Source organism: Natator depressus, chromosome 20, assembly GCF_965152275.1.
Source record: "Natator depressus isolate rNatDep1 chromosome 20, rNatDep2.hap1, whole genome shotgun sequence".
In the NCBI taxonomy this organism is placed as follows: Eukaryota; Metazoa; Chordata; order Testudines; family Cheloniidae; genus Natator; species Natator depressus.
In genome coordinates, this window is record NC_134253.1 from 4,433,665 (window position 1) to 4,535,770 (window position 102,106).

Genomic DNA, 102,106 nt, shown 5'->3' on the forward strand with positions numbered 1-102,106 from the left:
GCATCTGTCTCTGCGCATCATTTTTTCATAATACAGTTGAATTACAAATTCCACAACGATTGCAAAAGCACTGGGAATTAGACACACACACACACACACACAGGCTAGTGCTCAGAACACGCCTCCCACTCACTCACTTTGTTTCATAGCATGATTTCTCAGCTCCCGAAGCAGCTGGACAACTGAAAGGGGATGCTACGTTCTGAGCTTTCCTTGCAAAGGCACAAAGCAGTAACAAATGAATGAAGCATACCTTCTCTTGGGCTCGGCTAAATCGCTTTTGGACCTGCTTTGCAAACTGCCCGGCTCCTCCTGTCTTGCCATCTGCCATGGCTGCAGCTCACGGTGCAGTTTCTGTTTTCAGTATGAACTTGTGGTTTTAAAGTTTTCTGGGGGAGGAAGTAAACAGACCGTCAGTTGCCACCATGCTCAGCATCCGCTTAAAAATCAGATCAGGGAGTGTTTAATTTCCATTGCTGAATGCTGAGCAGCCACTGTCTGGTCTGCCCAAGGATCGAAGGTTCTGTATGTTTGGCTGGTTGGATTTGGGTGGGTGTGATGCTTGGCTAGAAAGGGTTAAACATCCTGCAAAATAAGTAACCCACAGAAGACATATGGGGAGATAATTTTTGTGTATTTACATATGTCTGAGTGGACAATGTAATCAACAGTCCCTGTCTATGCTGTATTCTGATAATTCAGAGGTCAAAAGAACATCCTATCATGTAAATGAATTGTAAACACGGGACATCTCAGTATTCATTTCTCTTTGAAATGTACTGTGAATGGTGGACAAACAAGCAAATGGCTTTATGTTAATTCGTACAGCTAAGTACCAGTGATGGACCTCCTTCAAAGTCATCCTAATTACCTTTCGTTCGCCGAGGAATTCCAACTTGTCAAAATACATGAAATTATATAAAAGATCCTTGGGTCCTATAACAAAGTGGGTGGTTCTCTTGGTTTTTTCAATGGGTTGCATGCAGTGGGGGTGGGACTCAGTTTCCCTGGGCGTTACTGGTTTAACGAGATGATGGGAGAGGGAGTTTGTTGTTACAGAGGACCAGTGACTGAACTTGGGACCCCAGCCAATGGCCTGGAGAATGGAGAGAATGGAGAATTGGAGAGAGTCCAGTGACTGGTGACCCAGCTTGGGAGTCACAGCAGGTTCTGGCCAGTGGGAGGACAATGGGCTGCAAAGAGAGGACCCTGGTGACCTGACCAGCCGGTTCCAGCCAGAGGAGGACAAAGGTCGGCTGAGAGGAGAAGAGGCCCAGGTGACTCTGTTTACCTGGATAGAAGACAATGGACAGAGGCGGGGTTTGTGGGGCGTGATATCATCTGCCCAGCTGGAAAGCGCAGGGTCTCTGGACTGGAGAGAGGGAGCAGGCAGAGCCCACCTGGATGCAGGAGAGACTTAGATGTAGTGTGCTGAGGGAGGCCAGGCCCAAGAGTTTCCTATGCTGTGTTCAGACACTCAATAAACCCTGCTGTTTTCTGCTGGCTGAGAGTCACTCCAGTCTAGAGAACAGGGTTGCATTATTCCCTCTGGGAGTGGAGGCCCCGGGGGTCTGGAGTGAGTGGACTCTCCCTGAGGCGTGCTAAGGCTCAGAGAGGTGCAGTTCCAGGAGGTGGAGGGGCTTAACCCTCAAGAGAGAGTGAACCCCCGAGAAGGGCTGTCCCACTGAAGGGGGTTCCCTCCAGGGGCCACCCAGGCAAGAGCGGACACGACCTGTGAGTCCGTGACAGGTCCTGATTCTGTCATCTCAGATCTGCTTAGACTTCATTAGGGGAAGTTTGAGTCACAAGACTGAGGTCCCAGTTATGCTGGTATGCCCTGAATATGAGATTTGGACATTGGACTATGACCTATGAACTGAATTCTAAAGGAACTCTTTGCAACTACAAAGCTCACCATCTTTGCTATGAATCTGCACCTCAATTAATTGAGCTCATGTCTGGATGTATATTGACCTTTTAACCATACTCTCTCTCTCTCTCTCTCTCTCTTTTTTAATACATTTAGTTACTAAGAATTGGCTGCAGTGTGTATTTGGGTAAGATCTGAAACATGCATTAACATGGGAGGTAGTGTGTCTGATCCTTTGGGATTGGTAGACCCTTTTCTTTTGTATGATGAAATAAGATTTACAGAAATGTTCATCATATTTGATGTGGGTACCAGGATGGAGGCCTGAGGCTGGATCACTTTAAGGGAACTGTGTTGTTTGGACTTCTGAGCAACCAGTAAGGTAATAAAGAAGCTGTTTCATGCTGGCTTGGTAAATGTAAGTACTGGAATATCCACCAGCTTTATGGGGATTGTCTGCCCCATTCTTTGCAGTTCGCCCTAATTAATTGACCACAGCTGGCTCCCCACTAGGACCCCGGTCACAGTGGCATAGTCGTGCTTGGATATACATTACCACAGGTTAATTAGTTTTTGGATCAGAACCACACATTTGTCAAAATATTATTTTGATATTGGATAGTTTAAGGGTTAAAAATCAGTTACAGTGAGTGACCCATGATCAAGATCCTGACAGAAAAAGCCTGGAAGAATTGTACTCACAGAGGGGGTTGTCTTAAGAAAAAGATCCCAGAGCAGGAACTGAGAAATCTGTTAATTGCCCGTGATAAGGAAGCAGACCCAGCGAAAATGCTTGCAGTGAGAAACCAGAAATGAGGAAAAAATTGCTTATATGGAAGGAGAACCTGCTGAAAGAGAACACCAGTGTTTTGAACATGAACAAAGAATGACATATATTTGATTTCAGGAACTGGAAGCTAAGGCAAAAGTGGACAGACTTAAGCACCAACTGAAGAGAATAAAGGAACAACAGGAACTATATCATTCTGGAAAGCCAGCTCCTCTCAACAGCAAAGATGGGGATAGAATCTATCCAGTTTGTAAGAATGTTCGTACGTTGTTTGACTCTAAGCAGTTGTCTGTGTGTAACCAAATTTACCTCAACACTGCCACCTTTTATGTAAATGCTTTTACTGTGAGCTCAGGTGAAGGTAACCCCATACCTTGTGCAGAGAATGTAAAAGTCAATGGAAAAAGCTGTTTAGAGCAAATTACAGCTTCTAACATCACTCATTAGAACAGATTTTGTCAAAGAGGAAGATTATTTACCAGATAAGAGTGCGAATATTGTAATCCTCTATGAATTTACTGTAAGTGTGCCTTGAGCCAGAATCCATCTTGAATGGAATGGTGTTAAACATGAAGTTATAGCTGGTGTAAGGAAGTTATTGCCTAAGGATCTTTTGACTGGGGATGAGATTAAAGCTTTGTTCAGTCAGGTTAACATAAATCAGTCACAGGAAAAAAATATTCCTGAACCTGCATCTACTGGGGCAAGGATTTGCCTATGGAGGGTTTCTCCAAATGTTTGTCTGTGCAAAGAAGCAGTGCAAACGTGGAAGAAATTTCTGAGTGTCTGTCTGGTATCTCAGAAGTGAATCTGGCTTTAGATAAGGCTCAGGAAGATGTTTCTCTAGAGCAAATTAAAATTGGTGATCAGGTTAAAGCCTTAACTGAGGAAAGAAAGGGTACGTTCTTGGTAAGTGATGGATTGTTGGCAAGGTTAGTGGAACATGAGTATCCCTATACCTTACCTGTTAGCACTGTGGAGAATTGTGACAGTGAAGGAAACGGTCCTGTGTCTGCAGGGGTAATGACTTGCCTCTGAAGGGAGCTACCCTAATCTCCAAGTTTCAGAGTAACAGCCGTGTTAGTCTGTATTCGCAAAAAGAAAAGGAGTACTTGTGGCACCTTAGAGACTAACCAATTTATTTGAGCATCAGCTTTTGTGAGCTACAGCTCACTTCATCGGATGCATACTGTGGAAAGTGTAGAAGATCTTTTTATATACACACAAAGCATGAAAAAATACCTCCTCCCACCCCACTCTCCTGCTGGTAATAGCTTATCTAAAGTGATCACTCTCCTTACAATGTGTATGATAATCAAGTTGGGCCATTTCCAGCACAAATCCAGGGTTTAACAAGAACGTCTGAGGAGGGGGGGGGTAGGAAAAAACAAGGGGAAATAGGCTACCTTGCATAATGACTTAGCCACTCCCAGTCTCTATTCAAGCCTAAGTTAATTGTATCAAATTTGCAAATGAATTCCAATTCAACAGTTTCTCGCTGGACTCTGGATTTGAAGTTTTTTTGTTGTAATATCACAACTTTCATGTCTGTAATCGCGTGAACAGAGAGATTGAAGTGTTCTCTGACTGGTTTATGAATGTTATAATTCTTGACATCTGATTTGTGTCCATTTATTCTTTTACGTAGAGACTGTCCAGTTTGACCAATGTACATGGCAGAGGGGCATTGCTGGCACATGATGGCATATATCACATTGGTGGATGTGCAGGTGAACGAGCCTTTGATAGTGTGGCTGATGTCATTAGGCCCTGTGATGGTGTCCCCTGAATAGATATGTGGGCACAGTTGGCAACGGGCTTTGTTGCAAGGATAGGTTCCTGGGTTAGTGGTTCTGTTGTGTGGTATGTGGTTGCTGGTGAGTATTTGCTTCAGGTTGGGGGGCTGTCTGTAGGCAAGGACTGGCCTGTCTCCCAAGATTTGTGAGTGTTGGGTCATCCTTCAGGATAGGTTGTAGATCCTTAATAATGCGTTGGAGGGGTTTTAGTTGGGGGCTGAAGGTGACGGCTAGTGGCATTCTGTTATTTTCTTTGTTAGGCCTGCCCTGTAGTAGGTGACTTCTGGGATTGTAATCCTATAACCAGCAGGAGAGTGGGTTTGTGTGTGTGTGTGGGGGGGGGGGGGGGAGGCATGAGAAAACCTGGATTTGTGCTGGAAATGGCCCAACTTGATTATCATACACATTGTAAGGAGAGTGATCACTTTAGATAAGCTATTACCAGCAGGAGAGTGGGGTGGGAGGAGGTATTTTTTCATGCTTTGTGTGTATATAAAAAGATCTTCTACACTTTCCACAGTATGCATCCGATGAAGTGAGCTGTAGCTCACGAAAGCTTATGCTCAAATAAATTGGTTAGTCTCTACGGTGCCACAAGTACTTCTTTTCTTTTTCCTAATCTCCAAGCAATTGTCTGTGAACAGCCATGTGTGCTGGGACAAAGGAAAGGATATCCCAAGGTATTTTGTCTGTTAAAGGGGAATGTTTCTCCATCTCTTTTCTGTTTGTAGAGCAGACAGAAAAAGCTTGTCAGCCTATGATGGTTGAAAATTTATCTGTTAATCCAGGGCTGATTCTGGGTACAACTAAAGCCCAGGAAGGAAGTGGTCCCGAATTTGTGTCTGCTAGGGAAGATGACATTGCAACTAGATTGCATCCAACTGATATCATAAATAGCTCCCAGAGACCAAGTGATTCTGGTGCTTCTATTTTGCCTGTTGCTGGGTAAAGATATAACAACCTTGCCTGATCAGGGTGATATCATAGCCATGGCACAAGAAAAACATGAAGGTGATTTGACTATGTTACCCACTGACAGCGTGGAAACTTGTAACAGGAAGAGAATACTTCTAATCTTTTGACTACGAAGTCGAGCAGTTTACCTGAAAGGGGGTTTTGTGAAAAATCCTACTGATGGGTCAGAAGTGATTCTGGATTTAAGTGAAACCCAGAAGTAGTCTGTTGTTGCTCAGGAAAATGTTCCTTTAGAGCAAGCCCTGGGTGAAAAGGATAAGGGCAGAATTTCTGTGAAAAATGAGTTGTTACTTAGAAAGATTCATGAAGAGGAAAATATTCAGGGTAGATTTTTGCAACTGATGGGTTTGGAAATGATGTGATTGAGTTAACGCAGGGTGAATCACTGTATAGAGAAAGCAAGAGTTTGTTTGGGAGACTTGTTCCCGTTTCTAACTGCCGGAGTCTTTCTGAGGTGTATAGATCCAGGGCCAATCAGAGGGGAGGCCAGGAGGGCCATTTGACCTGGGCCTCAAGCTCAAAGGGGGCCTCAAATTTAGACACTTGTTAATTTTTTGGCATTTGATAAGTTTCGCAACTTGTTTTTATGCCCATCTTTATCGGACCAAAATGTGACACACACACACACAGCCCAGAGCTGCAAATTTAAGCAAATAAGAGATGTGATTTGGTAAAAGACAATTTTGTTAACTGATATAGATTGTGTCATATTAAAGAATTAAAAATGTTCATAAATATTAATTAAAATATATCGGTTCTGATGGCACAAGGTTAGACCGTGACGAACGTGTCCTCTCAGATTAGCTGATTATATAAACAAACCACTACTAGTGGCTGGTGCTGGATCAAGTGAGTGTTGAAAGGTAGAGAATTGTTACATTTTAGTGTCCTTATAGTTTTACATCTAGTTGACTAAGGAATTATTTGTGTGTGAGAATACTCATTATTATTTTCATATGGTAGCTAAGAGAGGTGACTGGTTGGTTGGTTGAGCCCTGGGCTTGGTAGCCATCATCATAGGCTTTTGAAGTCTATAGGCCCAGCTTCAAGGTAAAAATTTGTGAGGACAGTCTTGAACAGTGAGTTTCAGAGGGACACATGTTTTAAATTTTTGGACATTATCCCTGTGTCTGTATCTGTGTCTGTGTTTACTATAATTATATATATATATATATATATATATATATATATATATATATATATATATATATATATATATATATATATATATATATATATATATATGTCATCCTTTTGTCTTCAGCTCAGCCTGTTATATTATACCTTGTGTGCTTGAGTTTTGATTCAGTGAGAAGGATAATAACCTGTTTCATTTTGTGTTCTTAATTAGTATTCCTTCGTTTTAAGTCTTTTCAGCTTTTGTGTACCATTCAGCATTTGTGTACGTTTACAGTAGAAGATTCAAGTGTAGATAAGCTACTTATTTACAGAAGAATATTTCAAGTGTGGATAGGTTACAGATTGACCAGATAGATCACTATGAAGAGGAGATTTGAAAGTGGTGCAAGAAAGAGACGGCAAAAACAAATCAGTGAAGCAGCTGCTAAGAGCTCAAAGCCAATACCTTCATTTCTCAAACCACTGGAAAACACTCCTTACCCAACAAACAATGCTACAGATAATGAAAACTCCGCAACTGCAAAAGGTGATATTTCAATGCCAATACCTGAACACGAGGACAGTAGTCAAGAAGGAGATGTGCCAACAGTAACAGATGCAGCAGAAGATCCTGTGTACGATCAAGAAACTCAACAGCAACAGGAAGATGTAGATCTTACGCAGCAAGAGCAATTCATAAGTACTACAGGTTTGACTGTGACTGACGTTGGAATTATTGACAAGAGCAATGCTGCCCAAATGCAATCTTTTCTTCAAATTAGTTGTTTTGAAATTCCAGGTAACATTCCACGAGATGCTGATAATCATGCTTTCCCTACTCGTCTGCTGACAAAAACTCTTCCAAACGGTGAGACCTGCACAAGAGACTGGTTATGCTGGAGTATGGAAAAACAATCTTTGTACCATGCACCCTGCTTCATTTTGAACAAAAGTGCTGCAAATGCATGAGTTCTCTCTGATCAATCAGGATGGAGCATCAACAGAGGTTGGAGGAAGTTGAAAGACCAAATACCATCACATGAGAGTTCAACGTTGCACAAAGAAAACTATGTTGCATGGAAATCAGCCAGTAGGGCAGCATCAGCTGAAAGTTCAGTTGAGAATTTACTCCTGACTGAACTCTCTGCAGAAACTAATAACTGGAAAAAAACTTCTTGAGCGCATCCTGAATGTCATCCTTTTTCTTTCTGAGTGGGGATTGACTTTCTTTGGTTCCAGTCAACGTATTGGTGATCATGCAAATGGAAACTTTTTAGGCATAGTTGAGCTCCTCAGCAAATATGACCCACTTTTATCAGAGCATGTTAAACATGTTAGAGAATCGCAAGAGAGTCAAAAGTGCATGCAAGTCCATTATCTCTCCACACGCAGACAAGACAAGTTTATTGAGCTACGTGGGTCATTCGTACAAACAACAATTCTTGAGACTCAAAATGCCAAGTATTTTTCAATCATTGTGGATGCCACTCCAGATTGTTCTCACAAGGAACAGACTACTATGGTTATTCGATACGTTAAGATTGTAGACAGCTCAAAATTTTCAATTGAAGAAAGGTTTATTTTGTTTGATAGTTTCACGAGAAAAACTGGAAAAGAAATTGCTGCTCGAGTACTAGCAATTCTAGAAGGTTTTAAATTAGATTTTCAAGTCTGCATTGGTCAAGCCTATGACAAGGGATCCAATGTGGCTGGGATATACAAAGGTGTACGAGCAGTTCTGCTTGAGCGTAATACAAACTGTATTTTCTCCAGCTGTGGAAACCACACACTAAACCTTGTAGGTGTTGACTGTGCTGAATCATGCAAGGAGGCAATTACTTACTTTGGAACTGTTCAGCAAATATACAATCTCTTCAGTAGCAGTCCACAAAGGTGGGAAAATTCTGAAGCAATATCTTCCTGTTTTACTGCATGGGATGTCCAAAACTAGATGGTCTGCACGGATTGACGGTGTTCAGCCAGTTGCGCAGCATTTGAATTAAGTGAAAAAGGGTTTAAATGAGCTTGAATCTCTCAATCTCACTGCACAGGCTCGAACGGAACTTCAGTCTGTTCAGAAGCACATGTCCAAATTTGAATGCATTCTGATGTCATCTTTGTGGATGAAGCTACTTACAATGATCCATCAAACTAATCTAGCAATTGAAGCACACAATGCTACACTTGATGTTGAGAGGGATAACACTGAAAGTCCTATCAATGACATTCAACGGATTCGTGAACAATGGGATGCAATCCCGACTGAGTCCAAATTAGTAGCACAGTATATTGGCATTTCATCTGAGCTCTCCACCAATTGCAACTTACTTATGGAATCTGATGCCGAGCAACGTTATAGGGTCAATGTCTTCCTTGTCGTCATTGACTCTATTCAAATCAGGTCTCACATGTCGATTTGAGTCACTGCGACTAATTTATACCAATTTATTCCTTGGCAGCTCAACAGACTGAGTAATAAAGATGTGCAGCTGAACAAGTTCAGCAACAGTACAACAAAGAAATCTCAAAAGAGCTCAGTAACGAGGTCATCTTCCTCAAACGAATATATTCCACAAACTTTAAATTGGATTGCAAGCCAAAGGAATTGCTTCAAGAAATACTCAAACTTGGACTCTCTGGGGTGTTTCCTAATATCACAATTGCATTGCGTATTTTTTGTCAGTTTGTCTGCATCAGCGGCTTCAGGTGAACGCACCTCCAACGTGTTGAAGAAGGTAAAGAACTATCATCATTCAGCTATGGGACAAGAGCGTTTGAACGGGCTTGCCATACTTAATATCAACTCTGACGCTGCATGAAAGCTAGATTTTTTTCCTCAATAATTAGTGCATTTGCACAGAAAAAGGCTAGAAAAGCATTTGTTAAATAAAAAAAAAAAATTCAAATTATGTCTCACTCTTTTTTTGGTGCCTTATTTTGTTTTCATGTGTCGTCATTTTTTATTTTTATTATGGCTAGGGGCCTCAAAAGCTGGAAGTGGCCTGGGCCTCTCTGGACCTCTGGGAGGGCCTGTGTAGATCCACTGACTCTGCTTTAGAAAGACCCAGTGTGGATAGCTTTGAAAAGGTTTCAAATGAAATAAAAACCCTTAGGGAATTTAAACAGCCCTATAAGCTTAATCAGCTTGTTGGGGAGACGATGTTGTTGGAACATTAGTGTCTCCATGTTGATTCTTTAAGTAAGCAGTCTGTGACTCAGGAACTGAAGAGAGATTGGGTTACAAGGATGCAGGGGAGAGCAGGCAAACTCTCATCTCTAGATATTTTGGATATGTCTTGTCATCTCTTGTGGACTTGACATTTGATTCCAGGTGGAAGCAGAGGTTGGTAAGGGAAGGACAAAAGAACCTTGAGTCTAACATGCTTGTGAAAATGGATGGAATCTCTTTAAGGCAGAGTCCAGCCTTCAAATTGGTAAAGCTTGAGGATCTGAAAACTAGTGTCTGTGTTGATGCAAATTACCTGACTGACTGGGGGGAGAAATACTTGCCTGTAGCTGTAACAAAAAGGACACACAGAGCCAGCCAATGAATTCTGTTAAGCAGGAGAGTTCAGATTTTGACCCTACTGGACAGGGAGGAAGGAAAGGATTAAACCTTGCAAATAAAAGCCACAGGTTAACCCTAAAATACCAAAACCGCAAGGAATTGGTTAAACTGAAAGCCTATGTTAAGGAAGACCCTGAGGTCAAAAAAAAGCTACAAAGATTCAAAAGGGACGTTGAACAAGTTGACCTAAAGAATGATTTGTCTAAACCAAAGGCTTGGTGTGACAAAAACAATTGTAAATGTACACTTGTGATAGAACTGATGTTATTGCTAATGATTGTAACTAACTTGTTGCTGATACCAAGAACTGTAAAAATGTACAATGTGCAGGGTTTTTTGGAAACATGTTAGGGGTGATACATAAGAAATCATCATGGTGTAAAAGCCTTCATGGTTAGACTGTTTCATTATATGATAACACACACGATGTGAAAAGGCCTGGTGATACGGATATTTCTCAGTTAGTGCCTGTATCTAATCTTGAAACTATACACAGCAGAAAAACCACTGCAAGCTTGAACTGCTGTGCACAAAGGGAAACTGAGGTACAACACCTCACAGCCTTCATGGCTGAATGCCAGAATAAGTGCTCTTTAAAAAACACCAGTAGCTATGTTAAGTTAACACATAGTGATTCCAGGGTTTGGTCTAAAGTGTTTCACAAAGTATGCGCTAAGTTTTTGGCTGGGGCCAAAGCATGCATCAATAATTTGGCCTTAAAAAAAATTAAATGGGAACACAGCTCATATCAACATTGGAAGGTCCTTAAGGTGTATCCAGGAGCTCTAATTTCGCCCTTCCACACCAGTCTCACATTGGGGGTATGATGCTTGGCTAGAAAGGGTTAAACATCCCACAAAATAAGTAACCCACAGAAGACATGTGGGGAGATAATGTTTGTGTATTTACATATGTCTGAGTAGGGTGGACAGTGTAATCAACAGTCCCTGTCTGTGCTGTATTCTGATAATTCAGAGGTCAAAAGAACAGCTTAACATGTAAATGAATTGTAAACACGGGACATCTCAGTATTCATCTCTCTTTGAAATATATTGTGAATGGTGGAGGAACAAGCAAATGGCCTTATGTTAATTCGTATCGCTAAGTACCAGTGATGGACCTCCTTCAAAGTCATCCTAATTACCTTTTGTTCCCTGAGAAATTCCAACTTGTCAAAAGACATGACATTGTATAAAGGAGCCTCGAGTCCTGATTCTGTCATCTCAGATCTGCTTAGACTTCATTAGGGGAAGTTTGAGTCACAAGACTGAGGTCCCAGTTATGCTGGTATGCCCTGAATATGAGATTTGGACATTGGACTGTGACCTATGAACTGAATTCTAAAGGAACTCTTTGCAACTATGAAGTGCACCATCTCTGCTATGAATCTGCACCTCAATTAATTGAACTTATGTCTGTCTGTATATTGATCTTTTAACCATATTCTCTCTTTTGTTTTTTAATACATTTTAGTTTATAAGAATTGGCTGTAGCGTGTATTTGGGTCAGATCTGAAACATTCATTAACATGGGAGGTAATGTGTCTGATCCTTTGGGATTGGTAGACCCTTTTCTTTTGTATGATGAAATAAGATTTACAGAAATGTTCATCATATTTGATGTGGGTACCTGGATGGAGGCCTGAGGCTGGATCACTTTAAGGGAACTGTGTTGTTTGGACTTCTGAGCAACCAGTAAGGTAATAAAGAAGCTGTTTCATGCTGGCTTGGTAAATCTAAGTATTGGAATATCCACCAGCTTTATGGGGATTGTCTGCCCCATTCTTTGCAGTTCGCCCTAATTGATTGACCACAGCTGGCTCCCCACTAGGGCCCCGGTCACAGTGGGCATTAAAATTAAAGACTATAAAATGTTACCCCTGAATGAAGTTGTTTGGGTTAGATGTACTGAAGGTGGTGGGTGAAACAGTCACTAAAATGCCTGGGGGAAAAGACTTTGTTAAAAGGACAGTGAAGGCCTAAGGTGAGCTCCAATTTCCAAATTTTCATGAGGTTCTATTGTTCCCGTCACGTATGAAGTCCTACATGAACCGTGTACATTTCAAAGCCTGGTAGGTTTTGTTATCGGCATGGCTCGTGACTTTTTAGGGTTGGTTTTCCCTCTTACAGGCCACATCTTCTATGGGTGTAAATTGGCATAACTCCATCACTCCATTGGTGCTCGGGCGATTCACACCAGCTGGGAATCCAGCCTTGTATCTGTAGGACTGTACTGACCCTTGGGAAAAATAATTTTCTGAAAATTCCTTCCCTAGTTGTATTATCGTCGTGCCTGGGAGCCGCAGTCACAGACCTGGACCTCACTGTGTGACGTGCTTCATGAAGAGAACAAAAACAGTCCCTGCCCCAAAGAGTTTGCCATTGAAGTAATCTCTTTCCCTCTTTTTTCCCCCCATCCCAGCACCTCTCCTTGCTTTTTGACAGCTATTGCAGAGCGAACCATCCACAGAGATGCTCAGAACTTTTTTGTGAGAGGTGGCAGCTAATTCAAAATCTGTGCCTCTCCATGAGTCGTTTAGTCTCTTCCCGTGTGTGTTCGTTTCCTTCGACTTGTGCACATTCCATCTACCATTGCGCTGTCCAATTGCCAGGTTTTAAACAGGAACAGAGGAACTGCCAAGTTAGATCATACCCAACGGTCCAGCTCAGGCCAATACCAGACACTTCAGAATTCGGTGCTAGAACATTTATAAATGGACAGTTACGGAATAATCTGTCCAGGTAGGAGAAGTCTTTCTAACCCCGGACTGTTATTGGCTAATTTATGCCCTGAAGCATGTGGGTTTATAACCTTACATTCCAGCCCATTTAATGTAATGAGATATTTGCTTTACTCATACATCTCACACCACCACCTAGCTCTAAGATAGCTCTTTTCATCCACAGATCTCAGAGTACTTCACAAAGGAGGTCAGCACTGGTATCCTGATTGCACAGAGCAGGGGCGATGGAAGCTCCCACAATGTGGAGGGGGCCACAAGCACCTGAACTGTGGCCCCGCCTCCCCTTCCCTCCCCGAGGCCCCGCCCCCTGCTCGCTCCTCTCCACTGCCTCCCCCCCATCGCTCTCCCTTACAGCCAGTAAAAAGTGAAGGGGCCATGGACCCCTAGCCACCCCTGTTCCAGCACACAGCGCGGGACACAGAGTTACAGAGAGGGGAAGTGACTTGCCCAAGCAGGCCAGTGACAAAGCCAGGAATAGACCCCAGGTCTCCTGAGTTCTAATCCTGTGCACCATTCTCTAAGATAAATGGGAGCTGAGCCCCTCTGGCCCCCATAATAACTTCATCCTCCTACTCCAGCCCCCATTTTAAAGTCTTACGGATTCCATATTACAGCAAATGATAACCAAGCCTGGGCGGATATAGAAGGGAGTTAGGCAGGAAGGATTCCTGACCTGGGATTCTTTCACACCCCTCCCTATTATCTTTATGGATGAAGTGAGGAAATCTTGGGCGCTTCCTGACTCATTCAAAGCTTTTACATTCTGGAGGAAGTTGGCCGGCACTTTCCAGCTATGCCTGTAAGGTGGATTTTTCTGCAAGATCTTGAGGCTCAGTGCTCAGGGATCTTTCCTGGTAGTTACTGTAGCAGTGAGCTGCTTGGAAAGGCCTCAAGACTAGAGCTGGGCTGGTAACTGATTTTGGGTGGCAGTTCCAAAAACGTAAATTTGGTTCAAGTCAAGCTGAAATCAGATTTTTTTTTGTTTTTTTTTGAATTTTTGGTAAATTGAACGAGTCCGTTTCAGGTCTGTTCCAGAGCAGGAATTTGAACCTGGTTCTCCTCCATCTTAGGTGAGCATCCTAACCACTGGGCTGAAGGTTACAGGGGGGAAGAGAGGAAGAAAGTTACATCTGTCACCCATCATTCCTCCTCTTTCCCCTGTTTTTGTGAATGGTCAAAACAGCGTGTGTCAAATTTATGGAGCTCGGTTCCTGCCCTTCTCCCAACAAGCTGTTCCTTGAGGCTGGAAGTGCTTTGATACTTCAGTTAACGGGAGCCATAGAAGTAGCTATGATAGATGATTTGATTGATTTCCATGGTGCGGGAAAGCCCTCGTAAATCGCTACACAAAAGGACTTCTCATTATCACTGTTGAACGTCATTAACGCTTCAAATCAAACCGCTCCAGGGTGCAGGGACCGTTCAAAGGAGGCATCACTGCCACAACACAAACCAACACACTACACTAATCTTTGCCATAATGCTGGTGTCAGGTACAGGAGGGGAAAACGTTCCATCATGCATGTCCAAAGGAACCCTCACTGGGGACTGGAGAAGAAAGGGACTTTGTATGTGGTTTCGTCACTACTGAACAGAGAAGAGTAATTTTAATATAGGTTTATTGGCACTAGAGTTACAGGTATAATGCTGCAGAGCAAATGGGATAATTGAGCAGATGGGTAGTAGAGAAGATGAAGACGGACAGCGTGAGAGTGTATTCCGATTAGGAAAAGGGATTGTTCTTCGACCTTGAGTCCATCCTCTCAGCCTGTTCAGTTAATTATCTGAAAGGAGGAAAAAAAATTCACATCAGGCTGTTTCTCAAGAGTTTTCAACAGAGTGGCACCAATTGAAGGCATGGAAGCGTGAATGAAATTTATACATTATTAAATCTTTAAGCCGGAAAGGCTCCAGGTGGCCAACGCTAAAACTTCAGCTCCTGATAAAAGGTTCCAGCACATACATTCTTATGTGCAGAATTGGGAACTGGCACAGACCGGCTGGAACAGCTGCCATTAACCTCACTGCCTCTGCAACTTTTCATCTCTTCTGATGGACTTCAAGGCCAGAAAGACCATGAGATCATTTAGTCTGACCTCCTGTATAACACAGGCTTTAGAATCTCACCGTTACCCTGACACTGAGCTCAACTTGTGTTTGGCTAAAGCAACATTTACCAGAAAAGCATCCAGTCTTGATCTGAAGGCATCAAGGGATGGAGCATCCACCACTTCTCTTGGCATTTTATTCCAATGATTTATCACCCTCACAGTTAAAAATGGGCCTTCATCTCACTCAAGTTCTTTTCTCCCTTTCTCCCTATTTAATTCCATAACTATATTATTTATCTCATAAAGCCTGTGTGATACTTCTGATAGACATGATCCAAACCATACATTGGAGAGGGTTCAGAGAAGCGAAACTCCCAACTCTAACGGTTCAACGTAGATCCCACGGCTGGAAGTTGAAACTAAACAAATTCAGACCGGAAATAAGGTGTAAATTTATGATGGAGGGTAATTAGCTATTGGAACAATTTACCAAGGGTCATGGTGGATTCTCCATCCTTGACAATTTTTAAATCAAGACTGGATGTTTTCCTAATAGATCTGCCCTAGGAATTATTCTGGGGAGGTTCTATGGCCTGTGTTATCCAGCAGGTCAGACTAGATGAACACAATGGTCCATTTTGATTCATAGATTCCAAGGCCAGAAAGAAGTATTACTCTGGCATTGCATGACCTCAGATTCATAGACTTTTAAGGGACCACTGTGATCATCTCATGCCAGTGGTTTTCACCCTGTGGCCCAATCAGCACAGCGCTCCAGTCCAGAGGACATCTTCAGGGCCATACATGGATGCGACCCACAATGGTAAATAGGTTGAGAACCACATTCTTGTCGGACCTCCTGCATAACCCAGGCCAGAAAGAATCTCGTTCAGTGATTCTTGCTTCCTAGTTCAAACAGTTGAAACAGAGCATCTCTTTTACACCAAGACGTTCAATTTTTGATTTAAAACACTTCATGCAATGAAGAATTCACCGCATCCCTTGATGAGCTGTTCTAATGGCGAGTTGCCCTCCCTGTTAAAATATGCATTTTGATTGGTCTAGCTTCGTATTCCAGCCACTGGATTTCGTTATGCCTTTGCCTGCGAGATTAAAGAATCCTCCAGCCTCAGATATGATCTTCCTGTGTAAATATGTCTAGACCGTGATCAAGTTGCTTCCTAACTTTCTCCCTTCCTTGCTGTTTTCCATCAATGCTAGCGGGTGTGTGTGTGTGTGTAAGAACATCACATGGGGGAGAATTGACAGAAGACACGGTTAGGATCCCTTCGCATTAAGGTGAGATTATACTCTCATGCAGGGTAATGATCAGATCTGGTAACCAACACCCAGATGGAAACACCTGAACATAAACGATAGCAATTCTGTAGGGATGATAATACTGCAAACTGAATCCCGAGTGGAAGAATGCTGAATGGCAATCAGTCCCACAGGGATCCCCTGAAGCAATGCCCTTAGGAGAATAGCTCTTGGCAAGATCAGCCTCATAGAAGAGATCGGTTTGGAAAAAACCACATGCTTACTGTCATCTATCCGCCCGCTCCCATGCTGCAGCCACCATGCATGGGGAGGGTTTCTAGCCACGCTCTTTGGCATGACTGCAGAGGCCGCATTTAAGAGACACGTGTCCTGCAGCTGGCTCAGAACAGCTGATATAATTAGAACAAAACAACTACAAGCAAGAGGCCTTTGTCTGCAGCGGGGTGTTTCCTCAGTGCAGCTTCCCTTCCGTGCAAAGCCAACTTACGCTATTGATCCAGGAAATGTAGGCAGACACCCTGGTGAACACCGTGGGCTTTCGGTAGACGTTACAGCCCAAGGAGGAAACAAAACTGGTCACTCCACAGACGTAGTACTTGCCATTCACCAGGCAGTTCAGAGGGCCCCCAGAATCACCCTGCAGAGCAAAGCCAAAGGGCAACAAAACTTGGCACATATTGCAACGAACAGCAATGTTTGGCTTTCTTAGCACTTTCCAACAGACAACCTCAAAGTGCCTTCAAGACTCCACGTCTCCCCTGCCCCAGTGAAGTAGACTCTCTCTGAGTGAGGTGACTGAACAGAATAGCCAGCATTAGAATACAGACATCCTGACCTGTGGAACTCATTGCCAGGGGATGTTGGGAAGGCCAAAACTGTGACAGGGTTCATAAAAGAACTAGCTAAGTTCATGGAGGATAGATCCATCGATGGCTATTAGCCAAGATAGTCAGGGATGCAACCCCATTGCTCTGGGTGGCCCTAGCCTTTGACTGCCAGAAGCTGGGAGTGGATGACATGGGATGGATCACTCGATTGCCTGTTCTTTTCCTGCTGAAGCATCTGGCATTGGTCACCATTAGAAGGCAGGATAGTGGGCTAGATGGACCCTTGGTCTGACTCAGTATGGCTGCTCTTATGACAACTCCTCCTGGGCCATCCACTAGTCCGTACAACTCCTCTTCCCACAATATAAAGGGCAATGTCCGGTGAATTCATTTCCTATCAGCACTTATAAAACCCCCGGGCGAGTGTGGTGTCTCCCTTTGTGCCCGTCCACAGAGGATACGAGTCTGTTATATCCCCAGCTGTCACACGCTGGCTCTTCAGCCTCTGCTGCAGCACCCTATCCCTTTAGTTCTGGAGGTTCCCCGTTCAGTTCCCAGAGTGTTGATCAAGGTGGTGGCCAGACTTGCAGCACTGCAGCCGGCACATCTACCATTCACAGCCTCGTAAGGGGTTACTGCAAACTAACGCAGCAGCTGGCGAAGCACCAAGGGCAGCCTGACTTCCAAAGACAGAAGGTCGAGCTGGAAAGTCAGCACAGGAGAAGAGAATGGAAAAGCGAGCGGTCACTTGGAAAATCATTTTTTTCAGCCCTAACCCCCTGGGAAGGGGACACAGCCAAGTGAACATTGTGAGTGTATGATCTCCAGCTTCGACCCACCAACCCAAATAACATACAATACCCAAGCTTAACCCCTACACAGCACCTCCCTTCCAGGAGGTGGAGAGCCCTTCTAAAGGGCTATTCATCTGAAAGTGCTTTGGCAAGGAATTGACTGATGGGCGACACAGAGAGGGGAAATGACCGGACTGAGATCACACAGCAGCTAGGTGGCAGAGCCAGGAACAAAACCCAGGTGCCACTGGACCACAATTCGGAACAATACCCAAGTGTAAACCTTCTATAGAACACCCCCGTCCAAGGAGGCGACAAGAGCGGCTGACATCCTGGGAACGCTCTTGCTTGGTTCACTCGCTCGGCAGTTACCTGGCACCCAGAGCGCACACCGTCACCTCCAGCACACACCATGGTGTCCTTGACCGTGGAGCCCCAGTAACTGGAACTGGAGCAGATACTGTAGGATACGATGGGAAGCGAAGCTTGCTGCAGGATTTCAGCCAGCTTCCCATTAGCTGCACAAAATACATCAGAGACCCGGGGTTAGTTTAAAAGGAAAATGGCCCGTTTTTTCCCCAGACACCTGGGGTGAAGTTCTGAGCTGCAGGATCAAACACAACCAACTTCGGGATCTAGAATTCCTTTATATTTTCTTACTCGTTGGCCAACTTCTTATCCAATATATGAGCTTTGCTATGCTAATCTCTCCCCTGTTATGGAGTTACGGCCATAAAACTTGGCTGGGAATTTGCTTTCAATACGCTTGAAAGCAAAGGATTGGAGTCAGTCTGGACTGTTACGGGCACGTCTCGGGATCCCCAAATTATAGGTCATTGACTGGGCCTGATTCTGAGCTCATTTTTATGAGTGTAAATTACAACTTCAACAGAGTTACGCCCAGTGTTAAGATCAGAACGAGGCCCAGCAGTTCGTAAATTTGTTTTAGTCTAGAGCATTTTCTGGAAAAAAAAAGGGAGCTTCTAAAGGCTGCACTGGTGCTGGCCACCACAGCAAAGGGAGAGTGCCGGATGACCCCACATTTCCCCGAGGTGTTCTCAGGGCTCGTGTGAATCAGTGAGCAGATCTCCAAAGGGCAGCTGACTGCAGCTCTGACGTTCCTCCGTAGCGTCTCCTCACTTAGCTGGTGCGGCCGGGAATGGCATGGTCTTGCATGTCAGGTCATGTTGCAAAACCATCCAGGGGCAGCCGCGTAGCCAGGTGGAGGGAACAGGGGGGAGCGATCCAAAAGAAAAAAGGCACTGCCCACCCACTGCGGCGCTTTCACTCACCCAGCAGCGCTCCGGCGGCCGGCCCTCACTCGCTCTGGAGGTGCCGCCGAAAACCCAGAGCGAGCGAAGGTCCCGCCGCCGAAGACCCGGAGCGCCGCCGGGTGAGTAAAAGTGCTGAGGCAGGTGCCTTTTTCTTTTTGGATCTCTCCCCCCTGTTCCCTCAACAGGGGAAAATTTAAAAAGGCGGCAAGACATTGACAAGGCGCCACTTCTGCTCAGCGCAGGAGCGGCCACTCCTCCCCTTAGCTGCGCCACTGTCCAGGAGGAATGAAGTGAGGCCAAGCTCCCTCTGGAGGGGGAGCAAACAGGGTTTAGATCTTATGCACCAAACTACAGACCAGGGTGGAATCCTGGTCCCGTCGAATGGCAAAAGTCCCAATAGGGCCGGAATTTCCCACAGGTCTTGTGTAACAAGTGATACGTTGGCTCTTCTATAGCACATTCAGTGGGAGGGTTTTAAAGGGCTTTGCAAACCATTAACAAAGCCATGGGTCACAACAAGTCTGAGCGATTACCACTGTTTTATACAGGGGGAAACTGAGGCACGGAACGGTCCGGGGTTTGTTCAAACTCTCAGGAAGTGTGGGGCAAAGTGGGGATGCTAGTCACATCCAAGCCTCACCCACCTCCAAGTCTGTGCCCTCAATCACTGGGCCACCCATGCCCCCTCTGGAATGTTCCTAAATTCCGGCACTTACTTTGGGTCAAGCCCCAGCCAGTGATGTAGCAAGGATTGTTGTTTGGCAGAATCTGGCCTGAACTGGGCAGCGCGGCCAGCTGCACGTAGCTGTTCAGAGATGCGCTCTGGGAGAGACGGAGCAGAGCGATGTCGTAGCTGCAGAAGAACAAAGGAAACCGCGTCAAACGGCCTTTCACGGGCAAAGGGGTTGCATTTAAGTGACCCCCGCTTTTGCCGATGGTAAAACCGAGGCTGGGGCTTTCAAAGGAGCCCCAATCAATTGAAAGCAGGGGGTGGGACCACCGTGTTGCGCGATGGTCACTTGACAAAATGACTGTACTTGGTGATGGACACTGGGGGTGGGGTGGGGGGGTTATGTCATTCAATTTTTTGAAAAATTACCATGGACCTCAAAATTTTTTACCATGGGCATGTTGCTGACCCCTGATTGAAAGCCGATTGGAGCTAAGCACTGAACTCTTCGCTCTTTTGAGCAATCGAGTCCTAATGTCCCCTAAAGAAGGCACAGAAGAAGGGACTCAGAAGTCAGCTCTCTCAGGCACATTCTCACCGAAGGACAGCACAGAGGACTGGACGAGGACCAAGCACTGGGCCTTGTATTATTAAGCAGATGCTTGATAAGGTAGAAAAATACCTGAGCCCACTGCCAGCCCAACCCAGAAGCACCCAGTACCATCAGAAACCCAGCTCCCCAGCAGATAGTCCAGAGGTGGGCAAACTATGGCCCGGGGGCCGAATCCGGCCCTTCAGACTTTTTAATCCAGCCCTCAAGCTTCTGCTGGGGAGCAGGGTCCGGGGCTTGCCCCACTCCACATGTGCCATGGCTCTGTGTGGCTCCCGGAAGCAGCAGCATGTCCCCCTTCCGGCTCCTACACATGAGGCAGCCAGGGGGCTCCGCACGCTGCCCCCGCCCCAAGCGCTGCCCCCGCAGCTCCCATTGGCCGGCAACCATGGCCAATGGGAGCTGCGGGGGTGATGCCTGCGGATGGGCAGCATGCAGAGCCGCCTGGCCGCACCTCCGCATAGGAGCTGGAGGGGGGACATGCTGCTGCTTCTGGGAGCTGCTTGACGTAAGTGCCACCCGGAGCCTGCACCCCTGACCCCCTCCAGAGCCCCAACCCCCTGCCCCAGCCCTGATCCCCTCCCTTCTTCCAAACCCCTCAGTCCCACCCTCCTGCACCCCAGAGCTCACACCTCCAGCTGAAGGCCTCACCCCCACCCCCGCACCCCAATCCCTTGCCCCAGCCCAGAGCCCCCTCCCGCACCCTGAACTCCTCATTTCTGGCCCCACCCCAGAGCCCACACCCCCAGCCGGAGCCCTCACCCCCTCCTGCACCCCAACCTCCAATTTCATGAGCATTCATGGCCCGTCATACAATTTCCATACTCAGATGCGGCCCTCTCGTCAAAAAGTTTGCCCACTCCTGAGCTAGTCGGCCGGAGGATCCTGGTGGTTACCCAGGACAGTCTGTATGGAAAAAGTATGCAGGCCCAAGTGCTACCCTGGTACCCATTAGAGCTGTAGGAAGACACTGGCCAAACTGGAGTCTGCTTTCCTCATTTCCAAACACTGTTTGTTCTGCCTGTGCAACTCTACCTCCTTAGGCCCTAGACCATCCGGCTCTGGTCTGAACCGATCTGTCGTACCAGCGAAGAACACTATTGAGTGGGACCTTCTCCAAGATATCCATTTGGGTTCTGGTTCCACCCAAGGGTTTTGAAAACTGTCTATACTGGGGGCCAACTCAGGCTGTACGTCACTGAGTAGCTCAGACGAAGGGAGCTCCAAGTGCAGCGCATTCTTATTTCTCCAGAGTGTAAGGAGCTCGGACTTTGTGACCTTTCACGTGAAATCCCTTATCCGAAGCCACGCAGGTGTGAAACAGGAGGTGCCTTACCCAGCAGCAGCAGAGTTGCTGTTCCATTTAGGATGGATGACCTTACTCCCCACGCTCAAATACTGCTCCGTGCCATCGTTCTTATTCAGGTTGTACTCTCCGGCGACCACCCGGAAAGTCAAGGATCTGTGGAGAAGAGGAACAAGGTGTGATGTGTTGTAAGGTGCCAACTTGGCATCAATCCCCCTTCGCCCCCAAGTCCTGACGGCATCGTGATGCGATTGGAATATGAGCCAGTCCCCCCTTTCTCTACTTCTGAGGGGAAGGGTGCTGAACATAATGTTAATAACTAACTCATCTACAGCTCTTTCTTACCAGATCTTCACAATCTTTATCCTTGCAACATCTCTGGGGGGGGGTAGGCAACTATTACTGACCCCATTTTACAGATGGGGAACGGAGACCTAGAGAGGCTAAATGATTTGCCTAACATCACACAAGAAGTCTGTGGCAGAGCAGGTAACCAAACCCTGATCTCCCAAGTCCTAGACTAGTGCCTTAGCCACTTGTCCATCCTTTCCCCGAGTAGGAATCACATAGGAATCGCCATACTGGATCAGATCCAGGAATTCACTGAAGGTTGAGTACAGGCCTCAGGACTGGGCCTTGAATTATTAAATAGCCGCATGATAAAAAGGAACCAAGTCCTGTCTGAGAAGCCAGAGCCCAGCTGCTCCAGAGGAAAATTCAAGAAACCCTATAATGGGCAATTAGTGAAATAAACTGCACAGTGGACAGGTTTCTGCCTAAGTCTAGAGCTGGCTGAAATTTTTCCATTGAAACAATCTCAGAAAAATCACAAAAATGTCCGGTTTAAGAGGTCATCTAGTCCAGCAGTTCTCAAACTGTGGGAGACAACCCAGTTTTCATGGGGTCACCAGGGCCGGTGTTCGACTTGCTGGGCTCCTAGTCTTAGGAGTCAAAGTCTTCCCCAATATCCCTTTGGATGAAAGGTGGCTTTTTTTGTGTGTGCCGAAAACTAAAATTTGAGGTGAACAAGGTTTCCCCAGTGAAAACCCAAGAATTTTCACAGAAAATGTGGGAAATTCTGAGAAAATACGGGGGGGGGGGGGACAACGGTATACATTTATTGGGAAAATAATTAGCATTTTTCAGCCAGCTGTAGCTAGCACCCGCCCCGGAAACATTCAGTGGTTGGATTCTGCCCTGCGGTGGGGTGAGAGAGAGAGGAAGCGTGTGTTTTGGCACACCTAGGCCCCACCAGGAAGGAGGATGAGCTACTTATGTCATGTTTGGATCTGACATGTTCAAGACTAACACCACTGCATTGTTGGTCGTTTCAGATGCTACTTGGAATGGGCAGAATTATACACAGGAGGGTGCGTATATAACACGCTGTGTCATTGTGTGCTACAGGCATAGACAGGCACTGGCTAGGGCTAGAGGAGGCTTAGGCCCCCCCCCCCCCCCATCGCCGAAATTTCTCTGTCCAGCCATGCCAGGTATCACAGGGGGAGGGCCCTGCCTACACACTAGATGATTCCCAGCAAGTGGAGCTAGATTCCTCAGTCCCAGCAGGGATTGCCAGCTCCTGAGCAGCGCTCCCTGGGAATGGGAAAGGGGATCCTGAGGTGATTGTGGGGGAGAAAGGGAGTCCCAAAGGCAGGAGGAATCCTGAGACCCTGCATCCAACGGCGCCAGGGCCAGGAAAGGGGAGGGATGTTGTGGGGGGAGGGCCCCACCTGCGTGTGAACCCACGCCTCATGTGATGCTGGGGTGGGCTCTGAATTTGTGAGGATTGAGAGCCAACGGGTCAGAGCGGGGAGCCGGGCCCAGCCCTGCCATGGCGGGGTGAGAGTGGGGCGGGCAGGCTCACCTTCCCCCCCACCCCAGTATTTTCACCAGCCACCTATGGCTACAGGTTCCCCCCTCTGTGCTGATCCCCAGAGGTAGGAGTTCTTACCGCCCCTAGCTACAGAGCCTTGAATCTTTCACTCAAGCTGTAGCAGTTCCCGCTTTCAGTTCTGGAGGACTCTGGTTTAATCCCCGGTGTGTTGGCCATCATACATGCTCAAGCAATGGCTGCCTGTCATGCATCCTCATGGGTGGACAAGAAAGCTGCAGGCGTACAACAGAATTGCCATTCTGTTCATTCCTCTTGAAGCATCTGGCTTTGGCTACTGTCAGAAGACAGGTTTCAGAGTAGCAGCCGTGTCAGTCTGTATTCGCAAAAAGAAAAGGAGGACTTGTGGCACCTTAGAGACTAACCAATTTATTTGAGCATAAGCTTTCGTGAGCTACAGCTCACTTCATCAGATGCATTCAGTGGAAAATACAGTGAGGAGATTTATATACACACAGAACATGAAAAAATGGGTGTTGTTATACACACTGTAAGGAGAATGATCACTTAAGATGAGCTTACACGAAAGCTTATGCTCAAATAAATTGGTTAGTCTCTAAGGTGCCACAAGTCCTCCTTTTCTTTCTGTCAGCAGACAGGATACCTGGCCAGATGGACCATTGGTTTGGCACAGCATGGCCATTCTGATGTTCTCATGGTGGAAGAGAAGAGCTGCATTTTAAAGAGGAAATCTCTCACACAAAGGAGCAACAACCTCTCACCAGCCCAAAGTGAACGTGCATCAGGTGCGTGAAGAAACAGTCTTGCTTCTATATGCACCAGGCACATCACATTAGCTGGTTCGAGCATTGGGCCATGGTTTATGGACTTGGTCTGTGCAGGGTGTGCCCTATGGATAGTGGGGCTGAAGTAGCTGGTTGGCTGGGGCTCCAGACACTACCTAGTGAAACAAAAAAACCACCACCACCAAACAAGAAGCTAAGGACTGACTGGTCAGGGCTGGAGTCCGCACAGAGGCATTCTTCACAAAGCTAAACTGGCAACGTGGCCTTATGCCAAGGCAGTAACAGCAAAGAATAGAGATGCCCACTTCAGGTGCCCATCATCCCAGACAGGCACACCCCTCTCTTCCCCCACCAGGACAGGCTCAGGTGGGAGATGGGTCCAAGCCTGGAAGTTCAGATCGGTCTCCGGATTTCCCCAGGTTGGGAGTTCCAGTTTGAGTCAATCCTTCCTCTTTGTTAGATGCTAAATGCTTCTCTTTCAGGCAGCTTTGGTGTTGACGTGCACATTGTACAACACAGCTGGGGCTTTGGAACTGGCAAAGGCAAATTCCCCTTGGGAGCGGCTAATCTGCACTCACAGGTATTCTGTAAGCCATCCTATCTCTGCGCACCCTCCTTGGGTCGTTACTGGGAGGAGAGTTAGATGGAGAAGGGACTTAGAAGTAGACATTGTACCCACCTGCGATGGCCATGCACCACGCTGTGCATTACTCCCTCCGACAACGCGCCCATTGTCTTCCAGCGACTCTTCCAAGCAGTGTCCTTCAGGAGTAAAGAAGGAACAACATCTGGAATAGCCTCTGTGTATTGCAGGAGGAACCCCAAATCCCATCGCCTCTCTGCTGTTTCCATCACAGGATGGGAATCTAGACTTGTTTTTACTCCCTTTCTCGCTGAGAACATTTTCCTGCTCCAACGTCTCCGAGATAGAGTTTGAGAAGGGAAATGAAGCGCTCTGAGTGCCAGGCATCCCAGCTTTAATGATGAGGGGGACAGATGTTCAACCTTACTTGGCATCCACAGTGGGGGGCCAGTTTTCCAGGAGAACTGGATACACATTGCGTGTGGACCTCTTGAAAGTCTGAAGGACCCAATGGCAAATGTTGGGAGCAGAGCAACTTTGAAACCTGTGAGGCCCAGGGGGACTAGGGAAGAGATTAAACTTCTGGAGGCAAGATGGACACAGCATCTCTTCTGAGGTGATGGAGGATTTTCTCATGTAGATCAGTGCACAGTGGGGCAAAACCAGCCTCTGCAAAGCACATTTCCATGAAGACTTCAGTCCTAGCTTAGACTCTGGTGGATTTGCCCCTGCTAATACCTATTCTGGATGTGCCCCTCCAGCTACCTCTTTGGGGTGGGGATTTTTATTTTCTATGTTCATACAGGGCCAAGCACAACAGGTCCCTAGCCTGGCTGAGGCTCTAAATGCTACTGCAACATGGGTGGTAACCAATGAGTTTCTTAGCACCAGAATGCAAGACATCACCGCCTCAAAAAAAAACAAAAACCCACTTACCACAGAGGACAAAGACAGCGAGGAGGAGTAGTTTCAGCATCATGAGCGAATGGTAGGGACAATCTCAGTCACTCCACTTCCTATATGCTTCTGAGTCTGGTCTTTCATACCATGGCTGGTGTTAAATAGATACATGTGGGGAGGAGGGCATGGGAAGAAATGCAGGTGATTTGGAACTACAAACGGAGTCTTGACTCCATTTCCAAGAAAACACACATTTCATTCTTGGTTCCGGCGAAGGTCAAGGCTGAGACCTGGCACTGAGGGCACCGGATACCAATAAATGCTCTGGAGAGTTTAAAAAAAAAAGAAAAAAGAAAAAAGATCGTTTTACCAATATAGAACACGCTCTGAGAAACTGGAAGTGCAGAATCAAGTGAGTTGGGGTAGGTGTGCCTGAACAAACTTGGGACCAGTTTTTCCATACCTGGACCTCCTCTTGACCTCAGCTGAAATTGTGGGTGCTCAGGATTAGGGCAAGAATTCCGTTTGCAAAAAAAAAAAAAAAAAAAAAAAAAAAAAATGAAGGTTTTGGAATTTGTTTTTGCTCTGCATCAGGACAAAAACGAGACCTTTTGAAATTTTTCATGGAAAACAACATGAAGGCCTTCTCCTTGACTAGCCAATAGCCCAGTGGTCAGGACACGCACCTGGGATGTGGGAGACTCAGCTTTAAGCCCTTGTTCTGCCTGATTTGGATAAGCTGGGATTTTCAGAAGATTGAAGGGAGTTTGGTGCCACTTGAAATCCAGTAGGCGATGGGTGTTTTTCTCCCTTAAGATACTTTGAAAAATTCTCAGTAGTAGACCTAGGGGGAGGCATCTTCAGGGCTTGGAGAACCAGAGAGACATATACATGATCAAGCAAAAGATCAGTTGAAGAAGTCTACAAGGGGCACTTAGGAATTCTTGTCCCTTATCCCACGTACCCCAACACAGAGCATACATGACTAACAAGATTCAATATATTTATTCTCTCCCTTGCTCTATTATACCCGATCTTCCCGTTTCCCTTTAATAGCCAGATCTGCACTTAAAACTGTTAGAGCAGATCCTCGCAACCCAAGTGTTCCCTGACCACTTACAATATGGTCGAAGTTTCTACTGTGGATTGGACCGATGCGTATTGACATCAGGTCACGTAACTGAGTCCGCACCTTTAACACGGACGAGGCTTTGGCCCCGTTACATAAACCCCAGCTAAGATCCTGTCTATATTACACATTATACTTGTGTTATGACTGGCCTTGTGAAAGTTGTATTTGTACCACACTGGGCCTCAGAGCCTTGTTTGGCCGTTACATGAGTTATAAATATATCGTGACCGGATAACCACTTTACATGTTTCCTATTGATACGACCACCATGCTGTTTTGCAGCTATGTGTATTTATAGCCTTAAAACTTCCAGCTTCCTGTGTGTTTGGGGAGCTGTTGTGATCAACACATGTGATTGTGGCCATTGGAAAGCAGCTGTAATTGGGTCACAAAGCGTGCTGTTGGCAAAACGTGTTTATGCGGCCCACTGGAGAGCTTACATGACGCATCCCCAGCTATACAGGAGGGCCCTTTCGCACCAAGCTACAGAGGCTTTCAGCTCTGGAGATCCCCGACATCAGCCACCCCACTGAGACGCCTTCCTAAAGGCGCCCAAATTCATGGTAAGTGCCTCCCAGAACAGACGAGGTCAACCCTGCTTCGGAGGGACCGGGGGAAGATAATTTAGACACGACGTTTCTTCAGTATAGTTTCCATTGGATTTGGTTCTGCATAGTGGTTGGAACACACTTTCTAAATCGATAGCTTCCCGCCTGTGTCGATGTGTCTCAGTATAGTATGGGTCTCAGGCAACGTAACTCATGAGCACCCACCACTGTCTGTCTTAGGCACTTCCATAATAATAAATTAATACCTAGCTCTTCTCATCAGTAGATCTCCAAGTGTTTACCAAGGTGGTCAGTATCGTTATTACAGATGGGGAAATGGAGGCACAGAGGTGGAGCAACTTGCCCAAGGTCACCCAGCAGGCCAGTGGCAGAACCAGGAACACAACCCAGGGCTCCCGAGTCTCAGTCCCGCGTTATAGCTACTTACAGCAAACTGCCACCGTACGCCCACCACCATAGGACATATGCCTTTGCAGGCTTTGCCTACACACAAGTTGTACAATGCATGAACTATAGTTAAGCAGTACCAACCCACCAGTGTGGAGACAGTTATACCAGTTTAAGTGGTGCCTTGTACTTATAACTTATTCCCATACAGCAAAGGGAATAAGCTATGATCAATATAAGGCAAGTTCATACCGGTATAACTGCATCCACGGTAGAGATTTGTTACTGAAACAGTTCTAGATTTTGTACTTACATTTTCAGTAAAAAAATCTAGAATGGCATTTGTTTCTTTACGTCCAAGATGTGAGACCCCCGCCATTTTCTCTAAGCTTATTTACTACCTACAAGAGGAATCTAACAAATTCCTCCTACCTATCAAAATGTCCTGGTTCTTGTGAGCAGTGCTAACACATTTCATAACTACGGAGGTGCATGCTAGCAACACCGTAGTTCAGGTTGGATCTTGGTTTCTCCCATTTGACATGACGTTAACAAGAGCCGTTCAACTGTGTTTTTAAGTAACCAATGTTTGTTCTGGAATAAGAACAGGCTCTCTGGTCCCACAGCACAAATTATCCCACAGAGTGATCACTGTGTAAACTAGTTTGAGATGCAGACATTCCGAATCAGTGGCTACCCAAAAATAGCAACAGGCACTTGGGTAAAATCCCAACACCCTTAGCACCTGTTGGATTTCTGCTTCTAATCTTTGTTGAAGTACAACATGCCAGGAAACGTAGCAGTGAAGTAAGGATAAGATAAAGGGGTAAGGAACTGACTGCAGAAAAGCAAGAAACCTATAGACCTGTAAGAATAGCTTAAGCAGTTAGCATAAGTACAAGGCCTGACAGCCTGCACAGGAGTACTTGCTTAATAAGTTAGCATAAGTAAGTGAACGAATAGTAACGCTAAGTCACAAGATGACATCAGGCTTTGTTTGCTGTTTTGTAATGATCACAGGTGTTGAAAACTGCTGACAGGTAACTGCAAGAAGGCAGTTTGTAGCAGTTCAGGGTATTTTGGGAGGGGAATAATCAGCAGATGCCTAACCGCAGGTAACCATATTAATCCAATTGATGTATATGTGAATGGCTTTCATCGAATTAATAGACTAATCTCTAGGAGGACACCCCAACATTATGAGGGTACGGAAGTTAAGATATTATAGAGGGAGGAGGTAGTCATACATATGCATGAAGGACATGGGGCTTATTCAACATTTGGCCTTAGGTAAAGCCCTTGGAGTTCTTCATTGGCATGCCCGGGTCAGACTAGGATCTGTCTCAGTCCTTAGAGCTCTCCCCAGGACAGAGTGAGTATATACATGTCATGGTCCAGGTCACCCTTACAGTGTTCTATTATCTCACTTGACTTGTTTGGACGGTTTTACTTATTGGACTAATCATGGTAGTAATAAAACTTTTACAATTGCAGGTGGTCTTTCCCGCCGCGTGCGAATGGTGTCATTGCTGGGCTCCCAAAGCAGTAACTCTGATAAATCTTGGGTCTGATCCTGGGACAAGAACATATCAAATTACAGAATGCAAATTGGGGAACCTAAACCGGTAATCTAATCAATAGACCTTCAGTAGATCAGGCAACAGAAAACTGTCTATGCAATAACTAATAAGTTGATATTTAAACACACCACACCCAGTAGGCAGCATTATTCAGACGAAATGGGCTGTGAATATCTGTCCGTCTTCAGAGTAATTCATCAGACTCTGAAATTGAGAAGACAAACTCAAGACGGTTGATATTGAACTTTGTGACAACAATCGAGTAGCATTTCCAGTACCATTCGATTGCATTGGTAGGTGGGGAGTTTTAATCAGAGGAAGGGACTTTATGAACAGGGATGAGATGGGATAAGCCAAACCAGTGTATGTCTGGGGTACGCCTGGGAGGGGAAACAGAATGTGGCAGGACTGCAATAACTGAAAATAGTGCATTGATTATGCAAATTGTCTCAGTCGTGCAACTTTTCTCCGACTCTGCTTCAGTGCAAAACTCATGCGATCCAGGGATGCCTCCCTCACCAACTCCAAATCAAATAGCTCAGGGCAGGTATAATCATGCTTTGCATCTTCTACTGCTGGCTATCAAAGCTTTCGACCAACATTAGCTGAGCTCTATTACTCTGTGTAAGACCCGTTCTCCAGAGGGGGAATCTAAACCACACAGTGCAGCAAAGTGAGTTGACCAAGGTCTCAAAGCTGGTCAATGGCAGAGTCCCGACAAGACCCTAACTCTCTCGACTCTCAGTTGCCTGCAATAGCCACAAAGCTATCTCCATCTGTATGATGGGGGAAAAAGAGCACTGCCCAGCTCCACAGGTATTGGGAAGGTAAGTACATTTACAAATTCTGAAGTGCTCAGAGACTATGGGAATGGGTGCCATGTAAGTACATAAGATAGAGATCCATCAAATTAAGTCTGCTGGCCACTCAAACAGGACAAGGACGTGGGGACTTGCGACACCCACCAAAGACACTTGGGACAAAGGGAAACTGACAGGGCACTGGTGCCCCACTAAAATACATCCACAGTATAAAGAGGCTCCAACAGAGGACAGCTGAGCTGGCGTGGTCGAGTCAGCAATCCAGGCTGTTTTTCTAGGACACATTGAATTGGCTGGCATTTTCATGCTGAACTCAGGCCCTTTAATACTCTCAGCAGCCTCGAGGAATTACAAAGCAAGACTGCTTCCAGGAGACTGTTCTGGAGTCATCAGGGACGGAGGGGAGGCCTTCCCCAACCTGCTCCAACATGAAGGGTAGGGGCTCGTGTCTGATCCTATTTTCCTTGCGGGACGGTGAACCTATCGAGCAGCAAAGAGGACACCCGAGTCCTTTGGAGGCAGTCACGACTCTGTAGTTTGTCTGAGACCGAGGGCTAAAGAGGTTGATGGGGTAAGAGTGCCACCTAAAGGGGCCATACCAGAGTGACAGCTCTAGCATCAGCTTTTAGAGCTGGGAGGTTTTCCTTCCCAACTGGGAAAGATCCCTCCAACTCATCAAGGTGCTCCAAAGGGCCTAGGGAGCCTGAACGTGCTGGAACAGACCCTCCCCATCCAAATCAAGCGCCTCGCAAAGCATCTGAGCGCACCAGAGCGAACGCTTTGAGAGTCTGCCATGCCTAGAAAGAAGCTGCGCCATGGGGCGACGTTGTGACTTGCCCCTGGCACCCAGGAAGGGACGGCGTTGAGGAAATGGACACAGGAGCTCAAACCCCAGAAGGCAGCCTGTAGCCCTGTCCTCCTGGGTGGACATTACCGGCAGGGCCTGGGAGTTTGCTTCCCCACCCCCGGCACTATTTTAGCAACACGTGCCTAGGGTATCATGCCGACAAAGTCTCGTTTAGATCTAACCCTTCCCCGCCCCAAACCTAAAAGAAATTAAATAAATTGTGGAACTAATATGATATTTACCACCATTGCACTATTCACTCTGCTAGTGTGTTCTATCCCCTTCCTCCCCCCTCCCTGTGTCCGTCTTTTCTATTTAGATGGAGTTCTCTGGGGCAGGGACGGTCTAGCACTGTGTGCAATGTCGGCACAACCATAATGCGTGTGGTTAATAACTGAACGGAAAGGTGTGCCAACTCAGAAACAGCTGGGTGAAGTGTTTGTGCCTCTAGGGCCTGTTGCAGCAAACTGGGAACATCTGCTCCAAAGGAACCAAATCTAGACTGGATTCTTTTGTAAAATAGAACATCTCTTTATTTTTGGTTCAGGTCATATGTCCAAAGGTAGGTCTCCTCCCCCATTTCCAGGAAGATTTTTCAATTAAAATGGAAATGGAATCGATTAGAAACTAATGTAAACTACAGTATTCAAGTCTCAAAGAAAGGGCTTACATTCAATCTCCTACTAGGCCATCTTTCCACAAGATGCTAAAATTTTAGAGAAACTAGCTGCACGGTTTAGTTCGGGAGGCAGGGGGATCCAACAGGGGGAACAGAATCAGAGTTTAAACTACGTCCTCCAGTAAAGAACTCCCCTCTGCCCCCCGCCCCAGATTCTGGAGTGCGCGTGTCCTGGGATTTGCATCAGTGTATCCCGTAAAAACCAGTTGCTCTGCTTGTGCACGTCCGAATTTAAACGGTCTATGGGTGGGGATGAGTCATCGGAGGTGTTCCTTGGATGCAGATTTTTATAAAAGGACCAAAACCCAAGCAGGAAATTGAAGCAGACAGCCCAGGATAAAAGTGGCACTACATATTTCCTCCGACTGGCACACGCTGTAAGTTATAGACGGTAGTATTGCTCCATTGCACAAGGAAATCAAAAGCCATGAGCTTGCTGGATCTCAGGATCTGTGTTTCATATGCACTGATCCACTGATTCAAGAACAATCTCCTCCTCCCATACCCTGCATGCTATTCCATAACCTTCATTCCAGCCACCAACATGATCTCGCAGGCTCATATGGTACCCGTCTCTCAACCATATCAGGCTTTCCCCTGCTAGTCTATGCTCAGCAGCACCATCACCAGGCCACTTCCCTGCATGGGCCAAGTAAATGATGATTCATCTCTCCTTTGGGGATTAACTGCACAGAAAGTCCTTTTTATTTGCAACACAATTAGTACTACTATCTCCTTGTGCTGGCAAGAGCTCCCAAGGTAACGCACAGGTTTCATTTGGTGCAACAGGCTGGGATTTCACACAACAATGCACCCTGGTGTTATGTTTTAAATGCACACATCTATCTCCTCCTTCAAGGTTAAAAATCTCATTAAACAAGAGCCTGTGCTAGAGAGCATGGATATGCTCTCCTGACCGTGACACTGCAATTTCTTCTTGCAGCATCCTGATCTGCCTTTGCGTGCAAGCCTATGTGATAACTAGAGGACACCGGGTACTATCTTTGGCATGAGACATATTCAAAGGCCAGCTGGCACCGCTTCTTAGTTGTATTCAGTCTCATCCCTTGCATTCTGACCGGTTGTGGTCCAATTTTCTGGGGCTTAGGAAGTGGGCTTGATCATTCATGCAATTATGGATGTAGTTGGTCCCATGTTATTTATCTTTGGATATGTTACAATATGACGCTCACGTAGGCTGCAAACAAGAAGTTTGCTTAGTCTCTTAGAAAAAGTGGTACAACAATCTCCACGTATTACACAGTTTTATCCCAAAGGCACAGAGTAGAATTAAAGGCAACTGTGAAATGCAGCATATTTAAGACGTTAACATCTTTTAAATAAAAAGGAGAGAGTCTTAGCTTCTGTTTTCCTGAGTGCAGTTTGGAATCAAGGTCTCAAAGTGAGATGGGCTGGCACATTTCTTGCTGACACTGGTTTTGTCTTCACTATGTTGCTTGGGTAAAGAACCACTGTTGATAAGAATCCGAGGGGTTACAGGAAGTCATAGATGGATGCTCATCTCTTGCAGATAAACACATGTTAGAGGCTATGTTTTTAATCAGACGATCCTAAAAAACAAATAGAGATACCTTGCTCACATCATCCACCGATCTCAAAGTGCTTTACAAAGGACCATTGTTATCCCCATTGTACAGAAGGGGAAACTGAAGCACAGGGAGGCGACGTGACTTGCCCAAGGTCACCCAGCGAACCGAGGAATAAAAACCAGGTCTCCGGAGTAGATCTGGGCCAGATTTTTCAGCCAAGACTTTTTTTGGTGGGGAAAAAAAAAAATAAAAAAAAAAATGCAGATTTGGATCGACTGAAACACTTCACAAATTTGTGTCAGTTTTGGCTCAATTATTTCAGTCGGAAAAATTCAAAAGTTTTGTTTTGACATTTTCAGAACAAAATGTTTAAGTTTTCCAATCCAAAATGACTTTTCACTTAAAAAAAATTAAAATTGAAGGAATTTTTTTTTTTTGTTAAAAAACTGAAAATTGCAACAAAACTGTTTGACCCAAACCAAAATTTGATTTGATTTTTTGGAACTGCCAGAGATCCAAAATAAGGTTGGTTACTTGCATGGCTCCACTCCTGCGGCCCAGTCCAATCCTCTCCCCAGTAGGTCCCACTGTCTCCCGAAGGAACCCTCCCAGTTTGACAGCAAAGCACAAGACAGGCTTCTGCAAGGCACCTATGAAACTCTCGTCAGAGGTGAGGAAGAGGGAAAGACACTGCTGCTTCTGAGTGCATTGAGCCCGTGTTCTTTACTTACGTGGGTCAGTTCCCATTCTTCATTTCCTGGAACACGCGAGTTCTTTCCTGTGAAGTGACAGTCTCCCAGCTCCACCGGCCCAAAGCCGGATCGGAGGCAGAGCTGCTTGCCGATATTGTGCCGCAGGTCCTTCTGGGACGTGTATTCAAAATACTGAGAACCAAGACCAGATAGGGGAGATTAGGCTGCTGCTATCCAACGGTCACCCATGCTACACGGAAACAGCCTGCCTTCTTCACTAATGAAGGCAGCACCAAAATTAACTCAAGGTGCTAGGAGAATTCGCTCTTATGCCAGTTGATAATCAAGCGCGCACCAATGCCAGTGGGTCCCCACAAGTCTGAAGGAGCCACCCCCTGCCCTTGATGAGATATCTAATCCCCCAATAAGTTGCGCACTGAGCAGCGTGGATACCGGATGGACAAGGGGCAGCCCGCTCACACCACCAGTGGAGTGAATCCCATCTCCAATTGTGATGTAATGCCGACGGCCCTGTCATTGTCTTCAGCAGTCGGGACTGAAACGGAGACCTCTGAATCTTAATGCAAGAGCCTCTACCACTCAACCCGAAAGATCCAGCTGTTAGACAAGGCTGTAGCAGGCTCATTGATTTCTGGGCAGTCTAGCCACCACCAGAGAGGGACAGAGTACCTCACCAAGTTGAGCTGCCAGGGGACACCAAAAAAAAAAAAAAGTGCAATTTAGTGGAGCATATTCGAAAGCAAAACGGTCAGGCACCCAATGGAGCTGGCAGAGTGGGGTGACAGGTTTAGTGGTTGGAGCAGAAGACAGGTCTCCTGAGCTTAGATCAGCCACTGCTGGGCTGCGTGAACTGGGCCAGAATTATTTTCCCTGTCTCACTCCTTCCCCATCCTCTACCATCAAGGTAGTTAAGACCAAAGCAGACTGTGAAGAACTTCAAAAAGATCTCACAAAACTTAGTGATTGGGCAACAAAATGGCAAATGAAATTTAATTTGCGGATAAATGTAAAGTAATGCACATTGGAAAAAATAACCCCAACTATACATACAATATGATGGGGGCTAATTTAGCTACAACTAATCAGAAGAAAGATCTTGGAGTCATCGTCGATAATTCTCTGAAGACATCCACGCAGTGTGCAGCAGCAGTCAAAAAAGCAATCGGGATGTTAGGAATCATGAAAAAAGGGATAGAGAATAAGACGGAGAATATCTTACTGCCCATATATAAATCCATGGTACGCCCACATCTTGAATACTGCGTACAGATGTGGTCCCCTCATCTCAAAAAAGATATACTGGCATTAGAAAAGGTTCAGAAAAGGGCAACTAAAATGATTAGGGGTTTGGAACAGGTCCCTAATGAGGAGAGATTACAGAGGCTAGGACTTTTCAGCTTGGACAAGAGGAGACTAAGCGGGGATATGATAGAAGTATATAAAATCATGAGTGGTGTGGAGAAAGTGAATAAGGAAAAGTTATTTACTTGTTCCCACAATATAAGAACTAGGGGCCACCAAATGAAATTAATGGGTAGCAGGTTTAAAACAAATAAAAGGAAGTTCTTCTTCACTCAGCCCACAGTCAACCTGTGGAACTCCTTGCCTGAGGAGGTTGTGAAGGCTAGGACTATAACAGGGTTTAAAAGAGAACTGGATAAATTCATGGAGGTTAAGTCCATTAATGGCTATTAGCCAGGATGGGTAAGGAATGGTGTCTCTAGCCTCTGTTTGTCAGAGGGTGAAGATGGATAGCAGGAGAGAGAGATCACTAGATCATTACCTGTTAGGTTCACTCCCTCTGGGGCACCTGGCATTGGCCATTGTCGGTAGACAGAATACTGGGCTGCATGGACCTTTGGTCTGACCCAGTATGGCCATTCTTATGTTCCCCATCCTCTACCATCGGTAGGGATAACAACCTACTTCATGACGGAAAAAGGGAGTAGAGCTAAGGTGAATTTTTTGGATGACATTTTTACTGCCAACAATGAAGATTCAGACAGACCAAAATATTTCACGAATTCACCAAATTCTTTCGGTAAAAAAACAAAACAGAGAATCAGGAAAAAAATCTTAACGTTTGTTTCAACACTTCTAACATGCTTTTGGGATAGAATTTTACATTAAAAACTGCTAAAAGTCAAACATAACATTTTGTTTCGGTTTGAATGAATTGGTTTGTTTGATCCAAAACAATTTCTTTTTTCTTCAGTGGTTTGGTTCAGCCCGGAAACAAACAGAAAATTGGGACAGTTCTGAAAGGGGGCTTTAATTCCCACTATAAAGTGTTTAGAAATCCTCAGATGAAAGGCAGAGAGGCACAGTGTGTCGCTGGAGCGCCATGGACTTCAGCTGTTTGGGGCGGAGACCATTCAGGCTCAGGACTTGAATGGAGGTTATTGTCCTTACTGAAATAAAATAACTTGTTTAAATAAGAAGAGGTATGAAGGAGGGAGAATTGCCCATGTTCCGTGCATGATTCAAATCTTAACTGTGAATATGGAAAGGCTGGGTTTTCTTCCTTCTCCCAGCTCTGGGCTTTCCTATTTCAGTGGGGGTGGGATAGGGTGAAAGCAGGTGGGACACACTCGCACAGACTGCATACCTGATTGCCTCCCATCCCATGGCAAGGGTACATGATCAGCGGCTTCCCTCCGTGATTGTTCTCGCCAACATCCAGGCAATTCTTTGACCCTTCATTTTTAATCTGAAAGCAAAGAACAAAACAAAGCAAGCAAGCAGCTCAGGTTGGAGGGGACTTTGCTGCGTTTGGGTGCTCAGACGCAGACCCGACCCAACCCTGCGTGCTTGGCCAGGGATTCAGGATCCACTTTTCAGCTGAAAACACAGCCCAGCAAATCCTATTACATCCTGTCAGGATCCTTGGCCAGTTTTTCTTTTTTAAATCAGGGCTTTGCTGTGGTTTGGGGGTTGGGATCCTACCTATTTCTATTCTTTCAGCAGCGTTTCATTTAATACTCAGTATATTTGAGCTGAAATTTTCAAAGCCACTGGAGATGGAACACTAGACAGAGAAGGCTCTGAGTTTCTATAGTGAATTCTTACCTCAGGTGTCCAGCTGGTGGGTTTCTCCAACATGCACAGGGTCTGATCACTGTTTGGGGTCTGGAAGGAATTTCCCCCCAGGTCAGATTGGCAAAGACCTTGAGGGTTTTTCCCCTCCTTTCATTTGCAGTGTGGGACATGGGACACTTGTTGGTTTGAACAAGAGCACATGGTGGATTCTCTGTAATTGAAGTCTTTCAATCATAATTCGAGGACTTCAGTAACTCAGCCAGAGGTTAGGGGATGAGGTAGAGGAGGTTCTGTGGCTGTGATGTGCAGGAGGTCAGACTAGATGACCAAGATGGTCCCTTCTGGCCTTAAAGTCTATGATTGTAGCAACCAATTCACATTAAAATTAATGAGTATTGGACATCCAAATTGCCTCAATCTCTGCCTTGGAGCTCTAAGTCTTAAGAGGCTGGGACCTTTCGTAAGGCACTAACTTTCCAGGGATGATTATTTTTTGGAGATGGGAAGACAAAGCATTCTGGGGAAATAATGCTGAGAACTCCACAAACTGAAAACTACCCAGAGCAGGCGTCAAGTAATCGTCTATGGACAGATAGCTGTAAAACTGCCTTCGATACAATAACTTCAGGGAGCAGCCCTGCAAATTAATAAATCTGCCATGCTGACTTCTGGCTGCACCTTCTGGAATGCAAGCAAGGGCGGGGTGCGCAGGAGGGTTCAACCAGGATTAGGATCCTATGCACGATCGGCTTATATCTGGTCACTCTTCTGCTGCCTACGTATCACTAGATAGCTGGATCAGAGACTTGGAGCTGCAAGTTTTTACTATGCAAAGCAACATCCTTTCTGCAGTTGGCATTTGACTCCATTTCTGTGAATTGGAATGAGCTCAGCTGCGTGATCTGACTTCCCAGGACAAACCCAAAGTGTGTATTTTCCTTGAGGCACCTGACCTTGAATCGCCGGAGAAGCCAACAACAACAATCTTTAGTGGCCATAAGAGATAAACAGTGCTCTGCACAGAACTGATTTTTCTGTTTGGAGCTGACAGCACTGCTGTGTCTCAAGGGGTGCATGGGAATTATATATTTAAGTTTGCTTGCATATTTATACCCGCCTCTGGAAATTTCCACGACATGCATTTGAAGAAGTGAGTATTCACCCATGAACGCTTATGCTCCAGTACATCTGTTAGTCCATAAGGTGACCCAGGACTCTCTGCAGCTTTTACAGATCCAGACTAATGCGGCAACCTCTCTGATATTTAAGATTGTGAGGCACTCAGATATTATGGTAACACAAGCCAGATAAATACCTAAGAGATGCTATTTTTCTTGACTCACTGGGAAGGTGGGAGTCAAACTCCTTTGTCCATTGCTGGCTTCACTATATTTCAGCCCCACTTTAAACTCCCCAACTCTCAGAACCCTGCACGGATACCAGTATCCCTTCAGCCAAGAACTGGATTGGCCACTTAGAAGCCTATTACTTGGCCAGCAGTACAGTTCTTCAGCAATATGAGGTGTGCCCAGCCCTCAGGCAGTGAGTCATCTTTGCTGCACTCCCCTTCCCGGCTGGCCTGGGTGAAAGAGCAAAACCTGCTAAATCACAGACCAGCCTTCCTCAGCGCTGACAGCCCCCTCACCCCACCGCTTAACCTCCACTGTTCCATTCTTGAGCATAAGCTGCCAATCACGTAGCTAGCTGGGGAGGAAGATATGGGGAGAAGTCTTAGAAAAAAGTTCGCTCCTTTCCATTTTAACATTTTCTATGAAGCTTTTAGTCCTGGTGTAAGATTGTTTCAGTAGGAATAAAAGCCCACTTTAAAAAAAAACCCAAATGCCTTTTCCACGGGGGGGTGGGGGGAAGAGAGAAGAGGGGACGTTCTGTGTGTAAATAAAGGGAAAATGGGTTCTCTATCTTACAACCAGCTAGTGTAGACGAGCCCTGAGACAAAGGGGAATGGGATGGGGGCAGGCGGGGAGGAGAAAGAGCAGGGGACTGAACAGAAGTTTCCCAAGTCTGACAGAGGTGCTCATGAGTAACAGGGAGGATTCCAAGTGCCAGGGCACTATTTAAGGCTATGTCTATACTATGAGGTAGGGGTGCAATTCCCCTGCTCGTGTACACGTGCTCACCGAGCCAGCCGTGACTATAATGAGCAGTGGTGTTGCTGCAGCAGTGCCGATAAGCATACGAAAGGTATTCCTGGCTCCTGCTGGGACACCTTCATTTGTAGGTTCCAAACTCAGAAGGGACCCAGCGTGATCGGACCTTCTGTATAGCACAGACCACAGAACTTCCCCAAAATAATTTCTATAGCAGATCTTTTAGAAAAACATCTAGGTCTGGGGCAAAGTCATTTCCCTTTTCGGTGTCTGCGTTTCTCATCTCCAAGATTTGTCTTGGACATTTAGACTGTAAGCTGTTTGGGGCAGGGACTGTCACGTCGGGAGTCTGCTCAGTGCAATGGCAACCTGATCTTCGTTGGAGCCTCTATACAATACGAACCGCTGCTATCGTCTCCATTTGTTTCTAGAGAAGGAGGGAATTGTGGGGGTGGGTGGGTTAACCAAAAGGAAACAGGACAACACAGACGCACTCCTGCACTTACTGCTCCATAGAAGGTTGGAGTCAAGTCTGGGATGAAGATCTCTGGGTAGATAGTTTGTAGATACCAGGTGAAGTTTTTACAGTGTAGTTGCTCCTTCAGTTTGAGCCGTTCTGTAACGTCGCCGTACGTTTTCTATCAAAATCATGCAAGAAAAATTAAACTAGCCTCAACGGGGCAGCAACAGAATCCAGAACCCGGCGTTTCCTTTAATAGGTTTGCCTTAAAGCATCACAGAGAGGCAGTTTCCATTTGTAATTCACCTTAGAACCTTATGGGATTAAGTTACGACACACCTTCCCTTCTTATCACAGGTAGGAGGATGTTTCCCAGGATGCTTGTCACTGGAAGGAGGGAGGGAGGGAGGGAGGGAGGAAGAGAGAGAGAGAGAAAACCTGTTTTTCCCTCCAGCAAATCTTTGAGAGTTTGAAATTTCCCCCCCCCCATCCCGAATCAGGACAAAGTGGAAATCTCAAAAATGTTTGACTTAAAAAAAAAAAACCCCAGAAAGTTCAGCTTGAGTTAATCGAATGGTTTTCTTTTAAAGCTCTGTTTTTAAAATCTAATTAGAAATTTAAACTAATGATGTTTTGACCCAGAATTTTTTTTGTTCAGAAAAATGGCAAAATGAAACATGGATAGTTCTGAAGCTTTTCCACGGTGGGTTTTTTGGGGAGTCAGGAGGTTTGTCCAAAGCTACCCTGTTTTGCAAACAAATTTCAATTAATCAGCATTTTTTGACGAAAAACCTTATGTTGAAATATTCTCCGACTGGTTCTAATCAGAAGGCTCATCTCAGACAGCACAAGGCATTTGGGAGCCATCCTCACTTTGGGTTCTGAACAGTGGCAGAGCTAATAGGGAGGGGTGTGTGTGTGTGTGCACCCCCCGGTGGCCTTTACATGTATTTGTGGCACCTTTTCAAGCCAATAGCTATAGTTGAAGGTTGTACTACCAATAACCCATCGCCCCCCCCCAGCTCTACAACCTAGCTCTGCTACTGATCCAGATCCCACATGGGTTGGCCACTGACTCTGCACAGAGTCTAGTTGACTTCTATGGAGTTCTGCACAGGCAGATGGGTCCATCCATGTGGTTCTCTTCATAGGACGAGCGCCTTAAGCATGACACTACAAGAAGCCCGGCACTGCCAAGAGGAATCAACCAACTAGTTTCCCTGCATACAGAAACACATCAGAGATGCTTTGATTACTTGTGAGATGCTTTATGGAACTGGGGTCGGTACCTCTCTGGCCATCTTCGAGGCCTGCTGGTTTCTTCTGTAGAAGATTTCCTTATAGTCGTCCATCCAGACCTCTGCCAGGCGCACTTGGTTCCTGGAGATGACCTGAGTTCCCTTTGGGAAGGTGTGTGGACTTTTGGAGCGGAACACGTGCCCAACCACCGAGCAAGGGATGATCTCCAGCTGACCACCACACTGCCAAACCTATACAAGGGGGAAGCAGCCCATCCAGTGGATTTCAAAGGGAGCTTTAGTCAGACAAACCCGGACACATCAATCAAAGGGGAAAAATAATGTTTCCTATGTCCAAAGTGTTTTCTTCCATAGTTTGAAGTTCAGAACTGGACTGGGTTGAGATCTGGCATAATGTACTTTGAGCTTCGTTATTTGTATTGCAGTAGTCCAAAGCCCACAGTTAAGGGATTTTGTTGGCCAAGGTTATGAGGCCTTATACTCAACTCACTGGCATTTCTCCGTAACGTGATAACTTTTGAATGCTACATCTGATCAATGCCAGAATTTCAGGGAATGTTTTAGGCATCAGTGGGCACAATCCTATTGATTTGGGGGAGGGGGGGAAGGGAGAATTTCAGAAAATCAGAAGAGGGGAAAAATAGGAAACACACAGTGACCCTATGTGTTTGTGGGGGAACTCTTGGTATAACTCTTGCAATACGATGGGCCTACAGAAGCAACAAAGTGTGTGGGCCCCCTAGTTTTAATCCTGCTAGAAGTTAACTGTTCCCCCCCGCCCCACACACACACTGTTTCACTTGGCTCTTACCCTAAAGGACATTTCCACATTCTCTCCGCCCCAGATCTCCATCTGGTCATCATAGGAACCAATGTGTTCAAAATAGGACTTGGAGATTGCAAAGAGGCCGCCAGCAAAAGTGGGAGACCTGAGGGGAGTCAGAAGCAGAGTCAAGAGACCATACTTGGTGCATCACAAACGTTAATTTAGCAATCTGGGCAAACCCCACCATTCATCCTGCTGCAAGACAAATATCCATAGGAAGTGGCAGGACAAGATCAGAAATGAGGATATTCAAAGCTGAACCCAGCAACTACCTCCATCAGCATTGGTTTGGTATTGGCACGGGCACCTTTCTTGGTATGGACATATTAGGACAGAAGACCAAGGAACACGTTTACCAAGGAAGGCTGCTATACAGCCAGCATCCCAAAAGCTTCAGTAGGGCAATAAGGTCACCAGGATGGACAAACTGAACACACAGCCAGACTGTCTTAGGGATCTGGCTAGAGATCGATACAGGTGGCACTCAAATCTGTAGGGAGGCCAGGGGTGACTGAAGGTCCCTAAAAGTGTGGGCCCCCCCCCCACTGGTGCCTGAAACGTGGTCCCGCCCCTGTGCTGCCCCTGCCCCACAAGGCCCCACCCCCCCAGTCACTCGCCCTTACAGCTGGTAAAAAGTGATGGGGCCATGACCTCCTGGCCCCCAACCCCATTCCAGGGACCCTCTGGGATTTGCCATGATGATGCAAATATCCCCAGTTTGCAGATGGGGATAGCTACACTGAGATGTTAAATAATCTTCACATTCACAACTCTGAGCCCTGGTATTGCGGTGTCCTCCTGCGATCAGGAGGAATGTCTCTACGCTTGTGACTGGCCTGCTCAAGATATTAGGATAACAAAGAAACCCTTAGAACAGACGTCAGAAGCCTCTTGCTAAATACTTCAGATAAGGGATTATCGTCCAGACAAGGAGGAGGATCCAGTGGATAGCATGCTAACCTGGAGACTCTGAAGACCTGGGTTCAATTCCCCACCCTGCCACTGTCTCCCTATCTGACCTTAGGCAAGTCACTTGATCTTTGCGCCTCAGTTCCCCATCCACAAATGAGGATAATGGTGCTACCCTGCCTCACAGGTGTGTTGGGAGGGAAAAATACATGGGACTGTGAGGCGCTCAGATCGTCCGGTAATGAGGGTCATGTAAGTACCCAAGACAGAGAGAAGTCAAGGGAGCAGCTAGCAGCTGCGACACCGAGTGGATGCAGGACCCAGGGGCTGATCTGATTCAGGAGGAAGAGAAGAAGCCTTGAGTATCATTACTGAATGTCAGAGCAGAAAGGAAATCCAGGTACTTAGGACTAAGCATCTCCTTCTGCCTCCCTTTATAATCTGTTACATCTCAATCTTAAATGGGGGGCAGAGTGGAACCGAAACTGGCTTTTATAAAAAACTTACTGAACTGCTGTGTTCTCGCCGAGAGGAGCCAGCGGAGATTAGAGGCAGCTGGAAACCAAGTTACCAGTCCACAGGAAAAAAAGGGACCTTTATTGAGACAGAAACTTCTCCCGTCTGACCTTTCCACAAAGCGGAGCCGTACTCCAGGCCAGAGGCCAGGCTTTGTCTCGCTATCGCGGAAAGGGCCAAGAGCAGGCATTGAATGTCTTCGCTTGGGAATTCAAGGTTATTCTGTTTCTGAAGGGGCAGAGACAGGTGACTATCGTCTACAATTGCTTGTGCCAACTGGGCAGCAGGCTGGCTGGGTTTGAAGGAGACAAAAGACTCTTTTCTACGGAGCTTCAGGAGCAATGCACTTTAAAATGTCAAAGGTAAGTTACCAAAAACAAAGAAAAAACCCAATCTCAGGAACTTATCTGGCCCCTGTCGCTGTTGTATCTTTATTGTATTTATCCTTGCAGCACTTCAGTGCTGTTCCCCTCCCTTTTACAAATGGGGAACGGAGGCAGGGGACAGGTCTACATGAGACAAGGTTTGCCGGTATACTACGCTAGCACCGTGGACGGACCTCATGCTGGCAAAACTGTGCTTTGGGCAAGATAGACGATTCCAGCCCTTCTGAACAAAATGAGTTATATCAGCAACACTGTGATTTCACCAGTACATCAGTCACAAATCACACTTCCTCACGTCCCAGACTGAAACAGCTATGCCAGCATAAGTTTAAGGTGTAGAACTGATACTAGTTTATATTAGAAAAGGTTTGCTGGTATAGGTTGCAGAGTGGTAGCTGTGTTAGTCTGTATCAGCAAAAACGACGAGGAGTCCTTGTGGCACCTTAGAGACTAACAAATTTATTTGGGCAGAAGCTTTTATGGGCTAGAACCCACTTCATCAGGTGCAAGGAGTGAATTTTCCACTCCATGCATCTGATGAAGTGAGTTCTAGCCCCCGAAAGCTTCTGCCCAAATAAATTTGTTAGTCTCTAAGGTGCCACAAGGACTCCTCGTCGTTTTTGCTTGTATAGTTATGCTGCAAACCATCCTAGTCTAGACGCAGGCTACGCTGGCCAAAGGAGATCTTTTGCGGTATAGTTAAATCTCCTCCCCGAATGACAGCAACTATACTGGTAAAATACCTCTTCTGCCGGTATAAGCTACTTCTCTGCTAGATCTTTTACAGGCAAATCTTCTCTAGTGTAAACAAGGCCTAAGTGGTTTGTCCAAGATCACACAGGTAGTCAGTGGCGGAGCAAGGATTTGAACCCAAGTCTCCACGACCTGTGCTCTAGCCACTAGACCATGCTGCCTCCAGCCTCCTAGAATTAATTGGAAATTGACCAATACCATCTCACTGGCAAAGAAATAAAACACAATAAGTTGTAAGTCAAGTCTCCGTATCACAATAAGCAGGTTCTCCTGTTTTGTGCGGGACAGCAATTCCTACTAATCTTTAATGCTCCCTCTGTTCAAACAGGAAAAGGGCCTTTTCATAAGACTGAACGGGCAGATCGCCCCCTTTTCCCAACTCAGGTACTGACAGTGAGTTCAGATGACAGGGTTTTTTGAGGTAAGTGGAAAGATAAAGAGACACAGCAATTACGCTCTTAATGAGAGACTTTGCCAGAAAGCAAGGTCTGTCTGGAGCCTGAGGTGATTAAGAGCTCCTTTTGTAAAATGCTGACAGACCCTGGTCGTCGGTGGGCAGGATCAAATCGGGGACCTCCAGAGCTTAATGCACGAGCCTCTACCACATGAGCTAAAAGCCAACTGGCTCTTAGCTAAGGGTGTAGAGCAGGAGCAAACTTTTCCTCTCCCCCTCCCCGCCGATGGGACAGAACACCCCACCCAGGAGGTGTGTGGGTGACACATTCATTTGTAGAAATTAAGTTGATAATGGCTCTCTCTCATTCAAACCCAACTAGAGATATCCTCCTAACCAGCCACCCCACTCCTTTCAGCTAACCCAAAACAGAACACACACCAGTGTCTGATGTAGCTGCAAAAAGAAAAGGAGGACTTGTGGCACCTTAGAGACTAACCAATTTATTTGAGCATGAGCTTTCGTGAGCTACAGCTCACTTAAATCGGTTAGTCTCTAAGGTGCCACAAGTACTCCTTTTCTTTTTGCGAATACAGACTAACACGGCTGTTACTCTGAAATATGATGTAGCTGCGTTACACTGGGAAGGGGAAGCTATTCAAGTCCTAACAGCCAAGCACCCTAAGGGGACATCCTGACACTCAGTTAAGAGGCTGTACACAGTATAGGAACAAAAAGCCAAGCTGCCAGGAGCTGCCACTGGCTTTGGAGGTTTGTTTTCAGGCCTGATTTTCAGATAATTCAAGGGCCTGCAGGGCCAAGCCAGTCCAAAGCATCTCAGCATTAGATCTGAGCTAGAAAACAAGAATTCTGTTTTGTGAAAATCTGAGGTTCTGAAATGTGCTTTAGTTTTGCATTGGAACGATGAAGCTCTTTGAAATTTTCCATCAAAAAACATGAGCTAACAGCTCTGTGGTTAGGTCACTCACCTGGGATGTGGGAGATCCAGGTTTAAGTCACTGCTCTGAATCAGGCTATTGGCTGTTCTGGGGTAGGAGCCCCCCCAGCCCCTCAAAAAAATTCAATATTGGATATTAGACACCTTCCTGACTAATGTTTCATCAAAACTACTATGTTTCCATTAGAAGTTTTGGTTTTGACAGATCAGATTTCTCAGACAGAAAAGTGTTTCATTGAAAAACTCCTGGCTAGCTTTGCTGGCACCTCTCAAAGTCAGCCCTGAGGTACCTTGAGCTAGGCACTCAGCATCTGACACATTCAAAACATGACATGCCCAAACTCAGCAGCCCTCTATGAGAGCTTGGCTGTAGGGCGTATTAGGAAGGGTGGGGTCGAGGGGCTACCCCTTCCCACAAAGATACATGTTGCATGGTAGACGGTGTTTGTCTTTGCCTCTTTTCTCCAAGAAAAAGGACAAAATTCCATCTAGAGCTAGTTGGGTAAAAAAAGATCAAAAAACCCAAACAATTTGGTAAAAAAAGCTTCTTAATTAAAATTTCATTTTGCAGGGTGCAACCCTCCCGCAATTTTTAATTGGTTGTTTTCTCCTTCCCTCTTTTTTTTTTTTTTTTTTTTTTGCAGGGGGGGCACCCGATTTTAAAAATTGACTGGAAAAAAGAAAGGAGAAATCAACAAATGAAAATAACCCCACAAATATTTTAAAAATCGTGAATAAATTTTAATGGATATTTTTTTTTTAAACAAAGATTTTCCAAATTCAGAAAAAGGCTGACAAAAAACCAAGAGAGAAAAAACAAACCCCCAAAGCCCCGCAAAAAGCCACCACCACACATTATCTGTCAAAAAGAGTTTGGTCCACTCCAATACCCGCCAATATCCAGGACAATATTTGCAGGTCAAATTTGCCCTCTCCTAACAAAACAGGCCACACCACTGAATGAACCTCAGACAGACCCGAGGGCTTGTCTGCACTAGAAAGTTGCACCACTTTCACTATCCCAGTATAATACCACCTAGCTCTTTTCACCAGTAGATCTCAACGCGCTTCACAAACTTTAATATACTGATTCTCAACACTCCTGTGAGGTAGGGCAATATCATTATCCCTATTGCACAGATGGAGAACTGAGACACAGAGAGGCTAAGTGACTTGCCCAAGGTCACGCAGGAAACCTGTGGAGGAGCAGGGAATTGAAACTAGGTCACGCATCTTTTAGGCTACCGCCGTCATCACTGGACCAAGCGGTATAACCCCTCGAGTGTGGATGCTGTTACTGATATATAAGCACCTTTATACCAGTGTATAGCTTATTCCTACAGGGGAAAGGGAATAATCTATACTGGTATTTAAGCACCTTTGTGTCAACATTACTGTCTCCATTAGGGGTTGTACCTGTAGTCAGACAAACCTAGTTATTAGATTTAAAAAAAAAAATTCTATGGATAATATAGATGTTTATTGCTACGCATCCCCTCAGATTTTTATCGATTTAAATTTTCACAGTTCTGCAAAATTCCGGGGAGCGGGACCATGGGGGTGCATGTCACACAATTATTTAATGACAGTAGATGCCGATATTCAGAAAGTTAAAGCTTTATAACAGTAACACACACAAATTGTCACCACCACATGTCAAAAATACTAAAGTTTGATTTAAGGATATTGAGTGTCTAAGTTCTCAAGCAGCATTTTGGTTTTTTATTTCTGTAAATTTCAGTTATTATTGAGGGAAATATTTTTTCCGTATGTATGGTGAGATTGACATTTACTAACATTTGCCGACAAAAAACTAACCCTTCCAAGCCTAAGGATAACTCTAAGCGATAAATCAAAAATCACATCCCTGACTGGACGGATATATCTGTGCTTAGACCAGCCCTAAGAAGAAAACCTTGCAGCCTGAAGAAAACAAAACAAAACTGCTCCTCACATAGAATTATTCTAGTATTTGTTAACTACACCCTTAGACTGACAAGTAGGACCAAACACTCCTTTCCATGACTGCTTATTGCTAGGGTGACCAGGTGTCCTGTTTTTAAAGGGACAGTCCTGTTTTGGGGGACTTTTTCTTATATAGGTGCCTCTTACCCCCCACCCCGTCCCGGTTTTTTTACGGTTGCTATCTGGTCACCCTAGCTATTGCATGCGGTACTGTATCACATACCCACAAAGAAAAATAGTGTGTTAGCATAACACCCAGAAGCTCCAGTCACGGACAGGGCCTCGTTGTGTCAGGCGCTGTACAAACACAGAACAAAAGTCCCTGCCCGGAGGAGTTTACAGTCTAAGACAAGAGACAACAGATGGCTGCTGACAGACGGGGGAGCATATAGAACCAGTGAGACAATATTGGCCAGCACGATAAGCAGTGGTTTCAGAAGACAGCAATATACCACAGGCATATTCATTTTGCACTTACTTGATAGGGGAGGTCTCATCTTTTCTTCTCTGCTTCTCCTTAGGAGGAATGGCCTCCCACCCAAAGGTCAAACTCCAGTCAAAATTTCCCCGACTGTGTTGCTTCCCATATTGGATTGGCTTGGAAAACTCAAAGGTATTCAGGTCAATGGTGGTGATGTCTGGACTCACCACGGCCGTGGGTTCCTCTGCAATCCGGGATAAGAGAGGCTCCAGCCAGCCATGGAAACACTCGCCTAAGAAGCAGCGAGGAAGAGGACCATAAAGGTGGGATTTCATCACTACTGGTTAGATTGCAAGCTCTTAAGGCAGGCCGCATCTCTCCCTATGGTCCCAGATTCAACGAAAGAATGAAGCATGCGCTTAATAGGAATGGCCTACGGTGTTTACCTAGCTCTCGACACAATGGCCCCCAATTTCTGGTGGGGCATCTAGACACCAATGTAATACAAATGATGAATGAAATCTTCTGGTGAGACCTGTCTCACCCTGGTTGGAGAGAAATAAGATTCTCAAGCCTCTTAAGAAGGGGGCAGAAAACAGCCAGAATACACTGTATTTTCAGGAAAATGCTGTCATTTCATGGTGGTCCAGATATTGCTGGCCTTACGTGCAGAGAACAGCACTTTACGCTGCAAGAAATCCCATTCAAATACAATTGAAAAAAGGGTTCACGTAGGAACAGCTTTTGGTTTCAGCTTGCATTGCAACTGACTGGCTGTCTTGCAGAATAAACCACTGCTCAGTCTGCGTGAGGCCCTGTGCGATTATCGATTATCTACAGGAAAACAGGCAAAAACAATCAACCCCCCTCCCCAGTAACCCAGGCCGCTTCCAAACACAAATGCCTTGTTACAAGGAGAAAAAAGAAAAAACCCACAAAAACACAAACCTCCAGTTTTGATGTAAGTAACTATCCAACTGGCATGACCGAAAACAGGGCTGGATTTAGGGACAGGTGATCCAGGCGGTCGCCTGGCGCTGGGCTTGGGGTTCTGTTTTTCTTGTTAGTGACAAAGGGGAAAATAGAACGTTTGAAGTAAGATGTTTCAGGTATTCTGTATGTGCACCTTCGTAGAACCTTCCAGATTTTCTGAGAACTACATTTTCCTTGAACCTCCTAAAATGTCAGCCACGCCCATGCGGCTATATAAGGGGCAGGGTGTCGCCAGCCAGTGAGATACAGAACAAAGGGAAGTGAAGCAAGAGCCCAGCTGTGATATTGCGAACTTTGTTTTATTGTGTAATTGTGAAAGCGTACCTGTGTTTTAAAACGTGGAGGGAGTGTCAGTAGCGACGAATAATGGACATATTTAATGAGATGCCAGAGGTATCAACTGAACCCCTATCTATGCAACACACTTCTTTTCCCATACTTAACATGTAATGTTTGATGACTTTCTAAGACTGCGGAACTGAAACCAGCTACAAATACAATAAAAAAATAAGGCATTCAAAAGTTTAACAAACGGGGGAGGGGGGCATGTGCCAAAGATGCTCCTTGCCTGGTGCGCAATTTGGCCTCGGGCTGGGCCTGACTGAAAAGAACCCAAAAAGCGGGGGGAATGTAAGTTGCATGGTTTCTTTCTAGGAAAGAAATTTAATTTCTAAGTAACATTTTCAAAAGCAGCTAAAAGCCACACCTGGGGTCCTGAAGCTGACTCAAGGCAGAAAGGCCCAGCTATACTTACAGTGAGCATCCAGGAAAGTAAGCACCTCTCCGCTCGCGACACCAGCGCCGAGTAGTCGTGCTGTTATTAACCCTTTCCTCTCCTGCTGCCGCACAACTCTCACGATCTGCAGCTGCTTCACATAGAGATCCAGTTGGTCTTTTAAATAGTCTGAAAGGGAGAGTTTATCGCATGCACAGAAAGTGAGCAGGGGTCATAATTCAGAAGGTCTGCAGATCTCAAAGCACTTTGCACAGGCAGCAAGTGATACTCCCATTTTACAGATGAAGACAGTGGCGGAGGCAGGAATAAAAATCAGGTCTTCCGAGTCCCAGTCCTGTTCCCTATCCACTGAGCAACACTGCCTCTCCAGAGCAGAAGGACTGCCCAGCACCCTAAGGTATCTCCTCACCTCATCCCCGTGTGCCTCTTGCCCAAAGCAAAGTTATTAACTCTGCTGATGATCGTGAAAACGTGGCAGTATCATAGTTCTAAATACACAGAACACACTGTGGGGTTGACGCATACAGTACTTGCATCAACACAACCTGAAGCTCTGAAAACTCCAAAATACGTATTAATTGACCAGGCTGATCCTAGGTCTGAGCCTCACAGAGAAGACTAAATCCATGACAAATGCCAGCTTCTTAAAAGTTGGTTTTCCCCCACAGCTGAGACTCTCTCTTTCCCACCTCCTCAGGAGGGGAAAAAAAAAAAAAAAAAAAAGAATTAAATCTTTTCTGCAGAGCCCACTGACTCAAGACAATTTCCTTGATTTTCTCCCACCTCCCCACTAAGATTCATGACTAGCTTGAGACTAAACATGGGAAAAAAAGACATTCCTCCACCAAAAAAGGATTTTTTATTTGTTAAAATGAAAGCGGGCCTTGCAATGAAATGCACTCTGCAATCTGAACTATGGAGCTCTTCCTGCAGCTATAATCTCTCCAGCTTTCTCCCATCAAAGAGATTAGTCTGGGACTCAACAATACAACTAAAAAATTCTCTTGACCTGTAGTTAAAACTTCATCATGACCAAGCAGATTGGGGATGGGAGGAGTGTGACTTGCTTAGAGAACAGGCTCAGAGTCGAGTGCACAAAAGGGAAAGAATTAGGTTTTACCCTCCAGCCAGATGCTACTATGACACAAAAGGCACCAGAGGATGAGCTCAAAGAAAAGGAAAGGGATTAAGGAGAAAGAGGAACGTTGTGAAATATCTTGGCTTACTCGGTGAGAGGCAGGTCTAAGAAATGCAGGTGCACAAAGCTACTCCCATCCCCAACAGAAAGAAAAAAGAAAAGAAAAGAAAAGAAAGAAAGATCAGGTCACCCAAGCCTCTTCAACATGCAGCCAGGAAACATTCCCCAGTTAACATTTCAGGGGATAATATCTACCTTAGATATTTACATGGCCTCCATCCCTGAAGAATCTGGATACCTCATAACCTTTAATGTATTTAATTATCCCAGTATAACAACAATGCCTGTCTTTATATAGTGTTTTTCATCAGGAGACCTCAAATGGCGTTGCAATCGGTAATGTATTTATTCTCCCACAGCCGTGTGAGGCAAGGCAGTGCTGTTAGCCTCAGTTCCCTATCTGTACAATGGGGATAAGGAACTTGCCCAAGGTCACACAAGGCAGCCTATGACAGAGGAGGGAATTGAACCCAGGTATCCTAGAATCTCAGACTAGAGACCTTACTGCTGGATCATCTTCCGCAATGGACTGCGGAAAGGAAATGATTAGATCGAATCTAGGCATTTGCAGAGTGAAAATGGAATCTCAGATCCAGTCACATTATGGAACAAAGCAGGGAATTACACTCTTCCAGCACCTCTAACTTCTGACCTTGGCACATTGGCTCCCCCAAGGACATTCAAGCTCACGTGAGCGGCGACAAGAGAGTCTGCTGCTGTGAGGCTAGACAGGAAGTGGTGAAGCACCGTTTGCTCTTCTGTAAATGTCAGAGCAAAGCAGCTGTGGAAAAGGCACTCAAGTTACTGGTTACGACGGAGTCCACAGCTCCAGCGCCTGGGCCACAACAGGAAACGGTGGCAGAACAGAAAGCACAATCCACGTTCAAGCAGGTTTTGCAAAGTTCGTTGGCCTGCCGGTCAGGATTCCTTCCCCAGCTTTTCTGGCCAGCTGGGAGAGTCGCTTCCCTGCTCTGCGCCTTTTTGTTTCTCCTCCAGTCCTTTCACTAGTCTATTTAGACTAAGCTCTGTGGGGCAGGGCCTTTTTCACGGTTTGTACAGCACCTAGTGCCATGGGGAAGCCGCTTGGTGCTCCTGTAATAAATAACAATTGCTGCTAAAATGCAGGAAGCTAACCGAGCTGGTAAAAACCATCCGCAACAGAATTGGGCTGTAAAGTGGGTGATGCAGTTGGGGGGGTGGGGGGGGGAAATGTAGTCCTACTTGGTGCTGAAAGAAAATAAAGCCTTCGCCATCCTATCAACATCCTTTTCCCCAGGATAAAAAGACACCAGCACAATAGAGGCCATTGAGCTAGCAAGGCGACTGGATAGCACATAAAAACTGCACACGAGACATGATATTTCACAGGACAGTCTACAGCACTCTTTTAAACAGGCTGGGTGGTGAGCGGGAAAGGAGATCCACTGATAAAGAGAAGTTGGAAGCTTTATAACCAAGTGCTAAAGTGTCAAATGCCAGGTCTGCCTTTAGGGAGATCCAGTTTTTCACCCATTACATTAAGAGCGTAGAGAGGTCATTGGAGGCTGGAAACATCTCTGGATTAGCAGGGGACATGCATCAGCCAACTGACTTGATTTTGTTTGCATTGTCAGCACGAGGGGTCCATTATTGGTGCATGGAGGAACACTTACCTGAAGAGTGTAACAACAAAGAGCGCATCCCATGTTGCAAAATTTAAACTTCTTCTGAGCACCGAGCGGGAATCGCCACACATGGCACATACCTGTCCTCTCGCCAAACTTTTTAACCAGCCTGCCTGCTGGTGGACATGGGGGTGGTAACGTTCAGCTAGGACACTGGACAGAGTCATTCAGCAGACCTAGGTTCTATTTCTGGCCCTGCCATGGGTGATTCACTTCCTACCTCAGTTTCCCCACTCACCCTTTGTTTTATGCTTTTAGACGATAAGCTCTTCAGGGAAGGGTCTGTGTCTTACTATGGATCTAGCTACACTGCAGTCAGAGGTGCGATTGCAGCATGTGTATCCATACTTGTGCTAGCTTTAATGTAGCGCCCTTGGTACCAACGGCAGAGAATGGCCGCAGTCCAAGCCTGCACTCAGGATCCCAGGCAGGCTCGTACAGCCACAGCTTCACTATTATCGGTGTGCGAGGTAGATCAATTAAAGCCACCTCGGGTATGTTTATATGGGCTACAGTCACATCCCCACATGCACAGGGTCTGTCTACACAGCATTTAGCATAGTGGGGCTTGGAGCTTCTAGGTCCTACCATAATACAAATGAAAACAATGCAATAAAGCCACCCCGCAAACAGAGTAAAGCAAATCATAATATAAACTTCACCTCTTCTCTATCTATGCCCACATGGTGTTTATATAAACACAGATCCCCAAACGAAGGACCCCTCAGCCCTATATGATGCTCAAAAGGGAGTTAGGGTTGTCACCTGTCTGGGTTTTATCCCGACAGTCCTGTTTTTGGCTTCTGTGTCTGGGTGCCATTTAGGGTTGCCAGGTGCCTGTTTTTTAAACTGGAAAGTCCAGTCGAAAAGGGGACCTGGCAGCGTCTGGTCAGATGTCCTGACTGGACACCAAAAGTCCGGTTACCGTGGGGCTGCGGAGGCGCTGTGTCATTAATCCACCTCGCTCAGCTGGGCCCAGCTCCTACCTGCAGCAGCTCCTGGCCCAGCCCGGGAGATGAGGGAGCCCAGCCAGGGGTGGGGAGGGAAGTAGAGATGATCCAGTGAGTGAGGGGGGAAAAGAGAGGAGCAAGTGATGGGGGCAGTGCCTCTTAGAAGAGGTGGAGCAAGGGGCAGGGCCTCAGGGATCCAGTTACTAGCAATTAGAAAGGTGGCAACCCTCGCTTCCACACTGGCTTTGCACTGTGTGGAAGTCTCTGGCTGCCCATTCACATGCAGCAAACTGAAGATATTTGTTTATCCCCACCATTTGGTCAAAGCCTGATCTTCTCTGAGATCTAAGCTGCAGGCAGATCTGATGCTGAACCATGTGATTAGTTTGCCTTGGTTGCAACTACTTTAGATCACTAAATGGCAGCTTGCCTTGCAAGTGAGTAATTGCCAAGGATGGAAAGCATAATGTGTTCTGTTTACAGGATGTGGGAGGGGTTCCCAGGTTGTTACTTGCAGACAGGTATGTGCAGAGACCAGATTTAAAAAAAAAACAAAACAAAACAAAACAAACAAACAATCAAACCAAACAAACCCAGAAGTCAGTGCAACCAAGGGGAAGAATCAAGGAATCCGCCACATATACAAAGGGGATCATCTGAATGTTACCAACTCTTTGGAATTGTACCTCCCCTACATGTGGAAATTGAAAGCGGCATTTAACCTAAAATAAGGCCTGGTCAGGATTTCTAGGCCAAAAATAGGACCTTCACTCCCTAGCCCCCGCCTCCACAATCATAGGTAGGAACCTGTGACTCATTTCACCTGCCCAAAAGAAAAATGAAGTTTGCAAGTCTCCTTTCCAGGGAGCGTTACATAGCCTAGCTCATTTGCCAATTGCTGAGCAGACTTCATCAGTGGAATATGCCATCCATAATTAACCCAGCATTCCACAGACATTTGGGAACTAAGCTTCCTTTGAGGAAAGTGGAACTAACCCCCTTCAAAATCTGGCACTTCTTGTTAAAGGCCCAAAATAGACAGAATAGATTCTGTAGCTCTTCCGAACAGAATACTTCCTCTCCTTTCACGCTTTGGCAAGCAGCAAAGCCCTTAACAGCATTGATATTTCAAGTATCACCCAAGTCAGCACCAGCTGAAGCGAATGGGGCAGTTCACACGTCTGAGTTATTGTTTCAGGCTCTCTGCAATCTCAGGCAGATGCTACTGCGTCTGTTACAGATGGGTCAAGTTAGGTTGCAATAAAGCCCTGAAAACAGCTACAGAAAAAAAATTAAAGGGCCGAGACTGGAGAACAATCGGGAGGCCTGCCCCCTCTCCCTTCCTGCCCCCTCAGGGATGCATGCCTTAATGAGGCTTGCTGTGCATGCATGTTGCAGTAATATGCAGAACAGGACCCCCAGGGACAGTGGGAAGCAGCTCTTCTGGGGTAACCTTATTGGAAGCTTTCCCTGGCTGAACCACTAGGAACTCCAGCACTCTTGTTTTAGCCGAGTCCCCTCTGGTGGGCTGGGTCTTGTCTGGGAATCAACTCTTTGCAGCCCAGCTTGGAAAAAAGCTGGCACCTTGGGAACAATTTTGTTGCTGCTGGGTGGAAATTAGCTCACTATTATTGGAGTCATCTCTCACCATTTCTTTAATACTGTCAGCTGCATGCGCTGAGTTTTTTTTCCCCCTTTTTGCTGGCCGATCAAAAATTCCAGCCTCACCGCCCCGAGGGAACGTCCTTGTAGTTTAATGGGAATTATTTGCAATTGTGCTGGAAGGCTTTTAGGGACAGAGCTCTCTTTGGCCCTTTGATGACCAGTTTCACTTGAGTTTGGTGCAATAGACGGTGCTGTATGGTTAAGTTTCCTTGAGTACCTTTCTGCAGGTGGACTTGTCTCATTTTCACACCCAGCTGTGCATCACAGAAGCTGAAAGAGAAGCCACTTGAGACTAACTAGAGGCCAGCATCAGAGGTTAGAGCTCTTAATGTAACTTGGAATCAGGCCCATAAAGTAAATCCCTTGTTGGGCGGCTATGGCTTTTAAGCAGGTGCAGAACAGCCCCACTAAGAGAGTCCTTTGCACAGGCAGCTTCTCTAGCCAATAGAGCTAATAAGAGCTCTACATCAATGCTGCTGCCAGCCCCCAGTATAGGGGCACATGTACAGTGCATGCACCATGGCTATTCTATATGCTCTACTTCCCAGGGCTGCTCTAGCTTACACCAGGAACTGGGTTGGCTCCTGCACAGTCCTGGAATAAAGGGAGTTTCCCCCCATGCCAATCCTATTTAAGCCCTGCTCCACATGCAGGAAAAGTAACTGAGAAACCAGGCCCCAGCCTTCCAGTGGGAGGGAAGGGGCCTTTTAGCAGCCAGGGATCTAAGAGATTGCTGTGTAGAATCATAGAATATCAGGATTGGAAGGGACCTCAGGAGGTCATCTAGTCCAACCCCCTGCTCAAAGCAGGACCAATCCCCAATTTTTGCCCCCGATCCCTAAATGGCCCCCTCAAGGATTGAACTTACAACCCTGGGTTTAGCAGGCCAGTGCTCAGGAAGGAGGCTTCGTAGACAGAGCACTGCACTGAGACTCCAGAGACCTGGTTTCAATACTGGGCTCAGACACAGATTGTGCGCGTGACCTTGGGCAAGTCACTTAATCTATTCTGCGCCCCAGTGCCATCTCTCAGGAGGGCTGCTGCAAGGGTTAAATCCTTTAATGTCCATGAGATACGGTGATGAGGTACCTAAATTACAATGGTACTGGGGAGAGGGAGCAGGAGACCCCCCAGAGACTCTTCCCATTTCAGACTCTGCTTCCCTCAACTAGTTCCAAGGCCCTAACTCACCATCTGTGCTGGCGTCGTCCACCAAAATGATCTCCTTTAGTAAGATGGCAGGGGAGGAGTGCAGGACGCTGTACACAGTGCGGAGCAAGGTGGACCAGGCCTCGTTATGAAACACGATGATGACACTGGTGGTGGGCAACAGCGGGCAGCGCTTGAACTTCTGATCAATGCACCTACGAGAGAAATTGAGCCTAGTTAGTGAGTGCGTCTGTAATGCCCTGGCTGCTCTTGGCTTAGTCGCCCTCGAGAGCCTGGACCTCACCGCTTTATGGGTCTGCTACTGTCTACAAGCTCGCAGGCCTGATCTTTTAGCTCAAGCAGCCTGTGTGGTTAGATTCAGAAGACCCAGATAGAGCTGGGCAGGTTTTCCTGTCCTGCAAAGATTCAAGAGTTCAAAAAAGTTCTCCTTCTACAACCGGAGAAAACAGAGACCTTTTGCTAAGTTTCTCAAAAAATGAGACCTGCCTCAGGACAGCCCAGTGGTTAGTGCTCCCCTGGGATATGGGACAACCAGGTTCATATCACTGTTCTAAACCAGGCAAAGCAGGGATCCATGTTCCCCCAGGCCCAAGTCCCTGATTCAGAGCAGGGATTTGAAGCTAGGTCTCCCAAACCCTAGCTGGGTGCCCTAACCAAAGGGTCATCAAGATGGATGCATTTCTGAAAAAAAAGGGGTGTCAATGCATTGACATTTTCTGACGAAAAATCGTTTAGTCAAAGATTCCCAACCAATTCTATTCCCCCACTCACTCCCAGCAGTGGACCCAGTCAGGACATCTTCACATGCATATTTGCAGTGCATAATCCAACATGGGTGATGCTCCCCAGTGGCAAGTTGAACATCTCCTGATATTTCTTTACCGAGATGTTTAATCCCCAATATTCAGAGACAATATCCAGCCCTCATCACGCCTTATACTTAGATTGCCAAGCTTTTGGGGACAGAGACCATGAGTGGGGCTCCCAGGAACGACTGCAATGTAAGTAATTAATAGAAGGGCATCTTTTCTCATTAATGTGCAAGGCCACTTAGCAGCCATGACGGGAGCTGAGCTCTGAAAATGTGTATGTATGGAACAGGTGCAGTGGGAGGAGAAGCTTGCACTGAAGAATCACTCCGGACTGAGAGGGAACCTCATTTTTCAGTGGTTCACTCAATTCACAGCTTCTCCAACACAACCAACCAGAGGGGAAGGTTCAGTGACAAACATGGTGGCGGTTTTTGCCAAACAGACAGAGACTCCTTCCCTTCCTGTAGGCCGTCCTATAGCCATCCCATTTCATTTGTATCTTCTCTCAACGTGGGCTTGGCTCTACATCCTGTTTCCAACCCCGCTCCTCCAGTGGGAAAGGTTTACAAACCCCCTTAACAATCACTGCGAAGTGAGTCAATGTGTTTAAACCAGGTTCCTAAAGCACTTAGACAGCCAGGCTGCAACCTCCAAGGTTTAAGCTTCGCCAAAGTGCCCATCCTCCATGCCCTCTGTTACTTTAGCATTGGAGCACCTCTGTCTTTTAGTCTGTTTAGCCTGCCAACACTCCACTGTACAGATGGGAACTGAGGTACAGACGGGAACTGAGGTACAGACATATTAAGTGACTTGCCCAAAGTCACACAGGAAGTCTCTGACAAAGCAGGGACTAGAACCCAGCTCTCCTGAGTCCTAGGCTAGTGCCCTCACACCCCTCCTCCCACATGTCTAGAGCTTTTGGGCGCCTAAGAGGAAACCTTTTAAAGTGGCCTGATTTTCCGATAGCAAGTGCTCAACATTGTTTGAAGAGGGGTGGGAAGAATCTGGTCCCTTTAAGGTTCCACTTCAGGTATCCCAAAGTTACTATACATCTGAAAATCTTTCACTGTTCAGTCAATACAATGCATATGTAAATAGTATACGTATGAGAATATGTAAATAGAATTGTACTCTTTTTGGAATAAGAAAATAGTTAGCTCCTAGCTACAGCCAGTTCAATATCCATGACATTTGGGATAGGCTGCTCTTAAGGATGGCACCAAAACAAGTCTTGAAATACTTTGGGGCTAGCGTGGGAAAAAAAAACCCCAAAAACCCAACCCTCTCTTTTGACTCAACTGCATGCGAGCCCTGTTCTGAACTTTCTGGAGGGCGTGTGAACGGCCCTCTTACATCCTACATACTTCAGCTGCACATCAAAAGGGGAAGCGTTCCACATGGCAGATCAGGCTTTGCGTCGGCCTTGAAATCAAACAATGACGGCCCCTTCCAGCTGAGCAGCAGAGCCAATTTCTCTAGCTAGCCGATTTATGTTTCGGTTCTGGAGTGCTTTTCACATTCATTTAAATTGGTTTATTCCTTTTCGGTTGACTGAATACCGTTCCTGTGCTTTTCTCTTCCAGAACTCAGCGACCTTCCATTGTCATAGCCACACCTGCTAGGCAAAGATAATTACCTGCTGGGGGAAACAGTCTGCAAACTGGGTCTGGGCTTCGAACCACTATTCAAAGCTGTTTTCTTGGATGCCCTCCCTATAAAGCCTTTCCTAACCCACCTCCCGGCAATGGGGCAGGCTGAAGTCTCAGAGTGCCTGGCTTGAGACCACAGGAAGGTCAAGCCAAGTCTGGCACATTTGACTCCTTTAGCCATAGCAGGAAGGTAGGGGGCTGTTCCACTCAGCTAAGAAAATTAGGGCAGGGCTTCCAAGGAATAAAGGGAAAAAAATCGATCAAAGCCAAGGGCAGTCTGAGAACAGGGAATTAAGTGTTTTTGAAGTAGGCAGACTTCTTTTTCTTTAATGGGAGGTCTATATCTGCACTGGGAGACTTATGTTGGCTGGTTTTTAACAAAGGGCAGCAGGAGGAAGGAGACAGAAGAGGAGGGCGGAAGGAAAGAATTAGCGCCCTAGGCTTTCACTTTAAGTCTGCTGTAGGGAGATTTCTTGTGATCTCCCTTTGTCCCAATGGTGCCTACTAATCAGAGCTGGTAGTCAAACTATGGCCACAGTCTCTCAGTATTCCCTGGATGTTGGCAACTTCTCTTGGGGCTCTGAATGCTGCACCCACAAGACCAGAATCATTGATGTGGTCTACAATGGTTCCAACAATGAGCTGGTGCGGACAAAGACCCTGGTGAAGAACTGCATCGTTCTCATTGACAGCACCCCATACCACAGTGGTATGAAGCCCACTATGCCTTGCCCCTCGGACGCAAGAAGGGTGCTAAACTGACTCCTGAAGAGGAGGAAATCTTAAACAAGAAGTGTTCAAAGAAGATCCAGAAGAAATATAACGAGCGGAAGAACAACGCCAAGATCAGCAGCAACCCTGGAGGAGCAATTCCAGCAGGGAAAGCTGCTTGCTTGCCTCGCCTCCAGACCTGGACAGTGTGGCCGAGCAGACGGCTATATTCTGGAAGGCAAGGAACTAGAATTCTACCCGAGGAAGATCAAGGCCTGGAAAGGCAAATGAATGTACGATACACAACTAAAAGACCGAATAAAAACCCCAGAGTCTTGTTATAAAAAAAACCCCTCCATAAAACTCAGTCAAGCAATCATGTGGATAGGGACTATTTCACATCAGTAACTGGCCAGTCCTAGATAAGGCAGTTAGCTAAATCAGCGTTCTCCCTGACTTTAATCCTTGTCGGGCATAGACCTAGTCTACGCTGCAAAAGTTGCACTGGGGTAACAAATGGAAAAAAGAAAAAGACCAATCTAGATATACTAGTGCAAGCCACTTATATAGAGGCACTTAAACTGATTTAAACCTAGATTAAACCGCTTTCGATTCATTCACATTCAGGTACAGCTGATTTAGTTGCACAAGTGTAACTTCTGTAATCGAGACAGGCCCCTGGAAATCTCTCACACACCTGGCTCTACCCACATATACCAAGCTGGACTGGTGCCTACGGGCTGAACTCTGCCCTCCAGCATATGTGTGCAACTGCCACAGGTCAATGGGAGGATGCTGGATGTCTCAGAGTGTGGAACTTAGCCGAGATACTCAGCTGCAGATCTGGGAGTTGCAATGACTCTGCATCTAGGGGAGTTTGTTTCAGTAACTAAATTCACCTCATGGACAATGCACAATAGAACTTTTCTGAAACAATGCCATGAGTTAGGGCGTGTGTCCATTCAGAACCTCATCTACCCTGGCAAATATTTACGGCTTGCGGTAGCAACTTTAGCATTCAAATGAGAAGTAGAGATGCAGCTGTCTGTGAAAGGAACGGCGCAAGTTCTATATACATGGGTTTAACATTAAAAAAAACCCTTTTCAGAAAAACATTTTGGTGGCGTTTGTGATTGATTATCTAAGAAGGAAGGGAATGCCAGGCTACACCTAAAATCAAAACTGAAAAGCAAATGAAATGTCAATGAGACTCAAACTAGCTGCCCGGACCCTGTAATAGCTACAGTAAAAATCCTAGCGATGGCCTAAGAAAGGAAAGATGCTAGATAAAGCGTGAGTTTTCTGAAGCTTAGAGAACTTAAAAAAAACCCTATTGTGTCACTGCTGTAATGCAGAGAACACTCAGACTGCAGAGATGGGGGTGAGACTTTTTAATGCAGTCCACACATCTTCCATGCTCTTAAATTGGAAGATGTGAGGTTAATTCCTCTGGCTTGCTTTGAAAAAAGAAACCTCAACTATAACTCTCCCTTGCCTTGCACTCGTGTCATCATTTACACCTGGGCGAAATGGGTGTAACATTTTTCACATTCATTGTGCACAAATATAAATGATAAAATGCAAGTCAGCGAAGAATCAGGCTCTGGAGAGGATAGCAATCAAAGACTTCCCCTCTCCACTGGATCTAGAGCAGGTCTCCATCAGTTGAAACCAGTGCAACTTTCAGGTGTTACTTTAAAGCGATTTAGTTAAGCAGGTGCAAAGGGCCACATGGCCATTCTTATTTTAGTTTAACTTAAATCAGTTAGGAACATATTAATGTGAACCCAAATTAAAGTTTACATGGGTTTAAAAAGCAGATTTAAGTTACAGTGGTGCAACTTGTGTGTGTAGATGTGGCCTCAGTCCAAGACTTGGTTTACAGATCCCATCTCTCCTGCGGTACTGATTTTTGTGCTGCTTTTTACATCAGGCATCAGAGGAGGAAAGGGGAGTTCTTACTCTGGAGGTCGGCTGTCAGGTCCCAACGCCCTTTGGAGAGAGATCTGGTCGCTGGCAAAGGCATTAAAGCAGTGCTTCTCATAGCCGCGCTCCTTCTCCTTGGTCTCCTGCTGTGTCCACTGGTCCTTTTTAAAAGCTTTGCCCTCAGCTCCTGGGCTGTTGGGGTCTTGGGACGGTCGCTCCATCAGCGGTTTCAGTTCAGCTGGGGTATAGTAGCCTGGAAGGCAGGACTTGCTGCTCTGCAAAGGCACCTCTTGCTGAGCCGGAGCCCGGATCTGTAGCTTTGGCATCGAGTCGCGAATGTTATTTACTGCCCCCATCATCATGTCAATCACTTGGTCTTTCTTCTCGACAATGTTTTTCAGCCAGGGCTCCTCGGTGTGGTCCCCATTCCCAACATCCTTCTGTATTATGAAGAGGAAGATCACAAAGACCACACCCACCAAAGCTAGCTTCAATGGGCCATAATTTCGCCGGAATAACCTCATCTTCAGGGATGTTTCTCAAAGTCCCCACTAAGTTAGAGTTATGTGCATTTCAGGGTCTTACGTTCTTTGGCTATTCCATGGCCATTTGATGTCCTTTTCCAAACCTGGGGAAAAAAAAGAAATATGTATGAACTCTATTACTATAAACTCATGATCACCTCACTAACATGCCACTGATAAAGAACCTAGCAGATGGAATTTATTCTCGGTACAATGTGAATAGATCATTTCATTTGAGAGGTAAGAGAGGAGACATGACTCCTTGGAATTGTTGTGATCCACTGGCAGTGTGTGTGTGGGGTAGTCATTGGGGGAACAGGGCCTTCCATTTCCTGGGAAATTCTACTAATTTTCAAATGTGTTTTCATTCCCAATCAGAACAAAACCATGAATTTAGAAATTTCCAGCCAAATGAAATTTTGGGGGGAAAAAAGAGCTTCAGGTCAATTGAAATATTTTGTTTCAACTTTGACTTTTGAAAAAGTGATATTGAAATTTAGAACATAACATACATTTTGAAATGAAAAGTAGTTTTAAAGTAAAAAATCAAAATGTTATCAAAATGCTTTGTTTTGATTTTTTTTTTTAAAAACCACACAAAAACCAACATGTTCTCACAGAATGTTTCGCTTTTCACTAATTGGCATTTTCCAAACGGGAAAACGTTCTGTTGCAAAACATTCAGTCAGCTCCAGTGTGGAATATTAGTTCCAATATCTTGGACACATTCTACATGTGGAGATTTTGGTTGTTTCTCTGGACTATCCAAATCTCTTGGGTCTGCAAAGCTGGGCTGAAATCTCACGAGTTTGTTCTTATGAGATTTTCCAGTATTTTCTGCTTCGGATCATGCTGGATAGACCATGACAGCAGCCCATCTCGGAGTATTTTAGCAATTTCTTGTCCAGTCCTGTACTTAAAACAGCAGCTTCAGTAAATATTAAAAATGGAAACAAAAAACATTATCCAAACTTTTTTGAATCTCACCACCAGGTTTGAAGACCCACTCCCTAATTTAATGACAGAATTCCAAAGCAGACTATTTTGCTTGATCATAGAATCATAGAACTGGAAGGGACCCCGAGAGGTCATCTAGTCCAGTCCCCTGCACTCGTGGCAGGACTAATTATCTAGACCATCCCTGACAGGTGTTTGTCTAATCTACTCCTAAAAATCTCCAATGATGGAGATTCCACAGCTTCCCTAGGCAATTTATTACAGTGCTTAACCACCTTGACAGTTAGAAAGTTTTTCCTGATGTCCAACCTAAACCACCCTTGCTGCAATTTAAGCCCATTGCTTCTTGTCCTATCCTCAGAGGTTAAGAAAAAATGTTTTTCCTTTCTCCTCCTTGTAACAACCTTCTACATACTTGAAAATTGTTACATCCCCTCTCAGTTTTCCCCAGATCTAAGAGTCATGGATAAAGATCAAAACTAATTTCATGCTGGCCTCAAGGCAACTGAAAGACTTTATATTTTCAGACCCATTTACGGAAGATGTACAATACTATATAATACACACACTGTTTTATTATGTACTACAGAACCCTGATATTTATTTCCCACTACAACAAAGATAAGGGAGGATTGAAAGACACTATGGAGACTGGAATAAAGTTACATGTATGGAGGCTAGTTGACACACACCTTAAATTCCAGGTTGGTTAAATAGGTAAGTAGTCATAGTTCGATTGGTTGCATCAGATCATTACCTAACATGGGACATAAGGCTGGCTATATTAGTTTGGAGGTCTCAGTAGAACTCATTCCTACACACCCGGTAGGACGAAATTCAACCTCAGCCTGAATGCACAGGATTCCTGGTGTTTTCACCAGGAGTTGGGTCTATTTGCACCAAGGATTCATTTGGACTTTTAAGAGAGACAGGTGTATCTGCAGGTTAGGAGTGATGGGCTTTCATAGGAATGTGATATGTGCTTTACTTCAATCCAGAAGGGAGTAAGTGTCAAACTTACACACACACACACACACACACACCATTTAGATATGAGTATATTTCTGGCACTGGCAGGACGGTTCAGTGGTTAGAACACTAACCTAGGACTCTGGAGACTCAGAGTCAATTCCAGGCTCTGCCATAGGCATCCTTTGTAACCTTGGGCATGTCACTTAATTTATGTGCCTCTGTTTTCCCATCTGTACAAAGAGGTCTACAGTCCTGCCTCACGGGGATATGAGGAGGATAAACATTAAAGATTATGAGGTGCTCACATACTATGGAAATGGGGCCCTGATAAGTACTTAAGATAAACAGGAACCTGTACACTTTGAGAGCATCATTCACCAGATTCTACCACTTTCTACTCACCTTAGCTTTCCAGATATTTTAGCCTTTTTTTAGCTTGTGTAATTACACAGACGCAGGCGGTTAATGTCCTGAAGTGGAACTGGACACCTGCTATTAGCTCAGAGGGCTGAATAAGGTTCTCTCTAGCTTTCTTGTTCTTTCTTGGCTGCGTGAGGTTTTATGTGCCAAGAGAGAAGTGGCCGCATCTCTAAAGGCAAGGGAAAATTCAAATCACTGTCCCAGGGATGTAGAGGTCATTGCTTTTAGCTAGAAAGAGGACTGTGGGATCAAGGACACCTTAGCAGGAGAGCTGTAAGCAAGCAAGCATTGACTTTGTTTTCTGCACAGTGCATACTCTTGAATCTGGGGACTGAAATCTGGCACTATGAGCCGTGACAGATTTAAAGCTGGCAAATACCCATTTATGTTAATGCAAAGAAATCAGTTTTATGTTAATCTCCCTACTGATTTTATTTAGATTTAAAATGATGATACAAGACTCCTCTCCAGGGCTCTAGCTCCCCTAAGACATTCGCTAGATAATAGAATTAAGTACCAGCAGCATTAAAACAATCATTCCAACAGGAACTCAGTCAACCAGCCACCAACAAAAACTCCTTTGAGCCTCTTCATTGTTATAGCAAATCCTCAGCCCTTTCCAGACGCCCTCTCAAAGCAGAGATCTTTTGCAGCGTGCCCGAAAGGTCACTTAATTTGGATTATTTTGGCCCGTCATGGTGGATGGAGCACGTTCAAGAGTCTGGGAACTCTCAGAAAGAACACCCAGACAGGCTTGGATTCTTGAGTCTGATTGTAAGTTCTTTGGGGACAGCGACAGTCTTTCTGTTCTGTGTTTGTATAGTGCCTAGCACCACTGGGGCTCGTAGGTGCTACAATAATGCAAATAAATAATAAAATTGATGCTGAATATGCCCCTAGATGGGTACTGCCTCCACTAATGAGCGACGTTAGGCAGTTTCAAGGAATTCTCTCCTTCTTGCTGAAATGTCAATGGGAAGCTTTTCTTCTCTACTGATAAGCCATTTCCAAGCCATTTCTCCAATTCCATGGCCTCATCGAATCAAAATAATCTGTGCGTTACTGTAATGCTCAAAGTAATAATGGCATACAGAGTACACTTATAATGTTTTTGGGTGATACCGAGCTAGGAGGATTGCAAGTGCTTTGGAGGACAGGATTAGAATTCAGAATGATCTTGACAAACTGGAGAAATGGTCTGAATTAAACAGAATGAAATCAACCCTGACAAATGCAAAGCACTACACTTAGGAAGGAATAACCAACTGCACAAATACAAAATGGGAAGTGACTACCTAGGAAAGAGTACTGCAGAAAAGGATCTGGGGGATATAGCAGATCACAAACTAAATATAAGTCAACTATGAAATACCGTTGCAAAAAAAAAAAACAAAAAACACCACACACCCCAACCATCATTCTGGGATGTACTAGCAGGAGTGTTGTGAGCAAGAGCTGAGAGGTAATTCTTCCGCTCTACTCAGCACTGATAAGGCCTCCACTGGAGTATTGCGTCCAGTTCTGGGAACCACATTTCAGGAAAGATGTGGACAAACTGCCGAAAAGCAACAAAAATGATTAGAGGTCTAGAAAACACGACCTACGAGGAAAGATTGAAAAAATTGAGTTTGTTTAGTCTGGAGAAGAGAAGACCGGAGGGGGGAAATTATAACTCTTCAAGTTCATAAAAGGTTGTTATAAAGAGGAGGGTGAGAAATTGGTCTCCATATCTACTTAGGACAGGACAAGAAGCGATGGGCTGAAATTGCAGCAAGGGAGATTTAGGTTAAACATTAGGAAAAACTTCTCAACTGTAATGCACTAGAACAAGTTCCCTAGGGATGATGTGGAATCTCAGTCATTGGAGATGTTTAAGAACAGGTTGGACAAACACCTGTCAGGGATGGTCTAGATAATGCTTAGTCCTGCCTCAGTGTAGGGGACTGGATTAGGTGACCTATCGAGGTCCCTTCCAGGCCTACATTTCTATGGTTCTATGAACATGGCCCATGGGCCACATATGAGGCAGCAAGGTTCAGCAGGGGTGTCTGTTTTGGTCACTTTTGTGGGACTTTGAGAAAATGCCCAAAAAATTTTTAAAAGGGCACCCGAGACTGTAGCAGCCTGACATAATTCTGAGACAGGCAATCAAGCAAAAATACAGCTGCTAACTCCCCCTTCTCCAAAAATCCCATCCTTCAACAATTCTCCATGTCCCTATCTGAACCTCAGCTCTGATCAAACACCTTCGCCTCCAAAGCGCTCAATAAATAAGAGCCTTGCGGAATGATCTGAAGGGCAGATCCAGGCGAGTCAGGACTAGCGAGAAAGGATGGTCCAGTGGTTTGGATACTAGCCTACGACTTGGGAGACCAGGGTTCCATCCCTTGCTCCTTTCCTGCACCTACTGAATGGACACTGTTTATACTACCTGTCTTCACTGTAACCCACAGCAGAGTCCCCACTTTGACAGCACACACCAGTAGTTTCTTCCTGTTAGCCCAAGAAGCTGACAAAAGAAACCAGGATTAAAGAGAGATTTCTTTCAGGGTGGCAACTCCATCCACGGAAGGGTTTGCCTCAGCAGCCACGTCAGCAAACTGCATGAACTGGATTCTTCAGCAAACTTCACCTGACGCAAACAAAAGAGCCTCTGCAGTCACTATGTAAGAAGCAGAGGTATTTTTAACACCGTTTCCAGTTCACACACTTGGGACTCCACTTGAAACGTAATCAGAAGTGTTGGCTTTCATAAAGCTCAATGAACTCCACAGCAGCTCAGAGCTTTGCCTCATGCCGTAGTTATTTTCTCCTTATAACCTGCACCTTACAAAGCCTATACATGGCCAGGAAGAGTTTGCCGCTAAAAGACCAAGTTGTTGGCAGAAGCACTACTCCCAGGAACACTGAACAGGTAAATTAAGTCTTGCAATAATGAAGACTTAAGATACATTCCGTAATGAATCCTTCCTACTGCTATGAAAATAAGATTGCTTTCGCTGAGAGAAACAAGAGGGCTGTGTAATCAGAGAAACTCTTCTACCAGAAGATTACAAGATTGATTTTTCCAGCAAAAGTCTTATGGCCAGATTCCCTGGGGGAAAATGACATTATTGGCCCAAACTTACTTTTACTTTGAGGAATTATTTAAAAAAAAATATTTAAAAAATTCACTTCCCATTTAAAATCCTGAATATTATTGCTATAGGGTAACATTTTCAGAAGCGTTTAAGTGACTTAAGCACTTAGGGCCAGATTTTTGTACAAGGTCTATAGGTACCTAGTGGAATTTGGGGATTTAGGAGCCTAAGTGCTCTGGAAAATCCCTTTAGGTGCTTATCTGCATCTTTAGGCACCTATGTACCTTTAAAAATCTGGTCCTTAGGAGCCTAAAATTACATTGAAAGTTAATGGGATTTAGGCTCCTAAATACCCTCAAATTAGGTTTAGACCATGAATAACATTTTCAAAAGTGCCTATGTAACATGAACTTTTACTAGTTAATTTTTGCAAAGTATCAAGAAAATCCCCCCCTCCCCCCCCCCCCCCCCCACAAAAGACCACACTTCTCAGGACATGAGAAGGAATTAGATACTCCTCATCTTACCTTAGCAGTGAGATCTTGTCTAAGCAACAAAAACCCACCACACTGATATTTGGTCAAAATGAAATACCTGCTCCACCCATGTCAAACAGGAAGCCCTTTTTCTCGGTTTCAGATGGATCATAACCTGAGTATTAGTTAATGCAGTGGCTTGTTGATTTTATAATCCAACAAAAAAGACACACACACCAACCTGTTAGAGACACTTCAGCCTGAAAAAGAAGCAGTTACCACTAGTGGCAGAGTAAAAGACAGCTCATATCCTGTCTGAAATAAAATGACATCTTAAATGCTCTACGAGAGCTGAGTCATTATGTCTAAACCTGGAGCAGAGAGAGATTGATTTGCCAGGGTGGATTTTACAGCTATTACTTCAATTCATACTTTCAGCACCAAGCACTTTCTTCCCACACCCTCCACAAAAAAACACCCCACCCTCTTCGCTCGTCCGGTTTCATGTGTTGGGTAAGCTGGACTAATATAGATGAAGGCCTGAGAGGACCAAGTGATAATTTAGTGATCTGACCTTCTGTATAACACAGACCACGGAATTTCCCAAGACCCACGTATTGAGCACTTCGCATTCGTCATACAAAATTTTTTAAACCCAAAATGTTCTTTATGTCTCCATTGCATTTCAGAAGCTACTATGCTAGGGACAGGCAACGAGATTCAGATCAAATAAAGACTGACCAGAACATTATCTTCTGAAGCTGAGGCATCCAGTGAGACATTACACATACTAGTGTCTCTCACATACAGTGTATCTGCACTTCCTCATTGAAGCAGGAGGTGGAAACAGTATGAGATAGCCTATTCTTGCAACATTTCCGAACCAGCTGAATCAAAGATGCACTAGACACCTTGCAAGAAAAGAAAATGGTTCTCAGGATCTCCCTACTTTCCCAGATATGACACCCCCACCCCTCCAAAAAGCAACCAACACAGCCTTCTTTCTATTCTACGTGGCATGCAGGAAGCAGCCAGTTTTATCCACTTACATACTTGCACAGTAGTGCAGAGATTAGCAGCACACATAACTACAACATTCACTTGGGGAAACATGCCACAGGACAGCGCTACAATGCAAAGTGTGTGGTCACTTTAATACCAAGATACTCCTGTGTGAATTAATTTTGCCTCTCTCCTAACTTGAGCTGGAACAGGTTTTGTATTACTAAGTACAGGAGATCCTTCTTTCCTACCCCTTGAGGTTCTTTAGATAAACCAAGACTGGGCAGAGTTGTTTAGACCCAAGAGATTTTCCCATTTTCCATGGTGTATTGTTACCAAATGCATTAGAGGGCTCAAAAATAAGTTTTCCCATCTACTAGCTGGAGGCTGATATCAAAGAAGGACTAGTTTCAATTTCACTCTCCCACAGCTTGAGAAAGTTGTTTATTCTCATGTATTGGCTTTCCTAGAGCATTTGCCACTGCAGCATCTGAGCTCAAAGGTCAATCCACTCATAACAACCCTTAAGAAAAGGAAGTTTTATTAGCCATGTGCCATGCCAAGAACAGACCCCAAAAGTCAGCTGAGTTCCAGGTGAGTCTTTCACCATCCTCTCTCTCTCTCTCTATGGCCCTGATTCAGCAAAGCACAGGAGTATAATTCAATCTCTATCGAAAAGGACACTTGAGCATGTTTGTAATGTTAAGCACATGCTTAAATCCCACGGAAGTCAATGGGGATTTAAGTGTTTTGCTGAGCAGGGATTGGATTACACGTGTGCTTAAAGCTAAGCATGTGCTGAAGTGCTTTATTGAATACGGTGCTATGAACAGAAGCAGACGCACTGGAGTTATTTGAATGCAGATGATGGGGGGAAAAAAAAAACACACTGTATTGGGGTTACATTTGGAAGGCTTCACACAACCACAAAGGGTTGAACTGTAGTTTTTAATTTTTTAAAGGAAAACTAGAGACCTGCAGATATTGGTCATTTAGTCCAACTAAGCCATGATCATCAGTTGCTAATTTCAAGTATTTCCATTCTGTATGTCTTGATGCTTTTCAATGGAATTCCCATAGATCAAACAAGAGTCTTTCATTCTGGCAATTCCAAAGCACTGGAGAAAACACTGAGTTCCATTAATGACACCAAGGCAGGGGGAAAAGGCTCAGGGATGATGTACTAGCCATCCAAAAGCACTTCCAGTTACTGCAGGAAGCAGACTAGACAATCCATATAGGTAACTGAGATTGGACAGAGGCATCCCGTGCACCTGTCATCAAGGACACAAATACTAGCCCCTAGAAAGCAAATCCGCCATTGCATCTCATCCTGAACACCATTATACCTTTACTTAGCAGCATCACTTTCCTTTGTACCCTGCCCTATTCTATATGCCATCTCCTCTCAGTTCTTTTCCTGGACAGCAGTTTTGTATGTAACTCTTATTCCATTCAGTCTCCCTGAGGAAAGGTCACATTCCTCAGCTCAGGTGTTCAAGCGTCCTTTGGTCTAACTCACTAACCACACATTGTTGCATAAAAGAAAGTGACATCAGATTAGCCTGGGTTTGGCTACACGCAGGGAGTGACATAATAGCCATATATTTTCCAAGAGAAAGACTCTCTCCCCACGCGCTTCCCATTATGCTCACTAAGCTAAATTAACACAGATTTAACTCAGTAGCAGAGTTTCCATTTGGCTTTGTATTTGATGGGAAACAAGTACCTGGAAAACCCACAGTGCATTAATTATTATTTAAGTGCTGATAGCATGCTTGGTGCTGAATAAAAACACAATCAGAAAGACTAAGAATAAATATATTACTTCTATTGTATTGGTATCACCATTTTGATTCAGGACAAAAAAACTAACAATACTGTAAAATTAATTAGAAGGTCAGTAAAGGATAGCAACACAAAAGACTAAACTGATACCTTCCACCAAGATTAGGAATTTGAAGTCTTCTGACAGTATAGTGTTGTTAGTAATCACAGAGGACTAGGAAGAGAGGACTTAAAAAAAAAAAAAATCCTGTCAAGGAACTAAAAACATCTGTTGGCCACTGCCGTGAAGACCAAAATCAAGCTCTAGGAATCTTCAACCAACTTCAAGCTAGGTGTAAGCAGGTGCAACTTTGTTTGAACTCAGAACTAAATTGCAACCGCTTCCACCCAGTCTGCATTTGACACTTCATTATGGATTTCCTGAACGTGTGCGCGTTTTAAAGTCTTCCCCCTTACATTGCACTAATACTGGGTTTCATTTAACTTCCTGATGAGGGTGTGATATTGGCCTAGAGAGCCATGAAGCGGTCATGCCCTGGATGGGCATGACAGGCCAAAGACTATGTGAGTACAGATCCAGGTGCCCATTTGCAGCAGAAAAACTGATCTTGCACTGAGTGTTGATATAAAAAAACTAGAGCTGAAGATGCCTGGGTGAGAGGCAACATGTAATAGCTAGGGTTAATTAGCCACTGGGACAGTTATTAAGGGAAATAAATTAGTCATCACTTGGAGTCTTTAAAAATCAAGACTGGGTGTTGGTCTAAATATATGCTCAAGTTCAATCACAAATTATTGGGCTCAATAGCAGTCACTTATATTAATAGGCAAAGAATAATTTCCTCCACGGCAGAAATCACTGGCTGACGTTCAAAGGCAGACTAGCTGATCATAGCTGTACTTTCTAGCTTTCAAAGCCTAGGCATGGACAAACTTATTCTGTGCCCCTTTAGAAGACAGCGTTCAAGAAACTTCACAAAGAAACTCGGCAGACCTAGACAGGGGTCATTCATAACTGCCATGACGCTCACACCAGCTCAGGGATTGATTGCAGAACCACAATGTACTTGGCTACTTTTAGGAGGGAACTGAGCCTTTCCCCTGTGACTTTAAAAGCTAGGTTTGTCCCTCGCTGTACAACGCAGTCAGGTACAGTTATCTAGTAATTAGTTTGTTAGCCTACCCCCTTTACATCAAGTCTATTCTGCCCCTTTTGCATACTCTAACTATAATTGTAAGAAGATAAACAAAGGTGAGTTTGTGGGACTATTGCATACAATAGTTATTTTGTTATTCTACGGATACTCCAAACATTTCATATATTGCGAGTTCTGCATTGCTACACCTCATGATTATATTGCAAGTGTCACAACATTTAGTAAAAAGAAAAGGAGCACTTGTGGCGCCACAAGTCCTCCTTTTCTTTTTGCGAATACAGACTAACACGGCTGCTACTCTGAAACCTAACAATATTTAGTGTTATTCTTAAAACGCGCAGCACCTGGAGTCATGTGGCTGTGTGAAGAAACCTCAGTTTTCATTAAAATAATAGAACGGAATTAAAAAATAGCCCTCCAACTTGAAGAGAAAGCCTGGGAAGGCAACCAGAGTGCACCCAAAGAGCTCAGAAACCAAATAAAAGAACCCAAGAAATATTGTTTAATTAAAAAAAAATCTCATGATTTTTAAGCCAATCGTGATTTTTTAATATGAGGTTGGCAATATCAGGAGTATAATGATACGTCAAACTTTAGCACTGAGTACTCCCCAAATCCAGCCAGCATTCACAAGTGTGCTTGGTGCCATTCCAGCTCCTGGCTCCAAATGCACATCCACATCCCCTGGGTCACCACGAGCACCCTGGTTAGGAGCAGGGAGGGTGCAGTCATGGGAACCCATCACACTCCTCCAGAGGCTCCACCTGGGAGAAGCTGTTGGCAGAAACTGAATCTTCAGGGAGAAAAGCAGGCCAGGCTGGGGAGAAGCAGCCTAAAGCCCCCCCATGAAGAGAGTCCTTGACCCGCCGGAATAGGGAGGTCTAGCCTCACTGCACACTACTCAGTGCGGCCCCTACCTCGCTTGGCCCTCTGCTGCTCGCAACTTCTACTGGGATATGGAACCGAATTCATCATACAGGACAATCAGAGGCACGCACAACACCCCGTCCAGCCAGGGACTTTCCTGTCCCCAATCCTTCCCAGAGCCAGACCCCCCTCTGCCTCCAATGTGAGACTTGCTGCCCCCCCCAATGCCCCTCTTCTCTCCAGGGTATCATAGCCACCCCTAACTGAAGGGGGAAACCCTTCCGCTCAACCAAGAGAATACCTCCACCCAGAGCCCTGTCTGCTCCCAAGAGAGCCCCTCCAGTGCCCTCTACCCCAGCCAGAGCCATCTGCTCCCCCAGCCACAGATCTGTCCCCAACGGAGGTGCTCATTCCTGCCGCAAACCTATTTGCCCCCTCAACACCTCCCTCCCTTCCCTCCAGTGATTCACCTCCACCCATAGCTAGGGGGATACCGCACCCCACAAACAAGGGGACATCACCCCAAGCCCTGTCTGTCCCTCAGCAAAATCTTCATTACTCTCTATCCCAGCCAGGGACCTGCCGGTCTCCCTCCTCCCAGCAACCCCCTTCTTCAAGAGCCACCCCTAATCTCTAGCTGGGAGGATACAGCTCCCCACAGCCAGTGGGCTACCACCATACAGAGCCCCCAGCAAGTCCCTCCAGCCCCCCCACCTCAGCCAGAGCACCCCCCCTTTCCTCCACGGATACACACCCATCCCTAGCTGGGGGGGGGGGGTACCACACTCCACAGCCAGGGGGATACTTCCACCTAGAGCCCTACCCACTCTCGCAACAAGCCCCTCCAGCGCCCCCCACCCCAGCCAGAGCCCCCCCTTCCTCTAGAGCACTGACATCCCCACAGCAGGGGGATACCGCCCCTCAGAAACGCCCCCACCCCTTTCCTCCAAGGAACCGACACCCCCCACCCATAGGGGATACCATCCCCCCTCCAACAGCCCCCCCACCCGAGACCCCCCCTCCAGGGAGCCGACCCCCCCACCCGGGGGATCCCACCCCCACCCCTTTCCTCCAAGGAGCCGACCCCCCCACCCATGGGGGATCCCATCCCCCCTCCAACAGCCCCCCCCACCCGAGCCCCCCCCGCCAGGGAGCCGACACCCCCACCCATGGGGGATCCCACCCCCCCAACACCCGAGCCCCCCCCGCCAGGGAGCCGACACCCCCACCCATGGGGGATCCCACCCCCCCCAACACCCGAGCCCCCCCCCCAGGGAGCCGACACCCCCACCCATGGGGGATCCCAGGGAGCCAACACCCCCACCATTGGGGGATCCCATCCCCCCTCCAACACCCGAGCCCCCCCCGCCAGGGAGCCGACCCATGGGGGAGCCGAGCCGACCCCCCCACCCATGGGAGAGCCCACCCCCCCCAACACCCGAGCCCCCCCCCGCCAGGGAGCCGACCCCCACCGGAGACCCCCCCGGGAGCCGGACTCACCTGGGTGGGGAGGTTCCGAGCCCCGGCACGCGGCTGCAGCAGCCGGGACACGTCAGGTGGCCCGGCCCCGGCTCGGGGGCGGGGGCGGGGCCAGGCCCTTCACCTGCCCGGGCGCGGGCTCGAGGGAGGGCGGCGGGGAAACGCCAACGCCGCCGCCGCCGGGCACAGGTGTATCCCGGCCGCCGCGCCCCGGCCGCCGCGGGGTCCTAGCGCCGCCGGCTTCCGCCCTGCCGGCCGCCGCGGGGTCCTAGCGCCTGCCGTGTGTCAGGCTCCTACTGCCGGGGCTGCTGCTATAAGATCCCGGCGCCTATAGGCTCCGAAAGCCCCGGATGCTGCAGGGTGTAGGGGCTCCTACAGGTTCCTAATGCCCCCGGCTGCTGCAGGGTGCTATAGGGTCCAGGGGCTCCTTTAGGCTCCTAATACTGGGGCTGTGTGGCAGATTGCTATAGGGTCCTGGGACCTGAGGCTCCTATAAGCTCCTCATGCTGGGTGCTGGCTGCTGCAGGGTGCTAGAAGCTCCGGGGATCCTAAAGGCTCCTAATGCTGGGGCTGCCACATGCTCCTGGAGGTTCTGGTGTCAGTAGCTCCTATAGGGTCCCAATGGTGGGGCTGGTGCAAGGTGCTATAGGGGCCCTAATGCCTGGGGCTCCTAGAGGTTCCTGATTCTGGGTTTGATGCAGGGTGCTATAGGGTCCTAATGTCTGGGGTTCCTAATGCTGGGACTGCTGCTGGGTCCTAGTGTTGGGGGCTCCGGTGGGGTCCTACTGAGGGGGCTGCTGCAAGGTGCTACAGGGTCCCGAGTGCCTATAGTTTCCTAGTGCTTAAGAGTTCCTGACTGGGCCTTCAGGGAGTGTCCCTGCCCGTGGGTACTGCTGAGGGAAGTCAGGGAATATGCTCCTTCAACGTGCCAGGTTTAACATTCAGACTCTCGTGAAAAGGGTCAGAGGATCCCAAAGCACAAGGGCCCAGGCCCCTCTGTTTCTCTAGCACCCCACAGAACTATATGACAGTCTTATCTTCATAATAATTCAGAGGGAAGAATGTCACAGCTGAATTATCAACTCCTCCTTGAAGCATCAAGGTATTTCCCTGGAGGTCTCCTATTCAACTACTTTCCTGAGCTAAAACGATTTATTATGTGAGAACTGGTAGGCTCGCAGCTGAAGGTGTAATGGCTGTAAACAGTAAAGATGCTGGTGGAGGGATATGGAGAGATGTCGTAGCAAATTTGCCGTGGCAGCTTCTCCCTGTCTGTCCTCCACTCTTTCCTAGTTCGCCTGGTAAACTGTTCTTTGGATTCTGCATTGAAATCAATGGAGCTGCTCTAGTCAGCATTTCTCATTTAGTGGGTTGTGGCCCCCAGGGGGGTAATGAAAAGCAACTGTCGGGCACAAGTCATTGAAAATGTTTACTACAATCTAAAGCAAAGAAAATCTCACTCCGACATCCTTACCCGTCGAGGTCAAATATTCTCTACGAGCCTCTCAAGACACACATGCACACACTATCGAACAGGGGTTCTCAAACTGGGGGGTTGCGAGGCTATTACATGCGGCGTCGTGAGCTGTCAGCCTCCACCCTGAATCCCGCTTTGCCTCCACTATTTATAAGGGTGTTAAATATATTAAAAAGTGTTTTCAATTTATAAAGGGGGGGGGGTCACACTCAGAGACTTGCTATGTGAAAGGGGTCACCAGTACAGAAGTTTGAGAACCACTGCTATAGAAAGATGTGGACAAATTGGAGAGAGTCCAAAGGAGAGCAACAGAATGATAAAAGGTTTAGAAAACTTGACCTGTGATGAAAGGTTAAAAAAACTGGGCAAGGTTAGTCATGAGAAAAGAAGCCAGAGGGGGAACCAGAGAGGACTGTAATCAGTTCTTCTCTATATCCCCTGAAGGTAGGACAAGAAGTAATGAACTTAATCTGCAACAAGGGAAATTAAGGTCAGATATTAGGAAAACCTTTCTAATTCTAAGAGCATTTAAGCTCTGGGATAGGTTTCCAAGGGGCTCCCTATCACTGGAGGTTTTTAAGAACAGGTTGGACCACAGGTGCTGACGGTCATTTTTCTGGGTGGGTGCTCCACCCCTGCTGTGCCCTGAGGCCCCGCCCCTTCCCCAAGGTCCCACCCTTGCTCCACCTCTCCCTGCCCCTCCCCAACCCCGAGGGCCCTGCCCTCACTCTGCCTACCGCTGCTCCACCCCTTCCCCACAGCTCCTCCCACCTGCTGCCAAACAGCTGATTGGCAGGGGCCGCCGAACTGCTGATCGGCTGTGGCTTCTGAGTACCCACTATATTTTTTCCATGGGTGCTCCAGTCTTGGAGCACCCACGGAGTCGGCGCCCATGATTTGGACAAACACTTGTCAGAGATGGTCTAGGTTTATTTGGTCCTGCCTCGACATAGAGGGCTGGACCTGATGACTTCTCAGCGTTCCTTCCAGCCCTACATTTCTATGATATAGGCTTATCATTGTTATTGTTGAAGTTTTTTCACTCTGACTTTTACAGTAAATGTCTACACTGAGGTTTAGGTTGGTATAGGGACCAAGCCCCAGTCAGACAAATGACAACGTTGCCACCAGATTTTCAAAAGCACTTAACGCTGGCCTGACGCTGCTGCTGTTGAAATCAATGGCAGTTTTACCATTATTTGCCTTCCACTGGGAGCAGAGCTAAGCCAATGCAGAGAGCGCTTTTGAAAAACGCATCTCCAAGGTCAGAGCCTGAGTGGATGGAAATTGTCACAGCACTGTTGAAATCAATGGAGCTCTGGCAATTTACATCAGCTGGCCATCTGCTCCCTAGTGTCCAACTCCAGGTAGAGTTTTGCTGGAATAAGACCTGAATAAGGAACACAGGATTTGGCCTGAAGAGTTAGCATGGAAATTAGGAGGAATCTGAACCCTTTCAGTGTTTTAATTGCCCATAAATATTTACTGCAGCAGAGACAAAAAAAAGCCCCTTGACCTTCACTGCTTAATGGCACTGGTTCACCGCTAAGGACACAGGTTGTTGTTTCCCATTTATCTAAAAGCATTTAAGTATTCACAGAAAATGTTTGTTTTCTTTTGCAGTGGATCAATGTGCTCTGGTGCAACACAGGCCCGACAAGAACCTAATTCTCCGCTTCTCTCTCTGGCACGTCCATGCCTTCTTGGAATGCGTTCCCCAAACTAATCTTTGAAGCCCCTGTCTTCCTTCAGATCCCTTTCCAAGGCCCATTTTCAACATAACAGTCAGCTGTCAATTTATAGTGGCTAGGCAAGTTGATCACAGGGTTAACCGAGAACATTAATAATTCTTGTTTAGTGGGTTTATACCTTTAAACTTCCTGAGTCGGAACCTGCTAGGCCTTGCAACTGTGTGACTACTTTCCTTCCTCTTTCATCCTCTCTGAATGCTTATTGCACCAGCTTGTTGCATTTTATCTTAAATTTTAACACAAACTCTTGGGGGCAGGAATTGTTTTACCCCGTGTATTTTACAGGGTGCCTAATACAATCCTGATTGTTCTGATCTACAGCTAAAAGCAAGCGTCAAATCCTCAGCTGGTGTAAAGTGGCCTGGCTTCACCAAAGTTAAGAAACTATGTTAAGTGGGGTTGATTTACAGCATCTGAAGATTCAGCCCCAATATTTCAACTTGAATGCAATGCAATGGTTTCCTTTTCATGAAGACCTATTTTTAACACTAGATGGTGGTAGCTTCACAAATCTCGGATCCAGGGAGATGCAGTTACTACAGCTTCCATTACTGCAAGAAAGCAGTGGCTTCTAGAAATCCAGAAGTACTGCTGGGATTGCTCTCCAGCTAAAAGACATCTGAAGTACGGTAGGAGATCAATGGTGGCGAACAGCTGCTTGTGGCTGGGGACAAAATTTGAAAGGGCACCATCAGAGGAATGGAACTTTTTTTGCAATTGCCATGGCAGGTGTTGTCAAAGGCTAGTTTTAATATTTGCAACACAAGAAGGAGCTGTGGCATGCAAGCGGCTACGTTGGGACATCACACACAAAAAACACAGTGCTAGGAAACACTAACCTATTGGGACAGCCATCTGTTTTAGATTGCTTGAGGAAATTCTGATTTCTGCAGCAAAGGGGCTGAGGAATTTGAACCTTGCACCCACACCCCAGGAATGGTCTGATGAGATGGTGGGAAAGAGCAGAAAGAGGCTGCATGAGCAGGCGTGAGAAACCAACTAGCCACACGCAAGGTTCTTAAAGTCATCAGGAATAAGTCCAAGGAGAGGTTTTAAAAAAAGGCAGACAGTTTTGGCCTGGATCCTGCATTGAACAGGGGCCAATGGACAAGGATGACCTGACCACGAGGAATGTCTTTCTGTATGAAAGAGTAAATCATATTATTACACATATCAGTGTGGCACCTAAAGGCCTCGGCCAAGAGATGGGCTACCCTGTGCTAGGTAGTGTACAAATGTGACCCACCGATGAGAGCATGTTACAGGTTTCTCCCCTCTGAGCCAATCCACAGAAGATGGGAGGGGTTCAAACCCCTAGTTTTAGCTCGGAGGTTCAGCCCCCGTGTGTTGACCAAGAGGGTGGCCATCCCACAAGTGTCAAGTAAAAAGACAGCCCCTCTCTTAAAGACCTCACCCAATAAACAGAGGAGACAGAAACAGTGTGGGAGGGGAAACAGAGACAGCTGAAATAACTTGTCAGAGGTCACACAGCAGTTAGTGGAAGAGCCATATGTATGGGGCTCAGAAGAGTTGTGCTAACCCCTGGGCAACACTACCTTGAATACCAGTCCCCTCTGATGTTGTCCTTCAGGGATACAACGCATCCTGCAGAACCTAATTTTGAAGCCTTGCTCTGCAGTCTGCACAGACTGCAGCTTTAATTCACGGCTACTCTATTTCCTGTTCTGTCGCTGTTCTGCGGTTTCACTATTAACATCAAAATTGAAGGGAAATTCCCTGCCCCCAAAGTGCTCCCCATCAATTTTTTCGGTTGAAACTCACAGACCCAAATGCCACGCAACAGCAGAGAGGCAAACGTAAGGAGGAGACCCGGCACGAGTAAGTTGTCGCTGGAAATTTAGCCCTTTGTGTTCATCAGGTGTATGGCGTGACTGCATCTCCATAGAGTAACTCGCTTGATTTGACTGTTTAAGGGAAGGGCATTGTACAAGCCCCGGAGAGAACCAGGCAGCCATTGCTGATGACTGCAGCCTGCACCTATGTGGCCTACATCTTTAACTAGCCACAAGAGCAAAGTGTGTGTGTGGGGGGGTCACCACAGCCCCACTTATTGTTATGAGCTTCACGTCGAAAGCAACAGAGCTTCACCTGGCTAACATACTGGAGGATAGGCGAAAGATTCAGGGTCGTATGCTTCTCTGAGTTGTACCAATGCCATTCTACTGAAGTCTCAGAAGTCATATGAGCATGCTCCTTTGGGTTCAGAACCAGAGTAAAAGGTTGAAGCAGAAGTCGTCAGCCAAACAATCAAGGTTCAGGAAGGTTTGCCATTTTGGGATCACTACTTTGATCTTAAACTGTGAATAACTGGCAGGTTGCATATCAGATTAAAATTCCTAACTCTACAGTGATCTCATCTTCACTACAGTAATTGTTGGAAATTAAATAGCAATAAACTATTAAAGCATTTATTGAATGCAATCAATGTAATGAAGGCAAACTCAGTAATTAAACCCCCAAGTCATGCACTTTTTAATAATTCACTGGTATATTAATTTATAACTCTTGTATGAAATGTGTATTAAGGCTCTGTAACACATTCCTGGTGTTTGCTTCCCACAAGATTTCTACAGTGACTGCTTTGTAGCACAGTACATCTGAGATTGGCTTATGCTTCTATGGTCCAATGCAATGTTCACTGAAGTATTTTGTTATGTGTTTATAATTATACAGTGCCCAGCATAATGCAACCCTGGGCCATAACTGGGCTTGCTAGGTGCACATAAATAACAATAAATCAATGGAAAGACTCCTTTTGATTCCCCGGGACATTAGATCAGGCACTGGCTAGTGCATCTTAGGCTTGTAAAATTAATGAAGAGCTTTGGTATATTCTGTAAAAGTGAAAGGAATCACTGGGATCCAGACAGCAGAAAATAGGATCTAAATATTTTTCTAGCTGTGTTCATGGTGTGACAGATATGTAAACATCCCGCACTGTAATTTCCTTTACAGTTTTGTCAAAAGTTCTCTTTGTGCCGTGCGTATTGCTCCTTGTTTGCTAATGATTGCAGCAATAGCCCATAAAGAATCATCCCTATCTTCCTAACAGGCAGGGGATGTTTCATCAGACGGATTAACCGAGCCCCTAATTATGGAGCTAGAGTTTAAACTTTCAGAACTGAGCTGCAGAAAAAAACTGGAAATTATGACAAGAAGCAAAGCTGATTTGCGTAGTTATGCTAATGGAGATGCATGAGCCCTTCAAACGACAATTGAAATTGAAGGGAAATTCCTCTGAGCATTGGTTTTATTTCCTTTTCTTCTCCCCCGCCCCGCAGTAATTGGTGCAAACAGCAAAGTCAAATCCACAATATGGCAGGTAAGGCAAGGAAGAATGTGCTAAATATAAGACAAAGATATTTTTCTTTGTGGCAAAACTGTTTTGATATGGAGTAACCCGTGGGCCATGAACTAGATTTCCACTTGCATGGTATTATAGGAGGAGATTTTCAAAAGGCACAAAGGGCAGTTTGTGTCCCAATTCCGGCTGAAGAAAAGAATAAATCATTTCCTAGTTCCCACATATGCCTTTGGCAATCTTCCCCTTTCATGTCTGTCTCCCTGGAGTCAGTTTGCTGCTATGCTACTGCACGGCATTAGTGGTCACAGGTGGGATGAAATTCATGACTCCCCACGGGTTGATGGTAATGGTTCACGGGTGATGCAAAAGCAAACCTTCCCCCCACAGAGGAAGCAGCCCTAAACATATCTGAATGACGGCTTTATTCTGCGCCCTCTTCAGATCAATGAGGAAACTCAAGTCTGGCAGGTTTGTCTTTAGTAAGGGTAATTACAAACTTCCCACTTTTAATTACTGAGAAGCAGCATGGCCTAGTGGCTAGACTGCTGGGCTAAGAGTCAGAAGACCTCAATTCTAGTCCCACTGCTGCCACTCACTGACCTTGTGACTTTGAGCAAATCACTTCCCCTTTCTTCCCCCACCCACTCTTTGTCTTTTCCTGGTAGATTGCAAATGCACTGGGGGAAGAAACTGCTTCTTATTATGTGTTTATACAGTGTCCAATATAATGGGGTCCTGATCTCTGTTGGCACTGTTGCAATTCAACTGAATAATAATCATATCAGTTGCAACAGCTCCTCCTAAAAAAAACTGCATCACAGTGCCTGCCTGGCTCCTTGCTAGTGTTTCTTCTTTAGTAACATTCAGGGCTAATCATTTTATACTAGTTTTTGGTTTCCGTTAGCCAGGCACTGGAGACATGGAAGAAGCGTTTTTCCAGCTTTACCAAGAATTCACACACCTGCAAGATTTATGTGCAAAGCAGGCTGAGCTGCTACAGAAGTTGACTGTGAAGAAGGAACCAATGACTGGTAAGGGACACTGCTAACTCCATGCTTCGGGTTGTGCTGGTTACAATTTCTGGCCCCCTAAAGAAGGTGTGAAGCTCAGGCAAACGTGAATTCACATACCTTAGAACTGGATTCTGCATGTAGCTGGTCCGAGGGGGCACACTTTGTTGTGGCAGTTGCTTATGCTGTGTTGGATGGGAACTACCCTATACATCGTAATAAGGATGTTGAATACCAAGCAGACAGTCAAGGTAAGAATCATGCTTGGACTCCTGGGAGGACTCACGGCAGATGCAGCGTCTTTTAGAGTATGTGTACTCTGGAGCTGGCGGTGGTCTCAAGTGGCAGTGGGGGAGGTCTAGGTTGGATATTAGGAAACACTATTTCACTAGGAGGGGGGTGAAGCACTGGAATGGGTTCCCTAGGGAGGTGGTGGAATCTCCTTCCTTAGAGGTTTTTAAGGCCCGGCTTGACAAAGCCCTGGCTGGGATGATTTAGTGGGGGTTGGTCCTGCTTTGAGCAGGGGGTTGGACTAGATGACCTCCTGAGGTCTCTTCCAACCCTAATAGTCTATGGACCATACGTCCACATAGGATGACCATACGTCTCGTTTTGGCTGGGACGGTCCCTGTTTTAAGCCCTGTCCCAGCCATCCTGACTTTTTTTGGCAAAACTGGGCATTTGTCCCGTTTGACTGCCACTGGAGTCACCGCAGCTGCGCCGCGACTTGTGGCATGCTTGCTCAGTCGGGGCGAGCGTGGGTCTGTCTACCCGAGGTTTGGAAATTATACCTCTAGCGTAGACGTGCCCTGCGAGAGTCATTTATGAAGCAAAAAATTCACCAAGGGAAACTAGTAATAGAACTGAGCAAATTTCCTCTTTTTGCAATTTCCCCCCCTGCCTTCCCCCAAGTGAATTTTCAAACAGTTTCGTAACCAAAATGCCATCCATTGTTATTGGTCTTAGAGAGGGGCTCAATCAAAGCCAGAGCACCAGAGAGCTGATGATTATACATTTTTAAAAGATGCAAAGTTACCAGGAGAGCGGATTGAAGATCAGAAATACTTTCTGGATAGCCAGGTTGAAAGCTCTTTGGGGGCAGGATCTGTCTTTTTGTTCCTTGTTTGTCCAGCGCTGGGTTCCCAGGTGCTACCCTAATACACCAAATAAATAAGCATCGCCACAGAATGCAATGCACATGTCTTTGAGCATGCTTTCTCTAACATAAGCATATAGCAATATGTGTCTCTATGTATTAGATAAAAAAAATATCCAAAACAAGTCACTGCACCGCACACACTTCTCCCTCTGGGGAGAAGACGAGAGAACACACCCATGAGAGAAGTTAGTCAGATTGCTTAATGCAATACTGGAAGGTGCTCAGCTACTCAGAGCGATGTGGCTTAGCGCACAGCCCCTTCCCCATTTTACTGGTGGGCAAGCTGAGATGCAGAGAGGCTAGTGATTTTGTCCTCCTTTGTAAACTGCTTTGAGATCTGCTGATGAAAGGGCTAGGTTGTTATTTTTGTTACTACAGTGATGAGTGTGGGATAAGAATCTAGACAGCGTAGACTAGAACGCACCTACCTAAACATTCTTTTCTTCCCTCTCTGACACTTCCTGCTTTGCTAGAGAAATCCCAGAATGCATCAACCTGTGACATCACTGACATCATTCGATCCACAAGATGCAAAAAAGAAAAAAAACCCACATTCGCTTAGTAGAGTTTTGTCATTTTTCCTGAATTCAAAGCAAGAAGGGAGTTACTAAGATTCAAGGCTATCTTCGCCTGTGATGTTAGCTACCAGGCAGGCTCATTTGCATTTGTGTGCTGGTATAGAGCACTTACCATCGTCCCATAATTAAGCAAGGTGAGGAATGGTAGATGGAATTGCCTTTACCTTCCTGCTCAGGAGAAGCCCATTGAGATGAGGGGGTAGCCATATCTGCTGTATAGCCAATGCCCAGTCACCAGTGTTTGTCTTCCAGGGCTGTGATTCACAAAAGGAGAATGATACCATTGGGGGGAGATGCAGACAAAAGCAATAACCTCCTTTCAGTCCCATGAGTAAGTGGCCCCACTGTTTTCTTTTAAAGACATGCCAATTTCGATGCCAATCCAGTGCACAGACGACGGGGGGTTAGCACAATCAGAGAGACTCTTCTTCAAACAGCAGTTACCAAAGGTTCCCAGCTCTATCCTTTCCAACCCAACAGTTCCTACATGGCCCAACGCTGCAGTTCTTCGGGACCAGCCACAAGATGCAGACACGGTTTCTCATTTTGCTATTAAGTACCCCCTGAGTGCAGCCAACAACGGCTTGTCAAGCGGCACCAAGGGGAAGGCAGATTTCGCAATAGCACTTTCCAGCCAGAACCACCACAAACCGCACGTGGGCAAGAAGGCGGCTTGTGACATGCTGTTGAAAAATTATACAACGTTTCCTGCCTTGAAAGCGGACAAGGAAAAATCCATAGCCCCTCCCATACCTCCAGAGCTCGCTACCCTAAATCCAGAGGATGTAGGCTCCTTTCCCAGTTTCTTGGATCTTTATGAAGCACCACAGGATTTACAGATGGAAAGTACTTCCCTTCCAGCTGCAGAAATTAAAGTTCCTATAGAAATACGAGGACCCACGCAGGTACAGTATATGGTTACATAACAGTATCTACTATTTGTATTACTATAGCCCTGGACCAAACCCCATTGTGCAAGGTGCAGTACAAATATAGAACAAAAAGACTGCTTAGGTACTTTTATTGCTCCCTTTACTGTAGTATCTGAGCACCTAACAGTTTCCAGCATAGCTATCCCCACCACAGCCTGGTGAAAGAGGGAATTATTACCAGTCCCACCTTACAGATGGGGACAGAAAAGCTCAGTGGCATGCCCCAAAGTCTGTGGAGAGCAAAGACATAAACCCAGGTCTGTCAAGTCCCAGGCTAGCCCCTAATCACGGGGCTATCCTCTTTCTCCAGTAGATTGTAGGATTTGCCATACAGCAGTGGTTCCCCAAACTTTTTGCCAGCACGACCCAATTTTAATGATTTTTTTCCTTCCGGGACTATAGGCACCGAGTTTTAGTTTTCCCCGGAGGTGCTCCACCCCTGCTCTGCCCCGAGGCCCCGACCCCACTCTACCCATTCCCTCAAGGCCCCACCCCTGCTCTGCCTCTTTCTGCCCCTGCTCTGCCCCCTTCCCCGAGACCCCGCCCTCGCTCCGCCTCTTCCCACTCCTGCTCCACCTCCTCCTCGAGGCCCCCACCCGCTTGCTGCTCTCCACCCTCTCCCAATCCCCTTAGTGAGCCGCCGATCAGCTGATTGGCAGTGCCGCCAAACAGCTGATCGGCAGCAATGCCCCTGAACAGCTCTGGCTGGTGGGTGCTGAGCATCCACTGTAGCACACTGCTTAATTTGTGCCAGGGCTTGCCAGGGCCGAGCCCCAGCACCTCTTGGCTTGGCAGTTCATAGCCCCGGCATCTCTGAGCTTGCTGCGTCAGTTATGAATGTAAAAAAATTGCTTGAGCCCCAGCTCCTCATTGCTGGAGCCCCGGGACCTCTTTCATTACAAATTAAGTACTGGGTGCGAGGACATGCTGCGCGGAGCAAAATGGTGTCCTCCACATGCTAGGGATCCATGACACCGTCTGCGGATGGCGCAACCCCATTTGGGGTCGTGACCCATAATTTGGGAAACGCTGCCCTGCGGGATCTGACCATTCGCCCATCTGCTCTAGCATCATGTTTTCAAGGGGGAAGTGCTGGATTCATCACCAGAAAAAAATTAACACTCCCCCCCCATACTGTACCTAGCCAGTTGTTTAACTCTGTACACATGGGGAGCAATTCTTTCCTGAGCCTTGGGGCAGCCAGTTGATGCCCTGAGCATGAGATCTGATAACCTTGCTGTAACGCATCATCATACATGTCTTTGCTCATAAATTTACCAAGCCCTATTTAGGCGACAGCCCATTTGCGAGTACTCTTGGAGGGTCTAATCACCTTCATTGCCCTTCTCTGGGCCATTTCACTCTCAGCTACCGTCCGCCTCCTTCTCTGAATAGTCTAGAATATCGTCCAAACCCCAACAAATACTGAATGACCCTGCCATGCATTTCTGCACCTCAGAGGGACCAACCTTGCACTCTAACTCCGTGTTGCTTATAACTAAGCCATATTTAATTCATTGGCAAGGCTTTGCTGCTTACCCCATATTGATATTTTCCTTCACAGCCTCGTCCAAAGGACTTCATCCAAAGCCTTTTGAAAAATAGATGATTTGGTCCATCTAGGGTAAGTGCTCGGCCACTGCTCTGTTGGGCACGCTGCAAATGCGTGTAATATCCCCACTAATCTTTTTCAAAAGCCTGGACACCCTATCACCAGCCTGGGACAACACTCTGCCACGTCCAGTTATAGCCCTTACCTCAGGGCCCTGTTTATCCTTCAGCGCACACACACTCAGAAAGAAACATGGAACACCAAACCGCCACAAAATACTAGGCCAGGTCCACACCAAAAAAGCTAGATTGACGGAGCCGGGACCCTCATTTATACCCCAGAGCTGGGACTCATCAGACCCAATCCCTTGATGCTGTCAGCTGGGTCAGATGATTCCCAGCACATGCTTTCTGTGTTCTTCTCAAGAACAGGGCTGGCTGCTCCCCAGTCCCCCTGGGCCCTAAAAGGGTCAGCCCTGTTACAGACCCCTAATAAGTCAGAGGCAACATTTTCCCCTTCATAGATTCATAGATTCCAAGGCCAGAAGGGACCATTGTGATCATCTAGTCTGACTTCCTGGATAATGCAGCCCAGAGAACTTCCCCATAATACTTCCTAGAGCAGATCTTGTAGAAAAATTTAAAAATGGTGTGCGAGGCAAGATCTCTCCTAGGCCTCTCTGGTCCAGCCATCTCCTCTCTGTCTCTCTTTTTAACTGTCCCCTGCTGATAAGCTAAATCATTTTGACAGGTGTTTAGCCATCCAGTCCTTAACCACTGATCGCCTTTCTTTGGCCCATGTGGGGTTGCTGGCAGAGGTGCACAGATCGAGGAGTCCACCTTAGGCTACTCACGTGCTGTGACAGCTCCATTGTGCAAGGCACTGTTCAAGTCTATAGTAGAAAAATAAGACCGCTCCTCATTAGCCTCCTTTAAATCCCTCCATCTGATTGCTTCCTTTTGCTCCTCCTTCTGTCCGTATGTCTCTTGTCAGATTGTAAACTCTTTGCGGGCAGGCACCGTCATCTTGTTCTGTATTTGTACAGCGGCTCGTGCAATAGGATCCTGGTCCATGAGTAGGGCTCGTAGGTGCAGTGGGAGTACAAATAAATAATAATGGCAAGACACAACAGATAGATGAAATGTACAGGTTGTTGTTGTTGGGGGGGAGTTTATTGCAATGCAAGCATGTTTTTGCGTAATTTCTTTTCACTTTTCCAAAAACGGGGATCTCGTTATAATTACACTATTAATAGTAACTGCTAAGGATGGTCAGCACTGAATCAAGGGTTGTTGTTTTTTTTTAAGAAGGAAAAAAATGGACGTGTCTTGTAAAATCCAAATGTGCCTTATCAGCACTTAATAATAAAGCAGCAAAAAGGAAATTACAGAGCTTTCCAACTGACCTTTCACAAAAGCCCTTTGATCACATTGTGGCTTTGGCAGAGATTGGAGTCTCCAAGGAGGAAGCGATGGGCAACTTGAGACACTCAAGTGCCATAAATAACTAGGACGGGGGTGGGGGGGAATTGCCCAGGGGCTTCTGAAGGAATTGAAGTGCGAACAGAGGCGCTGCTGCGAAGGACATATCAGACTCTATGGCCCGAGACACAGCTGGATAGATTCTGCGCTGGGTCTCTCAGGAGGTGCAACCTTAGAGGAGGGGCAGGGGCAAAAGCCGGCTTTAAACCACATTTGCACCTTCTGCCTGCTCCAAGGGTTGGCGTGGCTGTGGGGTAAGTTAGAGCAGTCCTGGGGCTGCTCTGTCTTAACAACAGCTGTATTGCTAAGCACTACAGCCACCCCTCCTCCTGCCTTGGCCCCTAGCACACCTGATACGCTGTGGAACAATGGGGGCAGCATAGGGGCATACAGGTTAGCTCTAGGGTGGTCCTGCATAGGGGAATTCCCCGGGGACCAGTGTGATCTCTTTTTATAGCCCCTGCAGCAGAGGCCAGCCACTGGTCAAGCAGAGTTTCCTGAAAGCGGTGCCTGTTTTTAAACAAGAAGCCAAGATTGATCATGGGAACTAAAGACCCATGGAAATAAACATAGTTAAAAGCCAAACACAAATAATACCCCTATCTTGGTTAACCCAGTTATCACTCTTTCCCTTTAATAATTTTCTAGACTTCCTGGACTCCAGGATGGGCAGTAGAAGACAGTCCACTTGGTCACAGTGGGGATTGTGAACTCCAAGGGTACTCTGCATACACAGACCTGTGACTTTTGCCAAGTCATTTTTGCAGCTGGGGAAACAGCACAAGGAAACTGTTACAAGCATCTCATAGCTCATATCGAATAGGATTGGTATCATCATGTACTTGTAACCCAGCTTACAAAGGATGGCTTTCTGTTTATGAGCCTACTGTAGAGTGGTTGGAATAAGTGACGTCTTGACTCAGTGGCTGAACTGAAAGGTTGTGAAAAGAATTTTTGGTTTGGGTTGTCCCGAAATAAAAACATTTCAATGTTTCCAGCAAAGCTCAAAAAGTCAAAAAAGAATTTGTTTTGAATGGAATGAAACATTTTATTTAATTTCTGAGTTTTTATTTTTTAAATCTTTTTCAAATAGCAATTTGTGAAAATGAAGTGACACTCTAAGACGAAATGTTTCATTTTGGAAATGGAAAAAAAATAATAAAAATGAACTGTTTCAACAGTTCTGATTTTTTTGATATTTGACCAAACCCATTTGTGAAAATTGACCCCAATTTGTGAATTCATAGAATATCAGGGCTGGAAGGGACCTCAGGAGGTCATCTAGTCCAAACCCCTGCTCAAAGCAGGACCCAGCTCCAATTTTTGCCCCAGATCCCAAATAGCCCCCTCAAGGATTGAACTCACACCCCTGGGTTTAGCAGGCCAATGCTCAAACCTCTGAGCTATCCCTCCCCTCCCAAATTGTTTTGCTCCGTCCAAATCTGCAGTTTTTTCACGCGGCGGCAGCGGAAATGAATCACACAAAAAAGTTTGTTGAGCTCGGTTGGCTTTGAGTTGGATCTTTTAGCTCAGGCAGTTGTAGCTCAGATGTTAAATTGAACGTTGAAATGTTGTTCCTATGATCCAATTGGCTAATGCATCAGCTGATGCCTCTTGGTGGCCTTTGATTGGTGGGTTTCAGGGGTATTAAAGCAGCTTCTGTTCTGCAGGCTCTGAGAGAGGGGGTTATGTTTTTATTAGCTCACATGCTTTTATATGTACCTGGTCAGATGTGGTAAGTGGACTTATCCATGGCTGGGTATTCCAAGCATTTTACTTGGGCAGAAACTATCCCAGCAGTACGGCTGGGGAAAAGATCAGTGCCTTCTCATGGCACTGAACAGTTATTCATATCACGGCTCTTCCTCTGACTCAGCTCGAAATCTTGCCATAGAGAACCAGATGAATGAACATCCATGGAAGCAGGTGCTGGGCAGGGAAGTAGAGAATTATTATTTGTTCTCATATAAGGATTAGCGGCCTCAACCAAGATCAGGGTCCAATTGTGCCAGGTGCTTGACAAACCCATAGTAGGAGACAGTCTCTGCTTTGAAAAGCGTACTGAAAATAGACAAGGTAGGAGGAAGAACAGAGGCACAAAGAGTTGGTATGATTTGCCTGAGGTCCCAGAGCTGGGTAACGGCAAGATTAAGAAAGAGCTGAGATCACCTGAGTCCCATGCTAGTTCCCAATTCCCTAGACCATGCTGTCTCTCTAACTTAGATGAAAAACAAAGTTAACACAGATAAGCCCCTGTTAAATAGTCTCTTTATCACGAACGGCAAAAGCTACTCCAGTTCTCACTCTTCCTTAAAACCTCATCGGCACCTGTTTAATCGATCCCCTAATGAGCATGAGCAAGGTTCTGCACCGTCTAGTGGTGATAAGAATAAAAGAACAGCCAGACTGAGTCAGACCAAAGGTCCATCTAACCCAGTATCCTGTCTTCCAACAGTGGCCAGTGCCAGATGCCCCTGAAGGAATGAACAGAACAGGGAATCATCAAGTGATCCATCCCCTGTCCCCCATTCCCAGAGGCTAGGGACACCATCCCTGCCCATCTTGGCTAATAGCCATTGATGGACCTATCCTCCATGAACTTATCTAGTTCTTTTTTGGACCCTGTTACAGTCTTGGTCTTCACAAGCTTTTCCCAGGGCCTTCTGTGTATTTAGAGAGGTGTTAAGCAGAAAATGGTGATGTGAATAGAAGATACCTCCTGCTCAAAGATGTGACAGGCCTGTCATTATTCTGTTTTTCTATTTAGTCCCTTGGGAAGAGCTGCTTTCCAATGGGGGGCGGTGGGAACAAGTGGGTGAAGCACTAGACTAAGACTCTGAAGGCCTGGACTTTATTCTCGGCTCTGACTTCCTGTGTAACTTTGAGCAAACGCTCCCGAGCCACAGCTTGTAATGGATCAGTTCCATTTGCAAGCTTTTGATCTTCACTTTGCTCCTACCTTTACTAAGAGTGGCAATTAATTTACTATAAGAGAGTAATTCATGATGCCCTAAAAATATAATACTCCCTAGCTCTAATAATAATATTACCTAGCTCGTATCATCAGTCAGTCTGAAAGCAATTTACAGAGGAGATCAGTATCGTTATCTCTATTTTACAGATTGGGAAACTGAGGCACAGGGGGGTAAATGACATTCCCAAGGTCACCAAAGCAGGCTATTAGTAGAACCAGGAATCAAACTCAGGTCTGCAGAGTCCCAGTCCAGTGCATTATGTGCTAGGCCATATAGCCCCTGGAAAACAGGTGCCTTCAGATATCAGAATTTAGCCACTCTACTCCAATTAATTTTAATGCGGCTAACACCCCTCCTAGCTTTAGAAATCTCAAGTTCAGCCTCCAGACTTGTCCATTCATCAATGGTCCCCTGTTATCATCCACTCAAGGGGTTCACCCAGCCTGCTGTCAATACAGCAATGTGCACAAATCCGGGCCAGGGAGAGATTGTCCTTCTTTTGTGCTCCTGTTTAGTACATGGACTGTATTGCAGCTCCGTATGTGGGGAAGGTACTTTGTAATATAAGTGACACTAGAGGCCCCCCCCTCAGTTGCAGCGGGAAATGGAGTCTCAGAAAAACAGGAGGCAAATGCAGTCGCTGGGAATGTCTCAGTATCGTAAGCCCTTACTCAGAAGGGTGGGATTTTGTAGCAACCAGCACTGCCCCTACTGAAGTCCATGGGTGGGTTTAATGGGCGCTGAGTTAGATCCAGCCTGACTTCAGTGGGAGCAGAGTTAAGCCAACCCTGAGCTCTGCTGAAAATCCTACTGTGGTGTATTGAGGACTGTGTTGGAATTGCAAGCTATCCCTTTAAGAGTATGCTGTTCCCTGGTAAATGGTGTTGTCAGTTATTTTGATGCCATATTAAGAACTGGGGAGGAATTCCAAGGAACGCTGACGAAACTTAGACGGGGTTCTAAAGAGATTGCAGAAATATGGTTGTAGAGGTAACACAGAGAAACGTGCTTCATTCCCAAGTCAGGTTACGTATGTGGGGCAGAAGAGGTACACCCGTTAAAAGTAAGCCATCGCAGCACAGCTCACCCCACCTTGTTCTAGGCTGGTTCTTTCGATGCTGACTGTCTCTGATTATCTCTCTACTTCCCTGTAGAGCCCTTAGCCTGAAAGCAAGACCAGGAAAACCCTCCTCGCCCACTCGTAAAGTGACAGCTTGCTATTCCAGTACAGTCCTCAATACCCCACACCTACCCTATCGTTCCAGGACACAATATGTATGCAGAATAGCAGGTTAAAGTTATTTGTCATCATTTACATATCGGCCTGGATCCTAGGCCTACTGAAATCAGTGGTAAAACTTGCAATAGTTCCAGGCCTGGGTTCATTCTCCAGCAAAATTTTGTGGTTTTGTGCTGGCAAAGAGAAAATAATATCTACTTCTCCTCCCAGAAATGTAGCCTCTCCAATAAAGCAATGTCTGAGCTTGTTAATTCTCCTAAGCCATGTTCTGTCATGTGTTGGTGGCAACCAGCCTCTTAATCACCCTCGTAACTTTCAAAAAAAAAAATAGAAAAAGAAAAAGAAAGGAAGAACTTATACTGAGCTGGACTTCTAAGTCACCAATATAAGGGGCGCTAATTAAATCGAACATTCGTCGGACATAAAGCGTCTAACCTTTCCTCCTGATCTGAGGTGCCATTAAGGCTCTGACATCTGGCACCAAATGTGAATGCAGCGGAGATTCTGGATGAAGGTGGGTGTATACGGTGATAGGTGACAGTAGTGTCACTGTGACTTATACAAATGCCAAGTTATATTTATAATGTATCACAATACACAGGCTTTTCTTAGGGGAGATTAATGAAAGTTTCGGGTTTTTTTGGGTGTGAGCCACTGATCACAGGAGCTTCTTCTACGCAGAGACCAACAACTTCTTAACGTACATCACAGCATTGCACCTTGATACAGGTGCAAGGCCTCTGACTTCGATGGAGTTACTAATGTTTCACAGCCGTGCGAGAGGAGAATCAGACTGATTATTTTGCTGTAGGCCAATGAATATTCCAGTTCCTAGGACTCTGCTAAGCCTCATGTGTTCACTCATAAGCGTTCGGACAAAAGTCTTATCATTTTCCCCCTTCCTGTTCGCTTCATAACCTCAACCAGAAGAAATGGCTTCAACACCCCCACCCTGAAGTGTGCACACGCGCGCACACACACACACACACACACACACTCTGCAGCTAGGCTACTCCAGATCATAATGAGAGGACAGCTTTTAACTATGCTCCTTTGTGGTCCAGAGAATATTCACCCAGTGCTGAGTTACTGGAAGGAGTGTATCAGAAAGCCGGCACAGGGAGAGTGGCCATACATTGGGTTGGTATGAAGTTCTAGCTGGCATCGGGAAGCTGAGAGTTTGCCAGAAGGAAAAGGCGAGGTCTTTTCTGCTTTGGAAGCCAGAGTAGCAAATTTTATTAAAAATAATAATGAAGTACAGATGGATTTTCTCACGAACTAACCATGTCTTTGGTGTATTGCTGATCGACAATCTCTTTTACATAAAGTAATAGTATATGCTACTCTAATAGTGAGGCATGCTTGGAGCATTTGTGTTGTGTGTGTGTGTGTGTCTGTGTGGGGCTGCATTGCACTGGTGAGGGGTGGCACCACATGGGTAATTGCACTGAGTGCATCTTTGGACCCTGTGCTAACAGGACATTTCTCTCCTTTCTGGGTCTCTGATTCAGCAAGTTACTTAAGCATGTGCCTAACTTTAAGCATGTGAGTAGCCTCATTGACTTCAACAGCACTACTCACAGGTTTATAGTGAGTCATATGCTCACCTGCCTAACTGAGTCACAGCCGAACCCCCCTTCCAAGTGCCATAAAAACTAGCTTTACTTTTTGATCATGCTTTGTTGCATTTTTAAATGTCATGTTGTAAGGAGCCGTTAGTCACCCCGACAAGGCAGATGGTCCACACTGACATAAAAACTTTTTTTTTAATCTAGTGCTTTTCATTGGCATGACAATTCCTTTGCTCGGTAAATAACCTTCAATTCAGCATGTTTGTCTGAACTGCAGAGGGAGTAGGTGGCATCTCAGTCTAGTGGGCTGTGTTGAGCTCACTGAAATGGATGCGGTGTCACTTCTGAATAAGCATGTGTTGGCTGATGTTCGCAAGTTCAGACGCTGCATAGGATGTGCAATAGCCCCCGTAAGGTTTTATTTTTACTACTGAATTTATTATGGATACTGTTGCCCTCAGAAACGAGCATGTCCACTCCCTGGCAATCATCTACCCAGCTGGGAATGTTGTTGTGGATACATTTCTCAGGTCTTTGTCTTAGTGGGAAGGTGAGATTCTCGGCTTTCCCGGAGCATATAATTTATGTTAAAGCTGGCCAGAAAATGCCATTTCCCCTCCCTGCCCCCCACAGAAAATATCAACCAGAAAAAGTTGACATTGAAATTTGCAGTGGAAAATTTCAACGTTTCTTCAGCAAAGTGAAACTTAATTTGTTTTTCATTTTTTTGCCAATTTTCTGATGAGAAACAAAAAAAAAATCAGCTGAAAAAGGCTCAAAAAAGTTGGGCTTTTTTGGGGGCTGAAAATGTTTGTTTTCTCAGGTTGCCAACAAAAAGTCAAAAATGTTCAAGGAGCGCAGACACTTTATGCAACATTTTTCATTTGCTCAAAATGCCCATTTTTCTGTCGGTAAAAAAAGTTCAAAGGAAAATTTTTGACCAACCTGGTTTATATCCTTGTTGGTTCACAAGATGTGCCTTGAAATGGCCACTGGTCGCTTGGATCAGACAATAATGTAACTATTTACTAGACAGGTTAGGATGCTTTCAGCACCTCAAACATCCTGGGCCAGTCCACTCCTGCAGTCACGTCTCAAACATCTGGTGTTTTTTGGTGACATGAACAAGGATCTCTTGCTGAATATGGCCCTGATTCAGTTAAGCCCTCAAGTGATTGGGTAATCCCATTGCTGTTCAGCAAAGCGCATGTGTTTAAGGTCTTGGCTGAATCAGGCCCTATGGACTAAGGCCATCAAACGTATTTAATTGTGTCCCCCTCAATCCAATGATGGTTGCCAAGCCTGCGAGGGTGGCAGAATGCAGACAGAAGGAGAATAAGTAGCTCCTCAGAGCTCCATCTGGGACTAGATTCCCTCAGGGTTGGGGGGAATTGTTTTTTGTTTATTATAATCCGCATCTGTTAAGATTCCATCTGAGTTAAGTTTCTTCCCTAAGGGGTGGATCCTAGACTCCCATTCAAGTCCATGGAGAACCACCCATTGATTTCACTAGTGCAGGATCAAACCTTTAGTGACAGTAACATTTTTTCCTGCTTTCATACAAATCAGTAGGCAGAATTATATCCTATATATACATGATCTAGGAATTCTTTCTGGGAAGATCTATGGCCTGTGTTATAGAGGAGGAGGTCAGACTAGAGATGATCACAATGGCCAAGTCTGGTCTTAGAATCTGTGAATCCTTCAGGTTGCTACAGTTGCTATCCATCTGAAAAGGCATGATGCCTGATTACGGCACTGTCTCAGACCTATTCCTGATATCAGCTGGGAGTTTGTTAATTTAGGGATAACACATGAGAGGCCTTAAACGACACAAACATAATAGTACACCTTGTGTGCATTCAGAGGCCAAAGACTAAATACTAATGTAACTGCCTAATACCTGGTGTATATTACTCATATTTAAACACTGGTTTATGATTTTATTTTTGTTTCTGAGGGGGGAAAATTGATAAATGTATTCCATGAGTCTTTGCCACAAATTAACTGAACCAGGGCAATTGGGACTCATTATAAAGTTATGGTGACCAAATATGGGCCAAAGTCTGTTCTCTGTTAGTGACGCTGGTATCAATCTGTGGTAAATCCATTACAGTCAATGAGTGTTATGCCCATAACTGAGAGTGGAAATTTCCCCTCTTGGTTTTGCGTAGACAAAAGCTCATTGGGCAGTAACAATCAGATACGGACTGCCTCTGCATTCTCATTGGCTAAAAACTTAGAAATCAGCATTAATGACTTGTTCACAAACAATGCTCCACACTCGACTTCATGTCATTTCTCCCTTTGTCTGGCTGGCTGGTTGTAACGTCATCACTTTTGAACATTGCATCAGATCAACTGCAAAATTTCAAGGGCAGAACCCTATTGATTTTGATGAAAATCAGAGGACCAGAAAAGCCTGATTTCTACTTAAATCAGGCCCACAGAGGGCCCATATGGCGCTGAAGGTGGAGGAAGCTCTCTCTGCTGCTCTCTACACACAGGTAGCAGCTTACTAGAAAGTTGCATACTTAATGGCTCATATAGGCCAAGCTCTGTTATCCAGCTTTTGAAATGCAAACGGCCCGTGAGAGGGACTGGCCAGAGTGTGGGAGGGAGCATCCTGGCTGGAGTAGAGACAATGGGCCCAGCTTGAGGGCAGGGAGGCAAGTCCTGGCTAAGGGGTGGCTGCTTGGAATGGGGGTACTTGGGGTTCAGCTGGGGGCTCTGGTCAGAGAGGGGGTAAGAGTCTAGTTGCGGGTGGGGTAGCTGCAGAGGGGCCCAGCTGAGGGTCCAGCTTGCCCTATGTAAGCAACAAAGTGTGTGACCTTCTGGCAGATACTCACACATACACACACAGGTATTTTAGGCTGGCATTTTCAAAGGAGTACTAAGGGAAGTAGGCTCCTAGATCCCATTGAAATGGGTCTTAATGATGGGTGCATGAAATATTTTCTTACAGTATGTACAGAACCAATATTTCTTGGAGAAACCACAAAACCTCCCCTAGAAGTGATAAAACACCTTTGATTGGTTCCAGGAATTCTTTCAAAGACAAAAAAGGGCAATAAATATCAGTTTATCACCACCTATAATGTAATACCATCTGGTCATCCACGAGTTATAGGAAATCAGTAATGACTCTGTTAATTACTAATTTACCAAGTTACACTTCCATTTTCAGCTTCCAGTAAGACATGGGGAAGATTAATGTTTCCTTATACCTTGAGTAAATGAATATGAAACTGGCACATAAAGAGAAAATGCCCATTTTAATCTATTTAATAACTAAAAAAATCCACTGTAATTAGAAGAATTACAGCTAAAGCTATATAAGATGGGAGCATTGCTCTTGGCATATGTTTTTAAAAGCTACTTTTGAAAGCTCCAAAGTTCTATCCTGAATAAGAAGGGAAATTCTATGGTCTGTGATTTACAGAAAGTGAAACTAGATGACAGAATAACATCTTTCTTTGACAGGGTAACAAGCTGTGGATAAAGGAGGAAGCAGTAGATGTGATATATCTCAATTTTAATGAGGTTTTTGATACTATCTCACATGACTTTCTCTTAAGCAAACTAGGGAAATATGGCCTCAGTGAATCTATTACGTGTGTGTGTGTGTGCGCAAACCATACTCAAAGAGTACTTTTAATGGTTTACAGTCAAGCTGGAAGGGCATATCAAGTTGGGTCCCGCAGGGATCCATCCTGGGTCCAATTCTAGTCAATACCTTCATAAATGATTTGGATAATAGCATAGAGAGTACACTTATAAAGTCTGTGGATGATACCAAGCTGGGAGGGGTTGCAAGCGCTTTGGAGGGCAGGATTGGAATTCAAAATGATTTTGACAAACTGGAGAGATGGTCTGAAATAAATGAGAGGCAATTCAGTAAGGACAAATGCAATGTAGTATATTTAGGAAGAAATAATCATTTGCACAAATACAAAATGGGAAATGTCTGCCGAGGAAGGAGTACAGAGAGACAAGGTGGATGAGTTAATACCTTTTATTGGATCAACTTCTGTTGATGAGAGAGACAAGCTTTTGGGCTTACAAAGAGTTCTTCTTCAGGTCTGGGAAACTAACTCAAAGTGTCACTGTTAAATACATAGGAAGCAGTAGGGCAGAAAAGGATCTGGGTTTACAGTGGATCACCAGTTAAGCGACAGTCAACCGTGTAACACTGTTGCAAAAAAAAGCAAACATCATTCTGGGATGTATTAGCAGGAGTGTTGTAAGCAAGACACGAGATGTTATTCTTCCACTCTACTCAGCACTGACACAGCTTCATCTGGAGTACTGTGTCCAATTCTGGGCACCACACTTCAGGAAAAGTGTAGACACATTGGAGCAAGTCCAGCGGAGAGAAAAAAATCATGATTAAATGGCTAGAAAACATGACCTACATGGAAAGACTCTGAAAATTGGGTTTGTTTAGTCTGGAGAAGAGAAGACTGAAGGGGACATGATAACAATCTTCAAGCAAGTAAAAAGGTTGCTATAAAGAGGAGACAGATAAATTGTTCTTATTCACTGAGGATAGGACAAGAAGCGATGGGCTTAAATTGCAGCAAGGGAGATTTAGGTTAAACATTAGCAAAAAACTTCCTGTCAGGGTAGTTAAGCACTTGGAACAAATTGCCTAGGGAGTTTATGGAATCTCCCTCACTGGAGGTTTTTTAAAGAACAGGTTAGAGAAACACCTGTCAGGGATGGTCTAGATCAGTAGACTACTGTACCCCTTTCAGGAGTCTGGTTTGTTTTGCAGACCCCAAGTTTCACCTCACTTAAAAACTACTTGCTTACAAAATCAGACGTACAAATACAAAAGTGTCACAGCACACTATTACTGAAAAATTGCTTCCTTTCTTATTTTTACTGTATAATTATAAAATAAATTAATTGGAATATAAATATTGTACATACATTTCAGTGTATAGTATATAGAGCAATATAAACAAGTCATTGTGTGTAAGAAATTTTAGTTTGTACTGACTTTGCTCGTGCTTTTTATGTCGCCTGTTGTAAAACGAGGCAAAGATCTAGATGAGTTGATGTACCCCCTGGAAGACCATTGCATACCCTCAGGGGTATGTGTACCCCTGGTTAAGAACCACTGGGCTAGATAATACTTAAGTCCTGCCTCAGTTCCGGGGACTGGACTAGGCGACCTATCAAGGTCACTTCAAGTCCTATATTTCAATGTTTCTATGATCAAAGTGGTGCCTTCTGACCTTAGAATCTATTAATCTATTTTCAAAATTATAAAAATCATCTGGCCCATACACATCAGTTTATGGTTTTTCTCTTGATTTCATGAGCATAGGTCCATTCCCCACACCATCATGAATCAGAGAAACTCATAAGTTATCATTCTATGATTCACATCTTAAAAAAGACAATTTGTTGCCATGTGGTTTACACAGAATAGACTTTGCTCTCAATGTCTGCATTCAGAGGAGCTATATTTCATTAGATTTTTCTCAAGGCTCGAGCCAATGACCATTAATTTTAACACAAGATGGTGCAGATTCTAAATGAATAATTGTGAGTATGAATCTGAATTACAATTAGAGCTGAGTGAATAGTTGTTGGTTTTTTGGGGGGAGGGGATTGTTGGCTGAACTGAAAAATTTAAACAAACATATAAACAAACAATATTTTTGGGTCACACTGAAATTGAAATTTTTGTGTTTTTCACCTCATCAAACACACCAACCAACCAACAAAATTATTTGTTTTGGGTCAAATAAAACACTGTGTTTGACCCAAACTATTTTTGGTTGGTTGTTGGTTTCGTTTAGTTACATTTTTCTGGTGGTTTTAAACCTTTAAAATTTTTCTTTAAAAAGAAATCCAGCTCAACTGCAAACCAAAACGTTACTTTGAAATAAAAGGCCACAACATGTCATTTTTTACCACATTTTTTATCATCTGGCATTTATCTGCCAGATCTGACCTGAATTTGCAGGGAAGGATAGTTCAGTGGTTTGTGCATTGGCCTGCTAAACTCCGGGTTATGAGTTCAATCCTTGAGGGGGCCATTTAGGGATCTAGGACAGAAATTGGGGAGTGGTCCTGCTTTGAGCAGGGGGTTGGACTAGATGAACTCCTAAGGTCCCTTCCAACCCCGATATTCTATGATTCTATAGTTTCAGTTGCCCAAAACGAGCAACTTTTTGGCAAATAAATTATTCCTTAGCGGAAGAAGGAGGCAGTGCTGCTGGGCAAACACATTTCTCCTAAGCCGCATGGTGCTGGAAATGCTTATCCTCTGCTCCTGAAAAAATACACTGAGTGGACTGACGATAACACAGGGGTCAGCATATGCAATATGAAGGTGTGGGGAGTTTAGAGGGGTGGGTGTCTCCTGATCTCCGTCCCTCAGGTAATGTTACCTGGAAATTTGCATCCTTTGGTACAATCTGGTCCACTCCATAGGCAAAGCATTTGGATTTGCTCTTTGGCAATAAATAAAGGAATAAAATACTCTCTGGCAGGTAGGGTTTAGCATTACGGGGAGCTTGGGGGAAGGCGGGAGGAAAGCCATGGACTCCATCAGAGGCAGGGAAAGTGCCTCGGCGCTCCTTCCAGTCTGGAGGCAAAATTTTAGCAGAGAACTTTGGGGCGCTCCTGTCCTGACTGTCCCGTCCTAACACATCCCCCTGCTCGTCCATCTCGGACCCAGAACAGGATTTCTTTCTCCTTCCCCATTTCCCCCCTCTCCACCCATCTCTCCTCCTTGATTTGCCATTGCCTCCTTATATTTCCATTAGCCCCTTCCCCATCCCCCTCCTCCTTATCCCTCCCCCCGCAACCTATCTCCTCTACCCCCCCTTCCCCCGTACCTCTGTCTCTAATCTCTCTCCTCCTGCATCCCCACCTCTTTTCAGCCTACCCCTGTACCATCTCCCCCATACTCTCTCCCCTTTATCCCCAAACCTCACATCCTCTCCCCTTGTACCCGCTCCCCTGTACCCTTCCCTCTGCAACCCCCACTCCTCCCCACCCCCTGCAACTGCACCCCTCCCCTATATCACCATACCTCACCTCTCCCCTCCCCGTGTATTCTCCTCCCCTACAACCTCCCCCTGTATCCCCTCCTCCATACCCTCTCCACTATATCCCCAACACCCACATCCCCTCCCCTTGTACCCCCTTCCCCAGCAACTCCACATCTCCCCTCTCCCCTCAACTCCCACCAATCCCCATAACACCATACCCCACCCCACCTCTCCCTTCCCCTGCAACCTCCCCCTCCCCCACATATTCCTCTGCCATACCCTCTCCCCTATGTTCACAGCCCCCACATCCTCTCCCCTTGTACCCCCTCCCCCGGCAACCCCACCTCTTCCCTCCCCTGTACCCCTCCCCCTGCAACCACCATTTCTTCCCTACCCGTGCAATCCCACTCCTTCCCTATATCACTATACCCCACCTCTCCTCTCCCCGTGTACTCCCGTCCACTACAACCTCCCCCTCCTCCATACCCTCTTCCCTATATCTCCAACACCCACATCCCCACCCCTTGTACCCATTCCCCCAGAAATCCCCACCTCTCTCCTCCCCTGTACCCCTCCCCTGGCATTCCCACCTCTCCCCTCCCCCTTTTGGCCCCCTGCAGCCCCATCTCTCTTCTACCCCATAACTGCCACTTTCCCCCTCCCCTTGCATCTCCCACCTCCTCCATACCCTCTCCCTTATATCCCCAACACCCACATCCTCACCCCTTGTACCCCTCCCCCGACAACCCCATATCTCCCCTCCCCTGTACCCCTTCCCTGCATCCCCATCTCTCCCCTTCCCTGTACCCCTCCCCCTGAACCCCCACCTCTCATCTCCCCTGTACCGTCCCCCTGAAACCCCACCTCTCCCCTCCCCTTGCATCTTCCACCTCTTGCTACCCTGTGCCCTCTCCCCCTGCATCCCCATCTCTCCACTCCCCCTGCCACCTCCAGTGCTCCCCTCCCCTGGACCCCCTCCCCCTGTATCCCCACCTCTCCCCTCCCCCATACTCCCCACCTGTCCCCTCCCCTTGCATCTCCCACCTCTCCGCTCCCCCTGCCTCCTCCCCTGCATCCCCATCTCTCCACTCCCCCTGCCACCCCAGCGCTCCCCTCCCCTGTATCCCTCCCCCTGAAACCCCACCTCTCCCCTCCCCCATACCCTCCACCTCTCCCCTCCCCTTCCATCTCCCACCTCTCCGCTCCCCCTGTGGCCCCTCCCCCTGCATCCCCATCTCTCCACTCCCCCTGCCACCCCCAGCACTTCTCTCCCCCTGAAACCCCACCTCTCCCCTCCCCCATACCCTCCACCTGTCCCCCACTTGCATCTCCCACCTCTCCACTCCCCCTGCCTCCTCCAGCGCTCCCCTACCCCTGCCTCCTCCCCCCGTACCCACCTCCCCTCTCTCCCCCATACCCTCCACCTGTCCCCTCCCCTTGCATCTCCCACCTCTCCGCTCCCCCTGTGGGCCCTCCCCCTGCATCCCCATCTCTCCACTCCCCCTGCCACCCCCAGCACTCCTCTCCCCCTGAAACCCCACCTCTCCCCTCCCCCATACCCTCCACCTGTCCCCCACTTGTATCTCCCACCTCTCCACTCCCCCTGCCTCCTCCAGCGCTCCCCTACCCCTGCCTCCTCCCCCCGTACCCACCTCCCCTCTCTCCCCCATACCCTCCACCTGTCCCCTCCCCTTGCATCTCCCACCTCTCCGCTCCCCCTGTGGCCCCTCCCCCTGCATCCCCATCTCTCCACTCCCCCTGCCACCCCCAGTGCTCC

At 46.0% G+C, this 102,106-nt stretch overlaps 3 protein-coding genes and 1 long non-coding RNA gene across 4 annotated transcripts in view; 1 reads left to right on the plus strand and 3 right to left on the minus strand.

Annotated features, from left to right (window-relative positions):
• The window catches only part of BIN2 (bridging integrator 2), a 34,662-nt gene extending 27,478 nt beyond the window's left edge, over positions 1-7,184 (minus strand). The window contains exons 1-2 of the mRNA XM_074934977.1: positions 7,119-7,184; positions 254-389 (exon numbers count right to left, since the gene is read on the minus strand). Of these exons, the coding sequence (XP_074791078.1) occupies positions 254-331 (78 nt within the window). The 5' untranslated portion in view covers positions 332-389; positions 7,119-7,184. The remainder of the gene's footprint in view (positions 1-253; positions 390-7,118) is intronic.
• Positions 7,185-13,595: 6,411 nt separating this feature from the next.
• CELA1 (chymotrypsin like elastase 1) lies at positions 13,596-28,264 on the minus strand. Its single transcript, XM_074934846.1, has 7 exons — positions 25,834-28,264; positions 24,994-25,076; positions 21,705-21,830; positions 19,805-19,941; positions 18,187-18,332; positions 16,681-16,830; positions 13,596-14,645 (listed from the first exon to the last, which is right to left on the minus strand). Exons 2-7 carry the CDS (start codon positions 25,044-25,046, stop codon positions 14,634-14,636), a joined length of 624 nt encoding a protein of 207 aa, XP_074790947.1. The 5' UTR covers positions 25,047-25,076; positions 25,834-28,264; the 3' UTR covers positions 13,596-14,633.
• Positions 28,265-31,468: 3,204 nt separating this feature from the next.
• GALNT6 (polypeptide N-acetylgalactosaminyltransferase 6) lies at positions 31,469-74,360 on the minus strand. Its single transcript, XM_074935271.1, has 11 exons — positions 74,287-74,360; positions 61,580-62,171; positions 56,467-56,639; positions 49,817-49,966; positions 48,127-48,361; positions 41,753-41,870; positions 40,972-41,172; positions 39,729-39,860; positions 36,684-36,785; positions 34,094-34,246; positions 31,469-33,383 (listed from the first exon to the last, which is right to left on the minus strand). The coding sequence occupies exons 2-11, from the start codon at positions 62,065-62,067 to the stop codon at positions 33,261-33,263; spliced, it is 1,875 nt and encodes a 624-aa protein (XP_074791372.1). The 5' UTR covers positions 62,068-62,171; positions 74,287-74,360; the 3' UTR covers positions 31,469-33,260.
• A 3,710-nt stretch (positions 74,361-78,070) lies between these two features.
• LOC141975212 (uncharacterized) lies at positions 78,071-88,348 on the plus strand. Its single transcript, XR_012635888.1, has 4 exons — positions 78,071-78,122; positions 81,723-81,849; positions 83,926-84,470; positions 88,179-88,348. It is a non-coding gene; the product is annotated as an uncharacterized LOC141975212 (long non-coding RNA).
• The last annotated feature ends 13,758 nt before the right edge of the window (positions 88,349-102,106 follow it).

Coding starts and splice junctions, on each gene's coding strand:
- CELA1 (XM_074934846.1), bottom strand. CDS start 25,046: ATGGGCGCGTTGTCGGAGGGAGTAATGCACAGCGTGGTGCATGGCCAT. Junction 21,831..24,993: donor GTGGTGCATGGCCATCGCAG/GTGGGTACAATG, acceptor TCTTCTCCACAG/ATCCTTGACTTTCCGGGTGG. Junction 16,831..18,186: donor GTGTGCGCTCTGGGTGCCAG/GTAACTGCCGAG, acceptor TTTGCTCTGCAG/GGTGATTCTGGGGGCCCTCT.
- GALNT6 (XM_074935271.1), bottom strand. CDS start 62,067: ATGAGGTTATTCCGGCGAAATTATGGCCCATTGAAGCTAGCTTTGGTG. Junction 48,362..49,816: donor TACTTTCCTGGATGCTCACT/GTAAGTATAGCT, acceptor GCTGCTTCTTAG/GCGAGTGTTTCCATGGCTGG. Junction 41,173..41,752: donor ATGTGGAAATGTCCTTTAGG/GTAAGAGCCAAG, acceptor CCCCTTGTATAG/GTTTGGCAGTGTGGTGGTCA.